This window comes from Desmodus rotundus, chromosome 8, assembly GCF_022682495.2.
Source record: "Desmodus rotundus isolate HL8 chromosome 8, HLdesRot8A.1, whole genome shotgun sequence".
Taxonomy (NCBI): Eukaryota; Metazoa; Chordata; class Mammalia; order Chiroptera; family Phyllostomidae; genus Desmodus; species Desmodus rotundus.
In genome coordinates, this window is record NC_071394.1 from 47,330,367 (window position 1) to 47,466,947 (window position 136,581).

The following is a 136,581-nucleotide window of genomic DNA, read 5'->3' on the forward strand; positions in this document are numbered from 1 at the left end:
ATTTCATTTAGCATAATAACTTCTAGGTCCATCCTTGTTGTTGCAGATGATTAATTCTTTTTCATGGCTAAGTCATATTCCATTGTACATATGCACAACTTTTCTTTATCCATTCATCTATCAATGGACACTTAGGTGGTTGCTTCCATATCTTGGCCATTGTAAATAATACTACAAAGAATACAGGAAGTGTTTTACATGTTACAGCTTGACCACGCTTGTTTGAGAAAAATATTAGGGTGCTTCCACTAGAACATATGATAGGACATTTTTTGCATAGGATAGGAGTATAAAATGACACATACCAAGAACCCGTCATGTAGTGATTATAGAGAAATCAAAAACCTATAAGTAGGATTTTAAAAATTTATTAACACTATCTTTCTAAAAGAAGAAAATTTGTGTTATTTTATATAATTTACATATATATATATATATATTAAATGTCATAATAAGGAAGCAAACACGTATGAAATATAAGAGAAAAATAGGAAAGAAGGGAACTGAGAGCTGAATTCAGTACATACATTATATACCATATTTACTAGAGATTCAGCTTTGCATTTCCTCGAAGTCAGAGCCAAGAGGAAAAGACAAAATTCCTATAAAAAGTATTTGCCTAAATAAAAAGAATAGCTTTCTCCTAGGTTTTAATCATAATAATAATTGCAACCATTTATTTGCTGTTTTATTTTATTGATTTGTGAGAGAGACAGACAGACAGACATTGATTTGTTGTCTACCCATTTTTGCATTCATTGGTTGATTCTTCTTTGTGCCCTTACTGGGGACCGAACCTGCAGCTTTGGCGCATCAGGATGATGCTCCAACCAAAGGAGCTGCCCAACCAGGGCTAAGGGCAACCATTTATGATGCACATTTGATGTGCCAGACTATGTTAAGTGTGTTAAGTATAAATCTTAAAGTTACCCTCATTTTACTGATGATAAAATAGGGATTAAATGCCTTTTGTAAGGTCACAAGTAAACAAATTGTTGGACGTAGTGTCTCTGGCTCCAAATCTATCATCTTTCTTCATTGTATACTCATGACTTGAGTAAGCCGTGCTGGGAAAACAATGGGGAGATCTATACTCTTTGATCACCTTGGCCTTCACTGCCTCTACTGTATCCTCGAGGTTTTCACATTGCCCCTTGCCCTGTGCTTTTAACCCCATACATACTAGGTTTTGTTTCCACAGTTGTTCTTTGATGGCTCCTGTCTAACACCAGATATCTTCTGAACCACTTTTTTTCTGCAATTACATTCCAATATTGATCAGAACTTTATTAGTTTTATTTTTTATTTCTGTGATTTTGTTCCTCATCTATTTTTTTCTGATTACTTCTGTTTCTTGATTGTCTCCCAAGATATTTAAAGCAATTTTCAACCATACTTTTCCCTCATTGTCACTGAGCCTTGTTGCTTAACATACTATTAAAAGTAAGCAAAAATTGAACATTTTGTTCTTCATGTTTCACGAAATCTGACTTCCTCTCGTTTACTGTAATTTACTCTTCAAAGAACAACACGTAGAAAGATGATAAGATTACTGCCAACTTGGTAAGTCTTTTTTACAAAATGTAAAGAAAATATTTATGTATTGTGTAATTAAAATGTAAGCATGTCCTAAGAAAATATTTACAGTTTGTAAAGTAGAACTGAATCTGGGGAATGGTTTGCCAGGTGTTAAATTTGATTTTTAGGGGGGAGGTGGAGGGCTAATATTTACACTTGCCATTATCCATCAGTCTGCCCTAATAAAATAATAAATATATGTTAATAGAGCTTCATCAATATCCAGGAGCAATTGGGTTGGACATTTGTGAGAAGTGTATAATAATGATTACTGAAACAATATTTATAAGATTAGCCAGTGTTCAATCACAGTAAATTGGGAGAGTATATTAGAATCTTATTGCTGCGTAAGTAAATCTTATTGCTCCAATGGGGGAGACCACTCATTGCTCCCCCTGACTGTTTTACAGTAATACCAGAGTAGGTGGTCGTTTGTCATTGCAGCTGGTCATGGCATTGCCTATCTGATTTTGCTGCTTTTCTGGGCCTGGAGCTGAAATATAACTGAGGCCTGGATATTATGTCTGGGGAGGTGGCCTTTTGTGTCTGGCTGTAAATTGCTCAGCCATTTTTGTCATCTATTTGTCTGTTTCCTTATTATACTTGTCCTGTGTTACTGGCCTGTCTTACCTCTGTCTAATTTTAAAGGCAACCAAAATTTCTCTATGGGTTCAAATGTTTCATACTAAGGCTGTAAAATCTCTGCTTTTTAAGCACATAATTCCTCCTAGTTACTTAGAAATTTTGTTTCATATTCTTTGTAACCACTATTCAGATTTATATGTGGATTTTAATTTTTTCTCTAGTATGCATATCTCAAAAGGAAAATACAAATGAAATAATTTGGTTGAATTCTTAGGGTCTCTTGACATTTTTTTTCAACTCTTTTGAATCATTTTTCAACACAGAATTGTCAATGCCCATATTTCGTTTGGGCTTTTATTTTAATAATGTACTCTAATTCAATATATAAACAACATTTTCATTTCAATATTTAATCTATATAAAACATTTTTTATTTCCCTTTAAAATTTATTTTAAAAATTTTTAGGAACTACTGGTGTGACATTGGTTAATAAAATTACATATGGCCTAGGCCTGTATGGCTCACTTGGTTAGAGCATTGTCCTGTAACTGAAAGGTTGTGGATTCGATTCCTGGTCAGGGCATACACCTAGGTCATGGGTTTGATCCCAGATCAGACACCAAGGATCCCTGGTCCAAGCACGGGCAGGAGGCAACCAATCAATGTTTCTCTTTCTCATTGATGAATCTCTCTCCCTTCCTCTGTCTCTTCCCCCTCTCTAAAAAGCAATGTAAAAATACTCTCAGTTGAAGATAAAAAAGGTAAAATTTCAAAAATAGTTACTGGTATATAAGTTTCAAGGGCATAATTGTATAATACATCACTTGTATATTGTATTATGTGTTCATTATCCCAAATCAAGTCGCTGTCCATCACACTTTACTTCTGCTTTATCTTCTTTACCTCCCTCGCCCCCCTTTCCCTCTGACAATCACTGTACTATTGTCTGTGTCTATGAAGGTTTTTTTGTTTTGCTTAATCCCTTCACCGTCTTCATCCAGCCCCCAAACTCCCCTCCCCTGTGACAGCTGTCATTCTATTCTCTGTATGTATGAGTCTGTTTTTATTTCGTTCATTGCATTCCACATGAGTGACATCCTATGGTATTTGCCTTTTCTCTGATGTAATTAACTAATAATGCTTTCCACGTCCATCCATGCTGTGGCAAAATGGTAAGATTTCCTTCTTTTTTACTTTCTTAATGAGATGTTTTATACGGACCATATTTTGCTGTGTATAATGTGCACCCACGTTTTAGGTCAAGCTTTCAGGGGAAAAAAATCTTTCCTTATAGATACCTGTTTTTTGTATTAGAAAGGAATTTTAGCATTTACTTTTGAACATGTTATGGTACAAGTAATGTTATGGAACGAATACTACAAAACACAAGAACAGACACATGCTATTTCAGGTACTATCCCTGTATAATGCACAGCCTTATTTTTCCCTGAAAAATGTGGACAACAAAGTGCGCATTATACATGGCAAACTACTGGGTGCATAAAACTTTACACCAAGAGTTTGAAAATCTGTGCATATTCTCCCTTCCAGCACTTCTCAAGATAGGCTGTCTTAGCTTACCTAGCTCCATAACACATGTTTTTAAAAGGTATTTTCTCCTTGTCTTTGCTTTATATCATGGTGATTGACTCGGCTTTGCCTTCCAAACAACTCTTTGTTTAACGTTTCACTTTGAATAATAGAATCTCGGAAAGCTGCCAACAGGGCAGAAAAGCTCCCTTTCCACTTCCCCACCAAGCTGAAGCACCGGCTGCAGAGGGCGGGGTCCGTGGTTACGCGAGAACAGAAGCTGCGTGGCGGGCGGGTCGGCGAGCTCCCGACAGGGACGCTCAACGTCGCCGTGCGTGAAGACGGCTGCGTCGGGGTGCAGGAGAAGATGGCGGTCTCCACAGGTCGGTTTCCGGGCCGGGCTAAATGATTTCCCACTTCGACCGGGCTCTGCCCCTCCGTCTGCTGCTGGCAGCTGGGCGCTGACCATGTGGGTGAAGCCAGAGTGCGCCTTCTCAGACGGCGGGCTCCTTGCAGAGAGAAGCCCCGAATTGGGGAGGGTCCGGCGCGCCGAGGTCCCGGGGCGGCCGTTGGTGGCAACGGGTCGTGCTCGCGCGTCGGCCGCGCGTTCGCGAGCCTGGGGCGGGTTGACGCTAGCGCATTCGCAGGGTCCCGTGGGTGCCTGTCCGAATCTTAGTTGGAAGGCGGAGTGGGAGGAAAGTGGGATGGCAGGAGGTGGGCGGGTCTGAACCTCCAGTGCGCGCGGAGGTGTCTTCTTACCGAGCATCCCTGGTCAAGTGGAGGTCCACATCCCCTGGACTGTCCTTGACATGGGTAGAGGAGGAGAGGACTGTTGCTCTTTGTAATAACGGAAAGATGACCATTCTTACCTGATTTAATGCATGTTGCTTTTTTCCCCCCATTAAGTTGAAAACTACAATGCAAACAAAAGCTCAGAAGAAAAGGAAAGCTAACTGAATAAAAGTGGTTTCTTAGATAAGCTGCTTAATTCCTGTATACAGTATTTAGTTTCCTATGAGCACGGACTTTGAGAGCAAGTTTTAACGATGAGGCTTTAGAAATTTGACCATTTATAAAATATAAAAAATGTTTTAATCCTTAAAAATATTAATACCTCGGACCTTTGGAAACCAGATTATAGAACAGTGTGATTTAATATTTCACGCTCTCACTGCATAATAAAAACACTTTTCAGATTATGTGCTGAAATGGAAGGCTTCAGTGTATTGTGATCGGTACTTTCAAGGTGTAATCCCTAAGGGTACAGTCTACATACATCTTACTGAAAAATTGTCTTAAATCTCATCTTTATTATTGCGCAGGTGTCAAAGGTAAGATTTTCAACGATGTTAGCTTTGGGGAAATATTTCAGTATACTTCGGGTTAGAGCAACTAATAAAGCAAGGGTTATTTTAAAAAGTGGCCTTTCATTGTTTCCCGGCCTTTCAGCTGAGATTAAGTGTAGTATCTGTTCTTAATCAGTTTAATATCTGATATGTCCTCTGTCCGAGGACATTATATTAAATGGAATTTTGGAGCTGGGAGATGGAATAGGAGCTTGCTCGGTCCACTCCGCGCCTGTAGCAGGTATTGCAGTACTTCTGGGAAGGGTGCGCCCCTTGGGGAAGGGGGAAGCAAAGAAAAGTGACCTTTTCGTGTTACAACTTCAGTTAATGTACTTGATGTTTAAAATCGAGTGTGCTTGTGATGGAGCCATAACTTCTTAAGAATTGTACTTAGTACCTGTAGGTTCTTGAAATTGTAGTAATAAAATGGTGCATTTTAATTTGATTGATACTTTTCATTTTATGGATTGTATTGTTCATTTAAACATGATTATTGTCTAACATTAAACATATGACAGAGTGTGAAGATACTTTGAAAAGACCAAATAGTAGATGATATTAATGGAAGATACTTTTTTTTAACCATGTTTAGTCATTTTGGATGTCAAATGTATATTCTGAGGAAGTTGCTGCTAGATTACTATTTAGATTATATTTTACAGAGGAAATCTGCATTTTCCAGTTTATATTTAGTCTTATTGTTGCAGTTTAATTCTGTCTTTGGTTTTATGAAATTTGAAACTTAGAATAATTAAAAAGAAAGTATTTTGGGCAGGTAATTAAGCTTTTTTAAACAACTGGAATTTGTTTGGAAACTGTTGCTAAAAATTTGCCCTGGTGAATTTAAAATGATTACATTTGTCCATTTTCCATTCTTTAATTCATTGACATTGTTATCGAATTGGTAGACAGATGAGTGCAGAAAAACTTTGGACTGTGTTTTGAAACTAGTTTTAAATTATATTTTTTATTAGCTATGTTTTGTATTGTTTGCTTCTTGGTAGTCAGGGAGGTACACAGTACCTGTGTATTTGTGAAATAAATGCGATATAGCTTGAAATGTAAAATGAGGTGAGTTAGATTTTAAGTCAGAATACTCTTGATAAAAATACAGTAGTTTGATAATAGGCCAGAAAGAGAAAAAAAACTGACAAATAGAATTTGATCCTTATTAAAGCATTGTATTTTAATGTCATTGTCTAAATCATATGTTTTACTTTTAGTAGAAGAAACATTTTGGGAAGAAATTCAAGTTGGATTGAGACTGTTAAGCTGAAACATACTTGGGTCCTGTTATTTTGCAGATGAGAAAACTGAGGCTTAAAGAAATGAAATGTTTTACATAGTTGGTTACTAATTCAGTATTAGAATGCAGGTTTTGTTTTACCCTCAGTTTAGTGCTCTCTCTGTTTTGAGGAACTTTGGAGTATTCCTCAAATCAGGCCTCTTACTAGAGAGTGGCTTTCACACTTCCTAGCAGATTGCTCAGGGTGTAGCCGAAAGAACACCACTCTAGGGAATAGAAAGTAGTACATACAGTACCTGTGATTCAAAAATTTCATTATATCCCAACACTAATAAAACATTAGTGTTAGATAAAGAGTATGTGCAATAGGTCTTTAAAGGAATCTTTATTGTACAATGGTTTTAGATTTACAGGAAAGTTGTGAATTCCCTTCTACCTTATACTCAGTTTCCTGTACTGTCCAACATTAGTGTGGGACTTTTGTCACTATTAACGAACCAATACGTATGCATTATTAACTGAAGTCTATAGGATACTCACATTTTCTTAGTTTTTACCCGAAGTCCATTTTGCGTCCCAATATCCCATCAGGATACACTGAAGCATGAAATGTTTTAAAATTTCTTACTGAGTTCTACTGGTGTTACAAGAGAGCTCTGAATGCAGATGAGTTAAAATGTCTAAGTAATGAGAGTCTCAAAAAATATGGAATATTTTTTCTCTGCTAGTAGGTCTGTGTAATCATGTGGGTGGAAAATAAAACCTAATTAGCCTCTTCAGAAGTAAGCATCATTGTGTATGCTGGAACGAGAACTGTCTTTTAATGCCCCTGTTGCTCCTGATTGATTAACTGTGCCATGCGAGGCATGCCACTCTGTCTCGTAAGCCTGGCTTTCCCTAGCACTTTAACACAAAGGTTGGACGACATGATTTTGTTTTCCCACCTTCGAGATGAAGACACTTGGATATGATCCGCACTGGGGAGTAGTAATGGAAGAGATTTGCACGCGTAGATCATAACGTGGAGCCTGGGGAGTAAATAACAGAAGAGCTGAAGTGCAGCAGGCCAGAGTATTTCTGTCTTGAGTCTTCAGTAACAGGCCGAGTGCATTTTTCTAGGTTAGTTAGGAACCGGGATGCTCTTGGTAAACGCTTGCTGTTGATAATATCATTAAATAATATATCCTTACTATACAGGCTGTTCTCCCTCGGCACATTAGTCTGGGGTGGCAAAAATGACGATTCAAACTGAAACTTCAAATGAGTCCAACTAAGGGAGATAAATTATGAGCATTCTGTGACATTTGAAAATGTTTGCTAAGTGGTTAAAAACTCTTCTTGTGGTTACAGTGTATAGGAAATAATAAAATAGCAAACTTATATTTGTTTAGTATACTGTACTTTAAACACTAGCGACATGAAGAATTAGTGTTTTGTTTCTGTATAAATTTCCCAAGTGCAGTTTGAACAACGCACGCCTTTTTCTTCTGATCATACAGCTTGTGATGCAGCACAGCATATCTTCTATGCTTTGGTGAATTCTCATACTCCTGAGTTAGGATCAGCTTCCAGTGTTTCCTCCTTCGTGCTTTCACTGTTAGGAAATCTCTCTGAGAGTTTATTCTGAAGTTTTCCACTTCCTCTGGAGCATTGTCATCCTTTCTTCACAGTTACTTTCCTCTTTTCCGTACATAAACTCACCTTCGCAAAGTTCCTCTGGCTGCTCCTCTAGAGTCTCTAGCATTCACATGGTGGGGTATTTCTTCTATAACCATTTCCATTTGATTTATGTTTCACTTCCAGCATTACCAGTTTTTGTTTCTTTCCTGCACATTCCTCTGTTGGCTGATTTTCTTTTCTGGCTATTTTTATAGAATGTCGCATGGCTTTACTTCCCACTGTTAGACAAGGAGGCAGCACTGCTACATGCTTTGCTGTCTAAGTGAACTGAGTGACAGACGCGCAGTGACTCATCATCAGACAGACTGAAGGATGTGAAGCGGTTGGTCACTGTAGTATGCCCAACTCTTACTTGCATAGTGATTTCTAGACTGAAGAAATAGCAAAGTTGGTACTTTATGTAGTTACTCATAGTTAATGTATGGTGGTACTGAGGTCTGAACTGTGTTGTTGGGAAACTGGTGTTATTTAACGAAACCATGGTCACTGGAATCCTGCACAGTGAAAACTGTGAAAAGCAAAGATTCCCCACATGTGGAACCATCCACATAACAATTGTTTGGGGTGTTGTTTGACGTACAACTTTCGAGAAGCAGGTATGAGGCGTGTGGATTGGAATAAATAGAATAAAATTTTATGTTCATAGCTTGTTTTAAAAGGAGTTGACTTTTTAATGAGCAAATGTATTTTTAAATATAATTTTTGATTATGCTATTACAGTTGTCCCATTTTTTCTCTCCTTTATTCCCCTCCCCCCTGTATTCCCCTCCCTCTAGCATTCCCCCATGTTTTTATAAATTAATACATTTTGGATATTAAGCCCTTATCAGATGTATCAGCCTATAAATTCGTCCTTTCTGTGGTTTGTCTTTTTTATTTTTTGATGGTTTTCTTTGCTGTGCAAAAACTTTTTAGTTTGATGTAGTCCCATTTGTTTATTTTTTCTTTTGGTTCCATTGCTTGAGGATATACAGGATCCAGCAGAGGTAAAACCTGCTTCAGTGTGGTTGGTAGGGTGATAATATGGATGTGAGAATTTATAGTTTTAATTTGAATATTTCACCTAAAACATCACAGGGTATGCTTGAGTATGATACTGTTATGTTACAGAATTACATGGTTACGATTTTGCAATAAAAGATTTTGTAATGAAAAAGTGGTGTTATTTGTGCTGGATTCGGTATATCAGATAAAATATTGCCATGAGCAGTGCGTGAGATTTTATTGCCTACGTTTTCTTCTGGGATTTGTTATGGTTTCGGTTGTAACAAAGTCTTTATCCACTTTGAATTTATTCTTGTGTGTGGTGTAAGATGGTCTTGTAGTTTCATCTCTCTGCACATATCTGTCCATTTTTCCAATACCATTTATTAAGTGAACTATCTTTAGCCCATCATATGTGCTTGCTTTCTCTGTCAAATATTAACAGACTATAAAATTGTGGTTTCATTTCTGGGATCTCAACTCTGTTCCATGGAACTATGTTTCTGTTTTTATGCCAGTACCATACTGTTGTGATTACTATGGCCTTGTAGTGTAGTTTAATATTAAGTAGTATGATTCTTCCAACTTGGTTCTTCTTTCGCAGGATCACTGTTGCTATGCGGGGCCTTCTGTGCTTCCATATAAATTTTTGAAATATTTGTTCTAGTTGTGTGAAAAAAGGCATTGGAATCTTAATAGGAATTGTGTTGAGTCTGTAGATTGCTTTGGGTATCATGGACATTTAACAGTGTTAATTCTTCCTATCCTTGTACATGGTATGTGCTTCCACTTATTTGTATCTTCTTCAATTTCTTTCTTCAGTGGCTTATAATTTTCCTAGACCAGGTCTTTTGCATCCTTGATTAGATTTATTCCTAGGTGTTTTATTTATTTTAAAGCAATTGTGAATGGGATTGTTTTCTTAATTTCCCTTACCAAGAGTTCATTATTGACACACAGAAATGCAGCTTTTTTGGATGTTTAGTTTGTATGCTGCTATTTTGCTGAGTGTGTTTATCTGTTCTAGTAGTTTCTTCCTGGAATCTTCAGGGTTCTCTATGTAGAATATCATGTCATCTGCAAATAAAGACAGTTTGACTTCTTCCTTTCGAATGTGGATGCCTTTCATTTCTCCTTCTTCTCTACTTGCTGTGGTTAGGAGTCCAGTACCATGTTGAGTAAGGGAAGTGAAAGTGGACATCCTTGTCTTGTGCGTATTGTCAGGGGAACACTTTGAGGTTTTGCCCAGTGAGTATGATGTTGGCATTAGGTTTGTCATTTATGATCTTTAATATGTTTAGGTATGTTCCCTCTATTCCCAATTGGCTGAGAGTTTTTATCATAAATGGGTGCTGGATTTCATCCAGTGCTTTTTCTGCAACTGTTGATAGGATCATGTGGTTTTTATCCTTAATTATGTTTATGTGGTGAATCCCATTTATTGATTTACAAATGTACCAACCTTGCCTTCTTGGGATAAATAGCACTTAATCATGGTGTATGATCTATTTGCTGCATTGCTGTATTTGGTTTGCTAATACTTTGTTGAGGATTTCAGCATCTATATTCATCAGTGCTATTGGCTTACAGTCTTGTGGGGTTTCTTTTTTATTTCTCTTTGTCTGGCTTTGGAGTTAGGATACTACTGGTCTCATAAAATGACTTTGGGAGTCTTTCTTGCTCTTCAAGTTTGGAAATAGTTTGAAAAGGAGAGGTGTTAGTTCTTTTTGGAATGTTTGTAAATATTTACATGTAAAGCCATCTAGTCTAGGGCTTTTGTTTGTTGGGAGTTTTTTGATTAGACAGATTACACCTAGTATAAACGAAGTGGTATTCAGATTCTCTGATTCTTTCTGATTTTATTTGGAAAATTGTATGTTTCTAGGAATTTATTCATTTTATCCAGGTTGTCCAATTTGTGGGCATATAGTTATTCATAATATTTTCTTAACAATCCTTTGTATTTTTTTTGGTGTCAGTTTGGTGCTCTCAGAAGGTGTGAACATGAATTGCATCACCACCACTGATGTATCTTTTGCTTTTGCTCCCATTAAATTGCCCACAGGATGGCTTCTAATATGTGGAAGGACTGTTTATCCCTATGTTCCAGCAAACAGTTCTGGGGGACAATGCTCTCTGGGAAGACTGCTGGTGTTTATGCCTCAGAAGCCCCCTTGCACCTGATTGTAACAGTGATTTACACCTTTTTAGCCCCGCTGAATATGTGTCTTTAACCATATTTGTAATACCAGCCATGGTAACCTATTTGAATGTACAAATAAGTAGACTGGCCCGCGCCATGGCAAAAGCTTTCAGTGCCACCTCACAAGCCATCAGTGCTGTAGTCAAGAACTAGGACAAGTTAGAGGATCTGTATTAGGGGATCATGCAGCTGTATACTACCTCCTTTTAAGACATAGCCATGGATGTGAAGAATTTAAAGGATTCTAAATTTTCAAGCCAAGTGACCTTATAGAATAAGATATTTTAAAGCTAACAGTGGAGGAATGATAGAGGACTCCATTTTAGTTTAAGGTAAATAGTTAATAAGCCTAGTAGGTAATTCGTATGTTACAGCTATTGTTTCAGGAGCTGCAGGTACTGCAGCTACCACCCCCGGCAGAGACAGCAGACCACGCCCTGGGGCTCAGCTGCAGGCATAGGAGCCATTGTGTTCCAGGGAGAGACAGACGACTGCCCACCCAGCCCCTGCACAACTAACCACCCAGGGCGAAAATCCTGCCGTTATTTTAATCTAATTTTCCCTGAATTTTGAAACCACTAGAGCCCTTTGTTCTCTGTTGTATAAAAAGGCTGGCTTGAGAGGAAGTGTAGGACTGTCCCTTAAGAGTACACACCCGCCTTCTCAGATTGCCAGCCATCTTAATAAAGCCCATAAAGATTCAATCCCTGTCTCTGCTTCTTGGGTGCAGTATGTGACAGGTAGCATGAACTCCAGCTCTTGCGGTTTCAGTTTCACTAGAAGCCACTGAGGGTTCCCAACACAATGAACAACTTTAGGCACTTGATTTGCTTCTATGTTGAACAAAAGACTGCAGGCAGGTTTTTGGCAGGTGGAGGACAATACATGAATTTCCAGTGATTTCATCCCCATAAGGTACATACCTGAAAATGAGGCCAAGGTGGGCACTGAGTTCTGAAGCTCCGAAGCATGACCTTAGGCTTGTTTAGATTGGTCTTCCACGGTGTGCCCCACTTATTCTTGTAACTCTTCTACCTCTGTTTTTCTGCATCCGATTCAAGGGATGTCAGCCCACAGGCATTAAGAGACATTATCTCATTCACACCTTAGGATGCCCTTAGGAAATGGTGTGTAGCCTCATCCTCATTGTGCAGGTTGGGAGACTGGGGAGGCCCTGAAAAGCACAAAGGCTTCCTCAGGACACAAAACTGGTAAGAAAAAGGAGTTCTGAACTCGGCTTTCTCCCCCAAGCCAAGGACGTGATACATGCCCAGGGAACTGTGGAGGGGACTGTGTTAGACATCAGTGTACAGGTACGAGATGACATGGGAGAGGCTGGTGAGAGCTCAACAGCCCGTGGGGACTTTGGGAGGCTCTGATTGGAGGAAGGGATTCGGGTCATATTACCTTGAAGAGGTTGACCTCACTTCCTCTGTGGCAGACCCACAAGAGAGTTTACAACTCTGGTAATGTGGCACCCACATTCTAGAGACATGTTCCTGTCCAAGTCACTTCATTGCACACAGTCAGGAGACTGAGATGTCTCTGTGTTTGTTCCCTCTTTTTCGAGGCTCTAGGCTAAAGAAAGCCCAAAGTGAGAAATGTTTGTCTTGCTTTAGACGTTAGTGTAAGAGCCTTCGTCATCAACACCCCCCACCACCTGGCAAGATATACCCTCAGGTAACAGTGGGCAACCCAGGCCAGGTCCATCCAGACCAGCCCCCACTGGGGTCCCACTTGGGCCACACCACACCACTTACCCCTCTTCCTGCATGTATGTATGTGTGGGGGTGTGAGGGAATCAGGATGAGGGGTGCCCATTCTGGGTCCAAGATGGGTGTTAGGTGCTAGAAGCCTGAAGAGACTGTCCTGTCCATTCCCCAGGTGCTTCCTGGCAGGATGGAAAGGTGAGTGCTGCGGACCAAAGTCCTCTACTCACTGGGTCCTAAAGGTGTCATTCCATTCCTTCCCTGACTAGAGGTGTTTTCAGGTGCCTCTCTGCCTGCTAACTGTGGGGAGCAGTAATTGTGGGAGTCTCCCCTAGTGGCAATGCCCCAACCCGTCCATGACTGTACTTGTCTCAGTACTAGAATCAGTTTTTCCAGAACTCCAATGATGAAATCGTAGGGGAGTTGGCTGAAGAGTTCGTTTATGCCTTCAACTGCGGCAAGGGACAAGTGAACCAGGCCAGAGGCACTGTCCACTACCAGTCTGCGGTGAGAGCGGACTCACACTCAGGACCCTGAGATGACAGGTGTAACCATACCCCAGATTCCAATCTGGAGCCTCGAGATTTTCACATGCGCACTCCCAAATTAATCCGTACTTGCAACCTTACTAACCAGGTTTCTTTTAGGGTAGAAATACTGTCCTCACATATGTTAGAACTATAAAAAAAAATTCTTGCTATTCAAATTTTGGTTTTTTTATATTGTTTAACAACCTGTAATATGTATCCTGTGGAGTACTCAGCTCTACTGGCTTTGACCCTCTTCAAGTCTACACGTCATCACACATAGAGGGGGGTTTTCATAAAGCAACAAACAAACATTGCAGGGATTAACATACTTGATACGTTTGTCTATGACTTGACATCTCACAGAGCACACACCATTCTCAGCCAGCCAGGTCAGGAGCTGCGGCCTTACTCATCTCCATGTTATCCTATAAAGAAGGGAATTTTCCTTAGTGATTCAGCCTTTTACTGTTGTTACAACTTGACATGATGCCATTCTGCTGTGATTTCAGCAGTAAGACAGGGAACGGCTTCACTGCGTCCTGATAGACTGTGTGCTAGTTTGCTCGGTCTGCATGACACAGGACCACAGATTGGGTGGAAGGTTCCTGATGCCTTCTGACTCAGTACCCAGCTCTCTCTTTGCAGAGCTCCCATGACGGTGACGTGCACAAGCTGCTCCACTATGCCCACTACACCATCTACCGGGACAGGGCGCAGGTGCTTCAGGCCAACACCACCATCTGATGCTGGTCTCAGGTGAGAGCTGGGCCGGGGAATTATTCAAACCCAGGAACCCAAGATGACCTGAGAGGGCCAAGATCTAGGTTCAAATATGGGGATGGGTTATGTACAGCCCTCCCAGTGCCTTTTATAGAGTTCCCACAATCCCATGCACATAGAAATCTGGACCTCCCCTTTTCCCACCAACTACATTGGTAGGGAAAAAGACACTGCTCACATACTTGAAGGAATATTAGAGGGCAAAAATATGTTGCACTTCACAGTAGGCTACGTGACCACTTACATTTTGCTGTTTTTGTTGTTTTTACTACCTGCCCCAAGTTTCAGGTAGAGCAGTCATCTCCACTGTCCTTGTAGACCTCCAAAACTTGCACATTATCACACTGGTCAGGGGATGTTGTACACAAAAATGAGGAAAAAGTAAGATGTTCGATTGTTTCCCTGCAACTGTTCATTCACTGATCAGGGCAAACTGTTGTAATCTGGCCAGGTTAGGAGATGTGACCTTAGTCATCTCCATAATATCTCGTAAAGGGGTGGTTTCCTCAGTGTTCAGTCATTCACTGAATTTGGACTTTGACATTATTCAATTCTGCTGCTGCTTCAGCAGGGCTGCCAGGAACATCCTCGTTGTGTCTTGTAGACTGTATCAGCTTGCCAGGGCTGCCATAAGACAGAACCACAGGTTGATGGGAGGGTTCCTGATGCCTTCTGGCCCGGTTTGGGGTTTGTCTTTGTAGAATTTCAGCAGAGACAGCATCGGGGACCTGATGAATGGGTTCAGCTGCTCTACCTCCATCCAAGAGGGGAAGGTGTATCAGGCCACTGACAAGAGCCAGTGCCGCACTGAGGTGAGAACTGGCTCAGAAGGGTATCTACCCCCATGACCCTGAGTTTACATTCTTGTGCCCAGGACCAGCCTGAATCTGGGGGCTCCCCCAGAGACCTGAAATGGGTTTTCCTACAGAGTCCCACAGTCCCATGTACAAAGGTCTCAGGACCTTCACTTCTCCCTCCAAGTGAGGGTTGAAAGAATATACTGGTATTAGTAAGAATATTAGGAATCACATGTTGTTTTATTTCACAGCAGACCACAAGAGAGTTGTATTTTTCTTGATCTTGTTCATATGTCTGTTTTTTCTTTTTCTAACTACCTTCCCCAGATATCCCACAGAGCGCTCAGGTAGACTGTCCTTGCAGACCTTCTCCAACAATGGAGGTTGTTCTCCAGAGCGATGCAGCCTGTCAGTGCTGGCGGACATGGGGTCATTCACTGCTGGAGCCATGTCAGCGGTGCTGCCGGGATCACTTAAGTCTGTCCGAGTGACTCTAAGTTTGCTGCAACTGCTATAATGTAGGACCCCACTGCGTGGTGTATAGAGCAGACACTTAAGTTTTTACAATTCCAGAGACGACGAGTTACAAGTGAGGGTGTCCCCAGCATGGATTCCTTCTGAGGGGTTTCTCCCATGCTCATACATGGCCATATTCTGACTCTGTGTCACACAGAATCCTCTCTGTGCTTGCATGTGTCCTCCCCTTCTGTTTTAAGGACACTTGTCATATTGGGGTAAGACCCACATCACTGAATTCACTTCACCTTAATTACTTGTTTAAGGACTGCCTGACATGGGGAGCGGAATATGTGGTTGGAATCTCCCCCCATGGCAATGCCCATACTGGCCTCTGACCACACCTGGGCTGACAATGGACTTGTTCTTTGCAGAACTTGACTTCAGGGAGGAGTTGGCTGATGGGTTCACTTGTGCCATGAACCGCTATAAGAGAGAAGAGCGCCAGGGCAGGGACACTGTCCAGTGCCTGTCAGAGGTGAGAGGGGACCCACACCCATAGACACGAGATGACTGGGTGGGATAATAACCCAGATTCAGATCTGGGGCTTCGAGGTTTTCATATGCCCACTCCCAAATTAATCCGTACCTGCAATTCTACTAACCAGGTTTCTGGTAGGGTAGAAGTCCATTCCTTACATTTGTTAGAATCATAGAGGAAAACACTTCTTGCTATTCTCATTTTGCTTGTTTGCTTTGTTTACTGACCTGTAACATGTATCCGGTGGAGTAGTCAGCTCTACTGGCCTTAAACCTCTTCAGGTCTATACGTCATCACCCATAGAGGAGGATTTTCATAAAGCAACAAACAAACATTGCAGGGATTAACATATTTGATATGCTTGTCTGTAACTTGACATCTCACAGAGCACACACCATTCTCAGCCAGCCAGGTCAGGAGCTGCGGCCTTACTCATCTCCATGTTATCCTATAAAGAAGGGAATTTTCCTTAGTGATTCAGCCTTTTACTGTTGTTACAACTTGACATGATGCCATTCTGCTGTGATTTCAGCAGTAAGACAGGGAACGGCCTCACTGCGTCCTGATAGACTGTGCTAGTTTGCTAGGTCTGCATGACACAGGACCACAGATTGGGTGGAAGGTTCCTGATGCCTACTGGCTCAGTATCTAGCTCTCTCTTTGCAGATCTCCCATGATGACATTGTCCAGGAGCTGGTGCACGAGTCCCATTATAGCATCTGCACGTTCAAGGTACAGGTGCACCAGGCCGACACCACCATCCAGTACTGGTCTAAAGTGAGAGCTGGGCCAGGGGATTCTTCACAGCCAGGAACCCAAGATGACCTGAGAGGGCCAAGCTCCAATATGGAGATGGGTTTCTCAGGGCCCTCCCAGTGCTCTTTATAAAGTGTCCCAGTATCCCATGCACATGGGAATCTGGACCTCCACTTCTACCACCAGCCACATTGGAGGAAAAAGACACTCCTCATATATTTGAAGGAGCATTGGAGAAATAAATATGTTGCACTTCACAGTAGACTATGTGAACACTCATTTTGCTCTTTTTTTTTTTTCCTACCTTCCCCAAGTTTCTGGTGAAGCAGTCATGTCCACTGTCCTTAAAGACCTCCAGATCTTCCACATGATTACACTGGGTTAGGGGGTTTTGTACACAAAAATGTGCAGTAATTAAAATGTTGGATTATTTCCCTGTAACCTTTCTGTTCACAGACCAGTGAAAACCATTCTAATCTGGCCAGGTTAGGAGATGTGACCTTATTCATCTTAATAATACCTCATGAAGGAGGTAGTTTCCACATTGTTTAGCCATTCATTGATTCGGACTTTGACATTATTCGGTTCTGCTTCAACTTCAGCAGGGCAACCAGGAAAGTCCTTGCTGTCTCAGTTTGTCAGGATTGCCGTAAGGCAGAGCCACAGGTAGGTTGGAGGGTTCCTGATGCCTACTGGCCTGGTACGGGGTTTGCCTTTGTACAGTTTCAACGAAGACACCCTGAAGGACCCGGTGAACGGGTCAAGTACTCTACCTCTCTTGAAGAGAGGAAGGTGCATCAGGCCACTGACAACAGCCAGTGCCCAGCTGAGATGAGACTAGCCCAGAATGATATCCACACCTGTGACCCCAAGATAACGTTCTAGTGCCCATAACCTGACTCAATCTGGGGCAGCCCCAGAAACCTCCTGTGGCTTTATGTGTATTGTCCCATTTTGCCATGTACAAAGGATTCTGATCCTCCACTTCTCCCTCCAGCTACTAGCGAGGATAAAAAGATAATACTTGCATTAATAGGAATATTAGGAAAATTTGTCACAGTAGATCAAAAACATACTTATGTTTTTCTTGATCTTTTTTGAAAGCTTTTGTTCTTTTTAAACTACTTGCCCCAGATATTCTGCACAGTAGTGAGATCAGCAGTCTTGCAGACCTTCTACAATAGTGGAGGTGGTTTGCCACAGCGATGCAGCCTCTCAGTGCTGGTGGACATGGTGTCATTCACTACTGGTGCCCTGTCAGCAGTGCTGCCGGGATCACTTAAGTGCGTCCGAGTGGGGTAAAAGTTTGCCAGGTCAGCCATGACATAGGGCCCCACTGCGTGATGTATAGAGCGGACAGTTAATTTTTCACAATTCCAGAGAAGAAGAGTTGGACGAGAGGGTGTCGGCAGGGCTAGATCCTTTTGACGGCTCTTCCCCTTGTTCGTACATGGCCGTCTTCTAACTGTCACATGGGATCCTCTCTGTGGTTCCATGTGTCCTCCCTTCCTCTTCTAAGGTCACTGGTCATATTGGGCTAAGACCCATATCACTGAATTCTCTTAACCTTAACAGCCTGCTTACAGACATACTGAGCTATGGGTATGTTTTCACATTCTAGGGGTTTCAAAGTCATGGAACTTGGGTGACACTCAAGACCACACTGTCTACCTGTACTCTCCTCAGCTGGAAGGACATACACAGGTTAAATTTTAACAGCTGGATCCATATTCCAAAATGGAAAGTCTGTAGCATGTCAGTGCCAACAGAACTTTTGTGATGACGGCTGCTGCCTTCCACCCAGCCTGGCCAGTGTGTTTCTCATTCCCTTAAATTTACAGCAATGTGGGGAACCAGAGACAACTGTAACTGAACAACAAATTAAAAAAAGAAAAAAATTGACCAATCTGATTTCAATGTGTCCAAGGCAATCCCAGTGTTCCTTGGTTTTCATTTGCCCCCAGAGTCCCTTGACTCACCTGTCAGCTTGTCTCCATGCACAGGGATTGGACCTACCTGAGTCATCTGCTCAGACTCCTGCCTGGTGACCAGTTTCTCCAGTCAGGTGTCACCAGGCATTTGCCCTGTGCAGTTTCTGCATCTCAAAATGCCCTTCAATGTAAAACAAGGGGAAAATAGTGTCATTTCCAAAGTCACTGGATTTCCTAGGCTGTGTTTATCCATTTTGTACACAATTCCCTAGTTGGGAGTAACGGTGTTTCCCATACCATTTCCATCCATGTCAGGAACAGGTAAGTTTCGGGTAACTAAGAGGTAATGTCACGCATCCCTAGGTTTGGAGAGTTCTCAGTTCTGACATGAGTGTCCTTGAGCAGCCATTTTACATCCCCAAACCTGTGTGATTTCATCTTTCTAATGAGGATGCTGTTGAGGTCTCACTGATACAAAGCTATCCATAGAGAGTCTTCATATGGAAAGTCCCGTATTCCTCTGCAAAAATTGCCTAGAAAGTAAAAATTGTATCAACAGCCCCATCCTCCAAACTTAGATGGTACTTTAAAACCTATTGATTAAACTTTATACAGTATAAATACTCCTGACCCTTCTCTTGCACATGTCCCTGAGGAGCTGGGAGTTTCAGGTGAGCTCCTGACCTCAGTACTCCTGATGATTCATGGTGATGCCACTGATGGGATGCCTGTCCTGGTCCCACCCAGGGTGCAGCTGAGTGCATGCTTAACTTACGTGAATCCTTCAAAGTGTGGGCCCTCCAGGGAGGCCCGCTGAAGAAGGTGGTGGTTTTTGTGGCTGCAGCTTTCCTGTGTGGAAATATCTCCCACCTCATCACCTTCAGGTCCGTGCACCCAGCCTTCACTGGAGCCCAAATGCTCCTGGATGATCTGCTAATTCAGTGAGCACGTGCCCCCTTCTCAGCACAGCTGTGATTCAGCCCTCGGCTAGCTGTGTCATAAAAATGTCACCACGTATCTCTGAGCCTCAATTTGTTTCTTGGAAATGTTGGCTGACAGAGGACAAAATTCAATGTTCTCACAGGGACTATGGTGGGGACAATCCAGGTAGGTCTTACCTGGCACCTGGCTCTGCATACAGGGCTTCTGGATGTGCTGTGGCTGTTCATGGCAGTTGTTTTTTGTTGTTTTGTGTGTGTGTGTGTGTGTGTGTCCACCATGAAAATTCACCTCCTGCCTTACCCATCATGGCCTGTGGCATTTCTGAGTGTGGAAAAGCAAGTGGAAAACAATCTGCCAAGAAGTTCAGGAAAGCACTGTGCTGATCTTTGCCCTTGACTTTAGTATTGCCACATTAAGAATCTCTGGGGATAGGAGGGGTCCCCAGGGCCACTCAGATATCTGGGATGGTTCTGGTTGGACTTCCTTTATTTGACAATGTGTGTGAAGCACCTATCACAAGTAGACCCTACTAGAGGCACTCAGCATAACTCAGTGAATGAAGCAGACACAATCCCAGGGACTCAGTTCTACTCAATGTATCAAGTCACAATAGATATCGTTTGCAGGTCCTGTCCTCTATCCATTAGATCTGATACAGTCAAGGTCTTCACACCTGAAGGCCTACCTGCTTATAATGACAGTGGAAACTCACCAAGGGATCAGATAAAAAGGTGGGTGGTGTTTGGGTCCAGAAGGAAGACCCCCTGTGTAGAGACCACACTGGCTCTGGCAGGGAGGGTCTGGCAACAATGAGGTCTTACAGATCTGATTCCCAAGGGAGGCCTGAGCTCTGGTGTCTTCAACCCCAAGGGGACAGAACAGAGAACTGTGGATGGGGCTCCTGTCCTCACAGAACCGGACAGAGTCTGGGCTGCATTTTGCCCTAGCATCCCTAACCCACCACAGTCCACTACCGTTCGACCTGTCCCTCTTCGGAGCCACCTCACCTCAACACCACCCCAGGCTCCAAATAAGAGATGTGGTGAGAGCATGCTCAGCAATCTACCTCCAACCTCAGTCCAGATGAACAGGTGCATGAAGGCTTTGGGTGGGCAGTGTATAGACCTTGAGAAGAAATGTCATTGGAAAGTTAAGATACAGGGTCTCAATGCTAAATCCGCTTCATTGCCCATCCTGCTCCTCCCAGGACAGAATCACAGAGGTTGGGGTTGGCATTGGGCTGTCGCCTGGCTCAGCATGGGCATGCACAGAGGCCCTGTCCCAAAAAAGGTTGCCCTGGGAGGACATCGTAGAATTCCAGACTCTAGCTCTGCTGCCCAATTCCTCTCCCCAGGGCCTTTGCTTCTACAGTGAGAACATGGCCAGGCCAGGTTCAGGGGTTCAGCCAACCCCTATGTTTCCCCTTGTTCCATCTGAAGCAGGCCTTGGTGTAGGGCATTCCATACTTAACAGCACCTGTGCCAGGCGCTGTTAAGGCGCTGTTAAAAAAAAAAAACCCTTCTTTGGGGTTTTTTTGGTAGAACCTAGAGACAACTGCAGCATCCCTGGAAGATGAGGGAACAGAAGTTGGTAAGATGATCTTGGGAGTGGAAGTGCATGGCCAGGAGTTCACCTAAGGACAGAGCCACCGTTCCCTCTGGAAAGGCAAGGAAAAATCAGGTATGTGTTTGTCAATCTGTTCTTCTCTTGCTCCTCCAGATCCACCTCCAGATCTTCAAAGCAATGCACAGCCACAGGAGGGACCTGCTGAAGGGCTCATGCCTGGTCCAGCTAGAGGCCCCACCCTGGCCTTGCCTGGCCTGAAGCTGTACCTAAAGCCAGGATGGAGGTGTCTTTTTTGGGCCTTTTATCTTGTTCTCTTAGAAGTTCTAAACTTTATCCTAAATATATGAGAGGAATACAACCCAACTACATATTTATAGTAACAAAAAGGATAATTTTCAACAATATCACACTGTTTATATAAAATACATTTCACTCAATAAAATACTGTAAACAATTAAAATTGTTAATTAAAACTGTACATAATACGCACTCATGGAAAATATAATTCAGTACATATATATGCTGGATTTTGGAAAATGCTTACTATTCAATATAGTTTAAAAATAATACCTAAAACAGACTTAGATTTTAGGATACTTACACAGATACAAATTAATGGTAAAAGCAAATTTGGAAATGTATACACCAAAATGTTACGCTAGTGAACTTTAGAAAGTGGGACTTCTACAGGTGACTATCTTTTCCTTTTTGCTTACTATATTTTCTGGTTTTTTTAAAGTATCATGTGTTCAAAATAACATAGTAAAATGAAATATTTTATTTATTACACCTAAGAGTCTTTAAAGTTCCATTTTATATCTTGAAATCGCTTCGTTAAAAGCCAAAATTACTTACTGGGTTATATTCTGCTTTCCTCAATGTTTAGGTTGATAAACTATTTGAGCAACAAAAACCACTAGTGTAGCTATTACCAATACTTAAAATCACTAGGGATGGAAGAACATTTCTTTGGATGTAACTAAAATAATACAAAAGAACCTCCTCCAGTCAACTCTTACACACTCAATCTTCTTTTTGAGCCCAGGATTTAACACACCAAACAAATTCAACTTAAGAATATGCTATGTCTGTGTTACTGAGCTGGCCCAGGACTGGGGTGGTTTGTCCCAGGCTGGCTTGTAGTGTGTGGGTTCTTGACTTCATAAAGCAAGTATTTCACAACAAAAGTTCAGGTGCTTTTTAAAGTATACATATTAAAGTCAAGGACAGTGGAACAAAGGAAGGACTTAGACCATGGGAAGCAACAGGAGAGAGCATATGTGTTGCTCTTCTTTGGTTTCCTACAAAGTTTATAGAAAAGAAGGGAGCCAAGGCAGGGCTGCCTTGACTTCACGGGGAAGCCAGACACAGAATCAGATATAAGCCCAGGATGAGCTGCTGCTGCCAGATGCTCCCCTGGTTGCAAGTCTCACAGGGACCTTTAGTTTAGGAGGAAGTAAAACGTTCAGGCCTGAGAAGATGCATGGGAATGCTCTTGAGGGATCCCACTCCGGCCCTTTGTCTAGAGAGTTTTTCTCTCTGCAGGTGAGAATATTCTAGGAGGTGTTCAGTTGTATATATATATTAGCTTTCCTTGTGCATTTTTAATATGCTAATGCATCTAAAGGAGTGCATGGTGGAATTTGGGGTTTTCTTTTGGTCTGCTTTACTGTTCTACTTTTATCTTGGATCTGTCTGAGCTTAATTGGATTTTTGTTATTATTCCCCAGACTTCTTTCATCCTTGGGTTTAGGTGGCACAAATGGCATTAACTGGGTCTGTGTTCTGGCTCTTAGGGACAGGGATTAGAGCTATGTATTATCCTGTTAGGGATCAGAGGTAAAAACCATGTGGTCTCAAGTGTCCTTGGTTAGGAAAAAGAAGGTCTTGTAATTCACAAGCTTCCTGTACGGTTTTCAAATTGTTTTACCTTTTAAAATTTTCTTGGCTCAGTTTCCCCATTCCACTTAACCGGGAATTTTCCTAGGTTCTCCCTATCCTGCCTCATTTCCACTGGGACACAGTTGTATGGAAATGAGGTAAACATTCCTAGTCTTACTGCAGGGCCACAGTTCAGTGATTCTGAAACAACCTGGAATTAAAATTAAAACCAACATGTCAAAAACTTTAAGCAAAAAGAGAGATTTTGAAGGCAATCTCTAGGTGAGTATTTCAAAAGAGAGCATGCTGTGTAAAATGAAGACTCTTCCTGTATATCCATACAGATATGAGACTGGATCATCCAAAGGCAGTCATCCTCATGTTTCTGTCTTGCTCTGAGTGGAGACACATTTCCTAGCTTTTGATTCACATTTATTTTTAATTAATATGAGCAGGTCTATAAACCAAGCCGAAACTGCCCAGTAAACCACAAAGAATAATCAAACTGCCAACTCAAGCTGAATTTGAATATTCACTCAATTTTAATTCATGAAATGTTAATTTTGAAAAGTTAGGTGGCTAATGGTGACCATAATGGACAGAGTAGTTCAAGATCTTACAGATAAATTGGGAATGATCTCCCTGGATGGCAGGATACCTTTTCTCCACAATTCCATACAGAAATAATTACAGGGCCATCCATGTTCATGGTATAAACAGGAAGATCAGGATCAAACTCCTTCCACTGGCCATTCTCAGACCTCTTCCTGGTGCACAGAAGCAGCCTCTTCAGTAGCGGTTTCATAGCAAAGTGCACCATATCCCTTACTGTTGGCACAGTTTTGGCCTGGGGCTCGTGTAAGAGATTCTCATAGCTGATTTCTGAGGCAGAATTTTCTTGCCCGATAAGAACAGTAGGGAGCAGACTTTTCCCCCAATTTATCCTGGGAGCTGTTGTCACCTGATGTCCGGCAGCAGTTGTGACCATCAGTGAACAGTGAAGAGCAAAAAGCCTACCTTCATGTCATTGAGCAGCTGAATTCTATTCTGGGACCATCCACCTGTGGAGTGCTTATGTTTTGATACAAACAAATGCCTACTGCTTAAAGCACTTTTCATCAGTATTGTGTTGCTGACTATGCTCAGCTTCCATGCTGAACGAGATCCAAAAACTTCTCATGGTGGGTAAGATTGTATCATTTCATGAAATGTGTAAATGATGGAGCAGAGAGGAGGACAGTGGAAACATGGGAGATGCCTGAAAGTAGTATCAACACTCTTTCAACTATTCCAGAAGAAAACTTTAGGGCACAAGGCACACCACAACTGTAAGCTCCTGTTAAAGAGCATGGTCCAAAGACAATGATAAAGTGTGACCAGATAGATGGGATGAAAGGAGAGACGTGAAGAAAAGCAAAAGTCATATCACCGAGGGCCTAAAGGACATACTAAGGATTTTGGTGTTATTTCTAAAGGCCACAGGAAACCTATGTAAGTATTTAATTAAAGACTTTATACTTACATTTTCAAAAGATCATCCAGGCTTCACATAGGTAGAGAATGGTTTGAAAGAGGGCAAAACTAGAGGTTGACAGAATAGAGAGGATATATCCTACCAAGAGGCCATGATGTCCATATGGCTAGGTACTCTCAATGCTAAATCTATGCTCGGGTGTAAATCAAGTGGGCTCAGATTACACTACTTGGCCATCATCTCCTTCTCTCTCTCTCTCTCTCTCTCTCTCTTTTTTTATGATTTGTTTGTTTATTTGAGAGAGAGAACAATAGAAAGACAAAAACATTGATTTGTTCTACTGAATTATGCTTTCATTGCTCAGTTCTCATATGTGCCCTGTCTGGGGACTGAACCCACAAGCTTGGTATATAGGGACAAAGCTCTAACAAACTGATACTTGGTCAGGGTCTTTCCACCATGTTCTTCACCTACGTTCATGCAGAAGCATGTATCTGTAGACTCTTTATTACTAGGCCAATATAGTCACCATAAAAATTTCTCATCATCCAGAAATTAACTCTTTCACTAATTAGCTGGATGGTAAACTCAACCATAGGTTTTGTCCTCTGTGACCAACCATAAAAGAAGTAAAGTCCCCAAGCTCCTCGGTGTTGGTAATGACTTGTTTTAGGCTCTGGAGGAAAGTGTCTCAACTACAATGATAGAAACCTATGGTTTGTTAAGACTTTACATAGTGCATACAAACTGATGATTACATCTCCCAAGAGTCTTACAGGGACTCGATAAGCTTTACTGACTGTACCAGTTGTGCATTCAAAAATGGAAGTGGTAATGTGGCTCCCACGTTCTGTTGAAGAGATCTGTGACTCTGAGTCCAAACACCTTACTCCATGAGAGTCACCACAACTTTTTATTGGAAATTTCTACTATCTCTGAAGTATCTGAATAGATGTTTCCACAAATCCACTCAGTATTTTACTCTTCTTACCTCACATTTGGAACACTTTACTGTGTTTCCCGCTGCTGTTTCTTATTTCACAATTCTCACAAAACCTCTACTTTATTCAGTCACTCACTGAGAGAAATTATAATATGTACACAGAGATGGACTTCCTTCCAAAGCCAGGAAATCTGCACCAGGAGGATTTCCAATGGTTTTCACCAGGAACCAAATGACAAGAGGGAGAATGAGTTGGCATAGATATACTACTTCTGGTACACTAAGGCATTGAAAACACTGTTGTGAAGAGCAATTCGATTTGTTACAGCTCTCAATCCAATAGTTTATTCTGGAATGTGTTTTATTGAGTCTTTAGTGCAAAATATGACCACTTAATTACCTTTATTGGGATTGCTGGGGACCCCAACAAGACTTTTATAACATTTTTTGATATGGAGAACATGCAACTCAATTTGTTACTTCATTGTATTATTTCTTCAACCTTAGCTCAGTTTTATATTCTGCAGTGGTCAACAGTGAAGCACCAGTTAATCCAAGAAGTCAGGGAGTGCCCAAGGGTCAGTACAAACAATTAGGACCCCAATAATGTGGCAACTGTGGCAAAATTTGTGAGGCTAAGAAAGGGTGCACTGCCAAACACAGGGCAACCTTCTGGCCTCAACCACCCTCTTCAAGCTGAGACTTGGCAAGAAAGAAGGCACAAAAGACTGTATGGTCTGCACATCTATAGAAAACTGCTTGAGCAAGGAGATGGCAGAACTTTGCAGGACAGTCCTCAGCAGTGAATCCAATAAGCAGGTCACCAACAGTCACTGTGAGCTCCCAAAGCAAGGTCCTATGGGAGGGTTCAGCACCTGGGGTCAGGTACTGGAGAGTCACCTTGGCATCCATGTAGGACAAGAAAGGCATCTTGGGTGCAAACTCTAGCACATGGCTTCTGGGGCTTTGCCCAAGGCTGGGGCCTCTCCAGCCTGCATGGTCTAGAGATGCCCCCTCAACTTGGGAGCTCCACTAACAGCAGTGCTTTCCACTGCAGTGCTTCTCCAGTTAGTCCCCATTTTCCATTGGTCTCCATGGGCCACTATTTAATGTGCACCCCCTCCCACCGTGCCACCCACTGCAAACTCCACCACACTTTTTGCCCACTACTGACCAGGGTTCTCCCACCAAGCCCCAGGATGTTGTTATTTCAAATGAGCATTTACAAACCATGTTGTCAGGACACCAGTCTGTATATACATCTTAACAATGTGTGCCCTCTCCTACAGTATAAGCTCACAAATATTTTATGAATGAATAAGTGATCATGGCAGTGATTTGTGTAATGTGATAATATTTAGGGGGTTTTGAGGGTGTGAAATTATATCCTAGTGAGAACCTTAGTTCTGGGACTTAACTGGATTCCTTTGTCTCTTACATGATTTGTTAAATACTTTGACATTTAATGAATTTTATCGGTATGCATCTGTTGTTCAAGGTGATAACTTACGTCATTTCATCTTTGAGTAATTAATTTCTATCAAGAATGGGTTCTGGAGGTTTAACTAGAGAATCAAGGACTTTTCCATGAATAAAAGTCTGACTTAAGAACTTGCAGAGGGTTTAAAGGACCAGCTCAGACTTAAGAATATATGACATGAGAGTGAGAATCAGCATTCAAATCTCAGAGTTCCCAGTGTGGAGGTCATGTCACTCTTAAACGTCTGTCCCCATCCTGAAGCAGCTGGTATTCTTCTCAGAAAGTCCACCTTTCCTTTCCACAGAGTGCAGAACTGGGTGAGATTGAAGTACATTGCCCAGTCTCTCACACAGCAGGCAGACCAAGTTCTGAAAGGAGGGATTTGACCTGCATCTACATTGCTAAAAAATATCAGAACCACTTGCACACATGCAAATGCACACATGCACACACTCCAGGCAAATAGTAGCCACTAAAGATTTGGCAGCATAGAAAAGCAGAAGCCTCCTTTTTGGGCAACAAAAGCTCTTTTGCTCTGCATGTTCTTGAAAGCAGTTGCAACAGTAGGCCCAAGTGCAGGGAGCATCAGGCTCCTAGACAGTTCCCTGCAGAGCTCTGAATTCTGGTGACAGTGTTGTTAGCACTGTTCCTCCAGCAGGAGCAGCACCCAGACCCATTCCACCCTGGACATGTCATTGAAATGAAGCACTCATCATAGTCTCTATCCCAGTAGCTCAACTGCCATTTGGACCTATTGGCAGAGCCCCTGCCCAAAAGGACGAGAAACAGGGCCTGCAGAATAAGGGGCCAGACCTGGTGAGGCCAAGTCCACATGACAGTCAGCATGAGGAACTGCTCCTGTGGAATAGAGAAGTGGGCAAAATTGCATGTTACTTCTACAGATGTATTAGGAGACTTGTCAATTTCTTCAAAAAACATGGTTAGTATCGTGGTTGGGATAGCATCAGATTTACGGGACTATATGGAAAAAGTACCTTTGTTAGGATATTTTTTTCTTGTACTTGATCTTAACATATTCCTCTCACTATTTCTGTATAAGTCTTTAAAAAGTAATTAATTTTTTTCTCTTCAAACCATTTTATTTAATGCCTTTTTTTAAAAAAAATTATTGTTATTCAATTACAGTTGTATGTCTTTTCTCCCCACCCTAGCCAAACCCACTTTCCTCACCTACTTCCACCCTCCCCTTTGGTTTTGTCCATGTGTCCTTTATAGTAGGTTCTGAAAACCCTTCTCCCCACTGTCTCCTACCCTACTCTGGCTGTTAGATTGTTCTTAACTTCATGTCTCTGGTTATGTTTTCTTTGCTTTTTTCTTGTTGATTATGTTCCAGTTAAAGGTAAGATCATATGGTATTTGTCCCTCACCACCTGGCTTATTTCACTTACCATAATGCTCTCCGGTTGCATCCATGCTATTGCAAAAGGTATAAGATCCTTTCTGTCTTCTGTGTATAAATCCACAGTGTAAATGTACCATGGTTTTTTGATCCACTCATTTGCTGATGGGCACTTAGATTGCTTCCAGCACTTGGCTATTGTCAGTTGTGCTGCTATGAACATTGGGGTGCATAGGCTCTTTTGGATTGGTGTTTCAGGGTTCTTAGGGTATAATCCCAGCAGGGGAATTGCTGGGTCAAAAGGCAGTTCCATTTTTAGGTTTCTGAGGAAATTCCATACTGTTTTCCACAGTGGCTGCACCAGTCTTCATCCCCACCAACAGTGCACTAGGGTTCCCTTTTCTCCACATCTTCTCCAACATTTGTTGATTTGTTTATGTTGGCCACTCTGACCGGTGTGAAGTGGTATCTCATTGTGGTTTTAATTTGCAACACTCTGATTGCTAGTGATGCTGAGCATCTTTTCATATCCCTCTAGGCCCATTGTTACTTCTCCTTGGAGAAGTGTCTGTTCAAGTCCTTTGCCCATTTTTTAATTGGGTTGTTTGTCTTCCTGGAGTGGAGTCGTGTGAGGTCTTTATATATTTTGGAGATCAAACCCTTGTCTGAAGTATCATTGGCAAATATGTTTTCCCATACTGTTGGTTCTTTTTTCATTTTAATGCTGTTTTCTTTGGCCATGCAGAAGCTTATTATTTTGATGAGGTCCCATTTGTTTATTCTTTCCTTTATGTCCCTTGCTTTAGGAGACATGTCTGTGAGGATGTTCCTGTGTGGAATGTCTGAGATTTTCCTGCCAAAATTTTCCTCTAGGGCTTTAATGGTGTTACGACTTATGTTTAAGCCTTTTATCCACCTTGAATTTATTTTTCTATATGGTGGAAATTGGTGATCAAATTTCATTGTTTTGCACGTAGCTGTCCAAATCTCACAACACCATTTGTTGAAGAGGCTATTTCTGCTCCATTTCTGCTCGTGCCTCCTTTGTCAAATATTAATTGACCATAAAGACGTGGGTTTATCTCTGAGCTCTCTATTCTCTTCCATTGGTCTATGTGCCTGTTTTTATGCCAGTCCAGGCTGTTTTGATTACAATAGCCTTGTAATACAGTTTCGTATCAGGTATTGTGATCCCTCTTGCTTTGATCTTCTTTCTCAAAATTGCTGCAGCCATTCGGGGTTGTTTATGGTTCCATATAAATTTCTGAAATGTTTGTTCTATATCTGTGAAATATGTCATGGGTTCTTTAATAGGGATTGCATTGAATGTATAAATCGCTTTGGGTAGTATGGTCATTTGATGATGTTAATTCTTCCAATCCATGAGCATGGTACATGCTTCCCTTTGTGTCTTCCTTAATTTCTTTCTTCATTGTTGTGTAGTTTTCTGAGCACAGGTCTTTTACCTCCTTGGTTAGGTTAATGCCTAGGCACTTTATTTTCCTTGTTGCTATATCAAATGGGATTTTTTTTCCTGATTTCTGTTTCTGCTGTTTCATTGATGGTGTACAGGAATGCCTTTGATTTCTGAGTATTGACTTTGTATCCTGCTGTTTTGCCAAATTCATTTATTAGGTCAAGTAGTTTTTGGTGGAGTCTATAGGATTTTCCATGTACACTATGAAGTCATCTGCAAACAGTGACAGTTTCATTCCCTCCTTTCCAATTTGCGTGCTTTATATTTCTTTTTCTTGTCTTATTGCTGTGGCTAGGACTTCCAATACTATGTTGAATAGGAGTGGTGAGAGAGGGCATCCTTGTCTTGTTCCTGATCTTAGTGGGGAAGCTCTAAGTTTTTTTCCACTGAGTCTGATGTTGGCTGTAGGTCTCTCCTGTATGGCCTTTATTATGTTGAGGAATGCTCCCTCTATTCCCACTTTGCTGAGTTTTTTATCAGAAATGGGTGCTGTATCTTATCAAATCCCTTTTCCGCATCTGTTGATATGATCATGTGATTTTTGTCTTTGCTGTTGTTTGTGTGATGTATTATGTTTCTTGATTTGCAAATATTGTACCATCCTTGCATCCCTGGGATGAAACCCACTGGTCATGGTGTATGATCTTTTTAATGTATTGCTGGATGCAGTTTGCCAATATTTTGTTGAGAATTTGAGCGTCTACGTTCATCAGCTATATTGGCCTGAATTTTTTTTCTTCATTGTGTTTTTATCTGGTTTTGGGATTAGGATGATGCTGGCTTCATAAAAAGAGTTTGGGAGTATTCCATCATTTTGGACTTTTTCAAATAGTCTGTGAAGGATAGGGGTTCACTGTTCCTGAAATGCTTTGTATAATTCACTTCTGAAACCATCTGGTCCAACGCTTTTGTGTGTTGGGAGTTTTTGATTACCGCTTCTATTTCATCTGCTGTTATTGGTCTGTTCAGGTTTTCTGCTTATTCTTTATTCAGTTTTGGAATATTATGTTTTTCTAGAAATTTGTCCATTTCACCTAGGTTTGCAAATTTCTTGGCATATAGTTCTTCGTAGTAATTTCTTACAATCCTTTGTATTTCTGAAGTATCAGTTGTTATCTCTACTCTTTCATTTCTGATTGTGTTCTTTGGGTCCTCTCTCTTTTTTTCTTGATGAGCCTACTTAAAATCTTCTCAATTTTGTTTATCTTTTCAAAGAAGCATCTCCTGGATTCATTGATCCGTAGGATAGTGCTTTTAATCTCTGGCATTGAATTCTGCTCTGAGCTTGGTTATTTCTTTCCTTCTATTTGCTCTGGGCTGTGTTTGCTGTTGTTCCTCGAGTTCTTGTAGGTGTAGAGTAAGGTTTTTCATTGAAATATCTCTACTTATTTTACATATGCCTGTAAGTCTATGAACTTCCCTCTCAAGACTGCCTTTGCTGTGTCCCATAAGTCTTGGGTTGTTCTAAGTTCGTTTGTTTCTGGAAATTTTTGATTTTTTCCCTGATCTCCTTCTTGACCCATTCATTGTTTCATAGCATGCTATTCAATCTCCATGATTTTGAGGGTTTGGGCTTTTTCCTTGGGGTTGGTTTCTAGTTTCAGTCCCTTGTGGTCAGAGTAAATGCTTGATATGATTTCAATTTTCTTGAATTTGTTGAGGCTTGCTTTGTGTCCTATTGTGTGGTCTATCTTTTAAAATGTTCCATGTACACCTGAAAAGAATGTGTATTTTGCTTTTTTGGGGTGAAAAGCTCTATATATATCAGTTAACTCCATTTCATCTAGGGTATTGTTCAGTGACACAACATCCTTCTTGATATTTTGTTTGGAAGATCTGTCCATTTTTGACAATGGGGTGTTAAAGTCCCCTACTATAATTGTGTTGCTGTCAGTATCTTTCTTGAAGTCCTCCAAGATTTTCTTTATGTATTTGGGTGCTCCCATGTTGGGTGCATATATATTTACAATGGTTATGTCTTCTTGGTGGATTCTTCCTTTGAGTATTATGAAGTGACCTTCTGGGTCTCTCTTTATGGCCCTTCTTGGGAAGTCTATTTTGTCCGATATGAGTATTGCGGCCCCTGCTGTTTGTTTTCCTGTCCGTTTGCATGGAAAATTTGTTTCCAGCCCTTCACTTTCAGTCTGTGTAGGACTTTTGTCCTGAGGTGGGTCTCTTGTAGGCAGCATATGTGTGGGTCATGTTTTCTTATCCATTCAGCTATTCTATGTGTTTTGATTGGAGCATTTAATCCTTTTACCTTTGAGGTTATTATTGATAGGTAGTTATTCATTGCCATTTTTTCATACCTGTGTTCCTCTCTCTTTCTCTTTCCTTTCTTTCCTTAAAGCAGTCCCTTTAGCATCTCTTGCAGAGCTGGTTTGGTGGACGTGTATTCTTTTGGACTTCTTTTGTCTGGGAAGCTCTTTATTTGGCCTTCTATCTTGATTGAGAGCCTTGCTGGGTAAAGTCGCCTTGGTTGCAGGCCTCTGGTTGTCATTACTTGGGATGTTTTTTTGCCGTTCTCTTCTGGCTTGTAGCGTTTCCATTGAGAAGTCAGTTGCTAACCTTATTGGGGCTCCCTTGTATGTTACTTCTTGTTTCTCCCTTGCTTCCTTTAAGATCCTCTCTTTGTCTTGGAATTTTGCCATTTTAATTAGGATTTGTCTTGCAGTGGGCCTCTTTGTGTTCTCTTGCTCGGGACTCTGTGTTTCCTGGATTTGTGTGACTTTTTCTCTCATCAGATTAGCAAAATTTTCCATCATTACTTTTTCAAACAGGTTTTCTATCCCTTGCTCCTCTTCTTCTCCTTCTGGTATACCTATTATACAGATATTATTATGTTTCATGTTGTCCTGCATTTCCCTTAATCCCTCTTCATTCTTTCTGAGCCTCTTTACCTTTTCTTGCTCTTTCTGGGTGTTGTTTTCTACTTTGTCCTACAGCTCGCTTATCTGATCCTCTGCTTCATCAAGTCTGCTTTTCATTCCTTCTACTATGTTCTTCAGTTCAGAAATTGTATTCTTCATTTCCTCTGGCTCTTGTTGGTAGTTTCTTTTTCCTTTTTCATGTTGATATAGTTTGCAGTGAGTTCATTGTAGTTTCCCTGTAGTTTCTGGTAGTTCTCTGTGAGCTCAGTGAGCTTCCTGATAACCATTGCTTTGAACTCAGTATCTGAGCGTTGACTTGCCTCTTCTTCAGTTAGCATTCTTTCTGAGGCTTCCTCCTTTCCTTTCATTTGGGGACGGTTCATTTGTGTTCCCATTGTTTGTGAGACTGTTCTTGTTAGCCTCTGCTTTTTAAATTGATCTGTTCAATTGACTCCCTGGGTTTATGGTATGAACCTCTATGGTATAATGCCAGTGGGATTCAGTGGTGCCGTCTCCTTAATCTCCTCAGCTTGCTGTTCTTGGGCTGAGGTTTATGGGTCTAACAGGGTCTAACTGTGGTCTTTTCAGAGCTCCAGGTTTTATTGTCTCACCTGTGGGAAATGGAGAAGGAAAAAAAAATGAGAAGGGAAGGAAGGAAAAAGAAATAGAAAAGAAAAGGAATAAAGGAAGGAAGGACCGAAGAAAGAAGGAATAAAAAAGATCGTAGGAAAGAAAAGAAGAAGGAATTTTAACAAAAATTAAAATAAAAAAATAAAAGAAGGCAGGAAGAAGGAATTTAAAAAAAAAAAGACGGGCAGAAAGGAAGAAGGAATTTAGGGTGAAAAAGGAAAAAACAAAAATCTTCTGCTAGCTTTAAACTGGTCAGGTCAGTTCTACTGGTCTTCTAGTGAGGGCAAAGGGAGCGGGTGGGTGGAGGGATTGGTTTCAGTTTTCTCCCTCTCTGAGCTACACTCTAGGCTGTTGTCCAGCCTCCAGTCCAGTTCCTCAGGGTCCTGCTGCTCCCCCATAGGCCTTTAGTCCACCAGTTGTGCTGTCCTTGAGGTGCACCATTTAAGGGCAACTGAACTCCACCATGTAGCTCTTTGCTGTCCTAGATGCTAGGGGCTCTCAGTGCTCCTTCAGGGTAGTTCAGCCCCCTACTGGGTCCAGTCCTTCTGGTGACTGCAGTCTCTCCTACCCCTGCAGCTGCACTCTGCTGGGCGTTCTGCCTTCCTCCTAGAGAGCGAGTAGGCCCTGCAGGGCTCTGTGTGCAGGGGCCAAGTGGGAGGTGTTCAGTCCCTGGTGCTTTAGGCTTGGTAGCCTGTGGGTAGTTGATCAGGGTGCACACCCCCCTGGTGTTTCAGGTGTGGGTGCCCAAGCCACTGATGGGTGTACGCACCCACGCAGGGGCTTTGGGTCCGTGCGCCCAGCCAGGCAGGTGTCTGACTTGGGTGCGCACCATCCAGGCTTCAGGTGTGTGCTAGGGCTGCTTATCTGGTTTTCACAGTCCAGGGGCTGAGCGGGTGAGGGCGCTAGAGGCCATAGCTGCTGCAGGGAATTCTGTAAACAGCCACTTGGTGCCTCTATTTTCTCTTTTACTTTTCGAGAAATTCCTTGGATTCAACGCGCTCCCCCCCTACCCCCCCTGTACAAACAAGCACCTGGCCTCTCACACAGCCCAGCCAGGCTCTCTCCCAAGAATTCTGCAGCAGACCCTATGCCCCAGCCTGGGGCTTCAGCCGCCCTGATTCTCCCACTGGTCCCAGGGACCTTATTGTCCTTAAGCACTCTTCTGACCGTCTGATCTTTCAGTGTCCTCTATCCTTGGTCTCTGATCTTCATATATGCTGGAATATCATTGGCTGTTCACTGTGTTCCTCAGACCAGCTAGGCATTTCACTAGTGTGAATGAGAAATAGATTCTGCTCCCACCAATCTGGCCACCATCTTCCCAAAGCCTCATTTTAATTTTTTAAAAATTCCTTCTTCCTTTCCTTCCTTCTATCTTTTTATGTTCCTTCTTCCTTCCTTCCTTCGTATTTTTCTTCTTTTCCTACAGGTGAGACAATAAAACCTGGAGCTATGAAAAGACCAGAGTTAGACTCAAACAGGGGTTCTCCTAACAAGAGAGACAGAGAAACAGATTTCACTTTGCTGTGCTGGGGAACTTGCAAGGTGGGGGTGGTGAATATCAGTACACCTGCTGGGAGAGGAAACCCAGCAACAAAGGAACCAGCAACAGATAACAATGGAAGAAGGTGAAGGAGGGAGTGGAAGCCACACTAACCTCAATCCAGGACCTAACTTCAAATACTAATAAGTGGTGGAAAAATTACCCATAAAAAACAACTGAACAAGAGCGAGAGAGAGTCCTCAAAACCATGTACACACAGAACAATCAGCTTCAACACAACCCGTCCACACCTGCACAACAGAATAAAAGACGTGGCAGACGGAGTGACTCTCAGTTAACATTCTGGAGGAAAAGACCCCCCAAAGAAAGACCCAACAACAATCAAAACCCAAAGACATACTGAGAGCCAACATAAATGACAACCCAAGACGAGTGAGCAGAAGAAATCAAGGAGACTGTACCACTGAATCTCACAGGTCTTCTAACATAGAAGTTCACACCATAAACCCAGTGGGGTGGGGTGGAAGGATTGGGAGAAAAGGCAGACAATTGTAATTGAATAACAATACAAAAATTTTTAAAAAAGAAAGGTAAGGAAGATGACAAATTGGTGAGGCAAACAACATTCAGGACTGTTAACACAAAGGTGTGCTTCCTGGAGAGTGCTTTTCCCTTTAAAAAAATGAAAAAGAGGGTTAGTTTTGGCCTTTCGGTGGTATATTACCCTTTGTGGAACTGTGGACAGTGGAACAAGGACAGTGGAACTATTTGTCTAGAGCCAAGGGGATGCAGGAATAATCACTTACAGAGGCAGAAATACACCTCCACCAAACCAGCTCTGCAAGAGATGCTAAAGGGACTGCTTTAAGGAAAGAAAGGGAAAGAGAGAGTCAGAGGGACAAAGGTTTCAAAAATTGGCAGTGAATACCTATAAATAATAACCTTAAACATAAATGGACTAAATGCTCCAAAAAAAAGGCATAGAGTAGCTGAATGGATAAGAAAGCATGACCCACGCATGTGCTGCCTACAAGAGACTCACCTCAGAAGAAAAGTCCTACATAGCCTGGCAGTGAAGGGCTGGAAACAAATTTTCCTAGCAAAAGGACAGGAAAAAAAGAAAGGCATTGTAGCAATACTCTTATCAGATAAAATAGACTCCAATAAAATGGCCATAAAAGGAGAGACCCACAAGGACACTTCTTAATACTCAAGGGAAGAATCCATCAGGAAGACATAAGCATTGTAAATATATATGCACCCGACATAGGAGCCCTGAAATACATAAAGAAAATCTTGGAGGACTTCAAGAAAGATATAGACAGCAACACAATTATAGTAGGGGATTTTAACACCCCACTGTCAAAAATGGGTACATTTTCCAAACAAAATATCAACAAACATTGCGGTATTGAAGAATGTCCTAGATCAAATGGACTTAACGGGTATATATATATAGGCTTTCATCCCAAAGAAACTAAATACACATTCTTTTCAAAGGTACATGGAATATTTTCAAAAATAGACCACAAGAGAGGACAGAAAACAAACCTGAACAAATCAAGCAAATTGAAATAATACCAAGAATTTTCTCTGACCACAAGGAGCTGAAATTAGAAACCAACCTCAAGGAAAAAACTCAAAAATACTCAAACTCATGGATATTGAATAGCATGCTATTAAACAATGAATGAGTTAAAAGTGAGATAAAGGAGGATATCAAAACGTTTCTGGAAACAAATGAAAATAAACTCACAAACACTGAAAAATTAAGGGACACAGAGAAGGAAGTCCTGAGAGGGAAGTTCATAGACATACAGGCGAATGTAAAAGAAAGTAGAGATATTTCAAATAAAATACCTTACCCGACACCTACAAGAACCCAAGGAGCAACAGCAAACACAGCGCAGAGCAAGTAGAAGGAAGGAAATAACCAAGATCATGGGAGAATTCAATGACAGAGACTAAAAGCACTATCCTAAGGATCAATGAATCCAGGAGATGGTTCTTTGAAAAGATAAACAAAACAAGCCTTTAAGCAGACTCATCGAGAAAAAAAAGGGAGAGGACCCAAAGAACACAATCAGAAATGGAAGGGGAGTGATTAAATCTGATACCACAGAAATAAAAGGGATTGTAAGAAATTACTATGAAGATCTATATGCAAAGAAATTTGAAAAACTAGGTGAAATGAATGAATGTCTATAAAGATATAATCTTCAAAAACTTAGTGAGGAAGAAGCACAAAGCCTGGTCAGACCAATAACAGCAGACAAAATTGAAGCACTAATCAAAAAACTCCTGACACACAACAGCCCTGGAACAGATTGTTTCATATGAGAATTCTAAAAAGCATTTAAGGAAGAGCCCTATCTTTCACAGACTATTACAAAAAATTCAAGAAGATGGAAGTATCCCAACCTCTTCTTAGGGAGCCAGCATCATCCTAATCCCAAAACCAGAAAAAGACACAACGAAGAATGAAAACTTCACACCAATATCGCTGATGAACGTAGACGCTCAAATTCTCAACAAAATATTGGCAAACCGCATCCAGCAATACATTAAAAAGATCATACACCATGACCAAGTGGGAATCATCCCAGGGATTCAAGGATGATACAATATTTGCAAATCAATAAACATAATACATCACACAAACAACAGCAAAGACAAAAATCACATGATCATATCAATAGATGCAGAAAAAGCGTTTGATAAGATACCGCACCATTTCTGATAAAAAACACTCAGCAAAGTGGGAATAGAGGGAGCATTCCTCAACGTAATAAAGGCCATATAGGAGAGACCTACAGCCAACATCAGACTCAGTGGAAAAAAACTTAGAGCTTCCCCACTAAGATCAGGAACAAGACAAGGATGCCCTCTCTCACCACTCCTATTCAACATAGTATTGGAAGTCCTAGCCACAGCAATAAGACAAGAAAAAGAAATATAAAGCACCCAAATTGGAAAGGAGGAAATGAAACTGTCACTGTTTGCATATGACATCATAGTGTACATGGAAAATCCTATAGACTCCACCAAAAAACTACTTGACCTAATAAATCAATTTGGCAAAACAGCTGGATATAAAGTGAATACTCAGAAATCACAGACATTCCTGTATACCAACAGTGTAACCGCAGAAACAGAAATCAGGAAAAAAAATGCCATTTGATATAGCAACAAGGAAAATAAAGTGCCTAGGAATAAACCTAACTGAGGAGGTAAAAGACCTGTGCTCAGAAAACTACACAACATTGAAGAAAGAAATTAAGGAAGACACAAAAAAATGGAAGCATATACCATGCTCATGGTTTGGAAGAATTAACATCATCAAAATGGCCACACTACCCAAAGCGATTTATACATTCAATGCAATCCCTGTTAAAGTACCCATAACATGTTTCACAGATAATAGAACAAACATTTCAGAAATTCATATGGAACCATAAATGACCCGGAATAGCTGCAGCAATTTTGAGAAGAAGAACAAAGCAGGAGGGATCACGATACCTGATATGAAACTGTTTTACAAGGCCACTGTAATCAAAACAGCCTGGTACTGTCATAAAAACAAGCACATAGACCAATGGAAGAGAATAGAGAACTCAGAGATAAACCCAAGTCTTTATGGTCAATTAATATTTGACAAAGGAGACACGAGCAGAAATGGAGCAGAAATAGCCTCTTCAACAAATGGTGTTGCGAGATTTGGACAGCTATGTGCAAAAAAAATGAAATTTGATCACCGACTTACCCCATACACAAAAATAAATTCAAGGTCGATAAAAGAGTTAAATGTAAGCCGTAACACCATACAAGTTTTACAGGAGAACATTGGCAGGAAAATCTCAGACATTCCATGCAGCAACATCCTCACAGACACGTCCACTAAAGCAAAGGTCATAAAGGAAAGAATAAACAAATTGGACTTCATCAAAAGAAAAAGCTTCTGCATGACTAAAGAAAACAGCATTAAAATAAAAAGAGAACCAACAGTATGGGAAAACATACTTGCCAATGATACCTCAGACAAGGGCCTGATCTCTAAAATATATAAAGAACTCACATGACTCCACTCCAGAAAGACAAACAACCCAATTAAAAAATGGGCAAAGGACTTGAACAGACACTTCTCCAAGGAAGACGTACAGAGGGCTCAGAGACATATGAAAAGATGTTCAGCATCACTAGCCATCAGAGTGTTGCAAATTAAAACCACAATGAGGTACCATCTCACACCAGCCATAATAGCCATCATAAACAAATCAACAAATGTTGGAGAGGATGCAGAGAAAAGGGAACCCTAGTACATTGTTGGTGGGAATGCAGACTGGTGGGCCCACTGTGGAAAACAGTAGGGAATTTCCTCAGAAAACTAAACATGGAACTGCCCTTTAACCCAGCAATTCCACTGCTGGGATTATACCCTAAGAACCCTGAAACACCCATCCAAAAGAACCTATGCACCCCAAAGTTCATAGCAGTACAATTGACAATAGCCAAGTGCTAGAAGCAACCTAAGTGCCCATCAGCAAATGAGTGGAACACAAAACTATGGTACACGTACACAATGGAATTCTACGCAGCAGAGAGAAAGGAGGAGCTTAGACCCTTTGCAACAATATGGATGGATGTGTAGAGCATTTTACTAAGTGAAATAAGCCAGGCGGTGAAGGACAAATACCATATGATCTCACCTTTAGCTGGAACATAATCAACAGAAGAAAAAAGCAACAAAACATAACCAGACACATTGAAGTTAACAAAAATCTAACAATAGCCAGGGTGGAGTGGGGACGGGACAGTGGGGAGAGGGGATTACAGGAACTACTACTATAAAGGACACATGAACAAAATCAAGGGGCATGGTGGAGGTGGGGCTGGGAGGTGGGTTCAGTTGGGGTGGGGTGGAGGGAAGAAAACTGTAATTGAATCACAATAAAAATTAAAACAAATATTAAAAATTACAAAGACAAAAATCACATGATCACATCCATCGATGCGGAAAAAGCATTTGAGAAGGTAGAGCACCATTTATGATAAAAATACTCAGCAAGGTGGGATAGAGGGAGCATTCCTCAACATAATAAAGGCCATATATGAGAGACCTACAGCAAACATCAAACTCAGTGGGCAAAAATGAAAATCTTCCCCTAATATCAGGTCATGACAAGATTGTCATTTTTCACCACACCTATTCACATAGTATTGGAAGTCCTGGCCACAGCAATCAGACAAGAAAAGTTAACAAAAGGCATCCCAATTGCAAAAGAGGCAACAAAACTGTCATTGTTTGCAGATGACTTGATACTGTGCATAACAAATCCTATAGACTCCACCAAAAAATTGCTTGAACTACTAAATGAATTTGGCTAAACAGCGGAATACAAAGTCAATATTCAGAAATCAAAGGCCTTTTTGTATACCCAAAATTAAATATCAGAAACAGAAATCAGGGAATAAAAATCCCATTTGAGATAGCAACAGGTAAAATAAAATACCTAGGAAGAATGCTAACCAAAGAGGTAAAAGTCCTGTACTCAGAAAAATAACAACACTTAAGAAAGAAATAAAGGAAGACACAAACAAATTGGAACATATACCATGTTCATGGTTCAGAAGAATTCACATCATTGAAGTATCCCTACAGCCCAAAGACATTTATAGATTCAATTCAATACCTATTAATGTACTAATATCATATTTCACAGATATAGAACAAACACAACAAAAACTTATATGAGACCATAAATGACCCCAAATAGCTTCAGCAATTATGAGAAAGAAGAGCAAAGTAGGAGGGATCATGATACCTGATACGAAACTGTCTTACAAGGCCACTGTAATCCAAACAGCCTGGTACTGGCATAAGAACAGGAACATAGACCAATTGAGGAGAACAGAGAGACCCAAGAAATAAAGCTAAGTCTCTACAGTCAATTAATATTCGACAAAGGGGACAGCAGCATAAAATGGAGTAAATATAGCCTTATCAACAAATGGTGTTGGGATATCTGCACAGCTACATGCAGAAACCTGAAACTCCAGCACCAAATGATACCATCTACAAAAATAAATTCAAGGTGGATAAAAGATTTAAATATAAGTCATGACACCATTAAAGTCCTAGAGCAGAACGTAGGCAGGAAAATATCAAATATTCCACATGACAATATTTTCACTGATATGTCCCCGAGAGCAAGGGACATAAAGGAAAGAATAAACAAATGGGATCTCATCAAAACAAAAAACTTCTGAATGGCTAAAGAAAACAGCATTAAAATGAGAAGAGAACCAAATGGATGGGAAAACATACTTGCCAATGATACCTCAGGCAAGGGTTTGATCTCCAAACTATATAGAGAACTCACAGGCCTCCACTCTAAGAAGACAAGCAACCCAATTAGAAAATGGGCAAAGGACTTGAACAGACACTTCTCCAAGGAGGACACAGAGGGTCCAGAGACATATGAAAAGATGCTCAGTATCACTAGCTATCAGAGAGATGCAAATTAAAACCACAATGAGATACCACGTCACACCATTGAGAACGGCCACCATAAAGAAAGCAACAAACAACAAGTGTTGGAGAGGTTGTGGAACAAAGGGAACCCTAATGCACTGTGGGTGGGAATGCAGACTGGTGCAACCACTATGAAAAACAATATGGAACTGCCTCAAAAACTACAAATGGAAATGCCTTTCGACCCAGCAATACCATTGCTAGGATTATACCCTAAGAACCCTGAAACACCAATGCAGAAGAACCTATGCACCCCAATATTCATAGCAGCACAATTGACAATAGCCACGTGCTAGAAGCAACCTAAGTGCCCATCAGTAAATGAATGGATCACAAAACTTTGGTACATTTACACAATGGAATTCTATGCAGCAGAAAGAAAGGAGCTCCTACCATTTGCAAAAGCATGCATGGACTTAGAGAGCATTATGCTAAGTGAAATAAGCCAGGCGGTGAAAGACAAACACCATAAGATCTCACCTTTAACAGGAACCTAATCAACAAAATGAACAAGAAAGCAAAATATAGACAAACACACTGAAAATGAAAACAGGCTGACAGTGACCAGAGGGGAGAGTGGCGAAGATTACAGGGGAAAAGGGGGAAGGGTTTGTAGGAACAATTATAAAGGACACATAGGAAAAAAACAAGGGGGGTGTATATAAAAACAAGGACACCTGGAAAAAAACAAGGGGGATGAATAGGGGAGGGAGGTGAGGAAGGCTGAGGGGGTCGGGAGGATTGGGGGGAAAGGCAGAAAACTGTACTTGAACAACAATAAAGAGAATGTTAACAAGTAAAAAATAAAACAGGCAAAAGATTTGAACAGGTGTTTCACTGGAGGCCACTGTGAAGTCTCCTACCATAAGGAACAACATGAGACTGTTGGTGTGTTTGTAAGTTTAACAAAAGACACTGGAAGATTTTATGCCAGTGGAGGGTAATAACTGATGTCTCTGTAACTTCATCTACTTCAGGTGCATACCTAAAACGAGGCTGAGTTGGACACTGTGTTCCTAAGCTCACAAGGTGGTCCTTGGGCCAGTTCAGATTGGTGTTCCACGCTATGCCCCACATGTTTTTGTAAATCTTTCATAAAATATTTAATTGATTTATTTTTGGAGAGAGCGGAAAGAAGGAGAAAGAAGGGAGCAAAACAATGTGTGGTTGCCTCTCACGCATCCCCTACTGGGGGCCTGGATCACAACTCAGGCATGTGTCCTAGGCTTGAACTTGAATCAGCGACCCTTTGTTTGGAGGCACACACTCAATCCACTGAGGTCCTCTAGCCGGGCCCTTTCTTGGAACATTTTTACCTCTATTTTCCAGCATCAGATTCATGGGATGTCAGCCCTTGGGCATTAAGAGACATTATCTCATTCATACCTTAGGATGCCCTTAGGAAATGGTTATTAGCATCATCCTGATTGTGCAAACTGGCAGACTGGGGAGGGCCTGAAAGCACAGAGGGTTCCTCAGGACACATAACGGGTAAGAAAAAGGAGTTCTGAACTCAGCTTTCGCCCCTAAGCCAAGGACCTGATGTGTTCCCAGAGAGCTGTGGAGAGGACTGTGTTAGACATCAGTGTACAGATATGGAGATGACATGGGAGTGGAGAGTGAGAACTCAACAGCCCACAGGGGACTTTGGGAGACTCTGATTGGAGGAAGGGGCTCAGGTCACAGAACCTTTAAAGGGTGACATCACTTTCTTTATGACACACTCCCAAGAGAAATTAGAACTGTGGTAACTAGACGCCCACATCCCAGAGACAACTGACTATCCAGGTCATTTGACTGTACCCAGTCAGGAGACTAGGATGTCTCTGTGTTGTTTCCCGCTTTTTCGAGGCTCCAGGCCAAAGAAAGTCCCGAGTGAGAAAAGTTGCTCTTGCCTTAGACGCTGGCGCAAGAGGCGTCGTCATCAGCACATCCCACCACCTGGAGAGATACACCCTCAGGTAGGGTGGGCAATGAAGGGCTGGTCCATCCAGGCCGGGCCCCCTCTTGGGCCACATTACACCACTTATCCCTCCTTTTGCATATGTGTGTGTTTTGGAGGTGGTGAGGGATTTGGGATAAAGGATTCTGGGTACAAGAGTTTTGTTAGGTGCTAGGAACCTGAAGGGACTGTCATGGTCATACCCCAGGTCATGGCAGGCAGGATGGGAAGGTGAGTGTTGGAGACCAAGCTCGTCTACTCACTGGGCCCTCCAGGTGTCATTTGATTTCTTCCCAGATTGGAGGTGTTTTCAGATGCTTCTGTGCATGCCAGATGTGGGGAACAGAAATTTGATGGGAAAATGCCCCAATGCCATGCTGAGACAGGCCCCTGGAAACACCTGACCTTTTACTGGGCTTGGTCTTTGCAGAAGTCTGAGGAGGATATCCTAGAGTTGGCTGATGACTTCATTTATGCTCTAAACGTCTATGGCGAACCAGTGCACCAGGCCAGAAACACCGTCCATTGTCAGTCTGAGGTGAGAGCTGGCCCACAACCAGGGCCCTGAGATGAATGGGGAGGGGGATCATAACCTAGAATGAAATCTGGGGCTTTGAGGATTTTACATGCCCACTCCCAAATTATTCGGTACCTCCAGTCCTACTACCAGATTTTTGGTAGGGGAGAAATTAATTCTTCACATTTGTAAAATCATACAGAAAAAAAAAAGTCTTTCCGTTCCATTATACATATTTCGATCATTTTACTACCTGTGTCGGGTATCTTGTGGAGTAGTCACCTCTGCTCTCCTTGAACATCTTTGTGTCTACTGTCAAAGGAGGTAGTTTCCACAGTGTTCATCCATTCAGTGTCTTTGGACTTTGACATTATTCAGTTCTGCATCTACTTCAGCAGGGCTGCCAGGAATAGCCTCACTGTGTCACGACAGAATGTATGTACTTGACAAGGCTGCCATAGGGCAGATCCACAGGATGTTTGGAGGGATTGTGATGCTTGCTGGCTGGGTACCGGGTTTGTCTTTGTAGATTTTCAATGAAGACATCGTGCAAGTGCTTGTGAATGGGTTTAACTACTCTGCTGCACTAGACAAGAGGAAGGTGCTTCAGTCCACTGACATCAGCACATGTACCACTGAGGTGAGAGCTAGCTCAGGAGGGTCTCCACACCCATGACCCCAAGATTACAGTCAGGTGCCCAGGAGCAGACTCAATTTGGGGACTCCCCCGGAGACCCCAATGGCATTCCCTACACTGACCCACAGTGCCATATACACAGGAACTGGGACCTCATTTTCTCCCTCCAGCTACAAGGGAGAGTAGAAAGAAAATACTTGTTGCAATAAGAATATTCAGAAACACATTTTTGTCATAGGAGGCCACAGGCATATTTTTATTTATCTTGTTCTTTGTTGACTGTTTTTGTTTTCTTTAAACTGCCTACCCCACATACCCTACAGAGCAGTGAGTTCAACAGACATCGAAGACCGTCTCCAATAATGGAGCTTGTCTCCCACACCAATGCAGCCCCTCAGTGCTAGTGGACAAGGCGTCATTCACCTCAGGTGCAGCGTCAGCAGTCCTGCCAGATCACTTAAGTGTGTCCCAGGGATCTGTGTATATTGCTGAGGATGCCATAACATAGGACCCCGGGGGTGATGGAAAGAGCAGACACTTAATTTTCCACAATTCCAGAGACGAAGAGTTAGAAGTGGGGCTGTGGGCACAGCTAGTTCCTTTTGACCGGGTCTCCCAGGCTCGTACATGGCCATCCCTAACTCTCTGTTCCACACAATCCCCTCTGTGCCTCCTTGACTCCTCCTCTCTTCTAAGGGCACTGCTCATATTGGGTTAAGGCTCACATCACTGAATTCAGTTGACCTTAAAAATCCCCTTAGGTCATACTCAAATAGGCATATTTAGAAGTTCTAGGGGTTCCAAAAACATGGAATTTGGGTAAAACTCTTACACCTACATGTTTACCTTCAGTAGCCACAGCTGGAAGGATTGCATATTTAAAATTTTAGCAGGCACAGGTATATTCCAAAATGAAAACTGTACTGTTACTGTGCCAACAAAACCTTTGTGATGATGCCTGCTACCTTGCACCCACAGAGTGTTTCTCATTCGTTATTATTTAGAGCAATATGGGGGAAAATATGGACAACTGTAACCAAACAACAATAATTAAGAAAGAAAGAAAGAAAGAGAGAAAGAAAGAAAGAAAGAAAGAAAGAAAGAAAGAAAGAACGAAAGAAAGAATGAAAGAAAGAACGAAAGAAAGAACGAGAGAAAGAACGAAAGAAGAAAGAATGAAAGAAAGAAAGAACGAAAGAAAGAACGAAAGAAAGAAAGAAAGAAAGGAAGGAAGAACGAAAGAAAGAACGAAAGAAAGAAAGAAAGAATGAAAGAAAGAAAAGGAACGAAAGAAAGAAAGAAAGAAAGAAAAGGAACGAAAGAAAGAACGAAAGAAAGAACGAGAGAAAGAAAGAACGAAAGAAGGAAAGAACGAAAGAAAGAACGAAAGAAGAAAGAAAGAACAAAAGAAAGAAAGAAAGAACGAAAGAAAGAACGAAAGAATGAAAGAAAGAAAGAACGAAAGAAAGAAAGAACGAAAGAAAGAAAGAAAGAAAGAACGAAAGGAAGAAAGAAAGAACGAAAGACAGAAAGACAGAAAGAAAGAAAGGAAAGAACAAAAGAAAGAAAGAAAGAAAGAAAGAAAAGGAACGAAAGAAAGAACGAAAGAAAGAAGGAACGAAAGAAAGAAAGAAAGAACGAAAGAAAGAAAGAAAGAAAGAAAGAACAAAAGAAAGAAAGAACGAAAGAAAGAAAGAAAGAATGAAAGAAAGAAAAGGAACGAAAGAAAGAAAGAAAGAAAGAAAAGGAACGAAAGAAAGAACGAACGAAAGAAAGAAAGAAAGAAAGAAAAGAAAAGAAAGAAAGAAAGAAAGAAAAAAAATCTGGTTCTAACGTGTCCAAGGCAATCCCGGTATTCCTTGGTTTTCATTTTTCCCCAGTGTACTTTGACTCACCTGTCAGCTTGTCTCCATCCACAGAAATGGGACCTGAGTCATGTGCTCAGACTCCTTCCTGGTGACCAGCTTTCTCCAGTCAGGCGATACCAGGCATTTGCCCCAGTGCTGTTTCTGCATCTCAAAGTGACTTTTAATGTGCAAGAAAGGAACATAAGTGTTGTTTTGGAAGTCACTGGTTTTCGTAGGTAGTGTCTGTTGGTCTTATACGCACTTCCCAGATAAGGAGGGACAGTGCTCCCCAACCAGTGCTTTCCATCCGTATCAGGAACAGACAAGTCTCAGGTAGCTAAGAGGAAATGCCATGCATCGCTAGATTTGGACAGTTCTCAGTTCTAAACTGTGTGTCCTTGACCAGCCATTTGACTTGCGCAAGCCTGTGTGATTTCTTTTCTGTATTGACAGGGCTGTTTGATGTTACATGGGCAGAAAGCTCTTCACAAGACTATGACTCCGGAAAGTCTGTCACTCCTCATCTTAAAACAATGTCTAGAAAGGAAATATTAAATCAATACCCACATTCCACCCAAACTTTATAGTACCTTTAAAACCTATTGACAAAATACTATTTAGCATGGGCACTCCTTACCCTTCTCTTGAAAAACTCCCTGTTGGTCTGTCAGGTCTGAATGAACTCCAGACCTCAGTTCTCCTACTGGTTCATGGTGATGCCAATGACTAGATGACTCTCTTGGTCCCACACAGGGTGCAGATGAGTTGATCTTAAAGTTGGGAGAAGCCTGCAGAACACGGGCCCTCCAGGGATGCTCAGTGAAGAAGCTGGCAGAGCTCCTGTATCCAGCTATTCAGGGTAGAAACTTCTCCCAACTCTCCACCTTTCGGACCAGGCATCCATCCTTGTCCCAAGCTCCAATGCCCCTGGATGATCTGCTAACTCGGTGAGTAAGTCCCCTTTCTCAGCACAGCTCTGATTCTGCACACTGAAAGCAGTCTGCCATGAAAATGTCACCACATCATCCTGTGCCTCAGGGTGATGTGGTGACATTTTCATGGCATACTGAAATGTGGGGTAACAAAGGACACCCCTCCAAGTGTTCTCACAGGGATTACTGTGGGAACAATCAAGGGAGGTCTTACCTGGCACCTGGCCCTGCAGACAGGGCCTCTGGATGTGCTGTGGCTGTACATGCCAGTTTTCTTTCTCTCTACCCTGGAAAATCTCCTGCCTCACACATTGTGGCCAGTGGCAATTCTGAGCTTGGAAAAGCAAGTGGAAAACAATCTGTCAAGATGTTGGGGAAAGTACGTCACGCATCGTTGCACTTGTCTTTGGCATTGCCACGTTAGCAAGTTCTGGAGATAGCAGGAGTCCCCAGGCCTACTCAGATACCTGGGACGGTTTTGGTTGGACTTCATTTATTCCACAATTTGTAGGAGGTACCAAGTACAAGTAGGCCCTACTAGAGGCACTTAGCATAACTCAGTGAATGAAGCAGACACAATCTCAGGGCTGCAGTTCTACTCAATGACTCAGTCAGTCATACTGGATATGTTTTTCAGGTCCTGTCCTTCATGCATTTGTTCGGATACAATCACTGTCTTCGGGGCACCTCCAGGCCTACTGGCTAATAACGACAATGGACACTCATCAAGGTATGAAATAAAAAGGCGGGTGTTGTTGGGTCCAGAAGGATGACCACCTTTTTTGAGAGCACTCTGGCTGTGTCAGGGAGGTTCTGCCACCAAGGACAAATTGTAGATCGAATTCTGAAGGGAGGCCTGAACTCTCGTGGCTACTATCCCAAGAAGACACAATTAACAGAACTGTGGATGGGTCCCATACTGTCATTCAACCAGAAGGGGGCTAGGAAGCATTTTGCACTCTAAACCCACCACACTCCTCTCTCGCTCATCCTGCCCCTCCTCAGAATCAACCCTCTTCACCACAACCCACAGGCTCCAAACAGGACATGTGGTCAGAGCCTGCTCAGCCATCTACCTCAAACCTCAGTGTAGATGATCGTGTGCATGAAGGGTTGGGGGAGGCAGTTTATAGACCTCGAGAAGAAATGTCATTGGAAAGAAAAGACTCACAGGGTCTCCATGCTAAGCCTGCTGCATTGCCAGGCCTTCTCCCAGGAAAGCCACACAGGGGTCAGGGTTGGCATCGGGCTATCCCCTGATTGGACATGGGCATGCCCAGAGGCCCTATCCCAAACAAGATTGCCTTGGGATGGTGAGTTGAAGTAGGATTCCAGACTCTGTCTCTGATGCCCAACTTCCTCTCCCCAGGGCCATGGTTTCTACCGTGGGAACCTCGCTAGACCGGGTGCAAGAGTTTGGAAAGCCCCTATGCTTTTCCTTGTTGCATCTGAAGCAGGCCTTGGGGCAGGTCACCATCACTACTTCAGAGCAACTTGGTGAGGCCCATCTTCTTTGTGTGGATCTGGAGTATCCAGAGCCCCAGTTTGCAACACCAGAAGGTGAGGGAACTGCAGCTGGGGGAAATGATCTGGGAAGGGATTTTTCATAGGCAGGAGTTCCCTCAAAGGCATCGGCAACAGTCCTGTCTCTGGAAAGGCAAGTGGAAATCAGGTATGTGTTTAAATCTGTTTCTTTCTGATGCTCCAGATCCACCTGCAGAGCTCAGACTCACTGCTCAGTTACAGGAAGGACCTACTCAAGGGCTAGTGCCTTTTTCAGCTAGCGGCCTCACCCTGGGTAGAGCTGGCATGAAGCAGTTCCAGAAGCCAGGGTGCAGACATCTGTGCAACAAGCACCTCCTCAAGGAGTTGTTGAGTGAGTTCAACTACTCTATCTTCCTGGACAAGTGGAAGATATTTGAAGCCAATGACAACAGACAGTGCCGTGCTGAGGTGAGAGCTAGCCCAGACTGGTCTCCATACCCGTGACCCCCACATGATATTCCAGTGCCCCAGAACAGACTCAGTCTGGGGGCTCCCCCAGGGACCTTCAATTCTTTTGCCCACAGTGTCACACAGGCCCAAATAAAAAAGTCCCCGGACCTCCACTTCTCCCTGCAGTTTCAAGTAGAAAGAAAATACTGTATTAATAAGAATATTAGGAAACTGATGTTTTATTTCACAGTAGACAATAGGCATATTTGCATTGTGTTACCCTTCTTGTTTGTTTTTGTTTTTGTTTTTTGGAGCTAGCAGCCCCAGACATTCTGCAGAACAGTCAGGTGGACTGTCCTTGCAGACTTTCTCCAATAATACAGGTTGTTAGGCAGAGTGATGCAGGCTCTCACTGCAGGTTGACATGGTGTCATTCACTTCGGGGTCCATGACTGCGATGTTGCCAGGGTCACATAACAGTGTCCCAGGGATGTAAAACTGGTCTGGGGCTGCCATAACAGAAGACCCCATTGGGTGGTACAGAGGGCAGACACCGAATTTTTGACAATTCCAGATACCCGTAGTTTAGAAGTGAGGGTGTCTGCAGGGCTGCTTCCTTTGGAAGCTTTCCTCCCTTGCTTCAATACATAACCATCTTCTAATGCTGTGTCACACGGAATCCCTTCTGCACTTCCATGTGTCCTCCTCTCCCATTCTAAGGACACACTTCATATAGGTGTAAGATGCCCATCACTGAATTCTCGTAACCATGTTTAGTTAATAAGGGACTGCCCGATGTGAGGAGCAGAATTTCTGGTGGGAATCACCTGCAGTGGCAACACGCAGACAAGCCACCGATGATACCTAGCCGGGATTGCTCTCCGTGTTTGCAGAAGTCCAAGGACAGCTTCAGAGCACAGTTGGCTAATAGGTTCACTTATGCCATCGGCCGGTAAAAGGGACAAATGTACTAGGCCAAGGACACCATATATTATCTGTCTGAGCTGAGAGACAGACACATCCAGAGCCCTGAGATGACTGAGGTGGGATCATAACCCAGACTGAAATCTGGGGCCTCAAGGTTTTCATACACCCACACCGAAATTAATGTGTACCTCCAATCCTACTGACTAGGTTTCTGTATGGTACAAGTCCAAGACTCACATAGCTTAGAATCATAGAGAAAAAACATTCTTCCATTTTCCATTTTGATCATTTCGATTGTTTAACTACACGTAACATGTATCCTGCTAAGTAGAAAGCTATCCTGCCCTAAGCTCTCCCAACCTGCACATCACCAAACAGACAGGTTCTTTTTATAAACAATCAAATGTGGGATGGATTAAAATACTTGCTATATTTGTCTGCATCTTTGCATCAAACCGACCATGCAAACCATTTCAAGCCAGCAGTGTGAGCAGCTATGGCTTTCCTCATTTCCACATTCTTCTCTAAAAATGGTAAATATACTGACTGATTCTGCCTTTTAATATTGAGAGAGCTTGACATGATGCTGTTCTGCTGCATTATAGCAGGGCAACCAGGTCCTTTCTCACTTTGTCCCCATGGACGGTGTACTGCTGTGTTATGTATCCCATTACATGGGAAAAGAGAAAGGGTGAAAGTTACTGATAACTTCAGACACACTAAGAAGCCCTATTTTGCATGGGACCAAGGTGCACATTATCCAGGAGGTGGTCACCATGTAAAACCTGCAAATTTCCTGGGACAGAGTACAGGTCACATGTGCAACACAATACTCCAGTGCGGATCTAGGATTAGAAAGGCACCAGAGCTGGGTACATGCCAAGGAACACAAGATATCCAGAAATGGCTAAGCATAAATGATCAAATATATGGCGGGTTTCCACAGCACACCGCACTGGTTTTTACAGTCTCCAACAATCCCTTCCAGATATTACTCTGGCCATCCATTTCTCTTGACAGCTACATTGGATGGGAGAAGTCACCCCTCACATATCTTAAAGAATATTGGAAGTAATGATATGTGAGACTTCATAGTAGAACCCATGCACATTTGCATTTTCCCATTATTGTTGTTGTTCCGAACAGCTTCCAGTTTCAGCTGCTGTGCTCATGTCCAGGGAACTTGTACACGACCAATATACACATCACCACTATAGAAGTAGGGGGTCATTGTACAGAAACATGAGGACAAAGTAAAATGTTGGATATTTCCCTCCTATTTTTTTTTCACAACCCATAGCAAACCATTGTAGTCCTAGCAGGCGAGTAGCTCTGGCCTCACTCATCTCCATGTTATCCTATAAAGCCGGGAATATTCCAGAGTATTTCTGCCGTTCACTTTTCAATGTAGACATGATGCCATTCTGCTGTGACTTCAACATTGCTACAGGGGTCATTCTCCCTGTGTCCTGATGGAATGTGTACAAGTTGCTAGTTTTGCCATTACATGGGATCACAGATTGGGTGGAAACGTCCTGATGCCTCCCCTCTCAGACCCAGCTTTATCGTTGCAGACTGCAGGTGGAGACATCTTCCACAAGCTGGTGACTGAGTCGAACTCCCTCCTCGACCACCCGGACGGGGTGCCCTTGCATCAGTACCAGAGTATACTCCAGGGCTGGTCTGAGGTGAGAGCTAGGCTGGGGCATTCACATCACCCAGGATCCCAAGTAGGCCAAAGAAGTCCAAGCATCTAGACTGAAATAGGGGATGGATTCCTCATAGCACTCCCATGGTGTTTACCATGTGTCCCACAAACCCGTGCACATAGGATTCTGGACTTCCTCTTCTCCAACTAGCTACATGGGACCGGATGAAGAAACTCCTCCCATATTTCAAACAGTATTACACGAAATAATATGGTACACTTTACAGTAGAACACGAAAACATTTACATGTTGCTGCTTTTGTTGTTGTTCCTGCGAGCTCCGAGATTCAGCTGCAGTAGTCATGTGCCCTGGGCTTCTACACGACAAACTTTACACATCACCAAAGTATAAGGATGGTGATTGTACCTAAAATGGAGGACAAAGTAAATTGTTGGATGTTTCCTGCAATGTTTCTCTTCACAGACAACAGCACACCGTTGTATTGGAGGCAGATATACCCCTGTGTCCTTAATGATCTCCATGTCATCATATAAAGACCACACTCTTCCCCATTGTTTCAGCTTCTCACTCTTGTTCCATGTAGACATCGTGCCATTCTGCTGTGATTGCAGCAGTGTTCGTCAGAACTTTCTCTTGGAATGCTGAGAGAGTGTGGACTAGTTTGCTAGTTCTGCCATTCCAGGGGACCCCGTGTTTAGTAGAAGGTTTCTGATGCCTTCCCTCTCAATAAGGAGCTGTATCATTGCAGAATGCAAGCGGTGAAATTACTCGCAAGCTGGTGAGGGAATCCATCTACCTTTACGACCCAGTCACCATGGAAGTCTACCGGTGTGACACCAGGAGCGAGGACTGGTGTAAGGTGAGAAGTAGCCTGGGACATTCTCCAAACCCAAGAACCCCAGGAAGAACTGAGAAGGCCAAGCAACTAGGCTGAAATATGGGGATTGATTCCTAAGAGCACTCTCAATGCTTTTTATATGGAGTATCCCAATCACATGCAGAAAGGACTCTGGACTTCCATTTCTCTTGACTGCTACCATGTAGAGGATGAAGAGAATCGTCCCATATTTCAAACAGTATTACCGGAAATGATATGTTACTCTTCACAGTAGAACATGGGAACCTGTTGCCTTTTCCTATTTTTTAGTTGTTCTACCAGCTCTGAAATTCAGCTGCTGAGCTCATTGTCTCTGTACTTGTACACCAGCTACTTTTTACATCAACACTATAGAAAGGAGGTGTTATTGAACAGAAAACTGAGGACAAAGTAAAATGTTGGATATTCGTTTCTAATTTTCAATTCAGAAACCATTGCAAATCATAATAATCTGGGTAGTTTAGGTGCTGTGGTGTTAGTAGCTACCATATTACCATGGAAGTTGGTAATTTTCCAGAGTGATTCTGGAAAACTATACTCTTATACTCTTAGATGTAGATATGATGCCATTCTGCTGTTATTTCAGCATTGCTGCAGGGAATATTTTCTTTGTTTCCTTAGACAATGTGTGTGAGTTTGCTAGATCTACCATTAGATGTGATCCTAGTTTGAGTGGAAGATTCCTGATGCCTTCCCCCTCAGTATTCAGCTTATCTTTGCAGACTACACATGGTGACATCATCCACCAGCTGGTGAATGATTCCCTCAACTACTACTATGTGGCCAGGGTGCAAGTGCCTCCATACCACACTATTGTCCACTGCTGCTCTAAGGTGAGAGCTTGGCTGAGGCATTCTCCACACTCCGGATCCCAAGAAGGCCGCATAAGGTCAAGTATCTAGGCAGAAAAATCGGGATGGCTTCCCCAGACCATTACCAGGACTTTTTGTAAATGGAAAAAGTCCACACTTCCCATGCACAGGACTGTGGAATTGCACTTCTCCCACCAGCTACCTTGAATGGAAAGAGGACACTTCTCACTCATTTCAAAGAACATTAGAGCAAAATATATTTTACCCTTCATTGTAGAAAACATGAACATTTCCATTTTGGTGTTTTTGTTGTTTTTCCTACCACCTCCTCCTTTCGGCTGTTGTACTCATTTCCACTGTCGTTATATACCTCCAAATATACACATCACCACTAGAGATGGGGTGTCCCTAGTAAAGAAAAATGAGGAGAAAGTGAAATGTTGAATAATTTCCTGCAAATTTCCACTTCCGAGACCACAGCAAATCATTTTTCTCTGGGCAGTTTAGGAGCTGAGGCCTTATACATCTCCATGTTGTTGTACAGGGGTGGTAATTTTCCAGAGTGATTCTGCCTTTAACAGTTAGATGTGGAAGTGGTGCCATTCTGCTGTGATTTCAGCACTGCATTTTGGAATATGCTCCTGTGTCCTGATAGAGTGTGTACTCCTTTGCTAGCCCTGCCATTACACAAGACCACAGGTTGGGTGGATGGTCCCTGATGCCTCCTGGCTAAGTATCCTGCTCTATCTTCTCAGAAATCAAAAAGTGACATCGTCCTGCTGCTGGTCCACAAGTCCATTTACAATATCCTCTCGGACAGGGTGCAGGGAAAGCGGGCCAACACCACCATGCAGTGCTGGCCTAAGATGAGAGGTCTAAAGTTCCTGGGTGTGAAGAGTGCCCCAGGCCATTCTTCACACCCAGGAACCCTAGAAGACTTTGACATGGACCAACATATAAGCTCAAATATGGGGACGGCTACCTCAGAGAATTCCGAGGGATTTTTATAATGTGTCCCACAATCCTGGACTCATAGGAATCTGTACCTGCACTTTTCCCACCAGCTACATTGAATGGGAAAAGGAAACCACATACCTGAAAGAATATTAGTGAAAAACATGTGTTACACTTCATACTAGTACACATGAACATTTATATTTTGCCTTTTTGTAGTTTTTCCTACATCCACAAGTTTCTGGTAGGTTAGTGAGTTTCTATTTCCGTGCAGACCTCCAAGTCTTTCACATCACCACCATGGAGGGGGGTGGGGGGCGTTGTACACAGAAATGAAGACAAACTGAAACATTGAATTATTCCTCTGCATGTTTTCCTTTCACAGACCAGGACAACTCACTGTATTATCACCAGAAAGGAGATGTGACCTTATTCTTCTCTATATTATCTCTTAAAAGAGGTACTTTCCTCAGTGTTCAGCCATTCACTGATTGTGGACTTTGAGTTTATTCCATTCTGCTTATAGTTCAGCAGGGCTGGCAGGAAAACCATCACTGTGTCCCATTGAGAGTATCAGTATGCAAGGCTATCAGTATAACAGAGGTCATTTGCAGTGTTTCTGATGCCTACTGGCCTGATAGTGGCTTTGTTTTTGTACAGGTTCAATGACAACATCCTGGAGGAGCTTGTCAATGGGTTGAAGTACTCTACCCAGCTAGAGAAGGGCTAGATGCATCAGACCACTGACACCAGCACATGTTACCCTGAGGTGAGAGCTATCTCTGAAGGGTCTCCACACCCATGGCCCGGAGTTAACATTCCAGTGCCTATGACCAGACTCAATGTGTCATCTCCCCCAGGAGCCTCCAATGGCTTTCCCTACCCTGTCCCACACTGCCACGTACAGAGGAATCTGGACCTCAAATACTCCCTCCAGCTACAAGTGAGGATACAAGAAAATACCTTTTCTAATAGTAATAGTAGGAAACATGGTTTTTTGTCATAGTAGACAAAAGCATATTGGTACTTTTCTTGATCTCGTTTTATCTTTTTTGATCTCTTCATTTTTTATTAATTCTTGTTTTTGATGTTCAAATACAGTTTTCTCCATTTTCCAACCAACACTTTCCCTCACCTCACTCTCCCCCTCCTCTCACCCTCAAAACCATCCCCCGTTTGGCTTTGTCAATGTGTCCTTTACACATGTTCATTTAGGACCCTTTCCCTTCTTTCCCACATAATTTCCATCTCCTCTCCCCTCTGGTAACTGTCAGTTTGTTTGCAATAACAATGTCTTTGGTTGGATTTTGCTTGCTTGTTGTTTTGTTAATTGGTTTCCACTTATAGGTGAGATCACATGGTATTAGTCTTTCACCGCCTGGCTGACTTCAGTTACCATAATGCTCTCCAGTTCCTTCCATGTTCTTGCGAAGTGTAGGAACTATTTCCTTCTGCTGGGTAATATTCCATTGTGTAAATGTACCACACTTTACTGATCCTCTCGTTTAATGATGGGCACCTAGGACGGTTGCAGCCCTTAGCTATTGTAAATTGTGCTGCTGTGAATATAGGGGTGCATAGGTTCTTTTGAATTAGTCTTTCAGGTTCCTTAGGGTATAACCCCTTCAGTGGAATTGTTGGCTTAAAGGCATTTCCATTTTCAGAATCTTACAGAAATTCCATACTGATTTCCACAGAGGCTGCGCCAGTTTTCCTTCCCACCAACAGTGCACCACAGTTCCCTTTTCCCCACAAGCCTGCCAGCACTTACTGTGTGTTGACTTGTTTGTCATGGCCATTCTGACTAGTGAGAAGTGGTATCTCCTTGTGGTTTTAATTTGCATCTCCCTGAGGGCTAGTGATGCTGAACATCTTTTCAAATGTCTCGGCCTCCTTGGAGAACTGTCTCTTCAGGTCCTTTGCCGATCTTTTCATTGGATTGTTGGTCTTCCTGCTTTGGAGTCATGTGTGTTGTTTGTATATTTTGGAGATCAAAGCCTTGTCTGAGATATCAGTGGCAAATAAATGTCCCATATTTTCCCATGCACTTGGTTCCCCGTTCATTTGGCTCACGTTTTCTTCAGCTACGCAGCAGCTTTTTATTTGGATGAACTCCCATTTCCTTATTCTTTCCTTTACATCCCTTGCGAGGGGACATATCAGTTACAAAATTGCTGTGTGGAAAATCTGAGATTTTCTTGCCTATCTTCTCCTCTAGGACTTTTGTGGTATCACAACTTTTATGTAAGTCTTTTTGCCATCTTGAGTTTATCTTTGTGTTTGGTGTAAGGTGGTGGCCAAGTCACATGTTTTGCATGTCGCTGTACACATCTCTCAACACCATTTGTCGCTTAGGCTATTTTCATTCCATTTTATGCCTCTTCTCCCTTTGTCGCATATTACCTGACCATAGAGACATGGGTTTATTTCTGGGCTCTCTGTTCTCTTCCATTGATCTATGTGTCTGTTCTTAGGCCAGGCCCACACTGTTTTCATTACTGTGGCCTTGTAATAGGGTTCGATGTGAGGTTTGTTGACCCCACCTACTTTTTTCTTCTTTCTCAAAGTTGCTGCAGCTATTCGGGGTGGCTTATGGTTCCATATAAATTTTTGAAATGTTTGTTCTATAACTGTAAGATAAGTCATTGGTAGTAAAATAGGGATTGCGTCGAATCTATAAATTGTTTTTCGGTAGCATGGACATTTTGATGATTCAAACTCTTGCAACCCATGGACACGGTTTATGCTTCCATTTATTTGTGTCTTCCTTAATTTCTTTCTTCAGTGTTGTGTAGTTTTCTGAGTACAGGTCTTTTACCTCCTTAGTTAGGTTTCTTCCAGGTACTTTATTTTTCTTGTTACTATAGGAAATGGGATTTTTTTCCTGATATCTGTTTCTGATATTTCATTGTTGGTGTGTATAAAAACGCCTTCAATTTCCGAATATTGACTTTGTATCCCGCTGTTTCACCAAATTCACCTACTAGGTTGAGTAGTTCTTTGTTGGAGTCTGTAGGGTTTTCTTTGTACACTATGATGTCATCTGCAAACAATGAGTTTTACTTTCTCCTTTCCAATTTGTATGCCTTTTATTTATTCTTCTTGTCTGATTATTGTGCCAGGACTTCCGAAGTTATGTTGAATAGAAGTGGTGAATGCGGATATCCTTGTCTTGTCGCCGATCTTAATAGGAAAGCTTTTAGTTTTCACCCATTGGGTATGATGTTCTGTTTCATTTATGACCCTTATTATGTTGAGGAATGCTCCCTCTAAGCCACTTTCTTGTGTGTGGTTTTTTTATTTCATAAATGGGTGCTGCAGCTTATCAAATGCTTTCTCCACATCTATTGATATGATCATGTGATTTTGGCTTTTCCTTTTCTCCATGTGATGTATTGCCTTACTTGATGCGCGAACATTGTACCATCCTTGCATCCCTGGGACGAATCCCACATCATAGTGGTGTATGGCTTTTTCATGTATTTTTGGATGCAGTTAGCCAATATCGTGTTGCGGTTAGTGTCGATGATCATCAGCGATATTGGCCCGCAGTTTTCTTTCTTTGTTGTGTCTTTATCAGGTTTTGGGATTAGGATGATGCTGGCTTCATAAAAAGAGTTTGGGGGTTTTCCATCTTCTTGGAATTTTGCATAGTCTGTGAAGGATGGGGATTAGCTCTTCCTTAAGTGTTCTGTAAGATTCTCCTGTGAACATGTCTGGTGCAGGGATGTGGTGTGCTGGGAATTTTTGCTTCCTGCTTCGATTTCATCAGCTCTTATTGGTCCTTTCAGGTTTTCAGCTTCTTCTTCTTTCAGTATTGGAAGATTATATTTTTCTAGAAATTTCTCCTTTTCACCTAGGTTTTCACCTTTCTTGGCATATATGTCTTCTTAGTACTTTTAAAAAATCCTTTGTATTTTTGTTGTGTCATTGCAATCTCTCCTCTTTCATTTCTGATTGTGTTTATTTGGTTTCTCTCCTTTTTTCTTGATATGTCTGCTGATGATCGGCTTGTTCATTTTCTTTCTCTTTTCAAAGAACCAGCTCCTGGATTTCTTGCTCCTTAGAATTGTTCCTTTATTCCCTATGTCATTGAATTCTGCTCTCATCTTGGTTATTTTCTTCCTTCTACTTGCTCTGGGCTGTCTCTGTTCTTGTTCCTCCAGTTCCTGTAGAGGTAGACTTAGGTTATTTATTTGAAATATTTCTATCGTTTTTAGATAGGCCTGTATCGCTGTGAACTTCCCTCTCAGGACTTCATTCTCTCTGTCCATGAGTTTTGGACTGTTGTGAGTTCATTTCCATTTGTTTCCCGAAACGCTTAGATTTTGTCCTTGATATCCTTCTTAACCCATTCATTCTTTAATAGCATGCTATTCCATCTCCATGAGTTTGAGTGTTCTTGAGGTTTTTCCTTTGGGTTGGTTTCTAGTTCCAGGCCCTCATGGTCCGAGAAGATGCTTAATATGATTTCAACTTTCTTGAATTTGTGGAGGCTTGTTTTGTGTCCTATCTCGTGGTCTATCTTTGAAAGTATGCCATGTGTATTTGAAAAGAGTGTGTCTTTTGCTTCTTTAGGAAGAAACATTTTCTCTCTCTCTCTCTCTCTCTCTCTCTCTCTCTCTCTCTCTCTATATATATATATATATATATATATATATATATATATATACACACACACACACACAATCAGTGAAGTCCATTTCATCTAGGGCATTGTTCAATGCCACAATATCTTTGTTGAATATTTTTTTTGAAGATTTGTCCATTTTCACAGTTGGGTGTTAAAGTCCCCTAGTATAAGTGTGTTGCTGTCTATATCTTTATTGAATTCCTCCAAATTTTTCCTTAGGTATTTGGGTGCTCCTATGTTGGGTGCATATCTGTTGATAATATTTATGTCTTAGTGATGGTTTCTTTCCCTGAGTCTTACGAAGTGTCGTTGTGGGTCTCTTTCTATGGTATTTCTTTTGAAGTCCATTTTGTCAGATGTAACCATTGTTTCCCCTGTTTTTCCTCCCTGCCCGTTTACATGGCATATTTGTTTTCCAGCCTTTCAATTTCAGTCTGTGTAGGTATTTTGTTCTGAGGTGGGTCTCTTGTAGGTAGCATATGTGTGGGTCATGTTTTCTTCTCCGTTCGGCTACCCTATGTATTTTGACCAGAGCACTTAATCCATTTACATTTAAGGTTATTATTGATAGGTTCTTATTCACTGCCATTATACTCCCTTTGCACCTTTGTTCCTTTCTCTCTCATGTTTTTTGTCTGTCTTCTTAAAGCAGTCCCTTTATCATATCTTGCAATGCTGGTTTCTATTCTTTTTGCCTTTTTTTGGTCCGGGAAGCTCCTTATTTTGCCTCCCATTTTCATTGAGGACCTTACTGGATAGAGTAGTGTTGGTTACAGGCCTTTGTATTTCACTACTCTGAATATGTCTTGCCATTCCCTGCTGGTGTGTAATGTTTCTGTTGGGAAGCCAGCTGCTAGCCTTACTGAGGTTCCCTTGTATGTTACTTCCTGTTTCTCCCTTGATGCATTTATGATTCTCTCTTTGTCCTTAAATTTTGCCATTTTAATTAAGATGTGTCTTGCAGTGGGCCTCTTTGGGTTCCTCTTGATTGGCACCCTCTCTGCCTCCTGGAATTGTGTGGCTTTTCCTTCATCAAATTAGGCAAGTTTTCCACAATGACTTTTCCAAAAGGTTTTCTATCCTTTGCTCCTCTTCTACCCCACCCCCTCATTCATTTCTAGTCTTTTTTCATTTTCTTGCTTTTCCAGGGAGCTTTGTTTTTCTACCTGCTGTCCCTGGTCACTGACTAGATCCTCTGCTTCATCGAGCCTACTTTTGATTCCTTCTACTGTGTAGTTTAGTTCAGAAATTGTATTCTTCATTTCTTCTTGGCCATTGGTGTTTGCCCTTGGTGATTCCTTTGTTATTCTGAAGTACTTTGAGGTAAGTTCCTCATAATTGCCTGGTAATTTTTGGTAATTTTCTTTGAGATCATGAACTTCCTTATAACCATTGTTTTGAACTCCATATAAGATCGTTGACTTGCTTTTATTTCATTTAGCATTCTTTCTGAGGATTCCTACTTTCCTTTTGATTGGAGTTTGTTTCTTTGTCTTCCCATTGTTAGTACGACTCTTCTTTTTAGCTTCTGTCTCTTAGATTGATGTCTTTTGACTTTCTGCCTTTGAGGTGTGAACTTCTATGATGAGAGGTCTGGGACATTCAGTGGTTCCGTCTCCTTGATCACCTGTGCCGGATGTCCTTGGGATGTCCGTTATACCTTTTATGATGGTGTGCTGTATGTAATTGGGTTTGATTGTCATTGGGTCATTCTTTCATGGGTCCTTCTCTGCTGCCGGTTGACTGAGGGTCACTCCACCCACCATGTCTTGTGTGCTGTTGTGCGGGTGCTGCCTGAGCAAAACCACAGATCCCAAGAAGCAAACCCACCTGCAAATATTGCTCCTCTTAACCATCACACTATCAATAGCAAACGAACAAGTATTAATAAGGGTGTAATTACACTATGAGTATTATATGAAAGGAGAGTCGATATGAGATGACCTACCGACAGAGAAATGATTTTGAGAGTGCAGATGGCAGAGCCCTGATAAGAGTTGGGAGTTGGAGGAATGGAAGGAGAAAGGGTAAAGTTTACCTCATGAATAAGGAAAGGGAATGAGGAGTGTGGAATGGAGTATGAGATGGGAAGTGTATATATCAGGTTTAAACAGAAAGTAAAGTAATATAAAATAAAGTGATTGAGACAAAGAAAAAGGAAGGAAAAATATTAAATAATTAATTAAAATATAGGAGCCAAATTGAAGAGAAAGCTACACCGGATTACCATCAGCAACACACAAGCTAAAATTAATATAAGTGATATGGGAATATGAGGGGAAAAATAAAGAATAGTCTAAGAGATATTTAGAGGAATGGGAACTGATTTTGTAATGATAGAGGGAGAGGGAATCCTAAAGGAGGAACAGACACCAGACTAAGTGAAGAAAAAATTAAAATGTTGGATGTAAAGGAAAAAAAGGAGAATAAAAAGGAAGTGCAGAATGAGAGAGGAAGGGAAGAAAGACAAAAAGAAAAAGAACAGGCTAAGACAGCAGAATTATAATTGGTGTCGAAAAAAAAAGAGTAACAGAGGGGTCCAGTAAAATGTGTTATCTGAGATGCAGATCAGTTTCTAGAGTTGACCTTGAGCAAACAATGCAACAACAAATACCCTACCCACAGCCAACTAGCCAAGTTTCTTAAAGGTGTAGAGAGGATGTGGGTGTTTTAAAGGCTGGGCAAAAAGATGTGAAATGACCCTTGAAAAGAGAATTTATTTTGAGTGCCTGGACAGGGGAGAAACAGTGAGAGTGTAGAATGGGAACAAGTTGTAGCTAGGGAGACAACCAAATGTGAAGTGAAAATATTGCTAGGACAGAGGAAGGCAAAATGGACTAAGAGATGGGAGGCGCAATGCGTGAGTTGAAATGCACTGTAGTACAAAATCAAGTTACTTCTCATGTACAACCTGGCTGGACCTGAAATGAATGTTATAAAACTACGCAGGAAAGAAACTATCGCAAATCATGAAGAAGACCATGGTGGCTTTCATCTTGGTAGCCTCTTGTATTTACCACTGTGTTTTCTTTCTGGATCTGTCTCTGCTGAAGACAGATGCTGACCCAGGCAGCCTGTTCAATACTTCCAGTGATCTGCCCTCACTGGCTGTCTCCTGCAATTGTTAATCTGGTTACTCTGCATTCAGGAGTCAGGTTGAAGCATCTTAAGGGGGTGGGGCAAACCCCTGCTGCAGTGCTGCCTATTGTTCCCCCTCAGGCTGCTGCTGCATCTTCCTTCTCAGTTTTTGTTCTTTTTAAACCACCTGCCCCAGATATCTGCAGAGCAGTGAGGTTGCTAGTCTTGCAGACCTTCAAAATGGAGGTGGTTTGCCACAGTGAGGCAGTCTCTCAGTGCTGATAGACGTGCTGTCATTCACTTCAGGTGTCATGGTAGCATGTACCACTTAAGTGTGCCCAACTGACTGAATAAATTTGCTCGGGATGCCATGACATAGGACCCCAGTGTGTGGTGTTTGGGGCACACACTTAATTTGTCACAATTCCAGAGAAGTGGAGTAAGTAGTGAGGGTGTCAGCAGGGCTGGTTACTTTACGGGGGGCGGGGGGGTCTCTGCCTTGCTCAGACATGGCCATCTCGTCACTCCTTGTCATATGGAGTCCCCTCTGTGCTCCCATGTGTCCTCCCCTCCTCTTCTAAAGTCCCTGGTCAGATTGCATGAAGGCCCATATCACTGAATTCACTTCACATTAATAACTTGCTTTACAACATACTCCTCCATACCATTTTGAAGTTCTAGGGTTTTTGAAGTCATAGAATTTGGTTGACACACTTAAGACCACAACGTTTACCTGTACTCTCCTCAGCTGGGAGGACAGCACAGGTAAAATCTCATCAGCCGCAGCCAGATCCCAAAAGGAAATCTGAACCATGACAGAGCCAAGAGAACTTTTGTGATGATGACTGCTGCCTTGCACCCAGCCTGGCCCAAAGGTTTCTCATTCCTTTATATTTAGAGCAATGTGGGGAAAATAAGGACAATGGTAAACTTACAACAACATATAAACAACAGAAAAATTTACCAATCTGATTTCAACGTGTCCAAGGCAATCCCACACTGAAAATCAAGGAAAGTCTTGATTTTTGACACCCCCCAGCAACCATTGACTCACCTCTCAGCTTTTTCCATCCACAGGGATTGGACCTTCATGAGCCATTTGCTCAGACTCCTGCCTAGTGACAAGCTCTCTCCAGTCAGGAATTACCAGGCACTTCCCCTCTGCACTTTCTGCATCTCAAAATTACCTTTCCTGTAAAAGAAGGGGAAAGAAGTGTCATTTGGGAAGTCGCTGGCTTTCAAAGGCTGTGTTTCTCCATCTTGGGCACACTTTACCAATGGAGTGGGACAGTGTTCCCCAAACCGTTTCCATCCATGTGAGGAATAGATAAGGCTCAGGTAACTAAGAAGAAATGCCATACATCCCAAGCTGTGGAGAGGTCTCTGTGCTAACTTGTGTGACCTTGAACAGCCATTTCTGTGCCCAAACCTGTGTGGTTTCATCTCTACAACGAGGGTGCTCTTTGAGGTCTTGTGTGTACAAAACTCTTCATACATACTATTAGTGTGGAAAGTCTGTTATGCCTCATCTTCAATAAAAGGTCTAGAAATATGCCCTGGCAGAGTGGCTCAGTGGTTGTGTGCTGGCCTGCAAACCAAAGGGTAGTCAACTTGATTCCCATTCTAGGGCACATGCCTAGGTTGCCTGTCAGGTCCCCAGTGGGGAGCATGTGGGAGGCAGCCACACATTGTTGTTTCTCTCCCTCTCTTTCACTCTCTTTTCCCCTCTCTAAAATGTAAGGTAAATAAAATCTTTAAAACAATGTCTAGAAACTAAAAATTGTATTCACCAAACTTAGATGGTATTTTTAAAACCTACTGATAAAACCCTATTCACTGTGGGCACTCCTCACCCTTCTCCTGCACAAGTCCTTGAGGGGCTGAGTTTTGGATGAGCTCTAGACCTAAGTATTCCTGATGATCCATGGTGATGCCACTGGCAGGATGTCTATGCTGGTCCCACCCAGGGTGCAGCCAAGTTCATGCTTAACCTACATGAATCCTTCAAATGGCAGGCCCTCAAGGGAGGCACACTGAAGAAGGTGGCAGATGTCGTGGCTCCAGCTTTCCTCGGTGGAAACATCTCCCACCTCACCACACTCAGGGCCATGTACCAGGCTTTCTCCAGAGCCCAAATGTTCTCGGACGATCTGCATTCTTGGTGAGCATGTGCCCCACTTTCAGCACAGCTGTGTTTCTACCCTGTGATAGCTGTACGTCATAAAGATGTCACCGTATATCTCTGAGCCTCACTTTGTTCCTTTGAAATGTGGGCTGACCGAGGACACACCTCATAATGTTCTTTCAGGGACTGCTGTGGGGACAATCCAGGCAGGTCTCAGCTGGCCCCTGGCTCCACAGACAGGGCTTCTAGATGTGCTGTGGCTGCTCATGGCAATTATTATTATTTTTTTACTGTCCAACAAGGAAACTCTCCTCCCTCACCCATCACGGCCCTTGGCATTTCTGAGCTTGGAAAAGCAAGTGGAAAACAATGTGTCAAGAAGTTTGGGAAAGCACTTTCGTGTTATTTGCCCTTGTGTTTGACTTTGCCAAATTTGGGTTCTGTGGGGATCGCAAGGTTCCCCAGGCCCACTCAGATATCTGGGATGGTTCTGGTTGGAATTCATGTATTTGACAATGTGCATGAAGCACCTCCCACAAGTAGGCCGTACTAGAGACACTCAGCATAACTCAGTGAATGAAGCAGACACAATCTCAGGGCTTGAGTTCTACTCAATGAATCAGTCAGTGACAATAGGTAACTTTTTCAGCTACCGGACTCTATCCACCACATCAGAGAGGATCAAGGTCTTCTTGTCACCCGAAGGTCTACCTGCTTATAATGAAAATGGACACTCACTGAGGTATGAAATTAAAAGTTGTGTTTTGTTGGGTCCAGAAGGAAGATGTGGTTTGTTGAGAGCCCACTGGCTGTGGCATGGGGGGCCTGGCACCAACAAGACCTTATAGATTCCCAGGGAAGCCTGAGCTCTGCTGGTTTCTCTCGCAAGAGTATAGAACAGAGAGAATGGTGGATGGGGTCCCTAGCATCATAGAACTAGACAGAGGCTGGACTGCATTTTGCCCTAGGGTCCCTAACCCACCACAGTCCACTCCTGCTCAGCCTGCCCCTCTCCAGAGTCAACTCTCCTCACCACCATCCCCAGGTCCAAAAACGAGATGTGGTCAAAGCCTGCTAAGCAATATACCTCCAACCTCAGTGTAGATGAGCAGATGCATGAAGTGTTGGGGTAGGCAGTGTATAGACCTTGAGAAGAATTGTCTTTGGAAAGAAGAGACACAGGGTCTCCATGCTAAACCTGCTTCATTGCCATGCCTGCTCCTCCCAGGACAGCCACACAGGGGCCAGGGTTGTCATTGGGCTGTGCCCTGGTTGGCCATGGGCATGCTCAGGGGCCCTGTCCCAAACAAGTTTGTCCTGGGACAGCAGCTTAGAAGGAGAATTTCAGACTCTGACTCTGCTGCCCATCTGCCTCTCCACAGGGCCATTGCTTCTGCAAGGGAAACATGGGCGGACCAGGTGCAGGTTTTCAGCCAGCCCCTACATTTCCCCTTCTTCCATCTGAAGCATGCCTTGGTGCAGGTCAACTTTCCTACTTCCCAGCAGCTGTGTGAGGCCCAACTTCTTTGGGTCAATCTGGAATATCCACAGCCCAAGGATGCAATGCCAGAAGGTGAGGGATCTGCAGTCTGCAAAGATGATCTGGGAAGGGGAGGTTCATCAGCACCAATTCCCTTAAAGGAAGGGGCACCTTTCCTGGCTCGGGAAAAACAAAGAAAAATCAGGTGTGAATCTGCTTTTTTCTCCTGTTCCTCCAGATCCACTTCCAGAGTTCGAGAGCAATGCACATCCACAGGAAATACATGCTCTTTCGCTAATGGCTGGTCCAGCTAGAGGAATTTGCTTGGCCTGGCCTGGCCTGATGCAGTGCCTGAAACCAGGATGGGGGCATCTGTTTTGCCTTTTTTTTCTTGCCCTATTAGAAGTTCTAAGCTTTATACTAAGTAAATAAGAGAAATGGACCCTAACAATAGATATATAATAGGAAAATAATAATTTCCAACAATTTACCAGTTTGTTTCTACAAAATATATTTCATTAAATAAAAGATGATAAAATATATAGAAATAAAGTTAATTAAAAAGATGTGTGGACCATATGTACTCATATACATATACATAGAGTAATTTTATGTATATATATATACACACACACACACACACACTCGTATATATATGGTGGAGTGTAAAAAATGTTCGCTACACCATATATTCTTAAAATACCTTCTAAAACAGATTTAAATTTTATCATTCAACAAATATAAAGTGATACAATGATGGAATCGAATTGGAAATGTATGCACCAATACGTTACCAGTAGTAACTATAAAAACTCGATCTAATAGAACGGACTGCTCCTTCCCTTTCTGCTAAGTAACTTTTGGGGGTTTTCTACAAGAATCATATATTTACAATAACACATTTTAATACTAAATATTTTTATGTTGATGCTTAAGTGTCTTTACATTCAATAATGGGACCATTATCAATAATATCTTTCTAAATTTTCTCTAGCATCATTTTATAGCTTGAAAGGGTCACATTAGATGCTATATTACTTAACGGGCTACAAGTTTACTTCACTCAACCTTTAGTTGACTTTGCTATTTGAGGAACCATAACCACTCTAATGAGCTCTTACCATCACTGGGGGTAGAGACTGAATTTCTTTGGTTGTAACTTCAATCATTCAAAAGAAGTATCCCCAACGAACACACATTCCCTTTTTGGGACCTACAATTTAACATAACAGTCCAACTCAAACTTAGGAAAATGCAATGGATGTTTTGTGGACCTGACCTGGGAATGGAGCAGGGAAGACTCAAACCAAACTGTAGGGTGTGGGTTCTTGCCTTCCTATAGAAATGATTCCACGACAACATCCAGGTGACTGTGTGTGTTCATTAAAGCTGAGAACAGTGAAACAAAGGAAGCACTTAGGGTAGAGGACACAACAGGACACAGCACATGATGTACTCTGCTTTGGTTCCCTAGAAACTTTATAGAAAGAAGTAAGCCAAGGCAGGGCTGCTCTTAGCTCACTGGCAGGTCAGAGACAGGATCAGAGGTTAGCCCAGGACAAGCTGACACTGTCAGTTGCTCCCCTGGTTGCCCGTCTCACAGGGACACTTTGGTTTAGGAGGAAGTTGAACATTCAGGCCCTCAAAGGGGCATGGAGTGCTCTTGAGGGAGCCCACACTGGTTCTTTGTCTTGGGGATTTTATCAGTCTTCTCCCTGTGAAAATTTGGTGGGAGGGTTTCAGTACAATAAAGCTTTTAGGTGTGTTTTTCTTAAGCTGATGCCTCAAAATGAGCTTATGGGGGAGTTTGGCATGATTCTTAGGTCTGTTTTACTGTTTTACGTTTATTTTGGGTCTGTCTGGCTTTAATCAGGTGTTTGTTATTCCCTGACTTTATTTGTCCTTGGGTTTAGGTGGTACAAATGGCATAAATTGGGTCTCTCTTCTCTCTCTCTTCCTGCCCTGGGTGCTTTATGCTATGTATTCTCTGTCTAGAGAGGGAGACAGGTATAAACCATTTTCTCTCAAGCATCCTTGGTTAGGGAAGGTAAGGTTTCATGACTCAGTAGCTGGCTGTAAGTTTTTGAAATTGGGTGGCCTTGTTTGATTTTCTTGGGTCAGTTTCCCCACTCCATATGTTGCCAGAAATTTTCCCAGCTTCTCCCTATCCTGTCTCAGTTCCATGAGACAATTTTGTACTGAAGCAACATATTCATTTCTAGTCCTATGTGTAGGGCCATAGTTCACTGACACAACTGGAACAATCTACAATTAAATTGAAGTCCAACACATCAAAAATCGTAAGCTAATAAATAATATTGGAATGCAATCTGTAGGCAAGTATTTGAAAACAAATTGTGCAGTGTAACATGAAGTCCCATCACATAAAAGCATAAGGTCATGGCTTACACACAAAGGCAGTCACTGTCATGTCTGTACTCTTGCTCTGGGGGGACACCTATTTTCTATGTCCTGATTCTTATCCTCTTTGAATGAAAACCAGCTAGCTGGTCTATAAAACAAGTTGACATGGACCACGTATCCAAGATGAAAGCCTAATTATCTACATGAACTTAATTTTCAATTTTACTTAATTTAAATGAGAAAAAACAATTTTAAAATGTTGTATGTGGCTAATGGTGACCATATTGGACATGGTAGTTCCAGATACTAGCCAGTAGATTTGAAATCTTCAGCCCTGAATTTCAGGATACCTCTCCTCCACTAGTTCCATCTAGAAGATGTTATAGGGCCATCAGTGTTCACAGTATCAACAGGAAGATCCTGATCAGACCCTTTCCACCTGCCATGCCAAACCTCCGCCTTGTGGGCAGAGGCAGCCTCTTTCAGTAGCACTTTGATGCTGAACTTCCCCTTTTCCTGGCAGTTAGGAAAGTTCAGACCAAAGTGTCCTGAAAGACAGTCTCATAGTTAATTTCTGAGGCAATATGTTCTTCTCTGATAAAAAGAACAGTAGTGAAGAGAAGACTTTTTTCTCTTTTCATGCTGGGAGGTATTGTCACCTTCTAGTTGCTGGCAGTTATCTTGTGACCATGAGGGAATAGTGAAGAAGAAGCAGCTTACCTTAACATCATTGAGTAGCTAATTCTACTCTGGAGCCACCTTCATGTGGAGTTGCTCTTTTGTGAGAAAACAAATGCCTACTGTTTAAGCCGTATTTCATCAGCGTTCTGTCGCTTACAATCCTCAGCACCCATGCTGAATGAGATCCTTAAACTGCTGATGGTGGGCAAAGTTGTACCATTTCATGGAATTTCAAGAAATGTGTAAATGTGTGAGCAGGGAGAAGGACAGAGGAAGATGCGAGTGGCTTGAAAGCAAATTCAACTCTCTTCCAACACTTCTGGTGCCGATCTGTGGGACAAAAGGCATGACACAGCTCTCAGCTGGGATGAAAGGGTATGAAGCCAGTGAGGATCTCAAAGTGTGACCAGACAAAAGCATTGAAGGAGGGATAAGACAGGAGGAATAAGTCAGTCAGATCGGGCAGGGCCTGAAGGGGCACACTAAGGGTTTTGGACATGTTTCTACAGGCCTGAAGAATCCCTTGCAAGTTTTCAGTAAACAACAGGATCATATTTACATTTTCAAAAGATCCATCAGGCCCCAGGTAGGGTAGAGAATGGTACGAAATGGGGCAAAACTGGATGTTAAGAGATCAGAGACAGCACATCCTATCAAGAAGCTATGATGTCCACATGGCTTAGTACTCTGAGTGCTAACTTGATCAGTTGAAATTGCAATCATTGGGTCAGGATGCAAATGTTGAATACATATGACAGCAAGGAGTCATATGTATTGGAACTTGCCAGGATAATTTCAGCAGTTTTAAGATAGTAGCAAAATATTCCATATCTTTTCTCAGACCACCCCCTCCCAGAAGAATCTAGAAACAAACAAAAAGTACTTGTGAAATATCAAGATTTACTAAAGTGTTAAGGGAAAGGGTGTGAAGTCAGCTGAGAGAGAAAAAGTAGATCAGTTGCACATAATAAGTACCAGAAATCAACGCACCCATATCTAGAGAGTTAGTGTATAATGTTAAGAGAAAAAAAGTATAAATCAATCAGGAGAGTGGGCACAACTAGTAAGACATGGGGAAAAGAGTGAAATCAGATTCAAGTCTCACAGCAATTATGAAAATTGGTGCCCTGTGGATCAAGGATTAAATGTGTAAAGAAAATATGTCACTGTTTTGGAAGAGGCTATGGCATAATGTTCTCAAAATAATGTAAGAGTTATTTAAACAAAACCCAAAGCAACTGATAAATTGTATCAATTCAAAATGTAAACTTCTCTTGTTGAAAGGACATTATGAGGATGTGAAAGGAAGCTCCTTCTGGCACACAGAGCTAGAGCAGATTTAGTGTGTAGTATTTTTTTGCGCACATATTAGTTTATTTCTGTTATATCCTTAAATGTTTTTAATTATTTATTTACATTTATGCCATAGAAAATGATCACCGAATACCTACATGATGTATATCCCATATCTGTCATTGGTACACATGACTGATTTCCTAATCAACATATTTCCCTTGACCCTTAGTGTTTTCTGAAATTTTCATCAGCCTAATCTCTGTGACACTTTTAAATTATGCCCTCTAAATTTATTTGTGTTAAATCCAGTTTTTTTATTGTTTATGCTGTTGTAGCCTTCTGAATTTTCCCACCTTTACCCCTCCACCCTACACCTCCCCACTTCCATAGTCATTCCCCACACTTTGTTTCTGTTTATGGTTCTTCATATATGTTGTTTGACTAACCTTCACCTTCTTTCAAACAATCCCCACCTGGCTCTTACAGCTGTCAATCCATTTCATGATTCTTTGCCTCTGGTCCTATTTTGCTCACTAGCTTATTCTGTTCATTAGATAACTCTTTTAAGTGAGATCATCTGGTATTTTTCTTTTACCGACTGGCTTATTTCACTTAGCATAGTAGTCTCCATTTCCATCCATGCTCTGGCAAAAAGTGGGGATGTTTTCTTTTTGCTTCATCATATTCCACTGTGTAAATGTACCACAGTTTTTTAATCCACTCATCTAGTGATGTGCCTAAGACGCTGTTACCAAGTCTTGACAATTGTAAATAGCACTGCTATGAACGTATGGGTGCATAAGTTCTTTTGAGTAGGTGGTTCTGAATTCTTAGCATATATTCCCTAAAGGGGAATATCTGGGTCAAAAAGCAGTTGCTTCTTTAGCTTTTGGAGGAAAGACCATACAGTTTTCCACACTGACTGCACGAGTCTGCATTCCTACCAAGAGTACACTAAGGTTCCCTTTTCTCCACATCTTTGCCAGCATTTGTTGTCTGTTCATTTACTAATGATAGACGTTTTGGTAGGTGTGAGGTGATATCTCACTGTGGTTTTAATTTGCAACCCATCTGATGGCTGGTGATGTTGGGCATTTTATCATATGTCTATGGACCATTGGTATATCCCTCCCACAGTGAAAACATCTTAGTATTTCCTTTCAAAGTAAGGAAAACCCACACTAGAAGGATCTCTGATGTGTTTTACCAGGAACCAAATGAGAAGAGGGGAATGTGTCAGCAGAGATAAACTCTGGTATGCTGAGGAATTTAAAACACAGTTGTGAAGGGCAATTGGATGTGTTAGAACTCTCAATCCAGTAGTCCCTCCTGGAAAGTGGCTTAATGAGTCATTATTCGTGTCCCACAAATGTGAGAGCTTAAGTAGCTCCTTTGGGTAGCGCAGGAACCCAGTATACTTTTGTGACATTGTTGTTATGGAAAAACTACATTCCATTTATTATTATTCTATTGTTTTATAAACATTAGCTCAGTGTTGAGGAATGCTCCCTCTATTCCCACTTTGCTGAGTGTTTTTTATCAGAAATGGTGCGGTATCTTATCAAACGCTTTTTCTGCATCTATTGATATGATCATGTGATTTTTGTCTTTGCTGTTGTTTGTGTGATGTATAATGTTTATTGATTTGCAAATATTGTACCATCCTTGCATCCCTGGGATGAATCCCACTTGGTCATGGTGTATGATCTTTTCAATGTATTGCTGGATGCGGTTTGCCAATATTTTGTTGAGAATTTGAGCGTCTACGTTCATCAGCGATATTGGTCTGAAGTTCTCTTTCTTTGTTATTTTTTTACCTGGTTTTGGGATTAGGATGATGCTGGATTCCTAAGAAGAGGTTGGGATACTTCCATTCCCTTGGATTTTTTGTAATAGTCTGTGAAAGATAGGGCTCTTCCTTAAATGCTTTTTATAATTCTCATATGAAACATTCTGTTCCAGGGCTTTTGTGTGTCGGGAGGTTTTTGATTAGTGCCTCAATTTTGTCTGCTGCTATTGGTCTGCCCAGGCTTTGTGCTTCTTCCTCATTGAGTTTTTGAAGATTATAGTTTTGTAGACATTTGTCCATTTCACCTAGGTTTTCAAATTTCTTGGCATACAGTTCTTTGTAGTAATTTCTTACAATCTTTTGTATTTCTGTGGTATCAGTTGTTATCTCTCCTCTTTCATTTCTGATTGTGTTCTTTGGGTCCTCTCCCTTTTTTTCTTAATGACCCTACTTAAAGTCTTGTCAATTTTGTTTATCTTTTCAAAGAAGCATGTCCTGGATTCATCGATCCTTAGAATTGTGGTTTTAGTGCCTATATCATTTAACGCTGCTCTGCTCTTGGTTATTTCCTTCCTTCTGCTTGCTCTGGGCTGTCTTTGTTGTTGTTCCTCAAGTTCTTGTAGGCGTAGGGTTAGGTTGTTTGTTGTAAATGTTTCTATCTTTTTAAGGTAGGCCTGTATGTCTATGAACTTCCCTCTCAGGGCTGCCTTTGCTATGTCCCATACGTTTCTGGTTGTTCTGAGTTCATTTTCGTTTGTTTCCAGAAACTTTTTGATTTCTTCCCTGATCTTGTTCTTGACACATTCATTGTTTAATAGCATGCTGTTCAGTCTCCATGATTTTGAGTGTTTTGGGACTTTTCCTTTGGGGTTCGTTTCCAGTTTCAGTCCCTTGTGGTCAGAGAAAATGCTTGATATGATTTCAATTTTCTTGAATTTGTTGAGGCTTGCTTTGTGTCCTATCGTGTGGTCTATCTTTTAAAATGTTCCATGTACACCTGTAAAGAATGTGTATTTTTCTTCTTTGGGGTGAAAAGCTCTCTATATATCAGTTAAGTCCATATCATCTAGGGTATTGTTCAGTGACACAATATCCTTCTTGATATTTTGTTTGGAAGATCTGTCCATTTTTGACAGTGGGGTGTTAAAGTTCCCTACTATAATTGTGTTGCAATGAATATCTTTCTTGAAGTCCTCCAGGATTTTCTTTATGTATTTAGGTGCTCCTATGTTGGGTGCATATATATTTACAATGTTTATGTCTTCTTGGTGGATTCTTCCTTTGAGTATTATGAAGTGACCTTCTGGGTCTCTCTTTATGGCCCTTCTTGGGAAGTCTATTTTGTCCGATATGAGTATTGCTGCCCCTGCTGTTTGTTTTCCTGTCCGTTTGCATGGAAAATTTGTTTCCAGCCCTTCACTTTCAGTCTGTGTGGGACTTTTGTCCTGAGGTGGGTCTCTTGTAGGCAGCATATGTGTGGGTCATGTTTTCTTATCCATTCAGCTATTCTATGTGTTTTGATTGGAGCATTTAATCCTTTTACCTTTGAGGTTATTATTGATAGGTAGTTATTCATTGCCATTTTTTCATACCTGTGTTCCTCTCTCTTTCTCTTTCCTTTCTTTCCCTTAAAGCAGTCCCTTTAGCATCTCTTGCAGAGCTGGTTTGGTGGACGTGTATTCTTTTGGACTTCTTTTGTCTGGGAAGCTCTTTATTTGGCCTTCTATCTTGATGGAGAGCCTTGCTGGGTAAAGTCGCCTTGGTTGCAGGCCTCCGGTTCTCATTACTTGGAATGTTTTTTTGCCGTTCTCTTCTGGCTTGTAGCGTTTCCATTGAGAAGTCAGTTGCTAACCTTATTGGGGCTCCCTTGTATGTTACTTCTTGTTTCTCCCTTGCTTCCTTTAAGATCCTCTCTTTGTCTTGGAATTTTGCCATTTTAATTAGGATGTGTCTTGCAGTGGGCCTCTTTGTGTTCTCTTGCTCGGGACTCTGTGTTTCCTGGATTTGTGTGACTTTTTCTCTCATCAGATTAGCAAAATTTTCCATCATTACTTTTTCAAACAGGTTTTCTATCCCTTGCTCCTCTTCTTCTCCTTCTGGTATACCTATTATACAGATATTATTATGTTTCATGTTGTCCTGCATTTCCCTTAATCCCTCTTCATTCTTTCTGAGCCTCTTTACCTTTTCTTGCTCTTTCTGGGTGTTGTTTTCTACTTTGTCCTACAGCTCGCTTATCTGATCCTCTGCTTCATCAAGTCTGCTTTTCATTCCTTCTACTATGTTCTTCAGTTCAGAAATTGTATTCTGCATTTCATCTTGGCCCTTGTTGATAGTTTCTATTTCCTTTTTCATGTTGACATAGTTTGCAGTGAGTTCATTGTAGTTTCTCTGTAGTTTCCGGTAGTTCTCTGTGAGCTCAGTGAGCTTCCTGATAACCATTGCTTTGAATTCAGTATCTGATAGTTGACTTGCTTTTATTTCATTTAGCATTCTTTCTGAGGCTTCCTCCTTTCCTTTCATTTGGGGACGGTTCATTTGTGTTCCCATTGTTTGTGAGACTGTTCTTGTTTGCCTCTGCTTTTTAAATTGATCTGTTCAATTGACTCCCTGGGTTTATGGTATGAACTTCTATGGTAGAATGCCACTGTGATTCAGTGGTGCCGTCTCCTTAATCCTGAACTCACTGGTCTAGGCTGACGTTTATGGGTCTAACAGGGTCTAACTGTGGTCTTTTCGGAGCTCCACGTTTGATTGTCTCACCTGTGGGAAAAGGCGAAAGAAAAAGAAAAGGAGAAGGGAAAGAAGGAAAATGGAATAGAAAAGGAAAGGAATGAAGGAAGGAAGGAAGGATGGAAGAAAGAAGGAATAAAAAAGATCGTAGGAAAGAAAAGAAGAAGGAATTTTAACAAAAATTAAAATAAAAAATAAATAAAAGAAGGCAGGAAGAAAGAATTAAAAAGTAAAGGAAAGAAAGAAGAATGAATAAAAAAAAGAATGAAGGGGAGAAAGGAAGAAGGAATTTAGTAGGAAAGAAAAAAAGAGAAGTCTTCTGTTGGCTCTAAACCGGTCAGGTCAGTTCTGCTGGTCTTTCTGTCTCTGAAATGGGAAGGGGTGGGTGGAGGAATTGGTTTCAGTTTTCTCCCTTTCTGAGCTACACTCTAGGCTGTTGTCCAGCCTCCAGTCCAGTTCCTCAAGGTCTTTCTGCTCCCCCCATGCCTTTAGTCCACCAGTGGTGCTGTCCTTGAGGTGCACCAATTAGAGGCAACTCACACTCCACCTTCTTGCCCTTTGCTGTCCTAGATGCTAGGGGCTCTCAGTGCTCCTTCAGGGTAGTTCAGCCCCCTACTGGGTCCAGTCCTTCTGGTGACTGCAGTCTCCCCTAGCCCTGCAGCTGCCCTCTGCTGGGACTTCTGCCTTCCCTCTAGAGAGCGAGTAGGCCCTGCAGGGCTCTGTGCGCAGGGGCTAGGTGGGAGGTATTCAGTCCTTGGTGCTTCAGGAGTGGTCACCCATGGGCACCCAGGCTGCTGATCGGGGTGCACACCCACCTGGTATTTCAGGTGTGGGTGCTCAGGACCCTGATGGGTGTACGCACCCACCCGAGGGCTTTGGGTTTGTGCGCCCAGGCAGCTAGGCAACTGATCTGGTTGTGCACCAACTGGGCTTCAGGTGTGTGCTGGGGCTGCTTATCTGGTGTTCACAGTCCAGAGCCTGGGGGGGGGGGGTGGTTGTGCAAGAGGCCATGGCTGCTATGGAAAATTCTCTAAGCAGCCACCAGGTGCCTCTCTTTTCTCTTTTTCTTTTTGAGAAATACCTTCTACTCAACCCCCCTCCGCCCCCTCCCCCCCCCCCCCCCCGCATAAACAAGCACCTGGCCTCTCACACAGCCCAGCCAGGCTCTCTCCCAACATCCTGCAGCAGACCCTGTGCCCCAGCCTGGGGCTTCAGTTGCCCTGGTCCCCATGCTGGCCCCAGGGACCTTATTGTCCTTAAGCATTCTTCTTACCATCTGATCTTTCAATGTCCTCTATCTTTGGTCTCTGATCTTTATTTATGCTGCAATATCATTGGCTGCTCACTCTGTTCCTCAGATCAGCTAGGTGTTTCACTGGTGCCGAGGGGAAATGGACTCCACTCCCACTTATCTGGCCACCATCTTCCCAAAGCCTCATTTTAATTTTTTAAAAATTCCTTCTTCCTTTCCTTCCTATCTTTTTATATTCCTTCTTTCTTCTTTCCTTTGTTTTTTTCTTCTTTTCCTACAGGTGAGACAATAAAACCTGGAGCTATGCAAAGACCAGAGTTACTCAAACAGGGGTTCTCCTAACAAGAGAGACAGAGAAACAGATTTCACGTTGCTATGCTGGGGAACTTGCAAGGTGGGGGTGGTGAATATCAGTACACCTGCTGGGAGAGGAAACCCAGCAACAAAGGAACCAGCAACAGATAACAATGGAAGAAGGTGAAGTAGGGAGTGGAAGCCACACTAACCTCAATCCAGGACCTAACTTCAAATACTAATAAGTGGTGGAAAATTTACCCAGAACAAACAATTGAACAAGAGCGAGAGAGAGTCCTCAAAACCATGTACACACAGAACAATCAGCTTCAACACAACCCATCCACACCTGCACAACAGAATAAAAGACGTGGCAGATGGAGTGACTCTCAGTTAACCTTCTGGAGGGAAAGACCCACCAAAGAAACACCCAACAACAATCAAAACCCAAAGACATACCAAGAGCCAACATAAATGACAGCCCAAGACCGGCGAGCAGAGGAGATCAAGGAGACTGTACCACTGAATCTCACAGGTCTTCTACCATAGAAGTTCACACCATAAACTCAGTGGGGTGGGGTGGAAGGATGGGGAGAAAAGGCAGACAACTGTAATAGAATAACAGCAAAAATTTTTTAAAAAAGAAAGAAGGGTAAGGAAGATGACAAGTCGCTCAGGCAAACAACGTTCAGGAATGTTACCATGAAGCTGTGCTTCCTGGAGAATGTTTTTCCCATTAAAAGAGTGAAAAAGAGGGTTATTTTTGGCCTTTCGGTGGTGTATTACCCTTTGTACAAGGACAGCGGATCTATGTGTCTAGAGCCAAGGACATGCAGGAATAATTACTTACAGAGGCAGGAAGCAGGAAAAAAAAAAAAAAAGAATACGTCTCCACCAAACCAGCACTGCAAGAGATAATAAAGGGACTGCTTTCAGGAAACGAAGGAAAAGGGAGAGAGTCAGAGGGACACTGGTACGAAAAGTTGGCAGTGAATAAGTACCTATCAATAATAACCTTAAATATAAATGGATTAAATGTTCCAAAAAAAAAGGTATAGAGTAGATGAATGGATAAGAAAGCATTACCCACGCATGTGCTGCCTACAAGAGACCCACCTCAGAACAAAAGACCTACATAGCCTGAAAGTGAAGGGCTGGAAACAAATTTCCGAAGCAAAAGGACAGGAAAAAAAGAAAGGCATTGTAGCAATACTCATATCAGATAAAATAGATTCCAATAAAATGGCCATAGAAGGAGAGAACCACATGAACACTTCTTAATACTCAAGGGAAGAATCCATCAGGAAGACATAACCATTGTAAATATATATGCACCCAACATAGGAGCACCGAAATACATAAAGAAAATCTTGGAGGACTTCAAGGAAGATATTGACAGCAACACAATTATACTAGGGGATTTTAACACCCCACTGTCAAAAATGAGTACATTTTCCAAACAAAGTATCAAAAAAATCACTGCAGCATTGAACAGTGTCCTAGATCAAATGGGCTTAATTGGTATATATATAGCCGTTCATCCCACAGAAACTAAATACACATTCTTTTCAAATGTACAGGGAATATTTTCAAAAATAGACCACATGAGGACAGAACACAAGCCTGAACAAATTCAAGAATATTGAAATAATATCAAGCATTTTCTCTGACGACAAGGAACTGAAAGTAGAAACCTACCTCAAGGAAAAAACTCAAAAAACCTCAAACTCATGGAGACTGAATAGCATGCTATTAAACAATGAATGAGTTAAAAGTGAGATAAAGGAGGATATCAAAACGTTTCTGGAAACAAATGAAAATGAACTCACAAACAGCCAAAAATTATGGGACACAGAGAAGGCAGTCCTGAGGGGGAAGTTCATAGACATACTGGCATATGTGTAAAAAAAAAGTAGAGATATTTCAAATAAAAAACCTTACCCTACACCTACAAGAACTCGAGGAACAACAGCAAACACAGCCCAGGGCAAATAGAAGGAAGGAAATAACCAAGATCAGAGCAGAATTCAAAGACAGTGACTAAAAGCACTATCCTACGGATCAATGAATCCAGGAGATGCTTCTTGGAAAAGATAGACAAAATTGACAAGCCTTTAAACAGACTCATCAAGAAAAAAAGGGAGAGGACCCACAGAACACAATCAGAAATGAAAGAGGAGAGATAACAACTGTTACCTCAGAAATAAAAGGGATTCTAAGAAATTACTATGAAGAACTACATGCCATGAAATTTGAAAACCTAGGTGAAATGGACAAATGTCTACAAAACTATAATCTTCAAAAACTCAATGAGGAAGAAGCACAAAGCCTGGGCAGACCAATAGCAGCAGACAAAATTGAGGCACTAATCAAAAACCTCTCGACACACAAAAGCCCTGGAACAGATTGTTTCATATGAGAATTATAAAAAGCATTTAAGGAAGAGCCCTATCTTTCACAGACAATTACAAAAAATCCAAGGGGATGGAAGTATCCCAACCTCTTCTTAGGAATCCAGCATCATCCTAATCCCAAAACCAGGTAAAAACACAACAAAGAAAGAAAACTTCACACCAATATCGCTGATGAACGTAGACGCTCAAATTCTCAACAAAATATTGGCAAACCGCATCCAGCAATACATTGAAAAGATCATACACCATGACCAAGTGGGATTCATCCCAGGGATGCAAGGATGGTACAATATTTGCAAATCAAGAAACATAATGCATCACACAAACAACAGCAAAGACAAAAATCACATGATCATATCAATAGATGCGAAAAAGTGTTTGAGAAGGCACAGAACCCATTTCTGATAAAAACACTCAGCAAAGTGGGAATAGAGGGAGCATTCCTCAACATAATAAAGGCCATATATGAGGGACCTACAGCCAACATCATACTCAATGGACAAAAACTTAGACCTTTCCAACTAAGATCAGGAAGCAGACAAGGATGCCCTCTCTCACCACTCCTACTCAACATAGTATTGGAAGTCCTAGCCACAGCAATCAGACAAGAAAAAGAAATGAAAGGCATCCCAATTGAAAAGGAGGAAATGAAACTGTCACTGTTTCAGATGACATGATAGTGTACATGGAAAATCCTATAGACTTCACCAAAAAACTACTTGTCCTAATAAATCAATTTGGCAAAACAGCTGAATACAAAGTCAATACTCAGAAATCAACGGCATTCCTGTATACCATCAATGAAACAGCAGAAACAGAAATCAGGAAAAAAAATGCCATTTGATATAGCAACAAGGAAAATAAAGTGCCTAGGAATTAACCTAACCGAGGAGGTAAAAGACCTGTACTCAGAAAACTACACAACATTGAAGAAAGTAATTAAGGAAGACACAAACAAATGGTAGTATGCACCATGCTCATGGTTTGGAAGAATTAACATCATCAAAATGGCCATACTACCCATAGCGAGTAATAGATTCAATGGAATCCCTAGTAAAGTACCAATGACATATTTCCCAGACATACAACAAACATTTCAGAAATTCATATGGAACCATAAACGACCTCGAATAGCTGCAGCAATTATGAGAAGAAGAACAAAGCAGGAGGGATCACGATACCTGATATGAAACTGTCTTACAAGGCCACTGTAATCCAAACAGCCTGGTACTGGCATAAGAACAGGAACATAGACCAATTGAGGAGAACAGAGAGACCCAAGAAATAAAGCTAAGTCTCTACAGTCAATTAATATTCGATAAAGGGGACAGCAGCATAAAATGGAGTAAATATAGCCTTATCAACAAATGGTGTTGGGATATCTGCACAGCTACATGCACAAACCTGAAACTCCAGCACCAAATGACACCATATACAAAAATAAATTCAAGGTGGATAAAAGATTTATATATAAGTCATGACACCATTAAAGTCCTAGAGCAGAACGTAGGCAGGAAAATATCACATATTCCACATGACAATATTTTCACTGATATGTCCCCGAGAGCAAGGGACATAAAGGAAAGAATGAACAAATGGGATCTCATCAAAACAAAAAACTTCTGAACGGCTAAAGAAACCAGCATAAAAATGAGAAGAGAACCAAATGGATGGGAAAACATACTTGCCAATGATACCTCAGACAAGGGTTTGATCTCCAAACTATATGGAGAACTCACAGGCCTCCACTCTAAGAAGACAAGCAACCCAATTAGAAAATGGGCAAAGGACTTGAACAGACACTTCTGCAAGGAGGACACAGAGGGTCCAGAGACATATGAAAAGATGCTCAGTATCGCTAGCTATCAGAGAGATGCAAATTAAAACCACAATGAGATACCACGTCACACCATTGAGAACGGCCACCATAAAGAAAGCAACAAACAACAAGTGTTGGAGAGGTTGTGGAACAAAGGGAACCCTAATGCACTGTGGGTGGGAATGCAGACTGGTGCAACCACTATGAAAAACAATATGGAACTGCCTCAAAAACTACAAATGGAAATGCCTTTCGACCCAGCAATACCACTGCTAGGATTATACCCTAAGAACCCTGAAACACCAATGCAGAAGAACCTATGCACCCCAATGTTCATAGCAGCACAATTGACAACAGCCACGTGCTGGAAGCAACCTAAGTGCCCATCAGTAAATCAATGGATCACAAAACTTTGGTACATTTACACAATGGAATTCTATGCAGCAGAAAGAAGGAGCTTATACCCTTTGCAACAGCATGGATGGAACTGGAGAGCATTATGCTAAGTGAAATAAGCCAGGCGGTGAAAGACAAACACCATAAGATCTCACCTTTAACAGGAACCTAATCAACAAAATGAACAAGAAAGCAAAATATAAACAAACACACTGAAAATGAAAACAGGCTGACAGTGACCAGAGGGGAGAGTGGCGAAGATTACAGGGGAAAAGGGGGAAGGGTTTGTAGGAACAATTATAAAGGACACATAGGAAAAAAACAAGGGGGGTGTATATAAAAACAAGGACACCTGGAAAAAAACAAGGGGGATGAATAGGGGAGGGAGGTGAGGAAGGCTGAGGGGGTCGGGAGGATTGGGGGGAAAGGCAGAAAACTGTACTTGAACAACAATAAAGAGAATGTTAACAAGTAAAAAATAAAACGGGCAAAAGATTTGAACAGGTATTTCACTGGAGGCCACTGTGAAGTCTCCTACCATAAGGAACAACATGAGACTGTTGGTGTGTTTGTAAGTTTAACAAAAGACACTGGAAGATTTTATGCCAGTGGAGGGTAATAACTGATGTCTCTGTAACTTCATCTACTTCAGGTGCATACCTAAAACGAGGCTGAGTTGGACACTGTGTTCCTAAGCTCACAAGGTGGTCCTTGGGCCAGTTCAGATTGGTGTTCCACGCTATGCCCCACATGTGTTTGTAAATCTTTCATAAAATATTTAATTGATTTATTTTTGGAGAGAGCGGAAAGAAGGAGAAAGAAGGGAGCAAAACAATGTGTGGTTGCCTCTCACGCATCCCCTACTGGGGGCCTGGATCACAACTCAGGCATGTGTCCTAGGCTTGAACTTGAATCAGCGACCCTTTGTTTGGAGGCACACACTCAATCCACTGAGGTCCTCTAGCCGGGCCCTTTCTTGGAACACTTTTACCTCTATTTTCCAGCATCAGATTCATGGGATGTCAGCCCTTGGGCATTAAGAGACATTATCTCATTCATACCTTAGGATGCCCTTAGGAAATGGTTATTAGCATCATCCTGATTGTGCAAACTGGCAGACTGGGGAGGGCCTGAAAGCACAGAGGGTTCCTCAGGACACATAACGGGTAAGAAAAAGGAGTTCTGAACTCAGCTTTTGCCCCTAAGCCAAGGACCTGATGTGTTCCCAGGGAGCTGTGGAGAGGACTGTGTTAGACATCAGTGTACAGATATGGAGATGACATGGGAGTGGAGAGTGAGAACTCAACAGCCCACAGGGGACTTTGGGAGACTCTGATTGGAGGAAGGGGCTCAGGTCACAGAACCTTTAAAGGGTGACATCACTTTCTTTATGACACACTCCCAAGAGAAATTAGAACTGTGGTAACTAGGCGCCCACATCCCAGAGACAGCTGCCTATCCAGGTCATTTGACTGTACCCAGTCAGGAGACTAGGATGTCTCTGTGTTGTTTCCCGCTTTTTCGAGGCTCCAGGCCAAAGAAAGTTCCGAGTGAGAAAAGTTGCTCTTGCCTTAGACGCTGGCGCAAGAGGCGTCGTCATCAGCACATCCCACCACCTGGAGAGATACACCCTCAGGTAGGGTGGGCAATGAAGGGCTGGTCCATCCAGGCCGGGCCCCCTCTTGGGCCACATTACACCACTTATCCCTCCTCTTGCATATGTGTGTGTGTTGGAGGTGGTGAGGGATTTGGGATAAAGGATTCTGGGTACAAGAGTTTTGTTGGGTGCTAGGAACCTGAAGGGACTGTCATGGTCATACCCCAGGTCATGGCAGGCAGGATGGGAAGGTGAGTGTTGGAGACCAAGCTCGTCTACTCACTGGGCCCTCCAGGTGTCATTTGATTTCTTCCCAGATTGGAGGTGTTTTCAGATGCTTCTGTGCATGCCAGATGTGGGGAACAGAAATTTGATGGGAAAATGCCCCAATGCCATGCTGAGACAGGCCCCTGGAAACGCCTGACCTTTTACTGGGCTTGGTCTTTGCAGAAGTCTGAGGAGGATATCCTAGAGTTGGCTGATGACTTCATTTATGCTCTAAACGTCTATGGCGAACCAGTGCACCAGGCCAGAAACACCATCCATTGTCGGTCTGAGGTGAGAGCTGGCCCACAACCAGGACCCTGAGATGAATGGGGAGGGGGATCATAACCTAGAATGAAATCTGGGGCTTTGAGGATTTTACATGCCCACTCCCAAATTACTCAGTACCTCCAGTCCTACTACCAGGTTTGAGGTAGGGGAGAAATTCATTCTTCACATTTGTAAAATCATACAGAAAAAAAAAAAAAGTCTTTCTGTTCCATTATACATATTTCGATCACTTTACTACCTGTGTCAGGTATCTTGTGGAGTAGTCACCTCTGCTCTCCTTGAACATCTTTGTGTCTACTGTCAAAGGAGGTAGTTTCCACAGTGTTCATCCATTCAGTGATTTTGGACTTTGACATTATTCAGTTCTGCATCTACTTCAGCAGGGCTGCCAGGAATAGCCTCACTGTGTCACGACAGAATGTATGTACTTGACAAGGCTGCCATAGGGCAGATCCACAGGATGTTTGGAGGGATTGTGATGCTTGCTGGCTGGGTACCGGGTTTGTCTTTGTAGATTTTCAATGAAGACATCGTGCAAGAGCTTGTGAATGGGTTTAACTACTCTGCTGCACTAGACAAGAGGAAGGTGCTTCAGTCCACTGACATCAGCACATGTACCACTGAGGTGAGAGCTAGCTCAGGAGGGTCTCCACACCCATGACCCCAAGATTACAGTCAGGTGCCCAGGAGCAGACTCAATTTGGGGACTCCCCTGGAGACCCCAATGGCATTCCCTACACTGACCCACAGTGCCATATACACAGGAACTGGGACCTCATTTTCTCCCTCCAGCTACAAGGGAGAGTAGAAAGAAAATACTTGTTGCAATAAGAATATTCAGAAACATATTTTTGTCATAGGAGGCCACAGGCATATTTTTATTTATCTTGTTCTTTGTTGACTGTTTTTGTTTTCTTTAAACTGCCTACCCCACATACCCTACAGAGCAGTGAGTTCAACAGACATCGAAGACCGTCTCCAATAATGGAGCTTGTCTGACACGCCAATGCAGCCTCTCAGTGCTAGTGGACAAGGCGTCATTCACCTCAGGTGCAGCGTCAGCAGTCCTGCCAGATCACTTAAGTGTGTCCCAGGGATCTGTGTATATTGCTGAGGATGCCATAACATAGGACCCCGGGGGTGATGGAAAGAGCAGACACTTAATTTTCCACAATTCCAGAGACGAAGAGTTAGAAGTGGGGCTGTGGGCACAGCTAGTTCCTTTTGACCGGGTCTCCCAGGCTCGTACATGGCCATCCCTAACTCTCTGTTCCACGCAGTCCCCTCTGTGCCTCCTTGACTCCTCCTCTCTTCTAAGGGCACTGCTCATATTGGGTTAAGGCTCACATCACTGAATTCAGTTGACCTTAAAAATCCCCTTTAGGTCATACTCAAATAGGCATATTTAGAAGTTCTAGGGGTTCCAAAAACATGGAATTTGGGTAACACTCTTACACCTACATGTTTACCTTCAGTAGTCTCAGCTGGAAGGATTCCATATTTAAAATTTTAGCAGGCACAGGTATATTCCAAAATGAAAACTGTACTGTTACAGTGCCGACAAAACCTTTGTGATGATGCCTGCTACCTTGCACCCACAGAGTGTTTCTCATTCGTTATTATTTAGAGCAATGTGGGGAAAATATGGACAACTGTAACCAAACAACAATAATTAAATAAATAAATAAATAAATAAATAAAGAAAGAAAGAAAGAAAGAAGGAAACAAACAAACAAACAAACAAACAAAGAAAGAAAGAAAGAAGGAAAGAAAAAAAGAAAGAAGGAAAGAAATGCAGACAAATCTGCTTCTAACGTGTCCAAGGCAATCCCGGTATTCCTTGGTTTTCATTTTTCCCCAGTGTACTTTGACTCACCTGTCAGCTTGTCTCCATCCACAGAAATGGGACCTGAGTCATGTGCTCAGACTCCTTCCTGGTGACCAGCTTTCTCCAGTCAGGCGATACCAGGCATTTGCCCCAGTGCTGTTTCTGCATCTGAAAGTGACTTTTAATGTGCAAGAAAGGAACATAAGTGTTGTTTTGGAAGTCACTGGTTTTCTTAGGTAGTGTCTGTTGGTCTTATACGCACTTCCCAGATAAGGAGGGACAGTGCTCCCCAACCAGTGCTTTCCATCCGTATCAGGAACAGACAAGTCTCAGGTAGCTAAGAGGAAATGCCATGCATCGCTAGATTTGGACAGTTCTCAGTTCTAAACTGTGTGTCCTTGACCAGCCATTTGACGTGCGCAAGCCTGTGTGATTTCTTTTCTGTAATGACGGGGCTGTTTGATGTTACATGGGCAGAAAGCTCTTCACAAGACTATGACTCCGGAAAGTCTGTCACTCCTCATCTTAAAACAATGTCTAGAAAGGAAATATTAAATCAATACCCACATTCCACCCAAACTTTATAGTACCTTTAAAACCTATTGACAAAATACTATTTAGCATGGGCACTCCTTACCCTTCTCTTGAAAAACTCCCTGTTGGTCTGTCAGGTCTGAATGAACTCCAGACCTCAGTTCTCCTGCTGGTTCATGGTGATGCCAATGACTAGATGACTCTCTTGGTCCCACACAGGGTGCAGATGAGTTGATCTTAAAGTTGGGAGAAGCCTGCAGAACACGGGCCCTCCAGGGATGCTCAGTGAAGAAGCTGGCAGAGCTCCTGTATCCAGCTATTCAGGGTAGAAACTTCTCCCAACTCTCCACCTTTCGGACCAGGCATCCATCCTTGTCCCGAGCTCCAATGCCCCTGGATGATCTGCTAACTCGGTGAGTAAGTCCCCTTTCTCAGCACAGCTCTGATTCTGCACACTGAAAGCAGTCTGCCATGAAAATGTCACCACATCATCCTGTGCCTCAGGGTGATGTGGTGACATTTTCATGGCATACTGAAATGTGGGGTAACAAAGGACACCCCTCCAAGTGTTCTCACAGGGATTACTGTGGGAACAATCAAGGGAGGTCTTACCTGGCACCTGGCACCTGGCCCTGCAGACAGGGCCTCTGGATGTGCTGTGGCTGTACATGCCAGTTTTCTTTCTCTCTACCCTGGAAAATCTCCTGCCTCACACATTGTGGCCAGTGGCAATTCTGAGCTTGGAAAAGCAAGTGGAAAACAATCTGTCAAGATGTTGGGGAAAGTACGTCACGGATCGTTGCACTTGTCTTTGGCATTGCCACGTTAGCAAGTTCTGGAGATAGCAGGAGTCCCCAGGCCTACTCAGATACCTGGGACGGTTTTGGTTGGACTTCATTTATTCCACAATTTGTAGGAGGTACCAAGTACAAGTAGGCCCTACTAGAGGCACTTAGCATAACTCAGTGAATGAAGCAGACACAATCTCAGGGCTGCAGTTCTACTCAATGACTCAGTCAGTCATACTGGATATGTTTTTCAGGTCCTGTCCTTCATGCATTTGTTCGGATACAATCACTGTCTTCGGGGCACCTCCAGGCCTACTGGCTAATAACGACAATGGACACTCATCAAGGTATGAAATAAAAAGGCGGGTGTTGTTGGGTCCAGAAGGATGACCACCTTTTTTGAGAGCACTCTGGCTGTGTCAGGGAGGTTCTGCCACCAAGGACAAATTGTAGATCGAATTCTGAAGGGAGGCCTGAACTCTCGTGGCTACTATCCCAAGAAGACACAATTAACAGAACTGTGGATGGGTCCCATACTGTCATTCAACCAGAAGGGGGCTAGGAAGCATTTTGCACTCTAAACCCACCACACTCCTCTCTCGCTCATCCTACCCCTCCTCAGAATCAACCCTCTTCACCACAACCCACAGGCTCCAAACAGGACATGTGGTCAGAGCCTGCTCAGCCATCTACCTCAAACCTCAGTGTAGATGATCGTGTGCAGGAAGGGTTGGGGGAGGCAGTTTATAGACCTCGAGAAGAAATGTCATTGGAAAGAAAAGACTCACAGGGTCTCCATGCTAAGCCTGCTGCATTGCCAGGCCTTCTCCCAGGAAAGCCACACAGGGGTCAGGGTTGGCATCGGGCTATCCCCTGATTGGACATGGGCATGCCCAGAGGCCCTATCCCAAACAAGATTGCCTTGGGATGGTGAGTTGAAGTAGGATTCCAGACTCTGTCTCTGATGCCCAACTTCCTCTCCCCAGGGCCATGGTTTCTACCGTGGGAACCTCGCTAGACCGGGTGCAAGAGTTTGGAAAGCCCCTATGCTTTTCCTTGTTGCATCTGAAGCAGGCCTTGGGGCAGGTCACCATCACTACTTCAGAGCAACTTGGTGAGGCCCATCTTCTTTGTGTGGATCTGGAGTATCCAGAGCCCCAGTTTGCAACACCAGAAGGTGAGGGAACTGCAGCTGGGGGAAATGATCTGGGAAGGGATTTTTCATAGGCAGGAGTTCCCTCAAAGGCATCGGCAACAGTCCTGTCTCTGGAAAGGCAAGTGGAAATCAGGTATGTGTTTAAATCTGTTTCTTTCTGATGCTCCAGATCCACCTGCAGAGCTCAGACTCACTGCTCAGTTACAGGAAGGACCTACTCAAGGGCTAGTGCCTTTTTCAGCTAGCGGCCTCACCCTGGGTAGAGCTGGCATGAAGCAGTTCCAGAAGCCAGGGTGCAGACATCTGTGCAACAAGCACCTCCTCAAGGAGTTGTTGAGTGAGTTCAACTACTCTATCTTCCTGGACAAGTGGAAGATATTTGAAGCCAATGACAACAGACAGTGCCGTGCTGAGGTGAGAGCTAGCCCAGACTGGTCTCCATACCCGTGACCCCCACATGATATTCCAGTGCCCCAGAACAGACTCAGTCTGGGGGCTCCCCCAGGGACCTTCAATTCTTTTGCCCACAGTGTCACACAGGCCCAAATAAAAAAGTCCCCGGACCTCCACTTCTCCCTGCAGTTTCAAGTAGAAAGAAAATACTGTATTAATAAGAATGTTAGGAAACTGATGTTTTATTTCACAGTAGACAATAGGCATATTTGCATTGTGTTACCCTTCTTGTTTGTTTTTGTTTTTGTTTTTTGGAGCTAGCAGCCCCAGACATTCTGCAGAACAGTCAGGTGGACTGTCCTTGCAGACTTTCTCCAATAATACAGGTTGTTAGGCAGAGTGATGCAGGCTCTCACTGCAGGTTGACATGGTGTCATTCACTTCGGGGTCCATGACTGCGATGTTGCCAGGGTCACATAACAGTGTCCCAGGGATGTAAAACTGGTCTGGGGCTGCCATAACAGAAGACCCCATTGGGTGGTACAGAGGGCAGACACCGAATTTTTGACAATTCCAGATACCCGTAGTTTAGAAGTGAGGGTGTCTGCAGGGCTGCTTCCTTTGGAAGCTTTCCTCCCTTGCTTCAATACATAACCATCTTCTAATGCTGTGTCACACGGAATCCCTTCTGCACTTCCATGTGTCCTCCTCTCCCATTCTAAGGACACACTTCATATAGGTGTAAGATGCCCATCACTGAATTCTCGTAACCATGTTTAGTTAATAAGGGACTGCCCGATGTGAGGAGCAGAATTTCTGGTGGGAATCACCTGCAGTGGCAACACGCAGACAAGCCACCGATGATACCTAGCCGGGATTGCTCTCCGTGTTTGCAGAAGTCCAAGGACAGCTTCAGAGCACAGTTGGCTAAGAGGTTCACTTATGCCATCGGCCGGTAAAAGGGACAAATGTACTAGGCCAAGGACACCATATATTATCTGTCTGAGCTGAGAGACAGACACATCCAGAGCCCTGAGATGACTGAGGTGGGATCATAACCCAGACTGAAATCTGGGGCCTCAAGGTTTTCATACACCCACACCGAAATTAATGTGTACCTCCAATCCTACTGACTAGGTTTCTGTATGGTACAAGTCCAAGACTCACATAGCTTAGAATCATAGAGAAAAAACATTCTTCCATTTTCCATTTTGATCATTTCGATTGTTTAACTACACGTAACATGTATCCTGCTAAGTAGAAAGCTATCCTGCCCTAAGCTCTCCCAACCTGCACGTCACCAAACAGACAGGTTCTTTTTATAAACAATCAAATGTGGGATGGATTAAAATACTTGCTATATTTGTCTGCATCTTTGCATCAAACCGACCATGCAAACCATTTCAAGCCAGCAGTGTCAGCAGCTATGGCTTTCCTCATTTCCACATTCTTCTCTAAAAATGGTAAATATACTGACTGATTCTGCCTTTTAATATTGAGAGAGCTTGACATGATGCTGTTCTGCTGCATTATAGCAGGGCAACCAGGTCCTTTCTCACTTTGTCCCCATGGACGGTGTACTGCTGTGTTATGTATCCCATTACATGGGAAAAGAGAAAGGGTGAAAGTTACTGATAACTTCAGACACACTAAGAAGCCCTATTTTGCATGGGACCAAGGTGCACATTATCCACGAGGTGGTCACCATGTAAAACCTGCAAATTTCCTGGGACAGAGTACAGGTCACATGTGCAACAAAATACTCCAGTGCGGATCTAGGATTAGAAAAGCACCAGAGCAGGGTACATGCCAAGGAACACAAGATATCCAGAAATGGCTAAGCATAAATGATCAAATATATGGCGGGCTTCTACAGCACACTGCACTGGTTTTTACAGTCTCCAACAATCCCTTTCAGATATTTCTCTGGCCATCCATTTCTCTTGACAGCTACATTAGATGGGAGAAGTCACCCCTCATATATCTTAAAGAATATTGGAAGTAATGATATGTGAGACTTCACAGTAGAACCCAAGCACATTTGCATTTTCCCATTATTGTTGTTGGTCCGAACAGCTCCCAGTTTCAACTGCTGTGCTCATGTCCAGGGAACTTGTACACCACCAATATACACATCACCACTATAGAAGTAGGGGGTCATTGTACAGAAACATGAGGACAAAGTAAAATGTTGGATATTTCCCTCCTATTTTTTTTTCACAACCCATGGCAAACCATTGTAGTCCTAGCAGGCGAGTAGCTCTGGCCTCACTCATCTCCATGTTATCCTATAAAGCCGGGAATATTCCAGAGTATTTCTGCCTTTCACTTTTCGATGTAGACATGATGCCATTCTGCTGTGACTTCAACATTGCTACAGGGGTCATACTCCCTGGGTCCTGATGGAATGTGTACAAGTTGCTAGTTTTGCCATTACATGGGATCACAGATTGGGTGGAAGCGTCCTGATGCCTTCCCTCTCAGACCCAGCTTTATCGTTGCAGACTGCATGTGGAGACATCTTCCACAAGCTGGTGACGGAGTCGAACTCCCTCCTCGACCACCCGGACGGGGTGCAGTTTCATCAATACCAGAGTATACTCCATGGCTGGTCTGAGGTGAGAGCTAGGCTGGGGCATTCACATCACCCAGGATCCCAAGTAGGCCAAAGAAGTCCAAACATCTAGACTGAAATAGGGGATGGATTCCTCATAGCACTCCCATGGTGTTTACCATGTGTCCCACAAACCCGTGCACATAGGATTCTGGACTTCCTCTTCTCCAACTAGCTACATGGGACGGAATGAAGACACTCCACCCATATTTCAAACAGTATTACACGAAATAATATGGTACACTTCACAGTAGAACACGAAAACATTTACATGTTGCTGCTTTTGTTGTTGTTCCTACCAGCGCCGAGATTCAGCTGCAGTAGTCATGTGCCCTGGGCTTCTACACGACAAACTTTACACATCACCACAGTATAAGGGTGGTGATTGTACCTAAAACGGAGGACAAAGTAAATTGTTGGATGTTTCCTGCAATGTTTCTCTTCACAGACAACAGCACACCGTTGTATTGCAGGCAGATATACCCCTGTGTCCTTAATGATCTCCATGTCATCATATAAAGACCACACTCTTCCCCAGTGTTTCAGCTTCTCACTGTTGTTCCATGCAGACATGGTGCCATTCTGCTGTGATTGCAGCAGTGTTCGTCAGAACATTCTCTTCGAATGCTGATAGATTGTGGACTAGTTCGCCAGTTCTGCCATTCCAGGGGACCCCGGGTTTAGTAGAAGGTTTCTGATGCCTTCCCTCTCAATAAGGAGCTGTATCATTGCAGAATGCAAGCGGGGAAATAACTCGCAAGCTGGTGAGGGAATCCATCTACATTTACGACCCAGTCACCATGGAAGTCTACCGGTGTGACACCAGGAGCGAGGACTGGTGTAAGGTGAGAAGTATGCTGGGACATTCTCCAAACCCAAGAACCCCAGGAAGAACTGAGAAGGCCAAACGTCTAGGCTGAAATATGGGGATAGGTTCTTAAGAACATGCCCAAAGCCCTTTATACAGAGTACCACAATCACATGCCGAGAGGACTCTGGACTTCCATTTCTCTTGACAGCTACATTAGATGGGAGAAGTCACCCCTCACATATCTTAAGAATATTGGAAGAAATGATATGTTAGACTTCACAGGAGAACCCATGCACATTTGCATTTTCCCATTACTGTTGTTGTTCCGAACAGCTCCCAGTTTCAGCTGCTGTACTCATGTCCAGGGTACTTGTACACGACCAATATACACATCACCACTATAGAAGTAGGGGGTCATTGTACAGAAACATGAGGACAAAGTAAAAGGTTGGGCATTTCCCTCCATTTTTTTTCACTACCCATAGCAAACCATTGTACTCCTAGCAGGTGATTAGCTCTGGCCTCACTCATCTCCATGTTATCCTATAAAGCCGGGAATATTGCAGAGTATTTCTGCCTTTCACTTTGGATGTAGACATGATGCCATTCTGCTATGACTTCAACATTGCTACAGGGGTCATTCTCCCTGGGTCCTGATGGAATGTGTACAAGTTGCTAGTTTTGCCATTACATGGGATCACAGATTGGGTGGAAGCGTCCTGATGCCTTCCCTCTCAGACCCAGCTTTATCGTTGCAGACTGCATGTGGAGACATCTTCCACAAGCTGGTGACGGAGTCGAACTCCCTCCTCGACCACCCGGACGGGGTGCCGTTGCATCAATACCAGAGTATACTCCAGGGCTGGTCTGAGGTGAGAGCTAGGCTGGGGCATTCACATCACCCAGGATCCCAAGTAGGCCAAAGAAGTCCAAGCATCTAGACTGAAATAGGGGATGGATTCCTCATAGCACTCCCATGGTGTTTACCATGTGTCCCACAAACCCGTGCACATAGGATTCTGGACTTCCTCTTCTCCAACTAGCTACATGGGACGGAATGAAGACACTCCTCCCATAATTCAAACAGTATTACACGAAATAATATGGCACACTTCACAGTAGAACACGAAAACCTTTACATGTTGCTGCTTTTGTTGTTGTTCCTACCAGCGCCGAGATTCAGCTGCAGTAGTCATGTGCCCTGGGCTTCTACACGACAAACTTTACACATCACCACAGTATAAGGGTGGTGATTGTACCTATAACGGAGGACAAAGTAAATTGTTGGATGTTTCCTGCAATGTTTCTCTTCACAGACAGCAGCACACCGTTGTATTGCGGGCAGATATACCCCTGTGTCCTTAATGATCTCCATATCATCATATAAAGACCACACTCTTCCCCATTGTTTCAGCTTCTCACTGTTGTTCCATGTAGACATGGTGCCATTCTGCTGTGATTGCAGCAGTGTTCGTCAGAACATTCTCTTCGAATGCTGATAGATTGTGGACTAGTTCGCCAGTTCTGCCATTCCAGGGGACCCCGGGTTTAGTAGAAGGTTTCTGATGCCTTCCCTCTCAATAAGGAGCTGTATCATTGCAGAATGCAAGCGGGGAAATAACTCGCAAGCTGGTGAGGGAATCCATCTACATTTACGACCCAGTCACCATGGAAGTCTACCGGTGTGACACCAGGAGCGAGGACTGGTGTAAGGTGAGAAGTAGGCTGGGACATTCTCCAAACCCATGAACCCCAGGAAGAACTGAGAAGGCCAAACGTCTAGGCTGAAATATGGGGATAGGTTCTTAAGAACATGCCCAAAGCCCTTTATACAGAGTACCACAATCACATGCCGAGAGGACTCTGGACTTCCATTTCTCTTGACAGCTACATTAGATGGGAGAAGTCACCCCTCACATATCTTAAGAATATTGGAAGAAATGATATGTTAGACTTCACAGGAGAACCCATGCACATTTGCATTTTCCCATTATTGTTGTTGTTCCGAACAGCTCCCAGTTTCAGCTGCTGTACTCATGTCCAGGGTACTTGTACACGACCAATATACACATCACCACTATAGAAGTAGGGGGTCATTGTACAGAAACATGAGGACAAAGTAAAAGGTTGGGTATTTCCCTCCATTTTTTTTCACTACCCATAGCAAACCATTGTACTCCTAGCAGGTGAGTAGCTCTGGCCTCACTCATCTCCATGTTATTCTATAAAGCCGGGAATATTCCAGAGTATTTCTGCCTTTCACTTTTCGATGTAGACATGATGCCATTCTGCTGTGACTTCAACATTGCTACAGGGGTCATTCTCCCTGGGTCCTGATGGAATGTGTACAAGTTGCTAGTTTTGCCATTACATGGGATCACAGATTGGGTGGAAGCGTCCTGATGCCTTCCCTCTCAGACCCAGCTTTATCGTTGCAGACTGCATGTGGAGACATCTTCCACAAGCTGGTGACGGAGTCGAACTCCCTCCTCGACCACCCGGACGGGGTGCCGTTGCATCAATACCAGAGTATACTCCAGGGCTGGTCTGAGGTGAGAGCTAGGCTGGGGCATTCACATCACCCAGGATCCCAAGTAGGTCAAACAAGTCCAAGCATCTAGACTGAAATAGGGGATGGATTCCTCATAGCACTCCCATGGTGTTTACCATGTGTCCCACAAACCCGTGCACATAGGATTCTGGACTTCCTCTTCTCCAACTAGCTACATGGGACGGAATGAAGACACTCCTCCCATAATTCAAACAGTATTACACGAAATAATATGGCACACTTCACAGTAGAACACGAAAACCTTTACATGTTGCTGCTTTTGTTGTTGTTCCTACCAGCGCCGAGATTCAGCTGCAGTAGTCATGTGCCCTGGGCTTCTACACGACAAACTTTACACATCACCACAGTATAAGGGTGGTGATTGTACCTATAACGGAGGACAAAGTAAATTGTTGGATGTTTCCTGCAATGTTTCTCTTCACAGACAGCAGCACACCGTTGTATTGCGGGCAGATATACCCCTGTGTCCTTAATGATCTCCATATCATCATATAAAGACCACACTCTTCCCCATTGTTTCAGCTTCTCACTGTTGTTCCATGTAGACATGGTGCCATTCTGCTGTGATTGCAGCAGTGTTCGTCAGAACATTCTCTTCGAATGCTGATAGATTGTGGACTAGTTCGCCAGTTCTGCCATTCCAGGGGACCCCGGGTTTAGTAGAAGGTTTCTGATGCCTTCCCTCTCAATAAGGAGCTGTATCATTGCAGAATGCAAGCGGGGAAATAACTCGCAAGCTGGTGAGGGAATCCATCTACATTTACGACCCAGTCACCATGGAAGTCTACCGGTGTGACACCAGGAGCGAGGACTGGTGTAAGGTGAGAAGTAGGCTGGGACATTCTCCAAACCCATGAACCCCAGGAAGAACTGAGAAGGCCAAACGTCTAGGCTGAAATATGGGGATAGGTTCTTAAGAACATGCCCAAAGCCCTTTATACAGAGTACCACAATCACATGCCGAGAGGACTCTGGACTTCCATTTCTCTTGACAGCTACATTAGATGGGAGAAGTCACCCCTCACATATCTTAAGAATATTGGAAGAAATGATATGTTAGACTTCACAGGAGAACCCATGCACATTTGCATTTTCCCATTATTGTTGTTGTTCCGAACAACTCCCAGTTTCAGCTGCTGTACTCATGTCCAGGGTACTTGTACACGACCAATATACACATCACCACTATAGAAGTAGGGGGTCATTGTACAGAAACATGAGGACAAAGTAAAAGGTTGGGTATTTCCCTCCATTTTTTTTCACTACCCATAGCAAACCATTGTACTCCTAGCAGGTGAGTAGCTCTGGCCTCACTCATCTCCATGTTATTCTATAAAGCCGGGAATATTCCAGAGTATTTCTGCCTTTCACTTTTCGATGTAGACATGATGCCATTCTGCTGTGACTTCAACATTGCTACAGGGGTCATTCTCCCTGGGTCCTGATGGAATGTGTACAAGTTGCTAGTTTTGCCATTACATGGGATCACAGATTGGGTGGAAGCGTCCTGATGCCTTCCCTCTCAGACCCAGCTTTATCGTTGCAGACTGCATGTGGAGACATCTTCCACAAGCTGGTGACGGAGTCGAACTCCCTCCTCGACCACCCGGACGGGGTGCCGTTGCATCAATACCAGAGTATACTCCAGGGCTGGTCTGAGGTGAGAGCTAGGCTGGGGCATTCACATCACCCAGGATCCCAAGTAGGTCAAACAAGTCCAAGCATCTAGACTGAAATAGGGGATGGATTCCTCATAGCACTCCCATGGTGTTTACCATGTGTCCCACAAACCCGTGCACATAGGATTCTGGACTTCCTCTTCTCCAACTAGCTACATGGGACGGAATGAAGACACTCCTCCCATAATTCAAACAGTATTACACGAAATAATATGGCACACTTCACAGTAGAACACGAAAACATTTACATGTTGCTGCTTTTGTTGTTGTTCCTACCAGCGCCGAGATTCAGCTGCAGTAGTCATGTGCCCTGGGCTTCTACACGACAAACTTTACACATCATCACAGTATAAGGGTGGTGATTGTACCTAAAACGGAGGACAAAGTAAATTGTTGGATGTTTCCTGCAATGTTTCTCTTCACAGACAGCAGCACACCGTTGTATTGCAGGCAGATATACCCCTGTGTCCTTAATGATCTCCATGTCATCATATAAAGACCACACTCTTCCCCATTGTTTCAGCTTCTCACTGTTGTTCCATGCAGACATGGTGCCATTCTGCTGTGATTGCAGCAGTGTTCGTCAGAACATTCTCTTCGAATGCTGATAGAGTGTGAACTAGTTCGCCAGTTCTGCCATTCCAGGGGACCCAGGGTTTAGTAGAAGGTTTCTGATGCCTTCCCTCTCAATAAGGAGCTGTATCATTGCAGAATGCAAGCGGGGAAATAACTCGCAAGCTGGTGAGGGAATCCATCTACATTTACGACCCAGTCACCATGGAAGTCTACCGGTGTGACACCAGGAGCGAGGACTGGTGTAAGGTGAGAAGTAGGCTGGGACATTCTCCAAACCCAAGAACCCCAGGAAGAACTGAGAAGGCCAAACGTCTAGGCTGAAATATGGGGATAGGTTCTTAAGAACATGCCCAAAGCCCTTTATACAGAGTACCACAATCACATGCCGAGAGGACTCTGGACTTCCATTTCTCTTGACAGCTACATTAGATGGGAGAAGTCACCCCTCACATATCTTAAGAATATTGGAAGAAATGATATGTTAGACTTCACAGGAGAACCCATGCACATTTGCATTTTCCCATTACTGTTGTTGTTCCGAACAGCTCCCAGTTTCAGCTGCTGTACTCATGTCCAGGGTACTTGTACACGACCAATATACACATCACCACTATAGAAGTAGGGGGTCATTGTACAGAAACATGAGGACAAAGTAAAAGGTTGGATATTTCCCTCCTTTTTTTTTCACTACCCATAGCAAACCATTGTACTCCTAGCAGGTGAGTAGCTCTGGCCTCACTCATCTCCATGTTATCCTATAAAGCCGGGAATATTGCAGAGTATTTCTGCCTTTCACTTTGGATGTAGACATGATGCCATTCTGCTATGACTTCAACATTGCTACAGGGGTCATTCTCCCTGGGTCCTGATGGAATGTGTACAAGTTGCTAGTTTTGCCATTACATGGGATCACAGATTGGGTGGAAGCGTCCTGATGCCTTCCCTCTCAGACCCAGCTTTATCGTTGCAGACTGCATGTGGAGACATCTTCCACAAGCTGGTGACGGAGTCGAACTCCCTCCTCGACCACCCGGACGGGGTGCCGTTGCATCAATACCAGAGTATACTCCAGGGCTGGTCTGAGGTGAGAGCTAGGCTGGGGCATTCACATCACCCAGGATCCCAAGTAGGCCAAAGAAGTCCAAGCATCTAGACTGAAATAGGGGATGGATTCCTCATAGCACTCCCATGGTGTTTACCATGTGTCCCACAAACCCGTGCACATAGGATTCTGGACTTCCTCTTCTCCAACTAGCTACATGGGACGGAATGAAGACACTCCTCCCATAATTCAAACAGTATTACACGAAATAATATGGCACACTTCACAGTAGAACACGAAAACCTTTACATGTTGCTGCTTTTGTTGTTGTTCCTACCAGCGCCGAGATTCAGCTGCAGTAGTCATGTGCCCTGGGCTTCTACACGACAAACTTTACACATCACCACAGTATAAGGGTGGTGATTGTACCTAAAACGGAGGACAAAGTAAATTGTTGGATGTTTCCTGCAATGTTTCTCTTCACAGACAGCAGCACACCGTTGTATTGCGGGCAGATATACCCCTGTGTCCTTAATGATCTCCATATCATCATATAAAGACCACACTCTTCCCCATTGTTTCAGCTTCTCACTGTTGTTCCATGTAGACATGGTGCCATTCTGCTGTGATTGCAGCAGTGTTCGTCAGAACATTCTCTTCGAATGCTGATAGATTGTGGACTACTTCGCCAGTTCTGCCATTCCAGGGGACCCCGGGTTTAGTAGAAGGTTTCTGATGCCTTCCCTCTCAATAAGGAGCTGTATCATTGCAGAATGCAAGCGGGGAAATAACTCGCAAGCTGGTGAGGGAATCCATCTACATTTACGACCCAGTCACCATGGAAGTCTACCGGTGTGACACCAGGAGCGAGGACTGGTGTAAGGTGAGAAGTAGGCTGGGACATTCTCCAAACCCATGAACCCCAGGAAGAACTGAGAAGGCCAAACGTCTAGGCTGAAATATGGGGATAGGTTCTTAAGAACATGCCCAAAGCCCTTTATACAGAGTACCACAATCACATGCCGAGAGGACTCTGGACTTCCATTTCTCTTGACAGCTACATTAGATGGGAGAAGTCACCCCTCACATATCTTAAGAATATTGGAAGAAATGATATGTTAGACTTCACAGGAGAACCCATGCACATTTGCATTTTCCCATTATTGTTGTTGTTCCGAACAGCTCCCAGTTTCAGCTGCTGTACTCATGTCCAGGGTACTTGTACACGACCAATATACACATCACCACTATAGAAGTAGGGGGTCATTGTACAGAAACATGAGGACAAAGTAAAAGGTTGGGCATTTCCCTCCATTTTTTTTCACTACCCATAGCAAACCATTGTACTCCTAGCAGGTGAGTAGCTCTGGCCTCACTCATCTCCATGTTATTCTATAAAGCCGGGAATATTCCAGAGTATTTCTGCCTTTCACTTTTCGATGTAGACATGATGCCATTCTGCTGTGACTTCAACATTGCTACAGGGGTCATTCTCCCTGTGTCTTGATGGAATGTGTACAAGTTGCTAGTTTTGCCATTACATGGGATCACAGATTGGGTGGAAGCGTCCTGATGCCTTCCCTCTCAGACCCAGCTTTATCGTTGCAGACTGCATGTGGAGACATCTTCCACAAGTTGGTGACGGAGTCGAACTCCCTCCTCGACCACCCGGACGGGGTGCCGTTGCATCAATACCAGAGTATACTCCAGGGCTGGTCTGAGGTGAGAGCTAGGCTGGGGCATTCACATCACCCAGGATCCCAAGTTGGTCAAACAAGTCCAAGCATTTAGACTGAAATAGGGGATGGATTCCTCATAGCACTCCCATGGTGTTTACCATGTGTCCCACAAACCCGTGCACATAGGATTCTGGACTTCCTCTTCTCCAACTAGCTACATGGGACGGAATGAAGACACTCCTCCCATAATTCAAACAGTATTACACGAAATAATATGGCACACTTCACAGTAGAACACGAAAACATTTACATGTTGCTGCTTTTGTTGTTGTTCCTACCAGCGCCGAGATTCAGCTGCAGTAGTCATGTGCCCTGGGCTTCTACACGACAAACTTTACACATCATCACAGTATAAGGGTGGTGATTGTACCTAAAACGGAGGACAAAGTAAATTGTTGGATGTTTCCTGCAATGTTTCTCTTCACAGACAGCAGCACACCGTTGTATTGCAGGCAGATATACCCCTGTGTCCTTAATGATCTCCATGTCATCATATAAAGACCACACTCTTCCCCATTGTTTCAGCTTCTCACTGTTGTTCCATGCAGACATGGTGCCATTCTGCTGTGATTGCAGCAGTGTTCGTCAGAACATTCTCTTCGAATGCTGATAGAGTGTGAACTAGTTTGCCAGTTCTGCCATTCCAGGGGACCCAGGGTTTAGTAGAAGGTTTCTGATGCCTTCCCTCTCAATAAGGAGCTGTATCATTGCAGAATGCAAGCGGGGAAATAACTCGCAAGCTGGTGAGGGAATCCATCTACATTTACGACCCAGTCACCATGGAAGTCTACCGGTGTGACACCAGGAGCGAGGACTGGTGTAAGGTGAGAAGTAGGCTGGGACATTCTCCAAACCCAAGAACCACAGGAAGAACTGAGAAGGCCAAACGTCTAGGCTGAAATATGGGGATAGGTTCTTAAGAACATGCCCAAAGCCCTTTATACAGAGTACCACAATCACATGCCGAGAGGACTCTGGACTTCCATTTCTCTTGACAGCTACATTAGATGGGAGAAGTCACCCCTCACATATCTTAAGAATATTGGAAGAAATGATATGTTAGACTTCACAGGAGAACCCATGCACATTTGCATTTTCCCATTACTGTTGTTGTTCCGAACAGCTCCCAGTTTCAGCTGCTGTACTCATGTCCAGGGTACTTGTACACGACCAATATACACATCACCACTATAGAAGTAGGGGGTCATTGTACAGAAACATGAGGACAAAGTAAAAGGTTGGATATTTCCCTCCATTTTTTTTCACTACCCATAGCAAACCATTGTACTCCTAGCAGGTGAGTAGCTCTGGCCTCACTCATCTCCATGTTATCCTATAAAGCCGGGAATATTCCAGAGTATTTCTGCCTTTCACTTTTCGATGTAGACATGATGCCATTCTGCTGTGACTTCAACATTGCTACAGGGGTCATTCTCCCTGGGTCCTGATGGAATGTGTACAAGTTGCTAGTTTTGCCATTACATGGGATCACAGATTGGGTGGAAGCGTCCTGATGCCTTCCCTCTCAGACCCAGCTTTATCGTTGCAGACTGCATGTGGAGACATCTTCCACAAGCTGGTGACGGAGTCGAACTCCCTCCTCGACCACCCGGACGGGGTGCCGTTGCATCAATACCAGAGTATACTCCAGGGCTGGTCTGAGGTGAGAGCTAGGCTGGGGCATTCACATCACCCAGGATCCCAAGTAGGCCAAAGAAGTCCAAACATCTAGACTGAAATAGGGGATGGATTCCTCATAGCACTCCCATGGTGTTTACCATGTGTCCCACAAACCCGTGCAGATAGGATTCTGGACTTCCTCTTCTCCAACTAGCTACATGGGACGGAATGAAGACACTCCTCCCATAATTCAAACAGTATTACACGAAATAATATGGCACACTTCACAGTAGAACACGAAAACCTTTACATGTTGCTGCTTTTGTTGTTGTTCCTACCAGCGCCGAGATTCAGCTGCAGTAGTCATGTGCCCTGGGCTTCTACACGACAAACTTTACACATCACCACAGTATAAGGGTGGTGATTGTACCTATAACGGAGGACAAAGTAAATTGTTGGATGTTTCCTGCAATGTTTCTCTTCACAGACAGCAGCACACCGTTGTATTGCGGGCAGATATACCCCTGTGTCCTTAATGATCTCCATATCATCATATAAAGACCACACTCTTCCCCATTGTTTCAGCTTCTCACTGTTGTTCCATGTAGACATGGTGCCATTCTGCTGTGATTGCAGCAGTGTTCGTCAGAACATTCTCTTCGAATGCTGATAGATTGTGGACTAGTTCGCCAGTTCTGCCATTCCAGGGGACCCCGGGTTTAGTAGAAGGTTTCTGATGCCTTCCCTCTCAATAAGGAGCTGTATCATTGCAGAATGCAAGCGGGGAAATAACTCGCAAGCTGGTGAGGGAATCCATCTACATTTACGACCCAGTCACCATGGAAGTCTACCGGTGTGACACCAGGAGCGAGGACTGGTGTAAGGTGAGAAGTAGGCTGGGACATTCTCCAAACCCATGAACCCCAGGAAGAACTGAGAAGGCCAAACGTCTAGGCTGAAATATGGGGATAGGTTCTTAAGAACATGCCCAAAGCCCTTTATACAGAGTACCACAATCACATGCCGAGAGGACTCTGGACTTCCATTTCTCTTGACAGCTACATTAGATGGGAGAAGTCACCCCTCACATATCTTAAGAATATTGGAAGAAATGATATGTTAGACTTCACAGGAGAACCCATGCACATTTGCATTTTCCCATTATTGTTGTTGTTCCGAACAGCTCCCAGTTTCAGCTGCTGTACTCATGTCCAGGGTACTTGTACACGACCAATATACACATCACCACTATAGAAGTAGGGGGTCATTGTACAGAAACATGAGGACAAAGTAAAAGGTTGGATATTTCCCTCCATTTTTTTTCACTACCCATAGCAAACCATTGTACTCCTAGCAAGTGAGTAGCTCTGGCCTCACTCATCTCCATGTTATCCTATAAAGCCGGGAATATTCCAGAGTATTTCTGCCTTTCACTTTGGATGTAGACATGATGCCATTCTGCTGTGACTTCAACATTGCTACAGGGGTCATTCTCCCTGTGTCCTGATGGAATGTGTACAAGTTGGTAGTTTTGCCATTACATGGGATCACAGATTGGGTGGAAGCTTCCTGATGCCTTCCCTCTCAGACCCAGCTTTATCGTTGCAGACTGCATGTGGAGACATCTTCCACAAGCTGGTGACGGAGTCGAACTCCCTCCTCGACCACCCGGACGGGGTGCCCTTGAATCAGTACCAGAGTATACTCCAGGGCTGGTCTGAGGTGAGAGTTAGGCTGGGGCATTCACATCACCCAGGATCCCAAGTAGGCCAAAGAAGTCCAAGCATCTAGACTGAAATAGGGGATGGATTCCTCATAGCACTCCCATGGTGTTTACCATGTGTCCCACAAACCCGTGCACATAGGATTCTGGACTTCCTCTTCTCCAACTAGCTACATGGGACGGAATGAAGACACTCCTCCCATATTTCAAACAGTATTACACGAAATAATATGGCACACTTCACAGTAGAACACGAAAACATTTACATGTTGCTGCTTTTGTTGTTGTTCCTACCAGCGCCGAGATTCAGCTGCAGTAGTCATGTGCCCTGGGCTTCTACACGACAAACTTTACACATCACCACAGTATAAGGGTAGTGATTGTACCTAAAACGGAGGACAAAGTAAATTGTTGGATGTTTCCTGCAATGTTTCTCTTCACAGACAGCAGCACACCGTTGTATTGCAGGCAGATATACCCCTGTGTCCTTAATGATCTCCATGTCATCATATAAAGACCACACTCTTCCCCAGTGTTTCAGCTTCTCACTGTTGTTCCATGTAGACATGGTGCCATTCTGCTGTGATTGCAGCAGTGTTCGTCAGAACATTCTCTTCGAAAGCTGATAGAGTGTGGACTAGTTTGCCAGTTCTGCCATTCCACGGGACCCCCGGTTTAGTAGAAGGTTTCTGATACCTTCCCTCTCAATAAGGAGCTGTATCATTGCAGAATGCAAGCGGGGAAATAACTCGCAAGCGGGGATATAACTCGCAAGCTGGTGAGGGAATCCATCTACCTTTACGACCCAGTCACCATGGAAGTCTACAGGTGTGACACCAGGAGCGAGGACTGGTGTAAGGTGAGAAGTAGGCTGGGACCTTCTCCCAACCCAAGAACCCAGGAAGAACTGAGAAGGCCAAGCACCTAGGCTGAAATATGAGGATTGGTTCCTAAGAGCACTCTCAATGCTTTTTATATGGAGTATCCCAATCACATGTTGTAAGGACTCTGGACTTCCATTTCTCTTGACTGCTACCATGTAGAGGATGAAGAGAATCGTCCCATATTTCAAACAGTATTACCGGAAATGATATGTTACTCTTTATGTAGAACATGGGAACCCGTTGCCTTTTCCTATTTTTTAGTTGTTCTACCAGCTCTGAAATTCAGCTGCTGAGCTCATTGTCTCTGTACTTGTACACCAGCCACTTTTTACATCAACACTATAGAAAGTAGGTGTTATTGAACAGAAAACTGAGAACAAAGTAAAATGTTGGATATTCATTTCAAAAATTCAATTCAGAAACCATTGCAAATCATAATAATCTGGGCAGTTTAGGTGCTGTGGTATTAGTAGCTACCATGTTACCATGGAAGTTGGTAATTTTCCAGAGTGATTCTGGAAAACTATATTGTTTTACTCTTAGATGTAGATATGATGCCATTCTGCTCTTATTTCAGCATTGCTGCAGGGAATATTTTCTTTGTTTCCTTAGACAATGTGTGTGAGTTTGCTAGATCTACCATTAGATGTGATCCTAGTTTGAGTGGAAGATTCCTGATGCCTTCCCCCTCAGTATTCAGCTTATCTTTGCAGACTACACATGGTGACATCATCCACCAGCTGGTGAATGATTCCCTCAACTACTACTGTGTGGCCAGGGTGCAAGTGCCACCATACCACACTATTGTCCACTGCTGCTCTAAGGTGAGAGCTTGGCTGAGGCATTCTCCACACTCCGGATCCCAAGAAGGTCACATAAGGTCAAGTATCTAGGCAGAAATATCGGGATGGCTTCCCCAGACCATTACCAGGCCTTTTTGTAAAGTGTCCCACACTTCCCATGCACAGGACTGTGGAATTGCACTTCTCCCACCAGCTGCCTTGAATGGAAAGAGGACACTTCTCACTCATTTCAAAGAACATTAGAGCTAAATATATTTTACCCTTCATTGTAGAAAACATGAACATTTCCATTTTGGTGTTTTTGTTGTTTTTCCTACCACCTCCTCCTTTCGGCTGTTGTACTCATTTCCACTGTCGTTATATACCTCCAAATATACACATCACCACTAGAGATGGGGTGTCCCTAGTAAAGAAAAATGAGGAGAAAGTGAAATGTTGAATAATTTCCTGCAAATTTCCACTTCCGAGACCACAGCAAATCATTTTTCTCTGGGCAGTTTAGGAGCTGAGGCCTTATTCATCTCCATGTTGTCGTACAGGGGTGGTAATTTTCCAGAGTGATTCTGCCTTTAACAGTTAGATGTGGAAATGGTGCCATTCTGCTGTGATTTCAGCACTGCATTTTGGAATATGCTCCTGTGTCCTGATAGAGTGTGTAGTCCTTTGCTAGCCCTGCCATTACACAGGACCACAGGTTGGGTGGATGGTCCCTGATGCCTCCTGGCTAAGTACCCTGCTCTATCTTCTCAGAAATCTAAAAGTGACATCGTCCTGCTGCTGGTCCACAAGTCCATTTACAATATCCACTCGGACAGAGTGCAGGGAAAGCGGGCCAACACCACCATGCAGTGCTGGCCTAAGATGAGAGGTCTAAAGTTCCTGGGTGTGAAGAGTGCCCCAGGCCATTCTTCACACCCAGGAACCCTAGAAGAGTTTGACATGGACCACCATATAAGCTCAAATATGAGGACGGCTACCTCAGAGAATTCCGAGGGATTTTTATAATGTGTCCCACAATCCTGGACTCATAGGAATCTGTACCTGCACTTTTCCCACCAGCTACATTGAATGGGAAAAGGAAACCACATACCTGAAAGAATATTAGTGAAAAACATGTGTTACACTTCATACTAGTACACATGAACATTTATATTTTGCCTTTTTGTAGTTTTTCCTACATCCACAAGTTTCTGGTAGGTTAGTGAGTTTCTATTTCCGTGCAGACCTCCAAGTCTTTCACATCACCACCATGGAGGGGGGTGGGGGGCGTTGTACACAGAAATGAAGACAAACTGAAACATTGAATTATTCCTCTGCATGTTTTCCTTTCACAGACCAGGACAACTCACTGTATTATCACCAGAAAGGAGATGTGACCTTATTCTTCTCTATATTATCTCTTAAAAGAGGTACTTTCCTCAGTGTTCAGCCATTCACTGATTGTGGACTTTGAGTTTATTCCATTCTGCTTATGGTTCAGCAGGGCTGGCAGGAAAACCATCACTGTGTCCCATTGAGAGTATCAGTATGCAAGGCTATCAGTATAACAGAGGTCATTTGCAGTGTTTCTGATGCCTACTGGCCTGGTAGTGGCTTTGTTTTTGTACAGGTTCAATGACAACATCCTGGAGGAGCTTGTCAATGGGTTGAAGTACTCTACCCAGCTAGAGAAGGGCTAGATGCATCAGACCACTGACACCAGCACATGTTACACTGAAGTGAGAGCTATCTCTGAAGGGTCTCCACACCCATGACCCGGAGTTAACATTCCAGTGCCTATGACCAGACTCAATGTGTCATCTCCCCCAGGAGCCTCCAATGGCTTTCCCTACCCTGTCCCACAGTGCCACGTACAGAGGAATCTGGACCTCAAATACTCTCTCCAGCTACAAGTGAGGATACAAGAAAATACCTTTTCTAATAGTAATAGTAGGAAACATGGTTTTTTGTCATAGTAGACAAAAGCATATTGGTACTTTTCTTGATCTCGTTTTATCTTTTTTGATCTCTTCATTTTTTATTAATTGTTGTTTTTGATGTTCAAATACAGTTTTCACCATTTTCCAACCAACACTTTCCCTCACCTCACTCTCCCCCTCCTCTCACCCTCAAAACCATCCCCCGTTTGGCTTTGTCAATGTGTCCTTTACACATGTTCATTTAGGACCCTTTCCCTTCTTTCCCACATAATTTCCATCTCCTCTCCCCTCTGGTAACTGTCAGTTTGTTTGCAATAACAATGTCTTTGGTTGGATTTTGCTTGCTTGTTGTTTTGTTAATTAGTTTCCACTTATAGGTGAGATCACATGGTATTAGTCTTTCACCGCCTGGCTGACTTCAGTTACCATAATGCTCTCCAGTTCCTTCCATGTTCTTGCGAAGTGTAGGAACTATTTCCTTCTGCTGGGTAATATTCCATTGTGTAAATGTACCACACTTTACTGATCCTCTCGTTTAATGATGGGCACCTAGGACGGTTGCAGCCCTTAGCTATTGTAAATTGTGCTGCTGTGAATATAGGGGTGCAGAGGTTCTTTTGAATTAGTGTTTCAGGTTTCTTAGGGTATAACCCCTTCAGTGGAATTGTTGGCTTAAAGGCATTTCCATTTTCAGAATCTTACGGAAATTCCATACTGATTTCCACAGAGGCTGCGCCAGTTTTCCTTCCCACCAACAGTGCACCACAGTTCCCTTTTCCCCACAAGCCTGCCAGCACTTACTGTTTGTTGACTTGTTTGTCATGGCCATTCTGACTAGTGAGAAGTGGTATCTCCTTGTGGTTTTAATTTGCATCTCCCTGAGGGCTAGTGATGCTGAACATCTTTTCAAATGTCTCGGCCTCCTTGGAGAACTGTCTCTTCAGGTCCTTTGCCGATCTTTTCATTGGATTGTTGGTCTTCCTGCTTTGGAGTCATGTGTGTTGTTTGTATATTTTGGAGATCAAAGCCTTGTCTGAGATATCAGTGGCAAATAAATGTCCCATATTTTCCCATGCACTTGGTTCCCCGTTCATTTGGCTCACGTTTTCTTCAGCCACGCAGCAGCTTTTTATTTGGATGAACTCCCATTTCCTTATTCTTTCCTTTACATCCCTTGCGAGGGGACATATCAGTTACAAAATTGCTGTGTGGAAAATCTGAGATTTTCTTGCCTATCTTCTCCTCTAGGACTTTTGTGGTATCACAACTTTTATGTAAGTCTTTTTGCCATCTTGAGTTTATCTTTGTGTTTGGTGTAAGGTGGTGGCCAAGTCACATGTTTTGCATGTCGCTGTACACATCTCTCAACACCATTTGTCGATTAGGCTATTTTCATTCCATTTTATGCCTCTTCTCCCTTTGTCGCATATTACCTGACCATAGAGACATGGGTTTATTTCTGGGCTCTCTGTTCTCTTCCATTGATCTATGTGTCTGTTCTTAGGCCAGGCCCACACTGTTTTCATTACTGTGGCCTTGTAATATGGTTCGATGTGAGGTTTGGTGATCCCACCTACTTTTTTCTTCTTTCTCAAAGTTGCTGCAGCTATTCGGGGTGGCTTATGGTTCCATATAAATTTTTGAAATGTTTGTTCTATAACTGTAAGATAAGTCATTGGTAGTAAAATAGGGATTGCGTCGAATCTATAAATTGTTTTTCGGTAGCATGGACATTTTGATGATTCAAACTCTTGTAACCCAAGGACAGGGTATATGCTTCCATTTATTTGTGTCTTCCTTAATTTCTTTCTTCAGTGTTGTGTAGTTTTCTGAGTACAGGTCTTTTACCTCCTTAGTTAGGTTTCTTCCAGGTACTTTATTTTTCTTGTTACTATAGGAAATGGGATTTTTTTCCCTATATCTGTTTCTGATATTTCATTGTTGGTGTGTATAAAAACGCCTTCAATTTCCGAATATTGACTTTGTATCCCGCTCTTTCACCAAATTCACCTACTAGGTTGAGTAGTTCTTTGTTGGAGTCTGTAGGGTTTTCTTTGTACACTATGATGTCATCTGCCAACAATGAGTTTTACTTTCTCCTTTCCAATTTGTATGCCTTTTATTTATTCTTCTTGTCTGATTATTGTGCCAGGACTTCCGAAGTTATGTTGAATAGAAGTGGTGAATGCGGATATCCTTGTCTTGTTGCTGATCTTAATAGGAAAGCTTTTAGTTTTCACCCATTGGGTATGATGTTCTGTTTCATTTATGACCCTTATTATGTTGAGGAATGCTCCCTCTAAGCCACTTTCTTGTGTGTGGTTTCTTTTTTTTCATAAATTTGTGCTGCAGCTTATCAAATGCTTTCTCCGCATCTATTGATATGATCATGTGATTTTGGCTTTTCCTTTTCTCCATGTGATGTATTGCCTTACTTGATGCGCGAACATTGTACCATCCTTGCATCCCTGGGACGAATCCCACATCATCGTGGTGTATGGCTTTTTCATGTATTTTTGGATGCAGTTAGCCAATATCGTGTTGCGGTTAGTGTCGATGATCATCAGCGATATTGGCCCGTAGTTTTCTTTCTTTGTTGTGTCTTTATCAGGTTTGGGATTAGGATGATGCTGGCTTCATAAAAAGAGTTTGGGGGTTTTCCATCTTCTTGGAATTTTGCATAGTCTGTGAAGGATGGGGATTAGCTCTTCCTTAAATGTTCTCTAAGATTCTCCTGTGAACACGTCTGGTGCAGGGATGTTGTGTGCTGGGAATTTTTGCTTCCTGCTTCGATTTCATCAGCTCTTATTGGTCCTTTCAGGTTTTCAGCTTCTTCTTCTTTCAGTATTGGAAGATTATATTTTTCTAGAAATTTCTCCATTTCACCTAGGTTTTCACCTTTCTTGGCATATACGTCTTCTTAGTACTTTTAAAAAATCCTTTGTATTTTTGTTGTGTCATTGCAATCTCTCCTCTTTCATTTCTGATTGTGTTTATTTGGTTTCTCTCCTTTTTTCTTGATATGTCTGCTGATCGGCTTGTTCATTTTCTTTCTCTTTTCAAAGAACCAGCTCCTGGATTTCTTGCTCCTTAGAATTGTTCCTTTATTCCCTATGTCATTGAATTCTGCTCTCATCTTGGTTTTTTCCTTCCTTCTACTTGCTCTGGGCTGTCTCTGTTTTTGTTCCTCCAGTTCCTGTAGAGGTAGACTTAGGTTATTTATTTGAAATGTTTCTATCGTTTTTACATAGGCCTGTATCGCTGTGAACTTCCCTCTCAGGACTTCATTCTCTCTGTCCATGAGTTTTGGACTGTTGTGAGTTCATTTCCGTTTGTTTCCAGAAACGCTTAGATTTTGTCCTTGATATCCTTCTTAACCCATTCATTCTTTAATAGCATGCTATTCCATCTCCATGAGTTTGAGTGTTCTTGAGGTTTTTCCTTTGGGTTGGTTTCTAGTTCCAGGCCCTCATGGTCTGAGAAGATGCTTAATATGATTTCAACTTTCTTGACTTTGTGGAAGCTTGTTTTGTGTCCTATCTCGTGGTCTATCTTTGAAAATATGCCATGTGCATTTGAAAGCGTGTGTCTTTTGCTTCTTTGGGAAGAAACGTTCTCTCTCTCTCTCTCTCTCTCTCTCTCTCTCTCTCTCTATATATATATATATATATATATATATATATACACACACACACACACATCAGTGAAGTCCATTTCATCTAGGGCATTGTTCAATGCCACAATATCCTTGTTGAATATTTTTTTTGAAGATTTGTCCATTTTCACAGTTGGGTGTTAAAGTCCCCTAGTATAAGTGTGTTGTTGTCTATATCTTTATTGAATTCCTCCAAATTTTTCCTTAGGTATTTGGGTGCTCCTATGTTGGGTGCATATCTGTTGATAATGTTTATGTCTTAGTGATGGTTTCTTTCCCTGAGTCTTACGAAGTGTCGTTGTGGGTCTCTTTCTATGGTGTTTCTTTTGAAGTCCATTTTGTCAGATGTAACCTTTGTTTCCCCTGTTTTTCCTCCCTGCCCGTTTACATGGCGTATTTGTTTTCCAGCTTTTCAATTTCAGTCTGTGTAGGTATTTTGTTCTGAGGTGGGTCTCTTGTAGGTGGCATATGTGTGGGTCATGTTTTCTTCTCCGTTCGGCTACCCTATGTATTTTGACCAGAGCACTTAATCCATTTACATTTAAGGTTATTATTGATAGGTTCTTATTCACTGCCATTATACTCCCTTTGCACCTTTGTTCCTTTCTCTCTCATGTTTTTTGTCTGTCTTCTTAAAGCAGTCCCTTTATCATATCTTGCAATGCTGGTTTCTATTCTTTTTGCCTTTTTTTGGTCCGGGAAGCTCCTTATTTTGCCTCCCATTTTCATTGAGGACCTTACTGGATAGAGTAGTGTTGGTTACAGGCCTTTGTATTTCACTACTCTGAATATGTCTTGCCATTCCCTGCTGGTGTGTAATGTTTCTGTTGGGAAGCCAGCTGCTAGCCTTACTGAGGTTCCCTTGTATGTTACTTCCTGTTTCTCCCTTGATGCATTTATGATTCTCTCTTTGTCCTTAAATTTTGCCATTTTAATTAAGATGTGTCTTGCAGTGGGCCTCTTTGGGTTCCTCTTGATTGGCACCCTCTCTGCCTCCTGGAATTGTGTGGCTTTTCCTTCATCAAATTAGGCCAGTTTTCCACAATGACTTTTCCAAAAGGTTTTCTATCCTTTGCTCTTCTTCTACCACACCCCTTCATTCATTTCTAGTCTTTTTTCATCTTCTTGCTTTTTCAGGGAGTTTTGTTTTTCTACCTGGTGTCCCTACTAACTGACTAGATCCTCTGCTTCATCGAGCCTACTTTTGATTCCTTCTACTGTGTAGTTTAGTTCAGAAATTGTATTCTTCATTTCTTCTTGGCCATTGGTGTTTGCCCTTGGTGATTCCTTTGTTATTCTGAAGTACTTTGAGGTAAGTTCCTCATAATTGCCTGGTAATTTTTGTAATTTTCTTTCAGATCATGAACTTCCTTATAACCATTGTTTTGAACTCCATATAAGATCGTTGACTTGCTTTTATTTCATTTAGCATTCTTTCTGAGGATTCCTACTTTCCTTTTGATTGGAGTTTGTTTCTTTGTCTTCCCATTGTTAGTGGGACTCTTCTTTTTAGCTTCTGTCTCTTAGATTGATCTCTTTTGACTTTCTGCCTTTGAGGTGTGAACTTCTATGATGAGAGGTCTGGGAGATTCAGTGGTTCCGTCTCCTTGATCACTTGTGCCGGATGTCCTTGGGATATCCATTATACCTTTTATGATGGTGTGCTGTATGTAATTGGGTTTGATTGTCATTGGGTCATTCTTTCATGGGTCCTTCTCTGCTGCCGGTTGACTGAGGGTCACTCCACCCACCATGTCTTGTGTGCTGTTGTGCGGGTGCTGCCTGAGCAAAACCACAGATCCCAAGAAGCAAACCCACCTGCAAATATTGCTCCTCTTAACCATCACACTATCAATAGCAAACGAACAAGTATTAATAAGGGTGTAATTACACTAAGAGTATTATATGAAAGGAGAGTGGATATGAGATGACCTGCCGACAGAGAAATGATTTTGAGAGTGCAGATGGCAGAGCCCTGATAAGAGTTGGGAGTTGGAGGAATGGAAGGAGAAAGGGTAAAGTTTACCTCATGAATAAGGAAAGGGAATGAGGAGTGTGGAATGGAGTATGAGATGGGAAGCGTATATATCAGGTTTAAACAGAAAGTAAAGTAATATAAAATAAAGTGATTGAGACAAAGAAAAAGGAAGGAAAAATATTAAATAATTAATTAAAATATAGGAGCCAAATTGAAGAGAAAGCTACACCAGATTACCATCAGCAACACACAAGCTAAAATTAATATAGGTGATATGGGAATATGAGGGAAAAATAAACAAAGAATAGTCTAAGAGATATTTAGAGGAATGGGAACTGATTTTGTAATGATAGAGGGAGAGGGAATCCTAAACGAGGAACGACACCAGACTAAGTGAAGAAAAAATTAAAATGTTGGATGTAAAGGAAAAAAAGGAGAATAAAAAGGAAGTGCAGAATGAGAGAGGAAGGGAAGAAAGACAAAAAGAAAAAGAACAGGCTAAGACAGCAGAATTATAATTGGTGTTGAAAAAAAAAAGAGTAACAGAGGAGTCCAGTAAAATGTGTTATCTGAGATGCAGATCAGTTTCTAGAGTTGACCTTGAGCAAACAATGCAACAACAAATACCCTACCCACAGCCAACTAGCCAAGTTTCTTAAAGGTGTAGAGAGGATGTGGGTGTTTTAAAGGCTGGGCAAAAAGATGTGAAATGACCCTTGAAAAGAGAATTTATTTTGAGTGCCTGGACAGGGGAGAAACAGTGAGAGTGTAGAATGGGAACAAGTTGTAGCTAGGGAGACAACCAAATGTGAAGTGAAAATATTGCTAGGACAGAGGAAGGCAAAATGGACTAAGAGATGGGAGGCGCAATGCGTGAGTTGAAATGCACTGTAGTACAAAATCAAGTTACTTCTCATGTACAACCTGGCTGGACAAGAAATGAATGTTATAAAACTACGCAGGAAAGAAACTATCGCAAATCATGAAGAAGACCATGGTGGCTTTCATCTTGGTAGCCTCTTGTATTTACCACTGTGTTTTCTTTCTGGATCTGTCTCTGCTGAAGACAGATGCTGACCCAGGCAGCCTGTTCAATACTTCCAGTGATCTGCCCTCACTGGCTGTCTCCTGCAATTGTTAATCTGGTTACTCTGCATTCAGGAGTCAGGTTGAAGCATCTTAAGGGGGTGGGGCAAACCCCTGCTGCAGTGCTGCCTATTGTTCCCCCTCAGGCTGCTGCTGCATCTTCCTTCTCAGTTTTTGTTCTTTTTAAACCACCTGCCCCAGATATCTGCAGAGCAGTGAGGTTGCTAGTCTTGCAGACCTTCAAAATGGAGGTGGTTTGCCACAGTGAGGCAGTCTCTCAGTGCTGATAGATAGACGTGCTGTCATTCACTTCAGGTGTCATGGTAGCATGTACCACTTAAGTGTGCCCAACTGACTGAATAAATTTGCTCGGGATGCCATGACATAGGACCCCAGTGTGTGGTGTTTGGGGCACACACTTAATTTGTCACAATTCCAGAGAAGTGGAGTAAGTAGTGAGGGTGTCGGCAGGGCTGGTTACTTTACTGGGGGGGGGGGTCTCTGCCTTGCTCAGACATGGCCATCTCATCACTCCTTGTCATATGGAGTCCCCTCTGTGCTCCCATGTGTCCTCCCCTCCTCTTCTAAAGTCCCTGGTCAGATTGCATTAAGGCCCATATCACTGAATTCACTTAACATTAATAACTTGCTTTAGAACATACTCCTCCACGCCATTTTGAAGTTCTAGGGTTTTTGAAGTCATAGAATTTGGTTGACACACTTAAGACAACAACGTTTACCTGTACTCTCCTCAGCTGGGAGGACAGCACAGGTAAAATCTCATCAGCCGCAGCCAGATCCCAAAAGGAAATCTGAACCATGACAGAGCCAAGAGAACTTTTGTGATGATGACTGCTGCCTTGCACCCAGCCTGGCCCAAAGGTTTCTCATTCCTTTATATTTAGAGCAATGTGGGGAAAATAAGGACAATGGTAAACTTACAACAACATATAAACAACAGAAAAATTTACCAATCTGATTTCAACGTGTCCAAGGCAATCCCACAGTGAAAATCAAGGAAAGTCTTGATTTTTCACACCCCCCAGCCACCATTGACTCACCTCTCAGCCACAGGGATTGGACTTTCCTGAGCCATTTGCTCAGACTCCTGCCTAGTGACAAGCTCTCTCCATTCAGGAATTACCAGGCACTTCCCCTCTGCACTTTCTGCATCTCAAAATTACCTTTCCTGTAAAAGAAGTGGAAAGAAGTGTCATTTGGGAAGTCTCTGGCTTTCAAAGGCTGTGTTTCTCCATCTTGGGCACACTTTACCAATGGAGTGGGACAGTGTTCCCCAAACTGTTTCCATCCATGTGAGGAATAGATAAGGCTCAGGTAACTAAGAGGAAATGCCATACAACCCAAGCTGTGGAGAGGTCTCTGTTCTAACCTGTGTGACCTTGAACAGCCATTTCCTTCCCCAAACCTGTGTGGTTTCATCTCTACAACGAGGGTGCTCTTTGAGGTCTTGTGTGTACAAAACTCTTCATACATACTATTAGTGTGGAAAGTCTGTTATGCCTCATCTTCAATAAAAGGTCTAGAAATATGCCCTGGCAGAGTGGCTCAGTGGTTGTGTGCTGGCCTGCAAACCAAAGGGTAGTCAACTTGATTCCCATTCTAGGGCACATGCCTAGGTTGCCTGTCAGGTCCCCAGTGGGGAGCATGTGGGAGGCAGCCACACATTGTTGTTTCTCTCCCTCTCTTTCACTCTCTTTTCCCCCCTCTAAAATGTAAGGTAAATAAAATCTTTAAAACAATGTCTAGAAACTAAAAATTGTATTCACCAAACTTAGATGGTATTTTTAAAACCTACTGATAAAACCCTATTCACTGTGGGCACTCCTCACCCTTCTCCTGCACAAGTCCTTGAGGGGCTGAGTTTTGGATGAGCTCTAGACCTAAGTACTCCTGATGATCCATGGTGATGCCACTGGCAGGATGTCTATGCTGGTCCCACCCAGGGTGCAGCCAAGTTCATGCTTAACCTACATGAATCCTTCAAATGGCAGGCCCTCAAGGGAGGCACACTGAAGAAGGTGGCAGATGTCGTGGCTCCAGCTTTCCTCGGTGGAAACATCTCCCACCTCACCACACTCAGGGCCATGTACCAGGCTTTCTCCAGAGCCCAAATGTTCTCGGACGATCTGCATTCTTGGTGAGCATGTGCCCCATTTTCAGCACAGCTGTGTTTCTACCCTGTGATAGCTGTACGTCATAAAGATGTCACCGTATATCTCTGAGCCTCACTTTGTTCCTTTGAAATGTGGGCTGACCGAGGACACACCTCATAATGTTCTTTTAGGGACTGCTGTGGGGAAAATCCAGGCAGGTCTCAGCTGGCCCGTGGCTGCACAGACAGGGCTTCTAGACGTGCTGTGGCTGCTCATGGCAATTATTATTATTTTTTTACTGTCCAACAAGGAAACTCTCCTCCCTCACCCATCACGGCCCTTGGCATTTCTGAGCTTGGAAAAGCAAGTGGAAAACAATGTGTCAAGAAGGTTGGGAAAGCACTTTCCTGTTATTTGCCCTTGTGTTTGACTTTGCCAAATTTGGGTTCTGTGGGGATCGCAAGGTTCCCCAGGCCCACTCAGATATCTGGGATGGTTCTGGTTGGAATTCATGTATTTGACAATGTGCATGACGCACCCCCCACAAGTAGGCCCTACTAGACGCACTCAGCATAACTCAGTGAATGAAGCAGACACAATCTCAGGGCTTCAGTTCTACTCAATGAATCAGTCAGTGACAATAGGTAACTTTTTCAGCTACTGGACTCTATCCACCACATCAGAGAGGATCAAGGTCTTCTTGTCACCCGAAGGTCTACCTGCTTATAATGAAAATGGACACTCACTGAGGTATGAAATTAAAAGTTGTGTTTTGTTGGGTCCAGAAGGAAGATGTGGTTTGTTGAGAGCACACTGGCTGTGGCATGGGGGGCCTGGCACCAACAAGATCTTATGGATTCCCAAGGGAAGCCTGAGCTCTGCTGGTTTCTCTCGCAAGAGTATAGACCAGAGAGAATGGTGGATGGGGTCCCTAGCATCATAGAACTAGACAGAGGCTGGAATGCATTTTGCCCTAGGGTCCCTAACCCACCACAGTCCACTCCTGCTCAGCCTGCCCCTCTTCAGAGTCAACTCTCCTCACCACCATCCCCAGGTCCAAAAACGAGATGTGGTCAAAGCCTGCTAAGCAATATACCTCCAACCTCAGTGTAGATGAGCAGATGCATGAAGGGTTGGGGTAGGCAGTGTATAGACCTTGAGAAGAATTGTCATTGGAAAGAAGAGACACAGGGTCTCCATGCTAAACCTGCTTCATTGCCATGCCTGCTCCTCCCAGGACAGCCACACAGGGGCCAGGGTTGTCATTGGGCTGTGCCCTGGTTGGCCATGGGCATGCTCAGGGGCCCTGTCCCAAACAAGTTTGTCCTGGGACAGCAGCTTAGAAGGAGAATTTCAGACTCTGACTCTGCTGCCCATCTGCCTCTCCACAGGGCCATTGCTTCTCCAAGGGAAACATGGGCGGACCAGGTGCAGGTTTTCCGCCAGCCCCTACATTTCCCCCTCTTCCATCTGAAGCATGCCTTGGTGCAGGTCAACTTTCCTACTTCCCAGCAGCTGTGTGAGGCCCAACTTCTTTGGGTCAATCTGGAATATCCACAGCCCAAGGATGCAATGCCAGAAGGTGAGGGATCTGCAGTCTGCAAAGATGATCTGGGAAGGGGAGGTTCATCTGCACCAATTCCCTTAAAGGAAGGGGCACCTTTCCTGGCTCTGGAAAAACAAAGAAAAATCAAGTGTGAATCTGCTTTTTTCTCCTGCTCCTCCAGATCCACTTCCAGAGTTCGAGAGCAATGCACATCCACAGGAAATACATGCTCTTTCGCTAATGGCTGGTCCAGCTAGAGGAATTCGCTTGGCCTGGCCTAGCCTGATGCAGTGCCTGAAACCAGGATGGGGGCATCTGTTTTGCCTTTTTTTTCTTGCCCTATTAGAAGTTCTAAGCTTTATACTAAGTAAATAAGAGAAATGGACCCTAACAATAGATATATAATAGGAAAATAATAATTTCCAACAATTTACCAGTTTGTTTCTACAAAATATATTTCATTAAATAAAATATGATAAAATATATAGAAATAAAGTTAATTAAAAAGATGTGTGGACCATATGTACTCATATACATATACATAGAGTAATTTTATGTATATATAAATACACACACACACACACACACTCGTATATATATGGTGGAGTGTAAAAAATGTTCGCTACACCATATATTCTTAAAATACCTTCTAAAACAGATTTAAATTTTATCATTCAACAAATATAAAGTGATACAATGATGGAATCGAATTGGAAATGTATGCACCAATACGTTACCAGTAGTAACTATAAAAATTCAATCTAATAGAAGGGACTGCTCTTTCCCTTTCTGCTAAGTAACTTTTGGGGGTTTTCTACAAGAATCATGTATTTACAATAACACATTTTAATACTAAATATTTTTATGTTGATGCTTAAGTGTCTTTACATTCAATAATGGGACCATTATCAATAATATCTTTCTAAATTTTCTCTAGCATCATTTTATAGCTTGAAAGGGTCAGATTAGATGCTATATTACTTAACGGGCTACAAGTTTACTTCACTCAACCTTTAGTTGACTTTGCTATTTGAGGAACCATAACCACTCTAATGAGCTCTTACCATCACTGGGGTTAGAGACTGAATTTCTTTGGTTGTAACTTAACTCATTCAAAAGAAGTATCCCCAACGAACAAACATTCCCTTTTTGGGACCTACAATTTAACATAACAGTCCAACTCAAACTTAGGAAAATGCAATGGATGTTTTGTGGACCTGACCTGGGAATGGAGCAGGGAAGACTCAAACCAGACTGTAGGGTGTGGGTTCTTGCCTTCCTATAGAAATGATTTCACGACAACATCCCGGTGACGGTGTGTGTTCATTAAAGCTGAGAACAGTGAAACAAAGGAAGCACTTAGGGTAGAGGACACAACAGGACACAGCACATGATGTACTCTGCTTTGGTTCCCTAGAAACTTTATAGAAAGAAGTAAGCCAAGGCAGGGCTGCACTTAGCTCACTGGCAGGTCAGAGACAGGATCAGAGGTTAGCCCAGGACAAGCTGACACTGTCAGTTGCTCCCCTGGTTGCCCGTCTCACAGGGACCCTTTGGTTTAGGAGGAAGTTGAACATTCAGGCCCTCAAAGGGGCATGGAGTGCTCTTGAGGGAGCCCACACTGGCTCTTTGTCTTGGGGATTTTATCAGTCTTCTCCCTGTGAAAATTTGGTGGGAGGGTTTCAGTAAAATAAAGCTTTCAGGTGTGTTTTTCTTAAGCTGATGCCTCAAAATGAGCTTATGGGGGAGTTTGGTGTGATTCTTAGGTCTGTTTTACTGTTTTACGTTTATTTTGGGTCTGTCTGGCTTTAATCAGGTGTTTGTTATTTGTTCCCCTGACTTTATTTGTCCTTGGGTTTAGGTGGTACAAATGGCATAAATTGGGTCTCTCTTCTCTCTCTCTTCCTGCCCTGGGTGCTTTATGCTATGTATTCTCTGTCTAGAGAGGGAGACAGGTATAAACCATTTTCTCTCAAGCATCCTTGGTTAGGGAAGGTAAGGTTTCATGACTCAGTAGCTGGCTGTAAGTTTTTGAAATTGGGTGGCCTTGTTTGATTTTCTTGGGTCAGTTTCCCCACTCCATATGTTGCCAGAAATTTTCCCAGCTTCTCACTATCCTGTCTCAGTTCCATGAGACAATTTTGTATTTAAGCAACATATTCATTTCTAGTCCTATGTGTAGGGCCATAGTTCACTGACACAACTGGAACAATCTACAATTAAATTGAAGTCCAACACATCAAAAATCGTAAGCTAATGAATAATATTGGAATGCAATCTGTAGGCAAGTATTTGAAAACAAATTGCGCAGTGTAACATGAAGTCCCATCACATAAAAGCATAAGGTCGTGGCTGACACACAAAGTCAGTCACTCTCATGTCTGTACTCTTGCTCTGGGGGGACACCTATTTTCTATGTCCTGATTCTTATCCTCTTTGAATGAAAACCAGCTAGCTGGTCTATAAAACAAGTCGACATGGACCACGTATCCAAGATGAAAGCCTAATTATCTACATGAACTTAATTTTCAATTTTACTTATTTTAAATGAAAAAAAAAACAATTTTAAAAACTTGTATGTGGCTAATGGTGACCATATTGGACAGACTAGTTCCAGATACTAGCCAGTAGATTTGAAATCTTCAGCACTGAATTTCAGGATACCTCTCCTCCACTAGTTCCACCTAGAAGATGTTATAGGGCCATCAGTGTTCACAGTATCAACAGGAAGATCCTGATCAGACCCTTTCCACCTGCCATTCCGAACCTCCGCCTTGTGGGCAGAGGCAGCCTCTTTCAGTAGCACTTTGATGCTGAACTTCCCCTTTTCCTGGCAGTTAGGAAAGTTCAGACCAAAGTGTCCTGAAAGACAGTCTCATAGTTAATTTCTGAGGCAATATGTTCTTCTCTGATAAAAAGAACAGTAGTGAAGAGAAGACTTTTTTCTCTTTTCATACTGGGAGGTATTGTCACCTTCTAGTTGCTGGCAGTTATCTTGTGACCATGAGGGAATAGTGAAGAAGAAGCAGCTTACCTTAACATCATTGAGTAGCTAATTCTACTCTGGAGCCACCTTCATGTGGAGTTGCTCTTTTGTGAGAAAACAAATGCCTACTGTTTAAGCCGTATTTCATCAGCGTTCTGTCGCTTACAATCCTCAGCACCCAGCTGAATGAGATCCTTAAACTGCTGATGGTGGGCAAAGTTGTACCATTTCATAGGATTTCAAGAAATGTATAAATGTGTGAGCAGGGAGAAGGACAGAGGAAGATGCGAGTGGCTTGAAAGCAAATTCAACTCTCTTCCAACACTTCTGGTGCCGATCTGTGGGACAAAAGGCATGACACAGCTCTCAGCTGGGATGAAAGGGTATGAAGCCAGTGAGGATCTCAAAGTGTGACCAGACAAAAGCATTGAAGGAGGGATAAGACAGGAGGAAAAAGTCAGTCAGATCGGGCAGGGCCTGAAAGGGCACACTAAGGGTTTTGGACATGTTTCTACAGGCCTGAAGAATCCATTGCAAGTTTTCAGTAAACAACACGATCATATTTACATTTTCAAAAGATCCATCAGGCCCCAGGTAGGGTAGAGAATGGTACGAAATGGGGCAAAACTGGATGTTAAGAGATCAGAGACAGCACATCCTATCAAGAAGCTATGATGTCCACATGGCTTAGTACTCTGAGTGCTAACTTGATCACTTGAAATTGCAATCATTGGGTCAGGATGCAAATGTTGAATACATATGACAGCAAGGAGTCTTCATGGAACTTGCCAGGATAATTTCAGCAGTTTTAAGATAGTAGCAAAATATTCCATATCCTTTCTCAGACCACCCCCTCCCAGAAGAATCTAGAAACAAAAAAAATTACTTGTGAAATATCAAGATTTACTAAAGTGTTAAGGGAAAGGGTGTGAAGTCAGCTGAGAGAGAGAAAAAGTAGATCAGTTGCACATAATAAGTACCAGAAATCAACGCACCCATATCTAGAAAGTTAGTGTATAATGTTAAGAGAAAAAAAGTATAAATCAATCAGGAGAGTGGGCACAACTAGTAAGACATGGGGAAAAGAGTGAAATCAGATTCAAGTCTCACAGCAATTATGAAAATTGGTGCCCTGTGGATCAAGGATTAAATGTGTAAAGAAAATATGTCACTGTTTTGGAAGAGGCTATGGCATAATGTTCTCAAAATAATGTAAGAGTTATTTAAACAAAACCCAAAGCAACTGATAAATTGTATCAATTCAAAATGTAAACTTCTCTTGTTGAAAGGACATTATGAGGATGTGAAAGGAAGCTCCTTCTGGCACACAGAGCTAGAGCAGATTTAGTGTGTAGTATTTTTTTGCGCACATATTAGTTTATTTCTGTTATATCCTTAAATGTTTTTAATTATTTACATTTATGCCATAGAAAATGATCACCTAATACCTACATGATGTATATCCCATATCTGTCATTGGTACACATGACTGATTTCCTAATCAACATATTTCCCTTGACCCTTAGTGTTTTCTGAAATTTTCATCAGCCTAATCTCTGTGACACTTTTAAATTATGCCCTCTAAATTTATTTGTGTTAAATCCAGTTTTTTTTATTGTTTACGCTGTTGTAGCCTTCTGAATTTTCCCACCTTTACCCCTCCACCCTACACCTCCCCACTTCCATAGTCATTCCCCACACTTTGTTTCTGTTTATGGTTCTTCATATATGTTGTGTGACTAACCTTCACCTTCTTTCAAACAATCCCCACCTGGCTCCTCCCATCTTACAGCTGTCAATCCATTTCATGATTCTATGCCTCTGGTCCTATTTTGCTCACTAGCTTATTCTGTTCATTAGATAACTCTTTTAAGTGAGATCATCTGGTATTTTTCTTTTACCGACTGGCTTATTTCACTTAGCATAGTAGTCTCCATTTCCATCCATGCTCTGGCAAAAAGTGGGGATGTTTTCTTTTTGCTTCATCATATTCCACTGTGTAAATGTACCACAGTTTTTTAATCCACTCATCTAGTGATGTGCCTAAGACACTGTTACCAAGTCTTGACAATTGTTAATAGCACTGCTATGAACATATGGGTGCATAAGTTCTTTTGAGTAGATGGTTCTGAATTCTTAGCATATATTCCCTAAAGGGGAATATCTGGGTCAAAAAGCAGTTGCTTCTTTAGCTTTTGGAGGAAAGACCATACAGTTTTCCACACTGACTGCACGAGTCTGCATCCCTACCAAGAGTACACTAAGGTTCCCTTTTCTCCACATCTTTGCCAGCATTTGTTGTCTGTTCATTTACTAATGATAGATGTTTTGGTAGGTGTGAGGTGATATCTCACTGTGGTTTTAATTTGCAACCCTCTGATGGCTGGTGATGTTGGGCATTTTATCATATGTCTATGGACCATTGGTATATCCCTCCCACAGTGAAAACATCTTAGTATTTCCTTTCAAAGTAAGGAAAACCCACACTAGAAGGATCTCCGATGTGTTTTACGAGGAACCAAATGAGAAGAGGGGAATGTGTCAGCAGAGATAAACTCTGGTATGCTGAGGAATTTAAAACACAGTTGTGAAGGGCAATTGGATGTGTTAGAACTCTCAATCCAGTAGTCCCTCCTGGCAAGTGGCTTAATGAGTCATTATTCGTGTCCCACAAATGTGAGAGCTTAAGTAGCTTCTTGGGGTAGTGCAGAAACCCAGCAAACTTTTGTAACATTTTTGTTATGGAAAAAATACATTCCATTTGTTATTATTATTTAAACATTAGCTCAGTGTTATCATGTATGGTAGGCAATATTTAAGCACCACTCAAACCAAGAGAGCAGAGAGTCCCCAAGGGCAGGTAAAGGCAAACAATTAGGCCCCCAAATACGGCAGCGACCTCTGTAAAAATCAAGATCCCAGAAAAGAATTCACTGCCAAGGATGGCACACTCTTGTGGCGTCGACTCCCATTTCAACCTAAGGCTCCGTCAGAAAGAAGGTCATGTGTGCTGCATGTTCTACAACAATGTGGAAAGCTGGTTGAGCAAGGAGGTGGCAGAACTTTGCAGGAGACCAGTCTTCAGCAGTTAATCAAATAACCTGGTTACTGCCAGTCACTGTGAGCTCCTTAAGCAAGTTCCCATTAGTGGGTTCAGCACATGGGGTTGGGTACTAACAGGTGACCTGGACGACCATGTAGGACAAGAAAAGCACTGTGAGGGTGAACCACAGAAAATGGCTTCCCCCGACCTTGGCTTGAGGCTGGTGCTTCTTCAGCCTGAACTGAGTCTACTGATGCTGCCTGGACCAGGGAAGGGGGACTCCCACAGCTGCAGTCTTCTCCCCTTGGATGCTGACCTTCTAGCTTCCAGGTTCCGGGGGACGGGGAGGGTCCATGGGCCACTGTTTAATGTGGCACACCCTACCTCCCTGCCGCCCCTTGCAAACTCCACCACACTTTCTGACGACCACTGACAGACTAGAGCTCTGCCCCAAAGCCCCAATGTGTTATTTCTCATCAGCACTTAAAAGCCTGTAGCAAGTACACAACTCTGTCTCTACATTCATAGCACCTTATAACCCTTTTCCCACAGAGTATGAACCCCAAAATATTTATGAATGAATAAATGATCAGAACAGTGATTCATTTAATGCAATATTTACTAAAGGGGATTTTGTAGGGTACTGAATTTATACCCTGGTTATAACCTCACTTCTGGGGCTTACTGCATTCCTAGCCCGTTACATGATTTTTGAAATGCTTACATATTTAATGAATTTTGAGTACATGCATGTGATGATGAAGGTGATAACTCTTGTGTCGTTTCACCTTTGATCATTATTTTATAACAGGAAGGTATTTTTGAAGTAAGCTAGTGAATCAAGTCTTCTTACATTGCTAAAATTCTGATAGAAGAAATTCAGAGTGTTTAAAGACCTGCTTAGACTTACTAACATATGACAAGAGGGTGAACATAAGCATGCATCTCCAAAATTGCCAGGGTGGAGGTCATGTCACTGCTCCATGCTGTCTCTCCATCTGGAAGCACCTGCTTGTCATCACACCCCACCAAAAGTCCATGTGTCCCTTCCACAGAGTGCACTCCATAGTTAGGTTGCATGAAGTTGCTGAGGTATTCACACCACAAGAAGATTAAGTTCTGAATTAAGGCATGTAACCTGCATTGAAATTACCAAAATAAGGTCAGAACCATTTGTACACATTGAAAAGTCACACACACACTCACACCCCAGGCCAATATTCAGCCACTGAAGTTTTGCCATCAGGGGACTTTCCATTAGCAGAAGCCTCATGTTTGAGCAACAAAAGATTTTTTCTCTGCATATCCTTGGAAGAAGTTACAACAGTAGGGCCAAGCACAGGGAGCATCAGGCCCATCAGACAGTTCCACAGAGAGTTTTGAAAACAGGTGGCAGACTTGTCAGCACATTTACTCCAGCAGGAGTGGCACACAGAGCCATTCACCGCTGGGCATGTCACTGAAATTCAGCAGCTATCACACTCTCTTTCCCAATCTCTCAACTGCTCTTTGAACCTGTGGGCAGATTCCACACCCAAAAGACAAAAACATGGCCTGGAGGGAGCAGCGTCAGACCTGGTGAGACCAACTCAATGTGACAATGGACATAAGGAACTGGTCCCATAGAACAGACACATGGGCAAAATTGTGTCTTACTTCTTCAAGTTAGTTATAATACTTGTCAACATCTTCTAAAAATGTAGTTAGTATCATGATAAGATTCTATTAGATTTACAGGCCTATTTTGGGGAAATTACCATGGTTAGCGTATTGAGTTTTCTGCCCATGAATATATTTGCTTGTTAACACATCTACAATGGCTTTCGAAAAATAATGAATTTTGTCAATACCGATCTGACACATCTTTTGTTAGATTTATTTCTAGGTACCTTGTAGTTTGGTTGTACTTTGAATGAGATATTTAAGAGATGACCATCCTTATAGGCTTTTGTAGACAAATAACTTAATTCATTATCTTTTTTTCTGGCTATGCTGAAGAACACATTTGTTATAGTAGTTTGTCTGTATATTCTCTTGGAGGCTTTATGTGGATAATATCACCTGTTAATAAAAATAATTTTGGTTCTTCTTCAGCACCAAAATTTCTTTCCTTTGCTTGTTTTATAGTGTTGGTTAGTATTTTTACCTTGTTGCTGTGCTGTGCCCCAGCATGCTGTGCTGTGTGTGCCCCAGAGGTTTTGGGTTGTTGTGTGTTCATTTTCATTTTTTTCCAGATAATTTTTTATTTCTTACTTGATCTCATTATTAACCCATTCGTTATTTAATAACATATTACACAGTCTCCATGTATTTGAATATTTTTGACTTTTTTACTTGAGGTTGGTTTCTAGTTTCAAGCCCTTGTGATCCAAGAAGCTGCTTGACATGATTTCAAATTTCTTGAATTTGTTGAGGCTTGTTTTGTGTCCGACTGTGTGGTCTAGCTTTAAAAATATTCCACGTACATGTGAAAAGAATGTATGTTTTGCATGTTTGGGGTGAAATCTTGTATGTATATATAAGCAAGTAAGTCCATTTGATCTAGAGTGTAGTTCAATGCCACAATATCTTTATTGATTCTTTGTTTGGAAGGTCTATCCGTTCGTCACAGTGGAGGGTTAAAAGCACTATAATGACTCTATTGCTGTTGATATGTTGCTTGAACTCCTCCAAGATTATCTTTATATATTGAGCTGCTTCTATATTTGGTGCATATATGTTTACAAGGATTATATCCTCTTGGTGGAGTAGCCCATTAAGTATTATATACTGACCTTGTTTCTCTCTTGTTATGGCCTTTGTTTGAAACCTATTTTTTCTGATATAAGTATTGCTACCTCAGTTTTGTGGGGGCGGGGTTTACGTCCATTTGCCTGGAATATTTTTTACATCCCTTCACTTTCACCCTGTGTACTTCTTTTGTTCTGAGGTGAGACTCTTGTAGACAGCATACATGTGGATGGAGTTTTCTTATCCACTCTGCTCCCCTATGCCTTTTGGTTGGAGCAATTAATCCATTTCCCTTCAAGGATATTATAGATATGTACTTGTTCATTGACATTTTTCCCTTTGTATCTGTGTTCTTCTCTCTTCTCTCTCTCTCTCTCTTTCTCTTTCTCTTCTTATTAAAGCAGACTCTTTAGCATCTCTTGCAATGCTGGTTTGGTGGAGATGTACACTTTTAGCCTTTCTTTTTTTTTGTCTGGGAAGCACCTTATTTCACCTTCCTTTTTAAGTGAGAGCCTTATGGGTAGAGTAGTCTTTGTTGCAGGTCTTTGCTTTTCATTGTTGGCAATATTTTGTGGCATTCCCTTCTGGCTTGTGGTGTCTCTCTTGAGAAATTAGCTGATGGCCTTATCAGAGCTCCCTTGTATGTTACTAGTTGTTTCTCCCTTTCTGTTTTCAAGATTCTCCCTTTGTCTTTAAATTTCACCATTTTGATTATGATGTGTCTCGAGGGGGCCTCTTTGGGTTCATCTTGACCGGGACCCTCTGTGCTTCTTGGACTTGTGTGACATGTTCCCTCACCAAGTTAGGGAAGTTTTCTGTCATTCCTTTTTCAGACAGGTTTTCTCTCCCTTGTTCTTTTTCTTTTCCTTTTGGTATCCCTATGATACAAATATCATGTTTCATATTGTTCTGTAGCTCCCTTAAACTACATAATTTTTTAACTCTTTTCGTTTTGTTTTATCTCTGCATGTTTGTTTCTTCCTTGTACTCCAACTTGCTATTTCTATCCTCTGCTTCATCTAGACTACTTGAATTCCTTCTAGTGTATTCTTCACTTCAGATATTGCATTCTTCATTTCCTCCTTATTCATAGATTCTATGTCCTTTTTAATGCTGTTGTAGTTTCTGCTTTGTTCCTTGTAGCTTCCATAGAGTTCCTTGTAGTTCTCAATGAGCTCCTTGAGTATCTTCATAGCCACTATTTTGAACTCTATATCTCATAGATTGCTTGCCTCAATTTCATTTAGAACTTTTTCTGGGGATTCCTCATTTCCTTTCAGATGGGGGTTGTTTCTTTTTCTCCACAGTTTAGGTTACGCTTTTTGTTCTTTTCTGTGTATAAGATTGATCTGCTTTGACTCCCCATCTTCATAGGTGAACTTCTGTGGCAGGAGGTGTGGTGCCACAGACTCAGTGGTGCTGTCTCCTTTATCTCCTTAATTGGATGCCCTTGGGATGGCCTTTATGCCCTTTACGTGGGCTCTCTTGTTGTAATTTGGTTTGGTTATTGTTGGGTCACTTTTGGAGGGTTCTTCCCTACAGCTGGTTGACTGAGAGTCACACTGCCTTGCATGTCTTGTATGCTGTTGTACAAATGCTGCCAGAACAAAACAAAAGAACCCATGATACATAACCCACACCTGCAAAAATAACTGCCGCACATAGCCATACTATCAACAACAAATGAGGAAATATTAGTAAAGGTGGAAATGAAGGAGAAAAAAATAAATCAAATAATGAAGACCATGGTGGAATTTGTCTCAGCAGAGTCTAGTGTTTGCCACTGTCTTGTGTCCCAGTCTTGCCATAACCTCAGTTCCTCCAGCATGACACTTTCTGTTCTTCTGGCGCAGCTGAGATCAGTGAGAACAAACTGAACTTTCTGTCTGGTTTCTTTAGTTGCAGAATTGCTGTGTGTGTACACATGCCCTCTTAGGGTACATGTGTCCTTTATAGTAGTTCCTGAAAATCCTTCTCCCCACTGTCCCTTTCCCCCTCCCCTATGGCTATTGTTAGATTGTTCTTAAATTCAATGACTCTGGTTATATTTTGTTGGCTTTTTCTTCTGTTGATTATGATCACAAAGCTAAAAATGGAACTGCCTTTTGACCCAGCAATTCCGCTGCTGGAATTATACCCTAAGAGCCTTGAAATGACAAGTTTTGATTGTATTTTAATTAGAGTTGGCAACTTGTGAAAGGTTTTAAGAACAGCAATGCCAATTTGTATGGCGTTGCCAAATTGAAGTCATATTATTTTATTTCAAAAGACCAATTTTAATGTTTAGGAATAAAGGGAGTCATGTGTGCAGCTCACTGTCAATATTTGATGAGAAATGAGATGTTTCCATAGCCCTAGACTACCTCCCCACAAGATACTTAAAATCACAGAGGGAAAAATAGTAATTTAAAATTAAGAAACCTGATAGACACCACTTTACACAGGTGATCAAGGTTCAGCTCATCAGTAAAGGGTTGGGTTCACTGATCCTCCTATGATGCACTGAAGACACAGCAGCACTCTATTCCTGCCAAAAATGGATATCCAGAACCTAATCATAAAGACATCGGACAAATCCAAATGGAGGGACATTTCACAAAAGAACCGACTGGCCTGTGCTCTATAAAAATGTTAAGGTCATGAGAAGATGAGAAAAGGCTGACAAATGTGTCTCTGGTCTCCTCCAGACTGAAGGAAGCCAGAGACGCATGTCTGAATGCAATTTGTGTTCCAGAAACAGAAATACACACATTTTTGGTATGAAGAGAATTATTGCGACAATTGATGAGACTTGAATGTCTGTCAATTAGGAAGTCTGAAGATTAGAAAGGAAGAATAGAAAGAAAAGAAAGCAGAGGGAAGGGAGAGTAGGTGTGAGGACCATTACACACCAGGAAGAGAATACTGGTTTGTTCATTTTCTCAAAAGGATGATGTTGCTGAGGATGAAGCTCTATTTGGTCCACTGTTTCCTCATCTCTTCCATGGGGATTATCACAGCAAACCTGAGTAAATTATAATTTCTTTGTTTATAAATATATATTGAATCATATAACGTATGCCAATGTACTTTAGAAAGCACACTGAGCCCTTTGTGATGTGGCTCCCTTGGGCACTGTTCTGCAAAGAGAAAGGTCACTGGTTTGATCCACAGTCAGGGCACATGCCTGGGTTGCAGGTTTGGTCCCTTTGGAGCACATGCAAGAGGTAACCAATCAATGTTTCTCTGTCACATCAATGATGCTGGTATCCTTCTCTTCTTTTTCTAAAAATAAAATACATAAGATCTTTTTAAAACTTTATATGTACATGAAATACTTTTGTAATTATTATGATCCAGGCAGTTCATTTGTTTCTATTTTTAATTTTTTCCTTATTCAACCCTTCATTTAACTTTGGGGTGAAAAAAAGGAGACTCAAAAAACTAAAATTCTCATATTCTCCAGAAGTTATTAAAACCAGTTACTAATCTTTTTCCCTTTAGCAAAACATCCCAAATATTACACAGCTCCCCCAAATGCAAAACATTCATCATTATAATGACACCTTCATTAAAAATGCTTTCCAAATGGCACTCATCCAAAATTTCAAGTACACTAATCTCGAAGGCTTGAAAATGTTTTATTGGCTTGCAAACATTCACACATCCTGTCTATTATGAGCACAAGACTGCTACACCTTATGATTATCTGTTACCTGCAGAAGTTTACTTACATGGAACTTCATTTTCTTAAGTCCTTTCCATAGTAGCCAGTTCTCAATCACAGAGCAGGTGCTCATCCCCTTTGGGTCTTTTCTCTTCTTGAGAGTTTCAGCTGCAAACAGTAAAGCCACATCAGGAGAGGGAAGGCACTGGGGCAGGGACTCCCTGGACCTATGAAAGAATACAGGTGGCCAATGGAGTCTTTGTTAACAGTCAAATATGACTTTTGGGGGCTTATCACTTTTTTGTTTGATTCACCCACATCTCTATTCTGTTCCTGATGGGGACCACTCTGTGTGGTTTCAGAGACTGTGGCCCCACAGAGCAAGCTCTGAAAGGGGCTGGTAAGTCTGCCTGGAAAACCAGGTCATAACACAGGTGGCAGGCATGACTCGGTCCTAACATGGAGGGTCCCGTGGGAATCAGGCCTAAAATGTACATTTTTTGTCTTTTGAAACTGGCTCCACTCAGCGATAAGCCCTGTCAGTGTAACCCAGATGTCTGAGTTCAAGGCAGAATGAGTGAAACTCCCTACTTCATGATCTACACCTTTACAGCCATCTGGCGTCAGCATGTCTCACAGACCCCAACCTGAAAAGATTTCTGTGTTTCTTCAATTGTTATCTATAGACAGTGTTAGTTTTTTATGACTATAGCCTTGTTGGACATTGATTGATGAGCTATGCACCTGTGCTGTATCCCCCTGCACTTCCCAACCCTAATAAAAGCCATGTGGGAGAAAGGCTCAGGGCGTTCTCCACTACAGGGAGTCACCACCCGTTTTCCCACTGGAGCAACAAGATTGGGTCGAGGACAACTCTTTATTCGCATCTGCAGCAGCCTGGGGAACGTTGCTGGCTGAAGTTCCCCTCATGTTCCATCAGCTGGGATAATGGAGATTCAACGCCATTTTAAATTCCTCCCCATCCATTCTAACCAGAATTCCACCCACGTCCCTTCATTGAAACTGCTCTCAGGTGCCCAAGTCAGTGGGTATTTCAGGTTCTGGGAAAACAGGGACAAATAACCATCCCCTGACCTTGAAGATCTAGTTGACCCCTGAGAAGGAGAAAGGTAAACAAACAGTTCAGCAGACATAGGAAAGGCTTCGGCAGGTGTTTTGGGGGAGCACTTAGGGCACCTACTGAGCCATCTGCAGTGTCTGAGATCCTTATATGGGAGTCTGATTGCATCCCCCATAAGTCTCTTGCATTCTCATCCCATCGGGCTGTCTGCTTCTCAGAGGACACAGATGGCACAAGTCACCACCCTGCTCTCAGGCATCCGCTTTTAAAGAGATTTCCTATAGGTAGTAGGTGTCAACCAAGTAAGTGAACGTCAATGAGTGGAGCTGCAGGACTGGTGGCTGCCATTTGGGAGCCTTCAAGTGCTGGGACTGTTGATGGCTTATTTCCAAGGCTGCCCAGGCCAATGCACTTCTTCCGTCAGCGAACGTGCTCATGTTCTACTTGGGTTAATATCTGGCAAGTGCCACAGGCTGTGGTAAGGGCCAGGGTTTTGGAGTCAGATGGATTGGCCTCAGATGCTGCATCTGCCATTTATTAGCTACATAACCTTACCTCCTGGTAAAAAGGAATGGTAACACTCACTGAGAAAGTAAATGTAAGGTGTGCAGCATACAGTGAGTGTCCCGAAGGTGCAGCTAATAGTAGCATTATTCTTCTGCCTAAATTGAAGACCTATATCACAGACTCTCTCAAATATACGAATAAGAGAGGAGTATGACAAGACCAAGCCTTCCTCATACAAAAGAGCCGAGATGTGAGGTTGTTGAGAGCTTCCAGACAAGATGGGAGCATAGGTAGATATACTTCACTTCCTCACACAACCAAAAGAAGGATAACAACCAATTTAAAACAGAAAAAAACCCAGAAACTGCCAGAAAATCAAACTGTATGGAAGTCTGACACCTAAGGAGTTAAAGAAACATTCATCCAGACTGCCTGGAGGGGCTGGGACAGGAAGCTGGGGCAGAGAGGATGTGCGGCAAGGCTGGGCCTGGCAGACCAGGATATTCCACATTCAGGTGCGCATAAGCTGGGAGGCACAACTGGGTAGTGAGACAGACCGCACAACCCCGGGTTCCAGTGTGGGGAAATAAAGCCTCAAAACCTCTGGCTTTAAAAACCTGTGGGGTTTGCAGCAATAAGAGAAACTCCAGTCTCACAGACTAGCCTGTTGGAGGGGCTCAGAGAATCTTGGAATGCACACAAGCCCACCCACCCAGGAATCAACTCCTGAAAGGGCACAATCCACTGGTGAGAAGCAAGGGAAGTGACTGAATGTGGGGCCAGAGCTGAGCGAGCAGCACTGTTACCTCTCTGACTCCTCCCTCACATACCATGCCACAGTGCAGTGTAGTGGGATGCCCCGCCTAATACACAAGGCTCTGCCCCTTATAATATAACAAGTGTTCCAAGACAAAAAAAATATATATATATATATGGCACAAAGGAAAGAACAGATCAGAACTCCCGAAAAAGAACTGAGTGAGGAGGAGAGAGCCAACCTATCAGATGCGGATTCAAAACACTGGTGGTAATCTGAATGATCACACTAATGATTGAGTACAAGTGCAAAATACAGGGACAGGTGAAAGCTATTAAAAGTGAAGTAAAGAAAAATATACAGGGAACTGTGGGGGGAGCTCCGCCCGCAGATCCCCCCCTGCCACCACAGATGAGAATAAGTCTACCAAGACATGATCTGCTTGAGGAGGAGATGTGGCTAATCTCTCAAAGGAGAGGGGCCAAGAGCCTTTTCCTCCATGGGCTTTTATTAGGTTCATTTTGCACAGGAATACAGATAAAGCTCATCAATCATTGCCAGGCAGTAAGGGTCAAACAATTGGTAACATATAGAGAACTTTGAGGGCTTGTTCTGACTTAGGATCAGTTACTTAAAGGGCTATAAAACTTTGGGAAACAAACTCATTTCCAGCCTAGACCCTTATCATTTAAGCTGAGGGTATAAACAAAGCAGGTTTCACAGGATTGTATGCATTCTTTCTTAGGCCCGATTCCCCAGGGAATCTGCCCTATCCAGCACAGGACTGCACTGCCCTCTGTCATTGTTTCAGGCTTGAGTCAGGCAGGGGAAGTAAGGCAGCTAAGAGATTAGGAGGCATGATGCAGACAAAATGAGGACTCAGGCTATGTCAAAGCTGAGGGGCGAGGATCCATCACCCCCTTTTTCTATAGCCCCCTGAGTCCTTCCCTGTGGGCCTTTTTCGTGACCATGCCTTTCTTAGGTTGTTCCTCCCTTGAGGAATCTTACCCGTCATTGGCTAACTCAGGGCCAAGCAGGGTAAAGTAAAGTGGGCAGAGATGGCATCCCTGCCAGGGAGATAAGCTTTGTCTCCTTAATGGCTTATGGTCCCAACTCTGATTCAGCCTTAACCATGGGGGGTTGCAGCTTCTGAAACCAGGCAGGGCAGTTCCCCACAGGGAACCAACAGTGAAGGGAAGGAAACCAGGACTCAAATCAATGATCTAGAATGGAAGGAAGAAATAAACATTCAACCAGAAAAGAATGAAGAAAGAAACAAACAAACAAAAAACCAAAAAAAAAAAAAAAGGGTGACTTTAGGAACTTCTGGGATAACTTTCAATGTTCCAACATCAGAATCATAGGGGAGCCAGAAGGAGAAGAGGAAGACCAAGAAATTCAAAACTTATTTGAAAAAATAATGAGAGAAAACTTCCCCAATTTGGTGAAGAAAATAGATATCCATGTCCAGGAAGCTCATACAGCCCCAATAAATTGGATCCAAAGAAGAACACACCAAAACACATCATAATAACATTACCCAAGATGAAAGAGAAGGACAGAAACTTAAAAGCAGCTAGCAAAAAGAAGAGAGTTACCTACAAATGAGTTCCCATAAGACTATCAGCTAAGTTCTCAAAAGAAACCTTGCAGGCAAGAAAGGGCTGGAAAGGAGTATTCGAAGTCATGAAAAGCAAGGACCTACAATCTAGATTACTCTATCCAGCAAAGCCATCATTTAGAATGGGGATGGCAGATAAATTGCTTCCCAAGCAAGATCAAATTAAAGGAGTCCATCATCACCAAGCCCTTATTATATGAAATGTTAAAGGGACTTATCTAAGAAATAAAAGAAGATCTAGTCTATGAACAGTATAATGACAACAAACTCACAACTGTCAACAACTGAACCTAAAACAAAAACAAACACAAACTAAGCAAACAACGAGAATAGGAACAGAATCACACAAATGGAGATCACATGGAGGGTTATCGATGGGGAGATGGAGGGACAGAATGGGGGGAAGGTATAGGGAATAAGAAGGATAATTGGTAGGCACAGAATAGACAGGGGGAGGTTAAAAACAGTGTAAAAAATGGAGTAGCCAAAGAACTCATATGTATGATCTGTGGACATGAAATAAAGGGTGCAGGGCCAAGGGGGATAAAAGGGAGGGAAAAATGGGACAACAGTAAGAGCATAATCCATAACATATACTTAAAAAAAGATTTTGATGTATAGCCTTTTAGAATTCTATTGGATGAAATAAAATTTAATTTTATTAAAAAATAAAGAAAGAAAGCTATAATAAAATCACTGTTTAAGCCCTGGCCAGGTAACTCAGTTGGTTAGGACTTCCTTCCATTTCCCCAAGGTTGTGGGTTTGATCCCGGAGCTCATACAAAAAGCAACCAATGAATGCATCCATAAGTGGGACAACAAATCGATGTTTCTCTCTCTCAAAAATATCAACAAATAAAACAAAGAGTTTTAAAAGAGCAATGTTTAAGAAACATTGATATTCAGGATAGGTTACCTCAGAGGCTATTGCAATCTAGTAACATAGAAATTGAGGAGATAAACTTGGGGAAAGTATATTTAATAATTACATCATTTTTTATACTGGTAAGAAATTTTAGCTAGGTGATTGCGTCAGGCTCTTCTGTCACATATTGGTTGCTTGCTGTGAGGGTAACCTATTAGTCTCCTATTGCTCTATAATCAATGATCACAAACTTGGTGGCTGAAACTGCACACCTTTACTTTTTACAGTGTCTGTGGGTGAAGAGTCTGGGCAGGTTCAGTTGAGAGTTTGTGATCTCATTGCAAGGCTCGACTGGGGAGGGAGATGCTTACAGCTTACAAGGTTGTTGGCAGCATTCAGCTCCTTCCAGGCTGTCAGATGGACGACCTCAATCTATCCCTGGCTGTCAGCCCGAGGCCGCCCTCAGTTTCCATTCTCCGGGCCCTCTCCAAAATGAAGATCGCAGCATGGCTGCTTGCTTCTGAAATCCAGCAACAAAACAAAACATCAAAGACTTTCTTGCATGATGGGAATTAAAATAGCTTCAGAATTGCACAAGTGCCAACCCATCACTGTCACGTTCTATGGTTTAAAGACAAGTCACAGTGCAGTCAATATAAATAATAATATAGAGATTCTTCAAAAAATCAAATCAGAGCTACTTGTTTTGGGTACATACCTATAAGGATAAAAGTCATTATATTTTAAAATATCTATTTTTTAAATAATTTTTTATTTCAGCTACCGTTGACATATAATAATGTACTAGTTTCAGGTGTACAACATAGTGATTAGATATTCACATGCCTTATGAAGTGACACTCTGAGTAGTCTAGTAGCCCTCTGATGCCATATATAGTGTTATCTGAATATTGACTGTACTCCCTATGTTGTACTTTACCTCCCTCTGATTAATTTTATACCCAGCAATTTATACTTCTTAGTCCTTTCTCATTCTTTTTTTACCCATCTCCCCAAACCTCATCACACTGACAACCATAAATTTGTCCTCTGTTTTATGAGTTTGTTTCAGTTTGGTATATTTATTATTTTATTTATTTATTCAATTTCACATAAAGTGAAATTATATGGTACTTGTCTTTCTCCACCTGATTTATTTCATTTAGCATAATAACTTCTAGGTCCATCCATGTTGTTGCAGATGTTGTTAATTCTTTTTCATGGCTAAGTCATATTCCATTGTACATATGCACAACTTTTTCTTAATCCATTCATCTATCAATGGACACTTAGGTGGTTGCTTCCATATCTTGGCCATTGTAAATAATACTGCAAAGAATACAGGAAGTGTTTTACATGTAATAGCTTGACCACGCTTGTTTGAGAAAAATATTAGGGTGCTTCCACTAGAACATATGATAGGACATTTTTTGCGTAGGATAGGAGTATAAAATGACACATACCAAGAATCCGTCATGTAGTGATTATAGAGAAATCAAAAACCTATAAGTAGGATTTAAAAAATTTATTAACACTACCTTTCTAAAAGAAGAAAATTTGTGTTATTTTACATAATTTACAGATATATATATATTAAAGTCATAATAAGGAAGAAAATACGTATGAAATACAAGAGAAAAATAGGAAAGAAGGGAACTGAGAGCTGAATTCAGTACATACATTATATACCATATTTACTAGAGATTCAGCTTTGCGTTTCCTCGAAGTCAGAGCCAAGAGGAAAAGACAAAATTCCTATAAAAAGTATTTGCCTAAATAAAAAGAATAGCTTTCTCCTAGGTTTTAATCATAATAATAATTGCAACCATTTATTTGCTGTTTTATTTTATTGATTTGGGAGAGAGACAGACAGACAGACAGACATTGATTTGTTGTCTACCCATTTTTGCATTCATTGGTTGATTCTTCTTTGTGCCCTTACTGGGGACCGAACCTGCAGCTTTGGCGCATCAGGATGATGCTCCAACCAAAGGAGCTGCCCAACCAGGGCTAAGGGCAACCATTTATGGTGCACATTTGATGTGCCAGACTATGTTAAGTGTGTTAAGTATAAATCTTAAAGTTACCCCCATTTTACTGATGATAAAATAGGGATTAAATGCCTTTTGTAAGGTCACAAGTAAACAAATAGTTGGGCTTAGTCTCTCTGGTTCCAAGTCTATCATCTTTCTTCATTGTATACTCATGACTTGAGTAAGCCGTGCTGGGAAAACAATGGGGAGATCTATACTCTTTGATCACCTTGGCCTTCACTGCCTCTACTGTATCCTCGAGGTTTTCACATTGCCCCTTGCCCTGTGCTTTTAACCCCATACATACTAGGTTTTGTTTCCACAGTTGTTCTTTGATGGCTCCTGTCTAACACCAGATATCTTCTGAACCACTTTTTTCTGCAATTACATTCCAATACTGATCAAAGCTTTATTAGTTTTATTCTTTATTTCCGTGATTTTCTCCTCATCTATTTTTTTCTGATTACTTCTGTTTCTTGATTGTCTCCCAAGATATTTAAAGCAATTTTCAACCATACTTTTCCCTCATTGTCACTGAGGCTTGTTGCTTAACATACTATTAAAAGTAAGCAAAAACTGAACATTTTGTTCTTCATGTTTCACGAAATCTGACTTCCTCTCGTTTACTGTAATTTACTCTTCAAAGAACAACACGTAGAAAGATGATAAGATTACTGCCAACTTGGTAAGTCTTTTTTACAAAATGTAAAGAAAATATTTATGTATTGTGTTATTAAAATGTAAGCATGTCCTAAGAAAATATTTACAGTTTGTAAAGTAGACCTGAATCTGGGGAATGGTTTGCCAGGTGTTAAATTTGATTTTTTGGGGGGAGGTGGAGGGCTAATATTTACACTTGCCATTATCCATCAGTCTGCCCTAATAAAATAATAAATATATGTTAATAGAGCTTCATCAATAGCCAGGAGCAATTGGGTTGGACATTTGTGAGAAGTGTATAATAATGATTACTGAAACAATATTTATAAGATTAGCCAGTGTTCAATCACAGTTAATTAGGAGAGTATATCAGAATCTTATTGCTGCATAAGTAAATCTTATTGCTCCAATGGGGGAGACCACTCATTGCTCCCCCTGACTGTTTTACAGTAATACCAGAGTAGGTGGTCGTTTGTCATTGCAGCTGGTCATGGCATTGCCTATCTGATTTTGCTGCTTTTCTGGGCCTGGAGCTGAAATATAACTGAGGCCTGGATATTATGTCTGGGGAGGTGGCCTTTTGTGTCTGGCTGTAAATTGCTCAGCCATTTTTGTCATCTATTTGTCTGTTTCCTTATTATACTTGTCCTGTGTTACTGGCCTGTCTTACCTCTGTCTAATTTTAAAGGCAACCAAAATTTCTCTATGGGTTCAAATGTTTCAT

At 42.5% G+C, this 136,581-nt stretch overlaps 3 protein-coding genes and 1 non-coding gene across 6 annotated transcripts; all 4 read left to right on the top strand.

The window, feature by feature from the left end:
• Positions 1-4,048: 4,048 nt before the first annotated feature.
• Positions 4,049-27,843, top strand: LOC123480062 (uncharacterized). 3 transcript variants are annotated; one of them, XM_053930459.2, is made up of 9 exons: positions 4,049-4,077; positions 14,038-14,148; positions 14,874-14,984; positions 15,297-15,316; positions 15,860-15,963; positions 16,633-16,698; positions 21,137-21,185; positions 21,315-21,444; positions 27,673-27,843. In XM_053930459.2, exons 3-9 carry the CDS (start codon positions 14,908-14,910, stop codon positions 27,740-27,742), a joined length of 516 nt encoding a protein of 171 aa, XP_053786434.2. In that variant the 5' UTR covers positions 4,049-4,077; positions 14,038-14,148; positions 14,874-14,907; the 3' UTR covers positions 27,743-27,843. The 3 variants fall into 3 exon arrangements, with proteins under 3 accessions (XP_053786434.2, XP_071078355.1, XP_071078354.1); XM_071222254.1 differs by lacking the exons at positions 21,137-21,185; positions 27,673-27,843 and having other exon boundaries at positions 21,315-24,330; XM_071222253.1 differs by lacking the exons at positions 21,137-21,185; positions 21,315-21,444; positions 27,673-27,843 and adding an exon at positions 18,344-19,385.
• On the top strand, positions 5,124-5,315 carry LOC112320879 (U2 spliceosomal RNA). Its single transcript, XR_002976454.2, has one exon. It is a non-coding gene; the product is annotated as a U2 spliceosomal RNA (small nuclear RNA).
• LOC112321601 (uncharacterized) lies at positions 21,199-116,383 on the top strand. Its single transcript, XM_053930456.1, has 35 exons — positions 21,199-21,275; positions 43,171-43,273; positions 43,685-43,792; positions 44,301-44,411; positions 47,009-47,202; positions 47,825-47,917; positions 48,557-48,747; positions 48,896-49,140; positions 51,624-51,737; positions 52,468-52,578; positions 82,764-82,871; positions 83,383-83,493; positions 85,450-85,643; positions 86,273-86,365; positions 87,005-87,195; positions 87,344-87,588; positions 90,072-90,185; positions 90,916-91,026; positions 91,751-91,864; positions 92,595-92,705; positions 93,431-93,544; positions 94,275-94,385; positions 95,111-95,224; positions 95,955-96,065; positions 96,790-96,903; positions 97,634-97,744; positions 98,470-98,583; positions 99,314-99,424; positions 100,150-100,263; positions 100,994-101,104; positions 101,829-101,942; positions 114,281-114,426; positions 115,040-115,132; positions 115,774-115,964; positions 116,110-116,383. The coding sequence occupies exons 5-35, from the start codon at positions 47,177-47,179 to the stop codon at positions 116,301-116,303; spliced, it is 4,035 nt and encodes a 1,344-aa protein (XP_053786431.1). The 5' UTR covers positions 21,199-21,275; positions 43,171-43,273; positions 43,685-43,792; positions 44,301-44,411; positions 47,009-47,176; the 3' UTR covers positions 116,304-116,383.
• LOC128781552 (ral guanine nucleotide dissociation stimulator) lies at positions 54,706-66,270 on the top strand. The gene is made up of 5 exons (XM_053930457.2): positions 54,706-55,131; positions 64,089-64,234; positions 64,848-64,940; positions 65,581-65,771; positions 65,917-66,270. Exons 1-5 carry the CDS (start codon positions 55,093-55,095, stop codon positions 66,108-66,110), a joined length of 663 nt encoding a protein of 220 aa, XP_053786432.1. The 5' UTR covers positions 54,706-55,092; the 3' UTR covers positions 66,111-66,270.
• Positions 116,384-136,581: the final 20,198 nt, after the last annotated feature.

Coding starts and splice junctions, on each gene's coding strand:
- LOC112321601 (XM_053930456.1), top strand. CDS start 47,177: ATGCCCCTGGATGATCTGCTAACTCG. Junction 52,579..82,763: donor GGAGCGAGGACTGGTGTAAG/GTGAGAAGTAGC, acceptor TGGTCTTTGCAG/AAGTCTGAGGAGGATATCCT. Junction 90,186..90,915: donor TACTCCATGGCTGGTCTGAG/GTGAGAGCTAGG, acceptor GTATCATTGCAG/AATGCAAGCGGGGAAATAAC.
- LOC123480062 (XM_053930459.2), top strand. CDS start 14,908: ATGGGTTCAGCTGCTCTACCTCCATCCAAGAGGGGAAGGTGTATCAGG. Junction 14,985..15,296: donor AGAGCCAGTGCCGCACTGAG/GTGAGAACTGGC, acceptor TACCTTCCCCAG/ATATCCCACAGAGCGCTCAG. Junction 21,186..21,314: donor AGATGAGGGAACAGAAGTTG/GTAAGATGATCT, acceptor TTGCTCCTCCAG/ATCCACCTCCAGATCTTCAA.
- LOC128781552 (XM_053930457.2), top strand. CDS start 55,093: ATGCATCAGACCACTGACACCAGCACATGTTACCCTGAG. Junction 64,235..64,847: donor TCGGACGATCTGCATTCTTG/GTGAGCATGTGC, acceptor TAACTTTTTCAG/CTACCGGACTCTATCCACCA. Junction 65,772..65,916: donor CAAGGATGCAATGCCAGAAG/GTGAGGGATCTG, acceptor CTGTTCCTCCAG/ATCCACTTCCAGAGTTCGAG.